The sequence below is a fragment of the Chlorocebus sabaeus genome, chromosome 28, assembly GCF_047675955.1.
Source record: "Chlorocebus sabaeus isolate Y175 chromosome 28, mChlSab1.0.hap1, whole genome shotgun sequence".
Lineage (NCBI taxonomy): Eukaryota > Metazoa > Chordata > Mammalia > Primates > Cercopithecidae > Chlorocebus > Chlorocebus sabaeus.
The window spans coordinates 9,094,212-9,235,430 of NC_132931.1; the positions used below are offsets into that span (position 1 = coordinate 9,094,212).

The window sequence follows — 141,219 nt, forward strand, 5'->3', positions numbered from 1 at the left end:
GCAGTGAACCAAGATCGTGCCACTGCACTCCAGCCTGAGTGACAGAGTGAGACTCTGTCTCAAAAGAAAAAATATATATATGTGTATATATATAATATATATATTTTGTATGCTAATAAGCATACCAAAGACACTCCCATCAGCACCATGACTGTTTACAAATGCCATGGCAATGTCCAGAAGTTACACTATATGGTCTAAAAAGGGGAGGAACTGTCATTTCTGGGAATTGCCTGCCCCTATCCTGGAAAATTCATGAATAATCCACACCTTGTTTAGCATATGATCAAGAAATAACCATAAAAATAGCCAATCGGGCAGCCCTTGGGTTTGCTCTGCCTATGGAATAGCCATTCTGTATTAGTCTGTTTTCATGCTGCTGACAAAGACATACCCAAGACTGGGGAATTTATAAAGACAAAGAGGTTTAATGGACTCACAGTTCCACGTGGCTGGGGAGGCCTCACAATCATGGTGAAAGGCACGTCTTACATGGTGGCAGGCAAGAGAGCACTTGTGTAGGGAAACTCCCCTTTATAAAACCATCAGACGTGTAAGACTGATTCACTATCACAATAACAGCATGGGAAAGACCCACCTCCATGAGTCAATTACCTCCCACCGAGTCCCTCCCAGGATACATGGGAATTATGGGAATTACAATTCAAGATGAGATATGGGTGGGGACACAGCCAAGTCACATCACATTTTTTATTCCTTTACTTCTCTAATAAACTTGCTTTCATTTGATGAACTTGCTCCAATTCTTTCTTGCGTGAAGTCTAAGAACCCTCTCTTGGGGTCTGGATCTGGACCCCTTTCTGGTAACATAAACAATACTTGGTGAGCACAGAACCCACTAACAGGCCCCTCTTATCCAGTTCTTATCTGGGAATTCTCTCACTCATTCTACAGGCATTCATGGAGGACCTCTTATGGGAAAGGCATTATTCCTGGGTCAGGGGTAGAGCAGGGGACAGGACAGGCAAGGTCCCTGTACACCTGGCACTTACATTCTAGAGAACATCAGTGCTGCACATAGTGTCTCATGCCTGTAATCCCAGCTACTTAGGAGGCTGAGGCAGGACAATCACTTGAAACTGGGAGGCAGAGGTTGCAGTTAGCTGAGATTATGTCACTGCACTCCAGCCTGGGCGACAGAGCAAGACTCCGTCTTGAAAAAACAAAAACAAAAACCACCTGATTATCGCTTGATTGTCACCTGACATTCCTGGTGAAGGGAGGGGCCCTGTCCTGCCCTGCTCATCTTTTTTTTTTTTTTTTTTTTTTTTTTTTTTGAGACAGAGTCTCGCTCTGTCACCCAGGCTGGAGTGCAGTGGCCGGATCTCAGCTCACTGCAAGCTCCACCTCCCGGGTTCATGCCTTTCTCCTGCCTCAGCCTCCCGAGTAGCTGGGACTACAGGTGCCCGCCACCTCGCCTGGCTAGTTTTTTGTATTTTTTAGTAGAGACTGGGTTTCACGGGGTTAGCCAGGATGGTCTCGATCTCCTGACCTCGTGATCCACCCGTCTCGGCCTCCCAAAGTGCTGGGATTACAGGCTTGAGCCACCGTGCCCGGCCAGCCCTGCTCATCTTTGCCTAGCTACCCACTCAACAGGATTATGGCAAGACATTAGGAATCGACATATTAAACATCACAGTTGTTCTCACGGTGGCCCCAGCATGCGTTCCCTCTTCTGTGTTCAAAGGGATCCAACCTTGGCCAGGTGCAGTGGCTCATGCCTCTAATCTCAGCACTTTGGGAGGTCGAGGCGGGCAGATTACTTGAGATCAGGAGTTCAAGACCAGCCTGGCCAACCTGGTGAAACCTGGCCTCTACTAAAAATACAAAAATTAGCCGGGTGTGGTGGTGAGCCCCTGTAATTCCAGCTACTCGGAGGCTGAAGCCTGAGAATTGCTTGAAGTTGGGAGGCAGAGTTTGCAGTGAGCCAATATCACGCCACTGAACTCCAGCCTGGGTGACAGAGCGAGACTCTCTCTCATAAAACAAAAAACAAAAAAAACTAAAGGGATCTGCCCTGACCTTCTCCCCGGATTGTTTCCTTTGGGACCACAATTGACAACCCCCTGAATGCTTATGCAACTGGAAGAAGGGCTTGGGATTCAGCAGAGAACACAGACACCGCCTTCTGCCTGACGGGGCTCGGTTTTTATCTTTCCGTTTATACAATCTGCTCACAAGGAAGACATTTGACAGTTGTTTACCCTCCGCTTACTTCCCGTTAACATCATGTTGGGAACGTGACTTAGGTCTGTTGGTTCTCTAAGAAGCAAAACACCTAGTCCAGCCCCAATGGGAACAGAGGGATCTATAGTTACAAGACCCCTGTGTCTGTATGCAGACAGGACAGAGTTCCTTTCAGATCTGCGGGGGCCAGCATGCTGACTTAGAAAAACAAGTAAGAGGCCGGGCGCGGTGGCTCATGCCTGTAATCCCAGCACTTTGGGAGGCTGAGATGGGCAGATCACGAGGTCAGGAGATGGAGACCATCCTGGCTAACACGGTGAAAACCCATCTCTACTGAAACTACAAAAAATTAGCCGGGCGTGGTGGCGGGCGCCTGTGGTCCCAGCTACTCGGGAGGCTGAGGTGGGAGAATGGTGTGAACCCGGGAAGTGGAGCTTGCAGTGAGCCGAGATCGTGCCACTGCACTCCAGCCTGCGTGACAGAGTGAGATTCCGTTTCAAAAAAAAAAAAAAAGAAAAGAAAATCCTGGGACATATTAATAATGGTTAATTATTAAGGCTGCCTGTGTGCCAGACACTATTCTAACTGCTTTTCAGATCTTAATGCAATAACTTGTAACTGGCTTATGAAATAAACACTATTGTACTATTATTTATCCACCAGTATCGGAGAGGATGGGCTGGAGCAGTGGTTCTCAAAGTGTGATCCCTGGACCCCCCAGCATGGACTTTCCCTGGGAACTTGTTAGAAATGTGAATTCTGGCTGGGTGCGGTGGCTCACGCCTGTAATTCCAGCACTTTGGGAGGCCGAGGTGGGCAGATCACTTGAGGTCAGGAGTTCAATACCAGCCTGGCCAACATGGCGACACCCCATCTCTACTAAAAATACAAAAATTAACTGGGCATGGTGGCGGGTGCCTGTAATCCCAGCTACTCGAGAGGTTGAGGCAAGAGATTGTCTTGAATCCGGGAAGCGGAGGTGGCAGTGAGCCGAAATCATGCCATTGCACTCCAGCCTGGGTCACAAAGCAAGACTCTGTCCCTCCCACCAAAAAAGAATAAAGCCAGAAATGTGAATTCTTAGACACCAACCCAGATCTGCTGAATCAAAAACTCTTGGAGTAGGGCCCAATTTTCACAAGGCTTCTGGATGTTTCTAATGAATGCTCAAGTTTGAGAAGCCCTGAGCTAGATTTGCTGTCATCACGAAAACTCTCCTCTTTAGGGCTTAACACAGCAAAGAAATAGTTCTTCCTCATGCTTCTTGTCCACCGGGGGCGGGAAGCTCACCACAGCCAGACACCCTCTGGAAATGGTCCTAAAGGCATTTCAAAAGATGAATAAACATTTATTCAACAAATCTACTCAAATTTAATGAGAACAGTGAGAGTCTGTGGTATTGAAATTAAGACCTGCTCCCCACCCCTTGAGCTCAAAAAGATGGAAATTCCATTCCAGACTAAAGGTCCCCTCCCTCCGGCTCCCAGTAAGGAAAGTTTCTTCCCAGGAGGGGCAGGAAATCAGAATTTCTCACCTTGTCCCCAGCTACTGGTTGGTGAAGCACTGTTCTGGGCAAGTATGCCTGTAACCGCCCCAGGGGTTCACTTTGCCCGCTGGGCAAGGTAGACAGAGCCGATTTACTGAGACAGGGGAATTACAATGGAGAAAGAGTAATTCATGCAGAGCCAGCTGTGTGGGAGACTGGAGTTGTATTAATTACTCAAATCGGTCTCCGCGACCAGTCAGGGAGCAGAGTTTTTAAGGACAGCCTGGTGGGTGGGGGGAAGCCAGTGAACCGGGAGTGGTGATTGGTTAGGGATGAAATCATAGCGAGTCGGAGCTGTCTTCTTGTGCTGAGTCAGTTCCTGGATGGGGGCCACAAGATTAGATGAGCCAGTTTATCCAACTAGATGGTGCCAGCTGCTCCATCAAGCGTAGGGTCTGCAAAATATCTCAAGCACTGATCTCAGGAGCAGTTTAGAGAGGGATCAGAATCTTTTTTTTTTTTTTTTTTTGAGACGGAGTCTCGCTCTGTCGCCCAGGCTGGAGTGCAGTGACCGGATCTCAGCTCACTGCAAGCTCCGCCTCCCGGGTTCACGCCATTCTCCTGCCTCAGCCTCCCGAGTAGCTGGGACTACAGGCGCTCGCCACCGTGCCCGGCTAGTTTTTTGTATTTTTTTTAGTAGAGACGGGGTTTCACCGTGTTAGCCAGGATGGTCTTGATCTCCTGACCTCGTGATCCGCCCGTCTCAGCCTCCCAAAGTGCTGGGATTACAGGCTTGAGCCACCGCGCCCGGCCGGGATCAGAATCTTGTAGCCTCCAGTGGCATGACTCCTAAACCATAATTTCTCATCTTGTAGCTCGTGTTAGTCCTATAAGGGCAATCTAGTCCCCAGACTTCTTTGAAGGAGGACTGCCTTGGGAAAGGGCTGTTATTGTCTTTGTTTTAAACTGTAAACTAAGTTTCTCCCAAAGCTAGTTCAGCCTACGCCCAGGAATGAACAAGGACAGCTTGGAGGTTAGAAGCAAGATGGAGTCAATTAAGTTAGATCTCTTTCACTGTCTCAGTCATAACTTTGCAAAGGCAGTTTCATGTCCAAGAGGTGAGGCCTCCCACCTTCCACCCAGCCCCTGCTCTGCTGTGAGCATGGCACCACTGAGGCTCCTGGGGTCCTCGCCTCTTTGTTCTGGCTCATAAGACAGAAGTCCCTTGGCTGGATGTGGTGGCTCATGCCTGTAATCTCAGCACTTTGGGAGGCCGAGGCCGGCGGATCACCTGAGGTCGGGAGTTCAAGACCAGCCGAGTCAACATGGTGAAACCTTGTCTGTACTAAAAATACAAAAATTAGCCAGGCCTAGTGGCGGGTGCCTGTAGACCCAGCTATTTGGGAGGCTGAGGCAGAAGAATCGCTTGAACCCAGGAGGCAGAGGTTGCAGTGAGCCAAGATTGTGCCACCGTACTCCAGCCTGGGCAACAGAGCAAGACTCCCTGTCAAAAAAATAAATAAAATAAAATAAAAGACAGAGTTTCTACGGTGGGAGAAGCAAGCCAAAAAGACTTGAGGCTACTTTTCCTCCACTGAGTGCTCAGCCCCTAAAGCAGGAGTGTCATTCAGAGAGAAGCATGGGTTATACCACTCCCAGCTATATAGCAATGGCACAGAGATTTCGCCCGGAAGGTGAGGCAGGCTGCAGCACAGAGAATTCCAAATCTCTTCCCAATAGAACTGACTTCATCGGCAACTGAATGTGGAAAGGTTGAAGCCTAAGGGTGCTCTCAAAAACAGTAGAGGTTGTGGTGAAAGATAATTGGAAAGAGATGGGTAGATTCATTAGAGATGTAGGCTAAACTTCAGGCTGGCTAGTTTTCTGGAAAGAACCAGGGAAGGAGACCACTGAGAGGTGTCCTTCTGGGATCAGAACAAATCTCAAACACTGACCTTGGGACCTACCTCTTGAAAAATGAGCCTGAATTTGATTGGATTAGTCTGATTGGGACAATGTATGCCCCAGGGGAATGTTGGGAACAATAGAGCTCTATCAGGTATAGGTTTTATCAAAAAAAAAAAAAAAGAGAGAGAGAGAGAGACAGTGTGAAAAATACAGCAATCACCTAACAATTAGTAGAGCTTAACAAATGAGTGTGGTCAGGGAAAAAGATGGTCAAATAGAGACCTTCCCAAACCACCGTCATCTCAGGGTGTCTGTGAGCATATCCAAAGCTGCATCCCCTAAGAAGCAACATCAGAGGTCACTTGCTTAGGAGGGGAAGAGGGTGGAATAGATTATGCTAAAATAATCCATCCAGGCCAGGTGCGGTTGTTCATGCCTGTAATCCCAGCACTTGGGGAGGCTGAGGCGGAGGATCTGCTTAAGCTCAGGAGTTTGAGATCAGCCTGGGTAACACAAAGAGACCCTGTCTCTATAGAGAAAAAAAAAAAAAGGAAAGTAAAAAGGTTAGCCAGGTGTGGTGGTACATGCCGTGGTTCCAGCTACTTGGGAGGATCACTTGAGCCAGGGAGGTTGAGGCCGATATGAGCTATGATTACACCACTGCACTCAAGCCTGGGCAACAGAGTGAGACCCTGTCTCAAAAGGAAAAAAAAATCCATCAAGTCATTAAACAAATAACCAAATAACAAAGGTAACCCTGGGAAGTGGATGACCAGTACTGCGCTGCTACACCATAGTATCTAAAGTGTTTAGTTTCCAACAAAAATATATGAGACATGCAAAGAAACAGGTGAATATGACCCATACACCAGGAAAAAAGCAGGTAACAGAAACTGCCTGTGAGAGTGACCAGATGTCAGATTTAACAAAGACCTTAAAAAAGTTGTTAAAAATGTGTTAAAAGAACTGTTAGATATGAGTTCTAAATTTCTCCTCAAAGAATCAATATGTCAGTATGTTCAATTCTTTGCCTTCTACTTTTAAACTTAAATTCCTCGTAAAGCAACCTTTTCCAATTACCTGCTCTACCCTGACTCATTCTGATTACCTACTCCACCCTGACTCATTCCAATTACTTGCTCATTCTCCACCCTGACTCATTCCAATTTCCTGCTCTGCCATAACCATTTTTCCTGCCATACCACTCACCCTGTCGCTCTCTGTAAAGTAGCCAAACGGAATTTGTTTAGTCTGTGCGGTCTAATCCTAGCCAATAAGGGAATGACACAGCAGCAGGGGCCACATGCGTCAGAGGTAAGAACCCCTTCCCCTCCCTTGTCCAAGTGTGTGCTTACCATTGCCCCATCTGAAAGGGCACACCCTTCTATAGAAGTACATTGCCTTGCTGAGAATTAAAAAGAAAATTCTAGGCCGGGTGCAGTGGCTCATGCCTATAATCCCAGCACTTTGGGAGGCCGAGGTGGGCAGATCACAAGGTCAGGAGATGGAGACCATCCTGCCTAACACGAGGAAACCCTGTCTCTACTAAAAATAAGAATTAGCCAGGCGTGGTGGAGGACGCCTGTAGTCGCAGCTACTCAGGAGGCTGAGGCAGGAGAATGGCGTGAACCCAGGAGGCGGAGCTTGCAGTGAGCCAAGATCGTGCCACTGCACTCCAGCCTGGGTGACATAGCGAGACTCCACCTGAAAAAAAAAAAAAAAAAAAAAAAGAGAAAATTTTATATTCAAGTGCTATTTCTTTTGTGGCACTGAAACTTTATTTATAACAAGAACTAAAGAAAACTATGATTAAAGAAGTAAGGGAAGGTATGATGACAAAGTTGCATGAAGTACAGAATATCAATAATGAGATAGAAATTATAAAAAAATGGAAATACTAGAATTGGAAATACAACAACCAAACTGAAAAATACACTAGAAGTACAGCAGTAGATTTAAACTGGCAGAAGGAACAATTAGTAAACTTGAAGAAAGATTAATAAAGATTCTGCAATCTGAAGAACAAAGATTTTTTAAAATTGTGAAGAGAAATGAACAGAACCTCAGAGAAATATGTGGCATCATTGAACACAATGGGAGTACCAGAAAGAGAGGAGAGGGAGGAAGGAGCAAAACAAAATATTTAAAGAAAGGGCTGGGCGCAGTGGCTCACGCCTGTAATCCCAGCACTTTGGGAAGCTGAGGTGGGTGGATCACTTGAGGTCAGGATTTTGAAACCAGCCTGGCCAACATGGTGAAACCCCGTCTCTACTAAAATATACAAAAATTAGCCGGGCATGGTGGCAGGCAAGTTAATCCTAGCTACTTGGGAGGCAGAGGCAGGAGAATCGCTTGAACCCAGGAGGCAGAGGTTGCAGTGAGCTGACATTGAGCCATTGTCCTCAAATCTGGGGGATAAGAGTGACACTTCTCTCAAAAAAAAAAAAAAAAAAAATTTAAAGAAAGAATGAGTGAAAACCTCCAAAATTTATTGAAAAACATTAATTTACATCTTTAGGAAGTTCAGCAAACTCCAAACAGGATAAAGAGATCCACAAATAGGCACATCGTGAAAATATTGAAAGCCAAAGCCAATGAGAAAATCTTGAAAACAGGAAGAGGAAAACAACTGATCACTTACAAATGACAGCTAGGCCAGGTATGGTGGCTCATGCTTATAATCTCAGCACTTTGGAGGGCTGAGGTGGGAGGATCGCTTGAGGCCAGGAGTTCAAAACCAGTTTGGTCAGCATAGCAAGACTGTATATCTACAAAAGAAAAATAAAAAAATTGGCTGGGCATGGTAGCACAAGCCTGTAGTTGTAGTTACTCAAGAGGCTGAGGTGGAGGATTGCTTGAACCCAGAAGTTCAAGGCTGCAGTGAGCCATGATTATGCCACTGCACTCAGGCCTGGGTGACAGAGTGAGACTCTGTCACAAACAAACAAACAAAAAGAATGAAGGCCAAAAGGCACTGAGATAGATACAAAATATTCAAAATGCTCTAGGGGGAAAAAAAAAAAATCTATCAATCAAGAATCCTATATCCAGCAAGGCTATTGTTAGAAAATCAAAGCAAAATAAAGACATTCCCAAATAAACAAAAAACTGGGATAGTTAGTTGTTAGCAAGCCTTCCTTATAAGAAATACTAAATAGGGCTGGGCACGGTGGCTCATGCCTGTAATTCCAGCACTTTGGGAGGCCGAGGAGGGCGGATCATGAGGTCAGGAGATTGAGACCATTGTAGCTAACACAGTGAAGCCCTGTCTCTACTAAAAATACAAAAAATTAGCTGAGCGTGGTGGCAGGTGCCTGTAGTCCCAGCTACTTGGGAGTCTGAGGCAGGAGAATGGCATAAACCCGGGAGGCGGAGCTTGCAGTGAGCTGAGATCGCTCCACTGCACTCCAGCCTGGGTGACAGAGTGAGACCCCATCTCAAAAAACAAAAAAACAGAAATACTAAATAAAGTTCTTCAGGCTGAAAGCAAGTGACCTCAGACAGTGAATCACATAAAAAACAAAACAAAAAAAATCAATAAAGACAATTATATAATTATAAAAGTCAGTATAAAGTCATATTTGGCTGTGTGCAGTGGCTCATGCCTGTAATCCCAGCATTTTAGGAGGCCAAGGCAGGCATATCACCTGGGTCAGGAGTTTGAGATCAGCCTGGTCAACATGGTGAAACACCCAGTGTCTACTCAAAATACAAAAAAATTAGCCAGGTATGGTAATATGTGCCTATGTAATCCCAGCTATTTTGGAGGCTGAGGCAGGAGATTCGCTTGAACATGGGAGACGGAGGTTGCAGGGAGCCAAGACCATGCCATTGCACTCCAGCCTGGGCAACAAAACAAAAGTTCATCTCAAAATAAATAAATAAATAAAAATAAATACAAATGAAGTCATATTCCTTCTTCATTCTTCTCTTAACTGTTTTAAAAAGCAAAAGTATAAAACAATCTGTATAATACGTATTGTTGGGCCTATGACATATGGAAATGTAATGTATTTGCCAATAACAGCACAAAGGAGATGAATGTGAGGAAAGCTGTATTGAGTGAAGAAAATGACTCAAGATAGTAACTTTATTATTATTATTATTTTGAGCAGAGTCCCACTCTTTTGCCTAGACTGGAGTGCAGTGACATGACCTTGGCTCACTGCAACCTCTGCCTCCCGGGTTCGAGCGATTCTGCTCCCTCAGTCTCCTCAGTAGCTGGGACTACAGGCACCCACAACCATGCCCAGCTAATTTTCGTATTTTTAGTAGAGATGAGGTTTTGCCATGTTTACCAGGCTGTTCTTGAATTCCTGACCTCTAGTGATCTGCACACTTCAGCCTCCCAGAGTGCTGGGATTACAGGTGTGAGTCACCATGCCTGGCTTTAATCTGATTTTTACCTTTGCTGTTCAGTAGTAATTTAGTTAAATAAATAATTCTAAGCTCATTATTATTTTCTCTTAGCACTTTAAAGATAATTCTTCAAGATAGTCTTTTTAATATATATATATATATATATATTTTTTTTTTTTTTTTGAGACAAGTCTTGCTCTGTCTCCCAGGCTGGAGTCCAGTGGCACAATCTTGGCTCACTGCAACCTCTGCCTCCCGGGTTCAAGCAATTCTCTGCCTCAGCCTCCCGAGTAGCTGGGATTACAGGTGTCCGCCACCACGCCTGGCTAATTTTTTGTGTTTTTAGTAGAGACGGGGTTTCGCCATCTTGGCTGGGCTGGTCTTAAACTCCCAACCTCAGGTGATCCACCTGCCTCGGCCTCCCAAAGAGCTGGGATTACAGGCATGAGCCACCGTGCCTGGCCAAGTTTTTAAAAAAGTTTTATAGAAGGAATGAAAGGAAGTACACTTGGAAGAGGGCCAAGTGGGTGACTTGAGAGATTCAAGTGTCCCGTCCAACCCTTGACTTAGGTTTTGTTTTTAGGAGACAGGGTCTTGCTATTATGCCCTGTGACTATTTACAGGTGCAGTCATTGTGCACTCCAGCCTCAAACTCCTGGGGTCAAGGAATCTTTCTGCCTCAGCCTCCCATGTAGCTGGGACTATAGGTGCATGCCACTGGCTATGCATTTATTTGTAATTGACAAATAAAATTGTCTATATTTATAGTGTACAACATGATTTGAAATATACATACATTGTGGAATATCTAAATGAAGTTAATAGCAAATGCTTTGCCTCACATATCATTTTCTTGTGGTAATACTTAAAACATATGCTCTTAGCGACTTTCAAGTATACAATACATTGTTATTAATTAAAGTCACAGCTGAGCGTTGTGGCTCGTATCTATAATCCTGGCACTGTGGAAGGCTGAGTGGGGAGGACTGCTTGAGCCCAGGAGTTCGAGACCAGCCTGGGCAACATAGCGAGACTCCCATCTCTATAAAAAGTAAAAAAAAAAAAAAAAAAAAAAAAAATCAGTTGTGGTAGAGTGTGACTGTAGTCTCAGCTACTTGGGAGGCTGAGGCAGGAGGATTGCTTGAGCCTAGGAGGCTGAGGCTGCCATGAGCTATGATTGTGCCACTGCACTCCAGCCTGGGCAACAGAGTGAGACTCTGTCTCAAAATAAAATAAAAATAGTTATTATGTTGAACAATATATTTCTTGAATTTATTCTTTTTGTCTACTTGAAATTTTGTATCCTTTGACCAACATCTCCCCAGTCCTTTCCCACAGCCTGTGGTAACCACCATTGTACTCTCTGTTTCTGAGGCTGCTTTTTAAAATTTCACATATAAGGGAGATCATGGCCGGGCGCGGTGGCTCACGCCTGTAATCCCAGCACTTTGGGAGGCCGAAACGGAAGAATCACAAGGTCAGGAAATCGAGACCATCCTGGCTAACACAGTGAAACCCCGTCTCTACTAAAAAATACAAAAAACTAGCCGGGCGAGGTGGCAGGTGCCTGTAGTCCCAGCTACTCGGGAGGCTGAGGCAGGAGAATGGCGTAAACCCGGGAGGCGGAGCTTGCAGTGAGCCGAGATCAGGCCACTGCACTCCAGCCTGGGCGACAGAGCGAGACTCCGTCTCAAAAAAAAAAAAAAAAAAAGGGAGATCATGTGTCATGTGGTATTTATTTTTCTGCGCTTCGGTTATTTCACTTAATATAATATCCTCCAGGTTTACCCATGTAGTCACAAATGACAGGATTTCCTTTTATTTATTTTATTTATTTTTATTTATTTTTTTTTGAGACGAGGCCTTGCTCTTGTTGCCCAGGCTGGAGTGCAATGGCGCGATCTCGGCTCACCGCAACCTCTGCCTCCTGGGTTCAAGCAATCTCCTGCTTCAGCCTCCCAAGTAGCTGGGATTACAGGCATGCGCCACCATGCCTGGCTAATTTTATATTTTTAGTAGAGATGGGGTTTCTCCATGTTGGTCAGGCTGGTCTCAAATTCCCGATCTTAGGCGATCTGCCCACCTAGGTCTTCCAAAGTGCTAGGATTATAGGCAAGAGCCACTGCACCTGGCCGAGAGTCTTTTGACTTCCAATGTTGCTACTGATGAATCTACTGGCAGAATGGTTGTAATTTCTTTGAAGGCAATCTTTCTTTTTTTTTTTTTTTTTTTTTTTTTTTGAGACGGAGTCTTGCTCTGTAGCCCGGGCTGGACTGCAGTGGCCGGATCTCAGCTCACTGCAAGCTCCGCCTCCCGGGTTTACGCCATTCTCCTGCCTCAAGACTCCCGAGTAGCTGGGACTACAGGCGCCCGCCACCTCGCCAGGCTAGTTTTTTGTATTTTTAGTAGAGACGGGGTTTCACCGTGTTAGCCAGGATGGTCTCGATCTCCTGACCTCGTGATCCGCCCGTCTCGGCCTCCCAAAGTGCTGGGATTACAGGCTTGAGCCACCGCGCCCGGCCTTTTCTTTTTTAAAAAATAGAGACAGGGTCTTGCTATGTTGGCCAGGCTGGCCTCAAACGCCTGACCTCAAGTTATCCTCCCACCTCAGCCTCCCAAAGTTCTGGAATTAGAGGCGTGAGCCACTTCTCCTGGCCAGTCTTTTACTTTACTTTTCTCTCTCTCTGTTGCTCTCTCTCTCTCTCTCTTTCTTTTTTTTTTTTTTTTTTTTTTTTTTTTTTTTTGAGATGGAGTCTTGCTCTGTTTCCAGGCTGGAGTGCAGTGACATGATCTCAGCTCACTGCAACCTCCACCTCCCGGGTTCAAGCAATTCTCCTGCCTCAGCCTCCTGAGTAGCTGGGATTACAGGCATGCCCCACCACGCCCAGCTAATTTTGTATTTTTAGTAGAGACAGGATTTCTCCATGTTGGTCAGGCTGGTCTCGAAATCCCCACCTCCAGTGATCCGCCAGCCTCGGGCTCTCAAAGTGCTGTCATTACAGGTGTGAGCCACAGTGCCTGGCCTGTCTTTTCTTTCTGATTGCCTTTTAGATCTTTACGGTGTTTGGCAGTTTCATAGTGATGTGTCTAGGTGTGGATTTATTTATATTTATCATACCTAGAACCAGTACTTTTTGAAACTGAGGACTGATATTTTTCACAGAAGCTGGGACTTGGTAGACATCATCTCGTTGGATATGTCCTCTCCATCATTTGCCTCTTCTTTCTTCTATGGAACTCCGGAACTCCTTGTAGATAGATGTGTGTTGGACCTTCTCATTCTATTCATGTCTTTTATTGTCTCTGCATCAGAAAGCTTTTACTGTGTAACAAATCATCCAACATTTACAAGATTAAAATAACAACTGTTTGTTTAGCTCATGATTCTGTGGATCGTTGATTTGGACTAGACTCAGCTGGGTGGTTCTTCTGTTCTTGGCTGGTTGGCTGGAGTCACTTGTGCATACACAGGCAGTTTCCAGGTCAGCTGGGAGTTGGCTGGTCTAGGATGGCCTCTGTTGGAATTTTCTTTGCTTCACATAGTCTCTCATGCTCCAACGGGCTTGTCTCAATGACTCACTAAGGGTTTCAAGAGAGTAAGCAGAGTTGTGCAAAGCTTCTTGCAGCCAAAGCTCAGAAACCAACATCACTTCTGTTTTTTGTTTTTGTTTTTGTTTTTTTCCTTTTTTTGAGACAGGGTCTCACTTTGTCACCCAGGCTGGAGTATAGTAACTTGAACACAGCTCACTGCAGCCTCAACCTCCTGGGTTCAAGAGGTCCTCCTGCCTCAGCATCTCTTGCTGCTGGGACCACAGGCATGTGTCGCCACATCTAGCTAATCTTTTTGTTTAAATTAATTAATTAATTAATTAGACAAGGTCTTGCTCTATTGCTCAGGCTGGAGTGCATTGGTGTGATCACAGCTCGCTGCAGCATCGAACCCCTGGGCTCAGGTGATTCTCCCACCTCAGCCTCTTGAGTAGCTGGGACTACAGGCACACGCCAGCATGCCCAGCTAATTTTTGTATTTTTTTGTAAAGAGCGTTTTTGCCATGTTGCTCAGGCTGGTCTCAAACTCCTGGTCTCAAGTGATCCTCCTGCCTCAGCCTCCCAAAGTGCTGGGATTACAGACGTGAGACATGAGTCATCATGCCCAGCATTACTTCTGTCACTTTCATTGGTCAAACAAGTTGCAAAGTGGTCGAGGAAAAGACTCTATTTCTAGATGTTAGAAGCATTAAAATGACATGGTGGAAAACTGAATTTTATAAAATAGGAAAGTGACATTTATTACACCTTTGTGTTGGTGGCCTATATGTGCCAGTGGTTTAGATCATAAACTCTGGGATCAGGCTGGGCACGGTGGCTCACAACTATAATCCCAGCACTTTGGGAGGCCAAGGTGGGCGGATCACCTGAGGTCAGGAGTTCGAGACCAACCTGGCCAACATGGCAAAAACCCATGTCTACTAAGTATACAAAAATTAGCCGGGTGTGGTGGCAGGTGCCTGTAATCCCAGCTACTCAGGAGGCTGCTGAGACAGGAGAATTGCTTGAACCTGAGAATTGGAGGTTGCAGTGAGCCAAGATTGTGCCACTGCACTCCAGCCTGAGTAACACAGCAAGACTCCATCTCAAATACATAAATAAAATAAAATAAATAAACAAACAAACTCTGGGATCAGAGTGGAATTTTGGCCATTTTTGCATGCAATCTACCATATTCTCTGTCGTGGGAACTTTTTTTTTTTTTTAACTCTGTACTTCCTTGTGGAGAAATCACCTCATATCTATCTTCTAGTTCACTAAATCTCTCTTCAGCTATAGCCAATGTAGTGTTTAACCATGTACTTGAATGTTTAATTTCAATTACTATAGTATTCATTTCTAGAAGTTCCATTTGATTTTTCTCAAATCTATTCTTTTTTCTTTTCTTTTTTTTCCCCTCGGGATGGGGTCTCACTCTGTTGCCCAGGCTGGAGTGCAGTGGTGCAATTTCAGCTCACTGCAACCTCTGCCTCCCAGGTTCAAGCGATTCTCCTGCCTCAGCCACCCAAGTGGCTGAGACTACAGGCATGCGCCATCATGCCCAGTTAATTTCTATATTTTTTGTAGAGACGGGGTTTCACCATGCTGCCCAGGCCGAGTTGAACTCCTGAGCTCAAGCAATCCTCCTGCCTTAGCCTCCCAAAGTGCTGGGATTACAAGCATGAGCCACCGTGCTCGGCCAAATCCATTCTTCTTTCATAGTGTTAGTTCTCTTGTGTTTTTGACTTCTTTGATCAGTTCATCGTCTCTATGAGATTGTTCTGGGGTCTTTATTCTGCTGTTTGTGTACCTCCCGAGTTTTCATCATGCCTGTTTCCTTCTGTCCACATCAACAGGGCTTTATCAGTGGGAGCTCTACACAGATATCGTTAGTCTAGGATCAATATTTATGTTGGTCTCTGAGTTTTAGGATGAAAAGGGTGGAGTTCATTTGAATCTGAAACGTGCGAGCACTGGCCCATAGTAACAAATCCATAGGAGCGGTATTTTTCTTTTTTAACATGGGAGAGGTTTTTCTTTTCTTTTGTTTGTGTGTGTGTGTGTTTGTTTGTTTTTGTTTTTTTAGATGGTGTCTCATCCTGTCACCCAGGTGGAGTGCAGTGGCGTGATCTCGGTTCACTGCAGCCTCCGCCTCCCGGGTTCAAATGATTCTCCTGTCTCAGCCTCTTGAGTAACTGGGATTATAGGCTCCTACAATCATGCCTGGCTAATTTTTGTATTTTTAGTAGAGACGGGGTTTCATCATGTTGGCCAGGCTGGTCTCGAACTCCTGAACTCAAGTGATCCACTTGCCTCGGCCTCCCAAAGTGCTGGGATTACAGGCGTAAGTCACTGTGCCCAGCCTTTTATGGGAGAGTTAAAAAAAAAATTCCACCAGCTCAGGTTGAGACAGGCAAATTTCTTTCTTATCTCTCTGTGCCTAAAAATCTTCTTTCTCAAGCATTTGTTTTGCTGAGGGGATAGCTTGGACAGCCTCATTTTAGTTGGCATCACTGTTTCAATCCCTACTTTAGTTTTTGTTTGTTTGTTTGTTTGTTTTTTGTTTGTGTGTTTTTTTGAGACAGAGTCTCACTCTGTCGCCCAGGCTGTAGTACAGTGGTGTGATCTTGGCTCACTGCAACCTCCGCCTCCCGTATTCAAGTGATTCTTCTGCCTCAGCCTCCCAAGTAGCTGGGACTACAGGTTTGCACCACCACACCTGGCTAATTTTTGTATTTTCAGTAGATACAGGGGTTCACCATGTTGGCCAGGTTGGTCTCGAACTGCTGACTTCAAATTATCTGCTCGCCTCAGCCTCCCAAAGTGTTGGGATTATGATTGTGAGTCACCACGCCTGGCCTCTTAATTCTTTTTGAGATAGAGGTCTCATTCTATTGCCCAGGCTGGAATGCAGTGGTATGATCATGGCTCACAGGAGCCTAGAACTCCTGGGCTCAAGCAATCCTCCCATCTCAGCCTCCAGGGGAGCTGGGATTATAGGCCTGAGCCTTTGCTCCCAGCTCCATTCTTTTAAATTAAGAAATAAGTGGCACGTGCTTGTTATCTCAGTACTTTGGGAAGCCGAGGCGGGAGGACTGTTTGAAATTAGAAGTTTGAGACCAGCCGGGCACCGTGACTCACGCCTGTAATCCCAGCACTTTGGGAGGCCGAGGTGGGAGGATCACGAGGTCAGGAGATCGAGACCATCCTGGCTAACATGGTGAAACCCCGTCTCTACTAAAAATACAAAAAATTAGCCGGGCGTGGTGGCGGACGCCTGTAGTCCCAGCTACTCGGGAGGCTGAGGCAATAGAATGGTGTGAACCCGGGAGGCAGAGCTTGCCGTGAGCTGAGATCGCACCACTGCACTCCAGCCTGGGAGACAGAGTGAGACTCCATCTCAAAAAAAAAAAAAAAAAAAAAAGTTTGAGACCAGGCTGGGTAATAGAGCAAGACCCCCGACTCTGGAATTAAAAGAGAAATACAAAAAACAGTGTGGTTGGTGTTTTGTAACCAGGATGTTTAGAGCAGCATGGTTTTCAGGTTATCTAATTTACTACTATACTGCTCAAACCAGGAGTCCAAATACACACACAAATTAAATATATTTTTTTGAGATGGAGTCTCGCTTTGTCACCCAGGATGGAGTGCAGTGGCACAATCATAGCTCACTGCCTCCTCTAATTCCTGGGCCCAAGGGATCCTCTTGCTTCAATCTCCTGAGTAGCTGGGACTATAGGTGTGTGCCACCATGGCCATGCCCAGTTAATTTTTTTTTTTTTAAATTAAAGAAGTTTTTTTCTTTTCCTGAGACCGAGTCTTACTCTGTTACCCAGACTGCTGTGCCGATCTCGGCTCACTGCAACCTCCCCTTCCGAGGTTCAAGCGATTCTCCTGCCTCAGACTCCTGAGTAGTTGTGATTACAGGCGTGTGCTACCACGCCAGGCTCATTTTTGTATTTTTAATAGAGATGGGGCTTCACCGTGTTGGCCAGGCTGGTCTCAAACTCCTGATCTCAGGTGATCTGCCCGCCTCAGCCTCCCAAAGTGCTGGCATTACAGGTGTGAGCCACCACATCCGGCAGAAGGTTACTTTTGTAGACGGGGTCTCACTATGTTGCCAGGCTGGTCTCAAACTCCTGGGCTCGAGCAGTCCTCCCATCTGGACCTCCCGAAGTGCTGGGATTACCAGCACGAGTGACTGTGCCTGGCATATATATATACACACACACACACACACACATATACATACACAATATAAATATATATATTATATATATATATATCTCTAAATAATCAGAATCATACATTTCCAGGACCCACAATATGAACAGAAGCTCTGCAGAAAACAGTTTGAAAACCAGGCATCCAGCAGGGAGAACCTGGGCTTCCCGTCACCTGCTTTTTCATTCCCACCCTAGCACCCTCATGCTTCAGAACTCGGGGACAAGTTAGTTGTCTTCCGTGAGCCGCCTTTTTCCCTTCTGCAGAGATAAACATACCTGACTTCCCTGGCCACAAGAGGCTTGCTAGGAACACGCACGGAAAGCTCTGCGATGAGCCCTGTGATGTTTGAAGTGAGAACTCTCCGAACAGCCACTGTGGGTATAATCTGGAAAATTCCCTCAGGTGTAACGACCCTCTGCCCGGCAAGTGAACAAAGGGCTGACTGGTGACAGTTTCCAGACACTGTGGCAGGCTGTTTAAGCCCACAAGCAAGCATCAGTACTGAGTAGGGTCTAGGGCTGGGCACGGTGGCTCATGCCTGTAATCCCAGCCTTTGGGAGGCCAAGGCAGGAGAATTGCTTAAGGCCAGGAGTTCAAGACCAGTCTGGGCAACATAGCGAGACCCCCCACTTCTAAAAAAAAAAAAAAAATCAAAACATTAGCTGGGCATGGTAGCAATGCCTGGAGTCCTAGTTACTCGGGAGGCTGGGGCAGGAGGATCACCTGAACTCAGGAGGTAGAGGTTGCAGTGAGCTATGATTGCACCACTGCACTCCAGCCTGGGTGACAGACCAAGACCTTATCTCAGAGAAAAAAATAAAAATAAAAAAGAGTAGGGTCTTTCCCAGCAGGACTGGTGTCCTGTCTCACTTCCTACCCGCTCTGGGAGGACAGCCGCAGCTGGCCACACCTGGTGACGCCACTCTCTGACCCGCTCCAGGGAGGGACCCCTGGAGGAGGTGCCCACCCCTCCCTGCTGACTCCGATTTCCAAACAGCCCCTTCATTCATCCCCGGGTTGGGGTTGTAGGGGTGGTCGGAGGAGGACCCCCATCATGTCCTGTACCCCCGGGGGGGGCGCAGGATGGGGAACCCCTAGCGGTGGCGGCAACCCCGAGGAGGCCCGGGTACAGGAAAAAAGAAAGACATTTCTGTCTCCCTCCTTCTCCGCCTCGGGTTTCGCCCTTCCCTTCCCGGGGACAATCCCGACCTTCACCATGAAGGCCTTTTGCAAACACACACGCACGCACATGTATTTTTGGAAGAAGGGGAAAAATTCCAAGAGAACCTCTGCTGGGTTAAAAATGAAGTGAAGATTATATTAAGAGTGAAAGGCGAGCGGGGCGGCTGGGGCGCAGACAGAGGCCCCTTTCATGCTCCCGGCCGCGCGCCGCGGGCTGCTGCCAACACAAACGCGGGCGGAACCGAACCCGCGGAGCGCCGGCCCCGCTGCCAGGCCCCATCTAGCCCGCCCCGGCTGGCGCCGCTCTGCGTTTCCGCTCTGCTGACGCGCAGGAATCGCGGGGCTGCCGGGCGGGGGGCGGGGACCCCTTTGCACCCCGAGCCCCTGGGTGGGGGCCGCACCCCTGCCCGTCTCCCCTCCCTCTGCTCCTGCGCCACCCGTTTTCTTCCAGGCCCTGGCGGATCACGGGTGCCCAGGCGCTTGGAGGCCGCCTCCTCCGGGAAGCCCACCCAGGTTCTGCTGGACTGGCACAGGCAATACCGCTGGGCCTTCCTTGCTGCCCCTGTTGGCCCCAATCCCCCCACCCCCTGCAAGGTCTGTGCCTCTCCTGCAGCCCCGCCACCAACTAGGGCGAGAGGAGCTCGCCCGCACCCAAACGTATTGGTGTGATGAAGGAAGGGCCCGTGGTTCTGCTACTCGCCCTGGACACCCAGCGCTGGCTCCCAGTGGAAGTCCCCCTGGACTGAGTGGAGGCTGGGTGGCCTAATGGTTTGTGACCTGGGGCCTCTGACTTTCATCATGTTGGGAAAGTCATTGAACCTCACTGGTGAAATGGGCACAGTGAAGTCATTTCCCCAAAGTCTCAGGACTCTGTGTAAGGCTCGGGACAGGGGCTGTGGGGTCCTAAGGGCACCTTGGGAACTGAAGGAGCCAGTCCTGCCTCCATAAGACACTCACTCCTGGCAGGGTCCCCTCTCTGGGCAGAGCCCAGATTCGCCACCATCATCCCTCTCCATCAGTGGCTCCGTGCCCCTCACAGAGGATTCATCACTCTGTTCAGAATCCCCAGGACTCCCTGGAGGAGGAGGTCCCAGCCTGGCCTCCCAAGACCCTGCCTCCCCAGTTCCAGGACCTCCTCACGTGGCTCCTACCTCCAGTGCAGAAGTGGCACTAACCCAGGTGGTCAATCAGGGAACACCACCAAGCTTCTCATTGGTCCAGGGACGAGCGGCGATGCCTCAAGCTAAGCCAATCAAAGCCTTCCCTGGGATTTTCTCAAGAAGTCCATGATGAGATTCTGGGTCTCAGTACTGGGAAAGGGTGAGGCTGAGGCTGCCTGCTGTCCTGGGGGCCTCACCCTGCCACCAAAGGAAGCCACACAGAGGGAAGCAGAAACGAGACGCAGCCAGTGAGGGCAGGGGACAAAGGTGAGATCCCAGAGAGACAGATGCTGGGACATCATCCTTGGGTACTGGATCCAACAGTGCCTGCAAACGGAGCCACCCTCGGACAGTCCACAACAGTAGCCAATCCATTCTGTGCATGTCTGAGCTACTTTAAGTCGGGTTTTTGACTATTGGAATGAGAGTCCCATCTTGGCTAGGCACCATGGCACAACCAGCTGGGGAGGTGGAGGTAGGAAGATTGCTTGAGGCCAAAAGTCCCAGAGCAGCCTGGGCAACCTATTAAGACGCTGTCTTTACAAAAAGAAAAAAAAAAAAAAAAAAAAAAAAAAAAACTAGCTAGATGTGGTGGTGTGTGCCTGTGGCCCCTGCAACTGGGGAGGCTAAGGTGGGAGGATCTCTTGAGCCCAGGAGGTGGAGGCTGCAGTGAACTATGATGGCACCCCTGTACTCCAGCCTGGGTGACAGAGCAAGACCCTATCTCAAAAAAAAGAAAAAAAAAAAAGAAAAAAAAAGTCCTACTGATAAGGAAACCAAGGCTTCAGAATGAAGTACTGTACCCCATGTCTTGCAGGTAGTGGGGGGTGTGAATGAACTTGAGCTTGTCATCTGACTCCACCCCCCGCTCTCACCTTCACTCCCCTGCTCTTCCACCTCCCATGAGGACTGACTGTTCCTAACCCAGCACTTGGGCGTCTTCACCATGCAGCGTGACTCAAACGCTTCCTTCTCCTCTCTGCTGATTCAGACCAGCTCAGTGTGTGCCACCTCCCTTAGGTGCTTTCTGCAGAAGCCCCTCCTCCTGCCCTGGTCCTGCACCTGCCTCAGGTGTTGACGCCTGAGCTTCCGATGCTTACGGCTGGGTGGCTGCCACCTATCTTGTTAGCCAGTGTGCAGAATTGGGTGCTGGAGGCACGAGCCTGCTCTATACCTCTTTTTTAAACATTTTAAATTATTATTATTGTCCTCCTGAGTAGCTGCGATTACAGACATGTGCCACCATGCCTGGGTAATTTAGTATTTTTAGTAGAGACGGGGTTTCTCCATGTTGGTCAGGCTGTTCTCGAACTCCTGACTTCAGGTGATCTGCCCTCCTTGGCCTCCCAAAGTGCTGGGATTACAGGCACGAGCCACCGCGTCTGGCCAATTCCTATTATTTTTTGAGACGGAGTCTCGGTCTGTTGCCCAGGCTGGAGTGCAGTGGCACAATCTTGGCTCACTGCAACCTCCGCCTCCTGGGTTCAAGCAATTCTCCCTGCCTCAGCCTCCCGAGTAGCTGGGACTACAGGAACCTGCCACCACACCCAGCTAATTTTTGTATTTTTTAGTAGAGATGGGGTGTCACCGTGTTGGCCAGGTTAGTCTTGAACTCCTGACCTCGGTGATCCGTCCAGCTTGTCCTCCCAAAGGGCTGGGATTACAGGTGTGAGCCACCACACCAGGCCCCTTTTTAGATCTGCTTTTTTTTTTTTTTTTTTAAACAGGATCTTGCTCTGTTGCCCAGACTAGAGTGAAGTGGCACAACTATAGCTCACAGCAGCCTTGAACTCCAGGCTCAAGTGATCCTTCCGCTTCAGCCTCTCCAGTAGCTGAAACTACAGGCACACATCACCACGCCCAGCTAATTTTTAATTTTTTTTGTTTTTTGTAGAGACGGGGTTTCACTATGTTGCCCTGGCTGGTCTAACATTCCTGGCCTCCAGTGATCCTCTTGCCTCCGCCTCCTGAAGTGCTGGGATTATAGGCTTGAGTCACCACCGTGCCCAGCATAGATCTGCTTTCTGAATATTTGAGAGGCAGAAGGCACAAGGCGTGACAATTGATGGGATCTGGGAAGTAAAGAGCAAGAGAGTACTCAAGCACAGTAGCCTCGAGTTTTCTAGCCCTGGCTGCTGTCGCTAACCACTTTCAGAAAGGTAGGCGGAAGCCCGGGTTACCCAGGAGAAACCAGGACGGGGTAGTTCTGAGTCCCCGGGGGTGCGGAACTGAAGGTCCAGGGAGGAGCGGTGAGGCTGGAGGAAGGTGAGGCTGGAGGAGGAGGTTCAGGAGGCTCTGAGGTAATGATGGAGGCTGGGGCCTTGGGAGGCGAGGAGTTTACCCAAGATGAGGCATCTATGTGGAAGAAAAGATGAGTCTGGGCGCAGTGGCTCACGCCTGTAAACCCAGCACTTTGGGAGGCCGAGGTGAGTGCATCATGTGAGGTCAGGAGTTTGAGACCAGCCTGGTCAACATGGTGAAACCCTGTCTCTACTAAACTTACAAATATTAGCTGGGTACAGTGATGCACACCTGTAATCTCAGCTACTTGGGAGGCTGAGGCACCAGAATCGCTTGAACCTGGGAGGCAGAGGTTACAGTGAGCCGAGATCACACCAAGTAGCTTGGGACTATAGGCACCCACCAATGCTCCCAGCTATTTTTTGTATTTTTAGTAGAGACGGGGTTTTCACCATGTTGGCCAGGCTGGTCTTGAACTCCTGACCTCAGGTGGTCCACCCACCTCAGCCTTCCAAAGTACTGGGATTATAGGTGTGAGTCACCACGCCTGACCTGAAAATATGTGTTTAAATAAAAACACACACAAATGTTCATAGGAGCTTTATAAAAGGCAAAAAGTGGAAACATGCTAAATGTTCATCAACGAATGAACAGATAAACAAAAGATGTTGAGTCGTGCCATATAATGGAACATTATGCAGCCATAAAGAGGAATGACAGGCTGGGCGTGGTGGCTCACACCTGTAATTCTAACACTTTGGCAGGCTGAGGCGAGCAGATTGCTTGAGCCCAGGAGTTTGAGAGCAGCCTGGGCAACATCGGGAGACCCTGTCTCCACGAAAAATACAAAAATTAGCCGGGCCTGGTGGCGCGTGCCTGTGGTCCCAGCAACTTGGGAGGCTGAGGCAGGAAGATGGCTTGAGTATGGGAAGTCGAGGCTGGAGTCTGCTATGATTGCATCATTGCACTCCAGCCGGGGTGACAGAGCGAGACCCTCTTTAAAAAAAAGGGGGGGCGCTGGACGCAGTGGCTTATGCCTGCAATCCCAGCACTTTGGGAGGCCAAGGCGGGTGGATCGCTCGAGCCCAGGAATTCGAGACCAACCTGGCCAGCATGGCAAAACCCTGTCTCTACTAAAAATACAAAAAATTAGCTGGGCGTGGTGGTGGGTGCCTGCAGTCCCAGCTACTCGGAAGGCTGAGGCAGGAGAATTGCTTGAACATGGGAGGCGGAGGTTGCAGTGAGCTGAGATCAAGCCACTGAGCTTCAGCCTGGGTGACAGAGTGAGGCTCTGTCTCAAAAAAAAAGGAATGACAGAATGACATATGGACATGGATGAACCTGGACAGTACTGCGCTAAGTGAAAGAAGCCAGACACAAAAGTCTATGTATTTTATGATTTAATTTTTTTTTTTTGAAACGGAGTCTGGCTCTGTCAGCCAGGCTAGAGTGCAGTGGTGCAATCTTGGCTCACTGCAAGCTTGTCCTCTGGGTTCAAGCGATTCACATGCCTCAACACCCCGTGCCCTGCCTCAGGGTAGCTGGGATTACAGGCACCCAACACTACACCCAGCTAATTTTTGTATTTTTAGTAGAGACGGGGTTTCACCATGTCGGTCATGCTGGTCTCGGACTCCTGACCTCAGGTGATCCACCTGCCTTGGCCTTCCAAAGTGGTGGGATTACAGGCATGAGACTCTGCATCTGGCCAAATATGATTCCTTTTCTATGAAAAGGCGAATCTCGGCCGGGCGCAGTGGCTCATGACTGTAATCCCAACACTTTGTGGGGCAGAGGCAGGAGGATCATTTGAGGTCAGGAGTTTGAGACCACCCTGGCCAACATGATAAAAACCCCATCTATGCCGGGCGCGGTGGCTCATGCCTGTAATCCCAGCATTTTGGGAGGCAGAGGCAGGCAGGTCACGAGGTCAGGAGATCAAGACCATCCTGGCTAACATGGTGAAACCCCGTCTCTACTAAAAATACAAAAAAATTAGCCGGGCGTGGTGGTGGGCGCCTGTAGTCCCAGCTACTTGGGGGGCTGAGGCAGGAGAATGGCTTGAACCCAGGAGGCAGAGCTTGCAGTGAACCGAGATCGCACCACTGCACTCCAGCCTGGGCGACGGAGTAAGACTCCATCTCAAAAAAAAAAAAAAAAAAAAAAAAAACCATTTCTACTACTAATAGAAAATTAGCCGGGCATGGTGGTGTGTGCCTATAATCCCAGCTGCTTGGGAGGGTGAGGCAGGAGAATTGCTGGAACTCGGGAGGCAGAGGTTGCAGTGAGCCGAGATTGCGCCGCTGCACTCCAGCCTGGGGGACAGAGGGAGACTCTGTATCAAAACAACAACAACAACAACAACAACAAGACAAATCTGGAGTCAGAAGTGGGGAGTGACTGTTGTGGGGCTCGGGTTTCTTTTTGAGGTGATGAAAATATTCTGGAAGGCCGGGCGCGGTGGCTCAAGCCTGTAATCCCAGCACTTTGGGAGGCCAAGACGGGCGGATCACGAGGTCAGGAGATCGAAACCATCCTGGCTAACACGGTGAAACCCCGTCTCTATTAAAAATACAAAAAACTAGCCGGGCGAGGTGGCGGGCACCTGTAGTCCCAGCTACTCGGGAGGCTGAGGCAGGAGAATGGCGTGAACCTGGGAGGCGGAGCTTGCAGTGAGCCAAGATCGCGCCACTGTACTCCAGCCTGGGCAACAGAGCGAGACTCTGTCTCAAAAAAAGAAAATATTCTGGAATTAGATAGCGTGATAACTGCACTATGCTTAAAAACACACCCCCGAATTATATACCTTAAAAGAGTAAAATTCAGGGCATGTGGATATCTCATTTTATTTATTTATTTGAAACAGAATCTTGTTCTGTTGACCAGGCTGGAATGCAGTGGTGCAAACATAGCTCACTGCAGCCTCAAACTCCTGGCCTCAAATGATCCTCCTGCTTTGGCCTCCCAAAGTGCCAGGATGACAGGTGTGAGCCACTGTGCCCAGCCAGCCACTATCTCAATTAAAAAAAATAGGGAAGAATATATATATATATATATATATATATATATATATATAAAATATTTAATGATATCATCATGTAAAAATTGCTCACTCTCAGCTGGGCGCAGTGGCTCACGCCTGTAATCCTGGCATTTTGGGAGACTGAGGCAGGAGGACCGCTTGAGGCCAAAAGTTCGAGACCAGCCTGAACAACATAGCAAGACCTCATCTCTCCAAAAAGTAAAATAAAATAAATTAGCCTAGTGTGGTGGTGCACATCTCTAGTCCCAGCTACGTGGAAGGCTGAGGTGGGAGGATCACTTGAGCCTGGGAGTTTGAGGCTGCAGTGAGCTGTGATGGCACCACTGCACTTCGGCCTGGGCAACAGAACTAGACTCATTAAAAAAAAAAAACAGTTGGCTGGGCACGGTGGTTCACACCTGTAATCCCAGCACTTTGTGAGGCTGAGGCGGGCGGATCACCTGAGGTGGGGAGTTCGAGACCAGCTTGAGAGAAACTCCATCTCCACTAAAAGTACAAAATAATTAGCTGGGCGTGATGGGTACATGCCTGTATTCCAGCTACTCTGGAAGCTAAGGCAGGAGAATCGCTTAAACCCGGGAGGTGGAGGTTGCGGTGAGCTGAGATCATGCCATTGCACTCCAGCCTGGGCAACAAGAATGAAACTCTGTCTCAAAAAAAAAAAAAAAGAAAAAAAAGTCACTCACTTTCCTCGAGGCATGACTAAGAAAATGCTAACAGTGAGAAGGGCCTAGAATGGGTGAGACACAGAGATGGGTAGGAGGGCACTTGTCGAACCTCAGTTTTGAATTGTGTGAATGGATTACATTTTCAACACATAAGTAAGTGGGTAAAAGGAACGGCTCTGGCTCTGGGTGAGAGGAGGAGGCAGGCTTGGAGCACCGTCACATTTGGAAGGAGGCACGGGGCTGTGCTTGGAGGTAGAGGATGGTCATGGAGCCCGTGGGGCCAGTGTCACTGGCACAGAGGAAGAGGCATGTCTGCCCCCAAGGACCCAGAGGAGGCAGTGAGGGTGGGTGAGGAATCAGAAGTAGGAGGATGTGTGAGGGAAGGGGTCTGTGGCCCGTGGGAGGGCTTATTTCCTGCCTGGTGGCTTTTATTTTCTCTGGGCCTGGAGAGAGGTGTGGGGGTGCCTGGAAGGGAAGAGGGATCTGGGCGTCAAGGGGGAAGCTGGGAAGGGCCTCCTTGCAGAATCAAAAAGGAGCCAGTGACGCAGGAAAGGGCTGCTGAGTAATTCTGAGGTTGGAAATGCACCTCGGTGACTTTCACGTCTATTACATGGAGCCGGAGTGAGGATCCTTGTGCACCTCCATGGAACACTGTGCTATTGATGGCTGTAAGCTATCGGCTGTGTCCACACTGGAGTCGCCCATCTAGGCGCCTGCTTTATAGCCCAAATGCCAAGTGGGGTGGGGCAAGTGGACCTTCCAGTGCCCTGTGAGGAGCGGCTGCCAGGAGGCAGGGCCACGTGTGTGTGTGAAGAGGGGATGGAGGTACCTGGCCCAGGCAGAGGTGCACAGTGTCCATGAGGGCGAGGGGTGCCCCCTGTGATGGCTCCTCCTCTAAACTGGGTTGGGGGCTGGGTGCGGTGGCTCATGCCTGTAATCCCAGCAGTTTGGGAGGCCGAGGCAGGTGGATCACCTGAGGTCAGCCTGGGCAACTTGGTGAAACTGCATTTTTACTTAAAATATAAAAATTGGCCGGGCGTGGTGGCGGGCACCTGTAATCCCAGCTACTCAAGAGGCTGAGGCATGAGAATAGCTTGAACCCGGGAGGCAGAGGTTGCAGTTAGCAGAGATCCTGTCACTGAACTCCAGCCTGGGCGACAGAGCGAGATCCTGTCTCCAAAACAAAACAAAACAAACAACCTGGGTTGGGGACCCAAATTGGTTAGGGGATGTAGAAGAGGTAGGTGACATGGCTTAGGGTTTCAATTCTTCCAGTCAACTGTGATTTTTCTTTTTTTTTTTTAAGACAGGGTCTAGTTCTGTCGCCCAGGCTGGAGTGCAATGGTGCAATCTTGGCTCACTGCAACCTCCGCCTCCCAGGTTCAAGCAATTCTCTTGCCTCAGCCTCCCGAGTAGCTGGGACTACAGGTGTGCACCACCAAGCCTGGCTAATTTTTGTATTTTTAGTAGAGACAGGGTTTCACCATGTTGGCCAGGTTGGTCTTGAACTCCTGACCTCAAGTGATCCGCCCGCCTTGGCCTCCCAAAGTACTGGGATTACAGGCGTGAGCCATCGTGCCTGGCCTCAACTGTGGTTTTTCAGTTTTCAGCAAAAGCTGTGGTTTTTCTGACAATTATTCACAACTATGTTTCAAAACCTCCCTGCATTTCTAGCCAACAGGTTGCTTTCGGAAGCCCTGGGGCTCCCAGACACCTGCACTGTGTGTCTGGCAATGTGCAGGTTCACCTGAGGATGTCATCGAATCTGAGGGTCACAAACAGCATGAAAGGACGGAGCCCCGTTGCCCCAGGTGGAGAAAAGCCACAGAGTGTGACTTTGTTCACTCCATGTGTCCCCTGGCACTTCCCTGTGTTGGTGACTGTCCTCAGAACTGCAGTCTGCAGGTCTGCCTGGGGTCCCGTGGCAGGAGAGTAACACAGCACACTCCAGGGGCTACCACCTACCTGGGTGGTGGTCAGGGAAGGCTGCCTGCAGGAGGAAGTGAAGCTTCAGCTGTGTTTTTCTGTCCAGGTGTGTGTGTGTGTGTGTGTGTGTGTGTGTGTTTGTGTGTCAGAGTTTCACTCTTGTTGCCCAGGCTGGAGTGCAGTGGCGTGATCTTGGCTCACTGCAACCTCCGCCTCCTGGGTTCAAGCGATTCTACTGTCTCAGCCTCCCGACTAGCTGGGATTACAGGTGCATGCCACCACGCTGGCTAATTTTTGTATTTTTAGTAGAGATGGGGTGTCATCATATTGATCAGGCTGGTCTCGAACTCCTGACCTCAGGTGATCTTCCATCCCTCGGCCTCCCAGAGTGCTGGGATTACAGGAATGAGCCACCGTGCCGGGCCTATGCATGTATTTTTAACTACCTTCTATGTGTAGTTTTTGTATAAGGAAATGAAAATGTTTCTTTGAAAACATGAGAAAGGCATATTTTAATACCAGGCAAAGAGGAGAGTTCCTGTAGTTTTATTTGGATGGGGAAAGAGTTCACTCCAGCGCCGAGGGGCCCCTTTTCCACGGCTGCTGGGTCAATGGTGCCTGGACTCCTGGGTCCTGCGCCCTGAGGTTGGTGAGCCATGGGGCCTCTGCTGTTTCAGAAAGGCGCAGAGATGCAGTCCAGGCGGAGCGAGCTGCACGCAGGAAGGCATGGGGTGGGGGTGGCTGCTGTGGACATTCAGGACCCGCAGTGGTTCAGTGTGGCTGGAAGGCAGAGAACAGCTGTTGTGGCGGGTAGCGGGGTAGTCTTCTGTGCTAAGTAGAGAGTTTGAACTTGGTCTCAAGGGCTCCTGGGGCGACTGAAGGACTTCCAGCCGGGGCGAGGCAGGGCTGGCAGGTGGAGAGGGGAGGCCGTGGGGACAGTGTGGCAGTAATCGATCTAGGTGAGAGTGTTAGCATCCCATCTGGGCAGGGCAGAGAGATGCAGAGGAGGAGTGGGTATCCAAAGCTACAAAGCCCAAGGCCTCAGAGACCAGTCGGATGGGGCTGCGGGAAGGAGAGGCAGCAGGACAGTGTCTGGCTCAGGGGCTGGGCAACAGGTGGCGATAAATGACATTTTTTGTGTGTGTGTGTGAGCCAGGGTCTCAGTCTGTCACCCAGGCCCCAGGCTGGAGTACAGTGGCATGATCATAGCTCACGGCAACCTCAACCACCCTGGCTCAAGTGATCCTCCCGTCTCAGTCTCCCGAGTACCCAGACCACAGGCACATGCCACAACCCCTGGCTAATTAAAAAAAAAATTTTTTTTTTTAATAGAGAGGGTCTTCCTATATTGCTCAGGCTGGTCTCAAACTCCTGGGCTCAAGTGATCCTCCCGCCTTGGCCTCCCAAAGGTCTGGGATTACAGGTGTGAACCACCATGCCCGGCAGATAAGTGACTCTCCTGTACCTTGTGTGGAGGGTACTGAGGTCCACACTGTGTGTGTGGTGGTCTCTCGACCTGTGTAGGAAGCGTTTTGGAAAAAACCAACCAACCAACCCAAGTTTGGTGAGCCTGTTCGGGAACAGACTGCGACTCCAGACACCTCTGAGACTTCTCCATCTCATCGCCTACTTCAGTGTGAGAGCCCACATGAAGGTCAGCGTCAGCGACTTCACACTCCACTGGCACTCCTCGAGCACCCACAGCGCGCCCAGCACAGAGTGACAGAAGCTCCCTTGGCACAGGCCTCACGGGCGCCACTGCAGTAATGCTGGGGCTGTCACCTGGCAGGAGTAAGTTCGGGGCTCTTTCTGGGATGCCATATGGCCCCATTTCCACAATCTACCTTTTCCACTTACTTGTTTTCCAGAGACTGGCCTCCTGGTGCTGCTCCTGTCTTTCTCCAAAAGCAGCTACCAAATCCCCAGCACCCCCAAGCTCTTTCCTTTTTTGGGTGGCGATTGTCTGGGTCTGAATGGTTCTCCTACCTAGAGGGCCTTTCTGCTTTGACCTGAGCCAGTGGGATAAGCTCAGCAGGAGCGAGCGGGAAGAGGGGCAGGACAGGGGACAATGGAGATTTGACTCAAGCCCCCTCCACTGCTCCTCCCCAGCACATTTACATTTTTATTAATTCCTTCCCCCGCCCCCCCAAGATGGAGTTTTGCTCTGTCACCCAGGCTAGAGAGCAGTAGTGCGATCTTGGCTCACTGCAACCTCCGCCTCCTGGATTCAAGCGATTCCCCTGCCTCAGCTTCCTGAGTAGCTGGGATTACAGGCACCCGCCACTACACCCAGCTAGTTTTTGTATTTTTAGTAGAAACGGGGTTTTACCATGTTGGCCAGTCTGGTCTTGAACTCTTGACCTCGTAGCTTTCATATTTATTTTTAACAATATTTTCTGGCTGGGCGCGGTGGCTTACACCTGTAATTCCAGCATTTTGGGAGCCCGAGGCAGGTGGATCACTTGAGGTCACAAGTTCAAGACCAGCCTGGCCAACATGGTGAAACCCCATCTCTACCAAACACACACACACACGCACACACACACACAAATTAGCTGGGTGTGGTGACGCATGCCTGAGGCTGAGGTGGGAGAATCGCTTGAACCCAGGAGGTGGAGGTTGCAGTGAGCTGACATCGCACCACCGCACTCCAGCCAGGGCCACAGAATGAGACCTTGTTTCAAAACAAAGCAAAACAAAAAAGAAAATTTTTTTTTGTTATTTAAAAAATGTATAGAGATGAGGTCTCACTCTGTGGCCCAGGCTGGTCTCAAACTCCTGGGCTCAAGCAATCCTCCCGTCTTGGCCTCCCAAAGTGCTGGGATTACAGGCGTGAGCCACTGTGCCCAGCCCCAGCTGCACTTTTAGTTTGAATGGTTGGGAGTGAAAGAATATCACATATATAAGATGAAACATTTTTCATTACAGTATTTATATTATCTATTGTTATCTGCTGACATTTCTGTCTCTTTCTAGAGTGTTTGCCTCCTGGATGGACACACACACACACACACACACACACACACACACAGGCTTAGCAGTCACCGTGGGTGAAGTCCCTCTGCGCCCTTATCACAGCTGAGTTGGCCAGAACAGTCAGAGTGCTCAAGGGAAGCTTCTTCACCTGCCAGGAGAGAGCACGTGCCAGAAAAGCAGCTCTGCCTCTTCCCCGCACCAGCCCAGTTCTTGAGACCATAAAAGAAGGGGCCTCTAGCCCCTTCTTTTCCCCGGGGGCTCAGGGTCCCCTAGGGCTCCCCTCTGCAGACAAGAGGGGCTGGCTGCCATCATTTCCAGGCTCCTGCCGCTGTGCCTGGAGGACTGCCCATAGCCGTGCCCGTCACCTTTCCTCCTCTTGGAGGGCAAAGGTGGTCTCTGTGTCAGCCCCAATGCCCTTTCCTGGGGACTGTGTCTAGCATTCGGGTGGCAGAGAGAGGCCAAGTGCCCTTCTCAGCAGCTGCCCTGGCACCCAGGCTCAGGCCATGGGCAGGGGGCTGAGGTGGGTGACCAAGTTCCCTCGGGGCCACCAGGCTCGCCCAGAAAGCAAGGAGTGGGTTATGTCGCCACCTATTGCCAGATCTGCTCAGCAAACGTCAGCCTGGCCTGAGCCCAAATCCTCTTTTCAAAAGAAAGACCCAGGTTCGGGGGAAAGCCTGCGTGCGGCTCCAGGCTGCAACTGGGGTCTCCCTCAGCTCTGCCTCTGTCCCCCAGGGCAAATCCTTCTGCCCAGGGTCTCATGACCTTCCCTCTGAAATGACCCTGGAGATTCCACTGCAGGGAGAGGTGGGGCGCGACAAGGCAGGCCCCCAGGGCGGACCCAGCCCACCGTGCCTCAAGTGAGGCCAGAAAGGCAGCCCCCAATGCCGGGATCTGACAAGCAGCGGGGCTCTGGGAAGTCTCTGGACCCCTCTGAGCCAGCCTCCTCCGTCCTTGCAGAGTGCAGACACTTCAGTGGTCTCCAGTGTTGCTGGGAGACTGAAGGGAAGCCCCTTGCAGAGGCGCTGTCACTCCTCCACCACACCGTCCCACAGGCTACTGGGAGGCTGGCTTCAGGACACCCACGGCAGACACGTTTTGCAAGAACACTCAAATACAAAGATGTACACGAAGCACGTGGGCACGGCTGTCCATAGGAGAGTGTACAGGGCTAGAATAATGAGGGTGTTGCAGACGGGTGTGGTGCCGTGCATGACTGAGAGGTGTCGTCAACTCCATGCTGTGCATCTGAGCTTATAAAGGGGGCACTCAACCCCCAAATCCACCTCAGGGGAAAGATTGACTGAGAACTGTGATGCGCTGGACAAGGTCAGTTTCACCTGGCGGCCACTTCAGTGCCACGTCCTGCCCACTCGCCTGCGTGGGGGCCTCTTCTGCAGCTGGTCTATGGACCTCCAGTGTGGAATTTGGTTTCCATGTGCTTCAGGGACCACGTGTCTTCTTGGCAGACACAGGGTACACCACCATGCCACTGACCTCCCGTGCGATGGGTTAGGGGCACCCAGCTTGCCTTCCTCCTTGGTGCTCCCTGCACGTGCCTCCAGCACGAGGCCCGGGTGAGCCATAGCAGAAGGACCCCACCGCACTCCTGCGCTCCCCAGCTCCAACCCCACAGTCCACGCGGCAGGCAAGTCGCATCCCTTCTCATTTCTAAAGGGCACTAATAATACATGGATGCGTCTCAAACTGTATAGAAGCACCCAGGAGAAAACAGGGGACCTCCTTCCCCTCCCCGTGCTGTGCTTGCCATAGTGACAGCGCGTTTGAGCCTGTGTCCTCCGGTGCTGTCCACACACAGGTCTCCATGTTTTCTTTTTTTTTGAGACCGGTTCTTGCTCTGTCACCCAGGCTGGAGTGAAGTGGTGCAATCACAGCTCACACAGCCTCCAACTCTCGGGCTCAAGTGATCCTCCCGAGTGCTCAACCCCCTGAGTAGTGGGACCACAGGCACACACCACCATGCCTGGCTAATTTTCTAAAATATTTTCTGTAGAGACAGGGTCTCTTTATGTTGCCCAGGCTGGTCTCAAACTCCTGGCCTCAAGGGATCCTCCTGCATCATATTTTTTTGTTGTTGTTGAGACAGAGTCTGTCTCTGTTGCCCAGGCTGGAGTGCAGTGGTGTGATCTCAGCTCACTGCAGCCTCCATTTCCTGGTTTCAAGTGGTTCTCCTGCCTGGGCCTCCCGAGTAGCTGGGATTACAGGCACCAGCCATCACGCCTGGCTAATTTTTTGTATTTTTAGCGGAGACAGGTTTTCGCCATGTTGGCCAGGCTGGTCTCGAACTCCTGACCTGGTGATCCTCCCGCCTCAGCCTCCCAAAGTGCTGGATTACGGCCTCTTGTTATTTTTTAAATGCAACATACTAACTTTATTTAACAAAGGTAACAGTTAAAGTAACAGGTAAAGTCCCAGGTAAAGCACTTATCATGAGAGAAGCACTGACTGGAAGAAATGTTTGGAACACCATGCAGCTTCATCTTGCTGGGTGCTGGGGCTGCCAAAAGCTCAGCTCAGCACAGGGCTAGGGGGTCTGTACCTTCCTCAAGCACTCACCGAAAACCCCCCTTACATACATGTGTGTTAAATTTGAAAAAGATGTAATGGGGGCCGGGCGCGGTGGCTCACACCTGTAATCCCAGCAATTTGGGAGGCTGAGGCAGGTGGATCACCTGAGGTCAGGAGTTTGAGACCAACCTGGCCAATGTGGCGAAACCCCGTCTCTACTAAAAATACAAAAATTAGCTGGGCGTGGTGGCTTACACCTGTAGTCCCAGCTAGTCGGGAGGCTGAGGCAGAAGAATCACTTGAACCTGGGAGGTGGAGATTGTAGTGAGCCAAGATCGCACCACTGCACTCCAGCCTGGGTGACAGAGTAAGACTCTGTCTCAAAAAAAAAATTGAAAAAGATGTAATGGGTAGTCCTCGGATAGACCTTACTTTGTTAATCTTTTGGAATAGGTGGTCTAAAAGGATCATGCAGTCTGGCTCATGGATCACGTCGTGAACCCAGCCTAGACTCTGTTGGATGCCAGGTGGGTTTTGGGTACCTGCCCAGAGAGTTATCTGGGTAATGTGACATGCTGGGACTCCCAGTGCTCATCACAGGACCTGTCTGGGTAGCAGATGAGCTGTGGGCCTTCCCGCCAGGGCACAGAGAGCCAGGGGATGGTGTGAGGGCAAGGAGCACGTCCCTTTGGCCAAGGCATGGCTGCGACTGTGACCTCTTACTTTTTAAAAGCCACAGAGTCCTCCTCAGGCAGCTGTGCTGGAGTTTCTTCCACCAGTCCCTCTGAAGGCCTCACAGCGGCCTCCAATTTTACCACCTCATCAGCAATGGTGCAATGAACGAACATGCTTTTAGTCCACAAGTGTGCATGTCTTTGAAGGCAGAGTCCTACCAGCAGAAGTGCTGCGTGCAGTGTATTCTTCCATTTTTAATCTTCTCAAGTTAGAAGAGTGACTTCCTGAAACACCCATCTCTTCACGGCACTTCTGTGCTGAAGTCCTTCCAAAGTCCCTCTTCCAAAGAAAAGCCTAGAAAGGAGGCTGGACAGGGGGCGGGCAGTGACCAGTCAGCTCCCACCACTGCAGGCTACAGGGGGCATGCCTGTGCTGTGGGACAGGAGGCTGGGCTGGGGACAGGGAGCCAGGCCACAAGAAATGAGGCAGAGGAGGTCCAGGAAGGTAACCACAGTGCCATTTACAGATGATGGGGCCCATCTTTAGAAAGACCATTCTGGGCGCCAGGCGTGGTGACTCATGCTGATAATCCCAGCACTCGGGGAGGCCGAGGTGGGAGGATCGCTTGAGTCCAGGAGTTCAAGACCAGCCTGGGCAACATGATGAAACCCCATCTCTACTAAAAATGTTTTTTACAAAATCAGTTGGGCACAGTGGTGTGCACCTCTAGTTCCAGCTACTTGGGAGGCAGAGACAGGAGAATCACTTGAACCCAGGAGGTGGAAATTGCAGTGAGCCGAGATTGCAGCACTGCACTCCAGCCTGGGCAACAGAGCGAGACTCCATCAAACACAAACAAGCAAGCAAGCAAACTTTTAAAAAGACTGTTCTGGCTGTATGGGCATGTTAGAGAAGGCTGAAAAGAGATAGCTGGGCAGGTGACAGTGCTGGTGACTGACGCAGGGCTCAGCAGCAGGCTGGGTGGAGTGTGGTGTGGGGTCTGGGCCTTCCTGAATTGAGAGGGACTAAGGGACGTCTCATGCCAGATGAAGCCAGACCGTGGTCATGAGGTCTGAAGGTGCAGATGTGGGAAACATCGCCAAGTTCCTCGTGACCTCTGAGAAAGCCACTCTTCCGGAGCCACCACTCCAGCAACGTGGGCTGAAGGGAGCACTGGGGGAGGGCAGGTACCTCCAGGGGAGGCCTCTTGATAGCCTGGTCCCCTGGTGGCATCACCCATCCTCATCCTCCACAAAGAGAGGCAGTGGAGCCTGCTCCCCCAGGACTTGGTTTCTGTTCTCTAAGCCGATTCTGTCAGAAGGTGAGGCCCTGGAAGGCGGGGGCACGGGCCAGGGACCTCCTAGGCCAGGCAGCACACCCAGCCCTCAAGAATGACCCATGGCCTGGATGGGTCCCTTTCCCAGCCCTTCGCCGCTGGATTACATCTGAAATGCTCTAGTGTTTTGGGGGTGGTGGGAGGCAGGCAGTGGAGAGAGTACAACCAATGGGCAGCCTTCCCAAAAGAGGAGCCAGGAAATTCCGGAGCTGGAAGCCTGGAAATACAAGGAAATTCAAGCCTGGAAATTCAAGTGTCTTGGGGAGGAGGAAGTTTCAGAGTAGCAAAGTCTGGTCCAATCAGTACAAAGAAACGCCATCCGATGGCCTGAGCAGATCAGCAGTGAGATGGGACAGCAGCAGGGCAAGGAGTCGCTGGCTGAGAGTGGAAAAGCCAGTGTAGACGGCATCCTTGAGGAAGGAAGGCCCGGGAGGGTGACCAAGGTCAGGGAGGGTGATGAGAGGGGACACGGGGCCAGGAAAGGCTCCAAGGGTGGTGTGGGCACTGTGGGGGAGACCTGGAGGCACAGCTGTAGGTACCCATGGAGGCTGAGAGGTGGGGCAGAACAAGGGAGGGGAGCCTCCTGCCTCAGCCCCACGAGGGAGCGTGGGATCCTGGGAAAGGCCCAGAGAGGCCTGTGTGCGGCAGGAAGCCCTGGGTTTCGGGGTGCAGGAGGGTGAGGTAGCCTCAGGCCTGTGTGGGGCAGGAAGCCCGGGGTGTCGGGGTGCAGGAGGGTGAGGTAGCCTCAGGCCTGTGTGGGGCAGGAAGCCCGGGGTGTCGGGGTGCAGGAGGGTGAGGTAGCCTCAGGCCTGTGTGGGGCAGGAAGCCCGGGGTGTCGGGGTGCAGGAGGGTGAGGTAGCCTCAGGCCTGTGTGGGGCAGGAAGCCCGGGGTGTCGGGGTGCAGGAGGGTGAGGTAGCCTCAGGCCTGTGTGGGGCAGGGAGCCCGGGGTGTCGGGGTGCAGGAGGGTGAGGTAGCCTCAGGCCTGTGTGGGGCAGGGAGCCCGGGGTGTCGGGGTGCAGGAGGGTGAGGTAGCCTCAGGCCTGTGTGGGGCAGGGAGCCCGGGGTGTCGGGGTGCAGGAGGGTGAGGTAGCCTCAGGCCTGTGTGGGGCAGGGAGCCCAGGGTTTTGGGGTGCAGGAGGGTGAGGTGGCCTCAGGCCTGTGTGGGGCAGGGAGCCTGGGGTGTCGGGGTACAGGAGAGTGAAGTGGCTTCAACTTTCTGTTAAATTGCTGGCATCAGCTCCCGACACTGGGAGCGGGCCGTAGGGAACCCCAAACCTGGGGTGCAGCATTTCACTATCAGGTGAATCAGAACCGCTGGCTCCAGAGCTTGAGCCCCAGCCCCACGGGCAAGTGGCCTCCCCCACCCGTCTGCAGACTCTGGAAGCTCAGCTGAGTCCCCGCAATTCACTTATGCTGGATCTTGCAAGGACAAGGAAGTGTTTTATTTATTGACAACAAAAACATTTGTAACATAATTCTCTCTTCAAAACAGAGAACCCTACAAAATACACAAAGCAATCTCTATTGGTGTTGACCCGGGGACACTCGCAGCCGGAAGGGGGGCTGGGACTGGGAGGGAAGCCAAAGACTATTTCCGTCTAAAAAAACAAGAAACTGCCTTAAAAAAGTAGCAGTGTTCTACTTGTCAGTAGCTATGCTCTCCTCTCCTGTGTTATGAACACGGAAAACAGAAAACAGCACCTGTGAAAACACATTTCAGCCGCATCTGTCAGAGATGCGGCCACGGGGCATTCCAAGCCCTGCTCCAGGAAGGTGGCTGCCACGGTGGCACTGGGGAGCTCCCTTCCACTCCCCCAATGATGGAGAACCACAGCTCTCTCCCCTCGCTGGTAGGTGAAGAACCTGGGAATCAAACACAGCCATTAAAAACATCTCAGGACTCAGCAGCTGCCACACAAAGTCACAGTCACATGTGCTGGGGGCCAGCGGCTGAGGTCAGAGAAGGGCATGGCCGGTGACCAGACAGGAGCCAAGAGACAGATGCTATCACCATGTGGCCCTAGTAGATGGACTCTGGGAAACTTTTTTTTTTTTTTTTTGAGACAGAGTCTTACTCTGTCACCCAGCTGGAGTGCAGTGGCACAGGCTCCGCTCACTGCAACCTCTTCCTCCCGTGTTCAAGTGATTCTCCTGCCTCGGCCTCCCGAGTAGCTGGGATTACAGGCATGCACCTCAATTTTTTGCATTTTTAGAAGAGACGGGATTTTGCCTTGTTGGCCAGGCTGGTCTCGAACTCCTGACCTCAAGTGATCTGCCTGCCTTGGCCTCTCAAAGTGCTGGGATTATAGGCATGAGCTACCCTTTCCCTTCTCTTTCCTCCCTACCCCAATACAACCAAAGGAGCCAGCACCTAAGAGAGGGAAGAGGAGGTGGGGTGTAAAGAACAGACCACTTTCCAGTCAGACTTCCAGAACCATAGGCAATGGGAGAGAAGTAAGTAAAGACAGGTGGTGGCCAGGTGCAGTGGCTCACACCTGTAATCCCAGCAGTTTGGGAGGCCAAGGTGGGTGGATCACTTGACATCAGTAGTTCAAGACCAGCCTGGCCAACATGATGAAACCCCATCTCTACTAAAAATACAAAAATTAGCCAGGCATGGAGGTGGGTGCCTGTAATCCCAGCTACTTGGGAGGCTAAGGCAGGGAGAATTGCTTATACCCAGGAGGCAGAGGTTGCAGTGAGCCAAGATCCCACCACTGCACTCCTGCCTGAGTGACAGAGACTCCATCTCAAAAACAAAAAACCAAACCAAACAAAAAACCAAACCAAACGAAAAACCAAACAAACATTTCTGTAACACGATAAGAAAATAATACAGCTCAGCCAAAGCCAGCATGGTGTTTAATGGTGGAGCCAGCAGCAGCTCCATTACACTCATGAGGCACGTCTGTCGCTACTAACCCTGTTCTGGAAGCATGCACCCCCCACCATCAGACAGGCTCTGAATAAGACACGAGAGGAGGGCCAGGTGCGGTGGCTCGCACCTGTAATCCCAGCACTTTGGGAAGTAAAACTGGGGGGATCACCTGAGGTCAGGAGTTCAAAACCAACCTGGCCAACATGGTGAAACCTTGTTTCTACTAAAAATACAAAAATTAGCCGAGCATGGTGGCGGGTACCTGTAATCCAAGCTACTTGGGAGGCTGACGCAGGGAGAATTGCTTATACCTGGGAGGCAGAGGTTGCAGTGAGCTGAGATCGCGCCACTGTACTCCAGCCTCGGCGACAAGAGCGAAACTCTGTCTTGCGGTGGAGGAAACAAACAAACAAAAAATACAAGAGGAGAAGATAAAATGACCATTACCTACATATGGTATCGCATGCCTGGTGCATGCAGTGAAGCTGCTGATAGAACTCACAGAACTAATGACAGAGTTATCAAAAATAACTAAAAAACGTCGGAAAGGTGTTTGATTACAGAGAAACAAATAGGCAGTTTACAGAAAGGCCACCTCAGTCTGGAAACATGTGAACAGAGGCCTGGTCAGGGACCTGCCAATGCTAGTAATGAGATCCTATTTGAGATATACCAACCTGGCAAATATTAAAAAGTCTGGCCGTCCAAATGATGGCAAAGTGACGGAATGGAACCTCTCAGACACTACCAAGGGCAAACTGGTACAGCCACTGGAGAGGTCAGTCAGGCAAAGACACACCCATCACAACCAGTGATAGGACTTTGACTGTCAGAAAAGTCAGGCATGAGGATAACTCCACGACCATGTTTCTGTCTGTCTATCTAATCTCTATCTACCTACCTACCTGCTAATCACTGTTAAAGCTATTTCCATATCCTGACAGAATGGAATGCTATCCAGCTACTTCTTTTTTTTTTTTTTGAGACGAGTCTCGCTCTGTCGCCCAGGCTGGAGTGCAGTGGCGCGATCTCAGCTCACTGCAAGCTCTGCCTCCTGGGTTCACGCCATTCTCCTGCCTCAGCTTCCTGAGTAGCTGGGACTACAGGCGCCCGCCACCACGCCCGGCTAATTGCTTTTTGTATTTTTAGTAGACACGGGGTTTCACCACGTTAGCCAGGATGGTCTCGATCTCCTGACCTCATGATCTGCCCACCTCGGCCTCCCAAAGTGCTGGGATTACAGGCTTGAGCCACCGTGCCTGGCCTGCCACTTCTTAAAAAGTAACACAAAAAGGTAGCTCTTTTTGTGTTAACTTAGAAAACACCCAAAATGTAATAAAAATATATTCTAGTACAAAATGTATAATTCTTTTTGTGGGCAAGTTACATACACACTCACATTCTTTTTTTTTTTTTTGAGATGGAGTCTCACTCTGTCGCCCAGGCTGGAGTGCAGTGGCATGATCTCGGTTCACTGCAAGCTCTGCCTCCTGGGTTCAAGCCACTCCACTGCCTCAGCCTCCTGAGCAACTGGGACTACAGGCACTCGCCACCACACCTGGCTAATTTTTTGTATTTTTAGTAGAGACGGGGTTTCACTGTGTTAGCCAGGATGGTCTCGATCTCCTAACCTTGTGATCTGCCTGCCTCGGCCTCCCAAAGTGTTGGGATTACAGGCATGAGCCACTGCACCCGGCCAGCATGTGGCATTTCTATAATTCAAAATTAAGTACTACCAAAAAATTGGAGGGCGGGTACAGGAACAGCAGAAAGATGTTCATTGTCAAGCCTGGGTAATGATATATGGGTAGTGATCATGTTATTTTTATGTTTATGTTTATTTTTATTTTTTACCTTTGGAGACATTTGAAAATGTCCATAATGACAAGTTTAATAATTAGTGAAAAAAGAAAGTTTCAATCTAGGGTGTGTCCCATGAAATGACTTTAGGAATAAACCCTAAAATCAATATTCTCCGGGCATGAATGTAGATGGGTGGAGATAAACTTCAAGCTCCCTTCAGACGAAGGGATCCCACGAGGTTCTGGTAGTTGAATTTTCAAATCGGAGCCAATAAAAAGTAACACTTTAGCATAAACGAGAATGCACCAACATAGGAAACCTCAACTTACATTTCATTTTGAAAACCCAATATATGTAGCATACAGAGGTGCAAAGTCAGAAAAAAGCTGTATCCGTGGCTCAAGAAGAAACAAGCCCGGAGACTGACAAAGACAATGGCAGTCAGGCTCAGGCAGGGAACACAGACAAACGTCCACAGCCGACTCCAGCTGAATCCATTCCTATGAACCAGGCTGCTTCCAGGGCAGGCGGGCCCCAGGCCTCGGGAAAAGGCACAGGGACCGTGAACTAGAAACCCAAGCAGCAATGCCAGTGGTGTCCACTATAATTGTACAACATAATGAGCAGTAATCAAAGAAGGGTGTGAAATGTAACAGAGAAGACAGAGGAGTGATGTAATCGCCGAGGCTGCAGAGCCCAGGATGTTTCTGTCAGAAATCTGAGGACAAAGAGCTGAGGATCAAGGCTCAGCAGGTTCCGTTCCCACGGTGGCGGTGGGTGTTGCATGCCAGCCTCAAGCACTTCCCTGTACCCTGCAAAGGGGAACTAGAGTCAACTCAGCCATGAACATCATCCAGTGAGAAGACTCTGGAACCTTGCATGGGTCACTCAGCCCTTCAAAAACACTGATCAAAGTTATGGCTGCCTCTTCAAAATCCCAGCAGATGAACCAGGGCTGTACGTAGTAAACGTGGAGATTGAAAGACCTTCCTGAAACCACTCAACTGGTTCCCCTTCCCAAAATGCATTACTCAGCCAATCTCAAGAACCAAATCTGGATATCTCCAAAAATTCCAACTTAGGGGAAAACTTTTTTAAGGAGTCCTCGCCCCTTGGGACTCTGCTGTGACACTGGCCAGCCCGCAAGGTGGCAGTCCTCTGGCCTGCTGGGTCCTCCACCCGCCCCTTCCACCCCCTCCAGGCAGCTGCTCAGAGCCGACCCTCGCTGTGGGGCCTCCCCAACTTACTTCTCCCCACCCACCCTGGGGCCCTGGCTCTCTGGTGGCCACTCCATGCTGACTGCTGCACTTCCCACAGTCGCCCTCGTGGTCCTCCAGGCTCTCTGCTCTTCCCTTGGCCACATCCCCCTGCAGGGTGTGCGATTACTTCCCCACTGTTACAGCTGGCCACCTAGTCCCATGAGAATATGCATGGAGCTGAGTGGTCTGGAGCCCACCCCTTCCAGGCTGACATGGAATGAGAACGCTTGCAGGTGCCTCCCGGTTTTGGGGGTGGGCCAGGCCTCACAGTATAGCTTTGCTGCACTTCCTCCAACAACTGCAGCTCACCACCACCAGCTGCCACCGTGCTGTGACACATGGTCAAAGAAGGGTCAAAGTGCCACCTCAACTGCTACCCTTGTTTAAAAACAAGGTTTAGGGAGGCCAAGGCAGGAGGATCACTTCAGGCCAGGAGTCTGACACCAGCCTGGCCAACATGGTAAAACCTCGTCTCTACTAAAAATAACAAAAATAACCTGGGCGTGGTGGCACGCGCCTGTAATCCTAGCTACTGGGGAGGCTGAGGCAGGAGAATTGCTTGAACCCGGGAGGCAGAAGTTGCAGTAAGCCGAGGTCGTGCCACTGCACTCCAGCCTGGGCAATACAGTGAGACCTTGTCTCAAAAAAAAAAAAAAAAAAAAAAAAGAGGAAAAAAAAAGAAATACTGTGGGTAAATCAGAGAAATAAATTCAGCATATGCTGTTGGAAAAATGGCACCAATGGACTTGGCTTGATGCGGGGTTGTAGCAAACCTAGCATTTGTTAACAATGTAAACAACACAGCAATCCTCAAGTGCAGTAAGCAAACAGCAGAAAGATGAGGTGAGCTGTGTCCATCAGGCCCCAGCCACCAGAAGGGAGCACGAGAAAGGAAACGTTCTGAAAGACGGCTGTCAGGATGATCTCATCGGGGACGGAAAGGATTAAGCCGAGAATGCTGAGGATGCAGAGTGCTGAGTTATCTCTACATTGGCAAGATGCGTAGTCCCCAGCAGATGCTGATCTGTAAGAGGGTATGAGAGATGGGAAAATGCCCCCCAAGATGTCCTTGTTCCAATTCCCGGAACCCATGAATACATTACCATACATGGCAGAAGGGATTTTGGGGTTAAATGAAGGATCTTGAGCTGGGCAATTATCTTGGTCAGCCCAGTGTAATCAGATTCTCGTTAAGAGGGAGGCAGGAGGGTCAGAAAAAGAGGAGGAGACAAAATGACAGGAAGCAGAGGGGAAAGAGGGGCTGAGAGAATGAGAGATTCACAGAGGGGGTGAGGGAGGGAGAGACAGAGAAATACTGGAAGATATGCTGCTATCTTTGAAGATAGAGGAAGGGGCCACTAGCCAAGAAACGCAGGCAGCCTCACTAGGCCATTTCTTGGAGAAGCAAAAGGAAGTTAGTGCAGATTTGCTCACATTCATGGCCATGATACTCAGCTCACCAAAAAAATGAAGCTCTATGACCTCAGGATGCAAAACATTCTGGAGATGCCCCTCGGTCTGCCTCTTGCTGCCTTTTTTGTTTGGGCTGATGCTGACAATGACTGTTGTGGGTGCTCTCACAGGGACAGGCAGACCACATCCTTCTCACCTTGTGAATGTTTGAGCAACCTCTGATCTAGAGAGAACTTTTGTTCATAGCTCTTTACTTCTTTTATCTATTAGATTTGAAAACCCTTCTCTGGGTTCTTGAACCTCTGAGGCTTAGCCCAGTTCATCTCAGCTTCAGTCAGTAACAGCTACAACCGAAGGTCCTGAGAGCATGATCAGCACCCGCAGAACAGGGGTCAGCCAGCAAAGCTGGCGGGGGCTCATGCTCTTCCTAGAAGGTACAAGGCACTGGCTGCATGTCAATTCCGTATTACTTAGGCTCACTTCTTTCTCTCACTGCCCGTACACTTAATTATCCAGGCTGGTGTTTCGGATTATGTATGCTTGGAGGCAGGACTTATGCACCTAATGAACTCGAGAAATTAAAAACAGACTAAGCCAATATCTGACGGTCTTAATGAAGCATAAACAACTCCACAGTGACCTTAAAGATGTGCCTGCTCCATGGCTGGGCGCAGTGGCTCATGCCTATAATCCCAGCACTCTGGGAGGATCACTTGAGGCCAGGAGTTTGAGATCAGCCTAGTTAACATAATGAGACCCCATCTTACAAAATAAAAAAAAATCAGCAGGGCCTGCTGGCACATGCTTGTAGTCCCAGCTATGCAAGACAGAGGTAGGAGGACTACCTGAGCCCAAGAGGCTGCAGAGAGCTATAATTGCACCACTGCACTCTAGCCTGGGTAACATAAGAGACCTTGTTTCTCTCTTAAAATAAAAAAAGTGATTCAGCTTCACCCTACAGACAATGAAATCAAGGCCCAGAGAGGTGAAATGACTTGGCTAATGTCATAGCAAGAGATAAAACTGAGGATCCAAACGTTCTGTCTTTCAGCCCCATCATGAATCATAAAGGTCACGTCCATGATGGTGGATGATCAGCGAAAGGAGCCCAGTTATCTCCAGGAGTTTAACTTAGCAGCTCTCATTCATACCTCATCCGCAAAGAACACAGAATCCACAACAGTAAATCTTAGCAGGAAGCAGGGTTTAGGCCCATCACGGCTGCCAAGAGAGGATGTGGAGAGGGAACGAAGGGCCAAGGCAACCCTTCCAGGGGAAATGCCTTCCCAGGAAGGGGTATGATGAAAAGGCAGCCACCGAAGTCGAGGTATTTATAGCCACACAACAAAGGGATGACTTCAGGGACACCTCCAGAGCTGGGAGAAAAGGCATTTCACAGATACGCAGAAGATCAAGAGCCCCGGTCACACAGTTTGCCTGGACCACGGCACGGCCTTCATCTGACAACAAGAGAATGCCTTCCTGGCCCAGATGCCCTGCAGAAAATGCAACGCCATTTTGAGGAGGAAAAAAAATAGTAGAGGCATAGGGAAAAAATTAATTACAAAAATCACCAGGTGCGGTGACTCACACCTGTAATCCCAGCACTTTGGGAGGCTGAGGCAGATGAATCACCTGAGGTTAGGAGTTCGAGACCAGCCTGGCCAATATGGTGAAACCCCGTCTCTACTAAAACTACAAAAATTAGCTGGGCGTGGTGGAGCATGCCTGTGGCGAAGGTTGCAGTGAGCTGAGGTCATGCCACTGTACTCCGGCCTGGGTGACAGAGCGAGACTCCATCAAAAAAAAAAAAAAAAAAAAAAGGAAAAAAGAAAAAAAGAAAAAGGAAAAATTAATTATAAAAATATATTTAAACAAGTCTTTATTCAGGACTCAGAAGTGTCTCAGTGGATGCACGAAGTAACTCTGAAAGACTCAACACTGGATAGTTCTTAATCTCTTTGGGAAGAAGGGGATCAAATAGATTCCCTGCCTAGATCCAGTCACATACCGTGAGAGATGATGATCTGCTCCTGGGGTTTTCTGGCAACTGAGCAGGACAGCCGGGTCACAGGAAGGCTATTTTGGAACCAGGGAATCCCGGGCCCCACAGGCCTCCTGTGGCCTTGGCGCTGGCACCGGGCTGAGGGCCCACTGTTCCGGGGCTCACTTCAGGCCACCTCTGAGCCAGGACCAAACCCCAGAATCTCAACAGACCAGAGTGTACTCTCCACAACCTGGCCTTTACTTCCACTGGGGCCTCCTGGGAGCTGCTCTGACTTTCCAGAAAACATTGTTTTTAGTCTGTTAAGATCCTCTTTCCCCAGGGCTGGCTAAGTAGCAGGGCTCAATCCTCTACAGCCCAAAGGCTTCAGCTTCTCTTCAACAGAATAAGTAAAGGAGGGGGAATTTCCTCAACATCTGAGAGAAGGACAAAAGTGCACGGCCGCCCCAGGGTCATGCGCCACCTGAATAAAGCAGCTGAATACGTTTAAGGCTTCAGGCACCATCTGGGGCTTAACATTTCAAATCCAATGAAAACGCTCAGTTATTTATATACGCAGAGGCCTCCTCAGGGAAAGGGCCCTGATTCACTAAGCTTTACTCCTTCCCCAGTCTGAGGCAATCATTCTTCCTCACAAGAATGTCAGGAAAGTTAAGTGGGTTTACAGACATGATAAAGCACTACAAACATGGGACGACGCTTCCACTCTGGCCGCACATGACGATGGACTGGACTCTTTATTCATGGCAACACGGGATTCTAGTAATATACCAGTACCTCTTAAGCTGCACATCGTCGTGCTGTTAAGGAGTCTGTGGCCGGAGAGCAGGGGGTGGACTGTGACATAGTCAGAAGTATATATTTGGTCTCTATCCCTTTCCTGGCACACAGTTCCTAAAACCCCCAGAATCTCTGAAAGGATGGGTGTTTCTTTGTATGCTAATGACATGACTGGTAGCTGGGGATTCTTAGACAACCTCAGAAAGCGGGCTGGTTGCCAGGGAACCAAGCATGGGACTAGGGAAGGGCTGAAGCAACCTTCAATTGGCAATCACCAAGGGCCAACCATTTCTGTGCCAGAAAGAAGGTTTGGAGAACTTCCGGGCTGCAGAACACCTGTGGGTGCTGGCGCATCCCTTCCCTCACATCATGCCCTGTGCGCCATCCCATCTGACTCATCGGTATCGTTTTTTTTTGAGATGGAGTCTTGCTCTGTTGCCAGGCTGGCGTGCAGTGGTGCGATCTCACTGCAACTGCAACTTCCACCTCCTGGGTTCAAGAGATTCTCCCGCCTCAGCCTCCCAAGTAGCTGGGGCTACAGACGTGCACCACCACACCTGGCTATTTTTTTTTTTTTTTGTATTTTAGTAGAGATGGGGTTTCACCATGTTGGCCAAGATGGTCTCGATCTCCTGACCTCATGATCTGCCCACCCTGGCCTCCCAAAGTAAGGGATTACAGGCGTGAGCCACTGCACCTGGCCTTTTTATTTGTTTATTGAGATGGAGTTTTGCTCTTGTTGCCCAGGCAGGAGTACACTGGTGTGATCTCGGCTCACTGCAACCTCCACCTCCTGGGTTCAAGTGATTCTCCTGCCTCAGCCTCCCGAGTAGCTGGGATTATAGGCATGCGCCACCACACCCGGCTAATTTTGTATTTTTAGTAGAGATGGGGTTTCTCCATGTTGGTCCGGCTGGTCTTGAACTCCTGACCTTAGGTGATCCACCCACCTCGGCCTCCCAAAGTGCTGGGATTACAGGCATGAGCCACCCTGTCCGGCCACCCTTTTTTTTTTTTTGAGACAGGGTCTCACTCTGTCACCCAGACTGGAGTGCAGCGGCACAATCTAGGTTCACTGCAGCCTTGACTTTCCAGGCTCCAGCAATCCTCCTGCCTTAGCCTCCCAAGTAGCTGGGACCACGGGCACACACCACCACATCCGGGTGATTTTTGTATTTTTGGTAGAGAAGGAGTTTCATTCACCATGTTGTCCAGGCTGGTCTTGAACTCCTGATCTCAAGTGATCTGCCCACCTTGTCCTCCTGAAATGCTGGGATTACAGGTTTGAGCCACCATGTCTGGCCCGTTTGTATCTTTTTAAAAGCTTCTGTAATAAACTAGTGACTATGAGTAGGTGTTTGAGTTCTCAGCACCATTCCAGATGACTCAACCCAAAGGAACAGGTGTGAGAACCTCTGATGTATATCCAGTAAGTAAGAAGCAAAGGTGACAACCTAGAATTGTGACTGGAGTCTGAAATGGGGTCAGTCTTGTGGAACTGAGCCCTTAACCTGTGGAGTATGCACTAAATCCAGGTCAAGTGTCAGAGCTGTAATGTAGGACACTGAGCTGCTCTGTGTTGTAGCTGAAATGGAGGACACTGAGCTGCTTTCAGAATTGGTTGGAAAACCCCTACATGTCTGGTGTCAGAAGTGAAAGGTTCTGGAAGTCCTGAGTGTTGTGAATGAGAGTATAGAAGGAAATAGGCTTCCCTGCTATACAGGGAGGACGTGGGTGGAGTCATAGAAGGAAACCTTGGCTTTACGTTGGTAATTGTTAAAGCCGGAGGTTGAGCACATGGGGGAATCTTAATATTCTTCTCTTTAGTTATGTAACTGAGATTTTTTTCAAAGAAGGGAAGAAAAGTGTAGTATTATGAAAAAGATCTGAGAAGAGCTCTTAGATTCAAAAATTTGACTGCTGAAATCAAAATGGAAGAGTTGGAAAATTAAGTACATTTCACAAGGGAAAAAAAAAGATTTTAAGGAGACAGAATAGAAGATCCCTGAAGAAGGTCCAACTTCCAAACAATAGGTGTCCTGGAACAAGATGACAGGGAATAAAGAGGAAGACATGATTAAAGAAATAGTACACAGGAATTTCTCAGCTCTTAAAAGCTTAAGCCTCTAGAAGTAAGGGACCTATCTAAAGGACTTGAGCAACAGGAAATGCCTGGACATGCTACTATGGAATTTTAGATGAATCAAGAATAAACAGATATGGCTGGGTACTGTGGCTCATGCTTGTAATCTCAGCACTCTGGAATGCCAACAAGGGGGCATCACTCGAACCCAGGAGTTCCAGACCAGCTTGGGCAACATGGTGACACCCTGTTGCAACAAAAAATAAAAAATTAGCTGGACATGGTGGCACGTGCCTGTGGTCCCAGGTGCTCAGGAGGTTGGGGAGGGAGAATTGCTTGAGCCTGGGAGGTTGAGGCTGCAGTGAGCTATGATCGTGCCACTGCACCCCAGGCTGGGTGACAGAGCGAGACTCTGTCTCAAAAATAAAAACAAAGTGGAGCACAAGAGATACTGTCTTTAGCTGTATGAAGCCAAGAACATCAGTATTGAGTATATTATTTTTGTTACAATAATCTAATAGAGGATCTACAAGTAGTAATGTAAGAGAGGAAAGAGTTATATTATAGCAGGAAGTCAACAGATAAATATCCAAAACATAAATCAAGAAATGGCAAAAGAACCATAGTACTGAGCCCTGTGGAAGACTCTCCAGAAGAAACTGAAATTCAAATCGGGGTCCCTGTGTATATGCAGCATTTGGCTCCGGCTCTATCACTTAGGAGCTCTGCAACCTTGGCAATGACATGGCTTTTTCATGCCTAATTCATCAACTGTAAAATGGGGTCATATCTACATTATGCAGATCTTACATTAAAATATTAACACATGTAAAACATGTAGAAGAATACCTGGCATTTAAAAATGAGTAATAAAAATTTTGACCAAAATTAATAAAAATACACTAAGAAAAAAGTAATAAATGCTAGGTGATACTAGCAAAACAACCTAGAAGAAAAATGTTATGATAAACCAAAAGAATGACAGCCACGCCTAGGCAAACTGACCATGTGGGTGCTCACCTCACCCTGCACCCCCACTCCTGCCAGGTAACCCAAGACTCCCTCAAGTTCTGGCTGCCCCTGATGGAGCTTTCCTAGTCACTCCTGGTACATGGGGACCAGCCCTGGACTCCTGGTTCTGGCCCCTGCCCACCCACCTCTGTTAGCAGATGGCTGACACATCACTAAAGTTGCCCTCCTCCACAATCAGTGACTTCGGTTAGGGCACCTTCAGACCCTCGGGCACTATGGTCATGCTCCCTCAGGTAAGCTCTGGTTTGTCATGAGAACTCTTCACATGAGAACCCTACTGTCGGTTCCAGATGGGAGGCCACATGCTCCTGCTACCTTTCCTCTCTTGCCAGTAGGTTCACCTCCAGGTTGCCATCACCTCTCACTCAGACACCTGCCACCTGATAGACCTGCCAATTTAAATGTGTCCCCACGCTGCCCCTTCAGCCCCTCAGAGCAGCTCAGCTCTGGCTAGGTCTTCCCCTCCTCTATAATGCCCTACAGAATGCCACCCACGTTCCAAGGAGGCCCCAAATGAAGGGACGATATCAGGAGCTCTCACAACTCCCTCCCAGGGCCCCTTGGGCCCATCCCCCAGGCCTGGCTCAGCAAAGCCTCTCTCTGATCAGGGGCGCTCCCCCACAGCCCACTCTTGAACACTGTCATTTAATGGACTTGTCTTGTTGTCCCTGTTTAGACTCCCAATCCCTGCAGGTCAGGGCTGCAGAAGTGGTACTGGACCTCTTTCTATATGCCACACAGCATCTAGAGTGCCCCACAACAGTTAGCTCCCCACAGGGATGGCTGGAGACAGTGAGGAAGGTTGGCCACGTGGGGCAGGGCAGGCATGGCTTTCCCCCATTTGGAATGTTGTTTCCTTTGGCAGCCATTCCTTGCATTTGGTATGTTTGGGACCAGCAGGCAACAAAATCTTCACCTGCTCTTGAACAAGGCCTCTCTTGCTACTTCCTTTCCTCGGGTGGTGTTTTTTGATGCTAAGTATAAGATGTCATATTTCATCTCTGCTGCATGCCTTGGGGATGGGAGCTGCTACCTCTGCCTTGAAGGTCTGCAATTGCCTGATGGTAAAAAGGACCAGGAAGGTGATCTACTTTCTCCCTTCACCCACCTCTCAGGCCCTCCAGTTCTGCTCAGACAGACCCTAACAGAGACTACACCAGCTCCCGAGATGCCCCACAGCCCTGTGGAACACAGTGGAGCGGCCCAGGAACAGATGTTTCCCCAAGGCCATTCCCCAAAAGCAGTCAAAAGTGGCCCCTTCTACTGTGTACTCCATGGTGGGAGAACTCATGGTAGGACATTTGACTGGTAAATCTCTTATCAGGCCAGATTCTGTCTTCCTATTGTGTTGGCTTACTGGTCCTGACCTTTGGAAACCACAGAACAAATTTTACCTGTTGTATGTTAACCATTTAAACGGTTGAATATAGCTATAGAGCTCCCTTTACAGCTCCTTTCCAGACACAGTAAAATGATCACAAGGGCCTCAGATACCAGCATGTCAGGATAGGAAGGACAAAACACAAACTCCGATTCATGGGGTTCTACATACCCCCAACCAGGCCAGAGTCCTGCCCAGGATCTTTCAAACTGGAGTTCTGGTTGGGGCAGGAAGAGGAGGGAGGCATGGGGTACAGAACTCTCACTCCATTAGGGAGGAGGCTGCAGAAAGGGATGCATGGGCACTCCCTATGGAGGGAGGAAACAAAGCTGAGGGGAGACTGAATCCCTAAGGCCCTCAGAGCTGCCTGGTTGCTGCCTGCCCAAGGACTGCCAAACTCCTCCTCAACTCTGTGAGCCACTCCCAGGACCCCCTTCTGCAAATTTTTTTCTTTTCCTCTTCTGGCTGATGCTAAAGATGGGTTTCTGTCCCTGGCAATACCGAGGGTCCGACAGCCAATCCCAGACCCAGCCTGAAGGATTTTCATTAGAGGCTGGTCTACTGCTTCGGTTATTTCACATTTAGTCCAACCAACATTCCTGAGCACCAATCGTGCACCAGGCTCCAGACGCTAGAAAATGCAAAGATGGAAAAGGCATGCTGTCTACTATAGTCAAAGGCTTAGAGCACATAATTAATAATTAAGAGAACACTCGTTCCACTGGAAGTAATCTTACAAGTCAGTGGTATCTAACATCTAAGATGAAAAGAACAAAAGTTAAAATTGTCCAGGTGCAGTGGCCCACGCCTGTAATCCCAGCATTTTGGAAGGCCAAGGCCGGAGGATCACCTGAGGTCAGGACCAGCCTGACCAATATGGTGAAACCCCGTCTCTACCAAAAATACAAAACTTAGCCGGGCGTGGTGGCACACACCTGTAGTCCCAGCTACTCAGGAGGCTGAGGCAGAAGGATCACTTGAATCTGGGAGGCGGAGGCTGCAGTGAGCCGAGATTGCACCACTGCACTCCAGCCTGGGTGACAAGAGGGAGACCCTTCTAAAAGAAAAAAAAAAATTGTCCTGGTTAGTGACAACTAGGCTGTCAAGATGACTGGATTTTTAGCTTCTTTTAAATGACTACGCCACAAATACTACAGAAAAAAAGGGGAGCAGGGAGAGCAAGGACACAAAAGCTAAAACTTATCACAACTGTGACAGCAGTGGCAATATGACCATGGTGGCTACTTTCGAACACAAATACAGTCGTTGCTGATAGTAAGACAAATGCTCAAGTTGGAAATATGTAGGACACCATCTAAAGATCAGCAACCTCCAGTGCTACAGACTGAAAAGGCTGGGAGGTAAACATGATGCAGAGGAAAACTGTTGCCCAGCTGGGCTGCCCAAGCAGGGTCTGGGATGGACCCTGGCAGAGCTGGGTCTTCATTCATGATGGGACTTGTGGGGTCACAGTCCAAAATGTTTGGCAAACAGTCACTGCCCTTCATCTTTACTCGATACTAGAAGTGGCCAAACAAGGGAAGTCCTCTGGCTCACATCTCAGTTCTGAAGACCTGCAAATATGTACTCCAAAGGCCCCTGAAAGACCTGAAGGCCGGGGTTCACAGGGCCAGCATCAGTGACGAAGGCAACGTTTACCTGTGATGCTGATGGGCGCATCTGAAAGTGCAGATAGCAGCAGTTTATGGACTGCTGTGAAAATGTGGGAGATGAATAGGCCTTTTCACTGCCTCCTCCTCTCAAGCCCCTTTTGTAGGGAGATGGAGGAAGCAACAAAGGAGAGATTTATCACCATGAGCCCGTTCAGCAGCTGTTTTCTTGTTGTTCCTTGTTTAACTTCTCTCAGGAGAGAGGAGAGTTATCTGTGCAGCTAAGCAGGTGTTTCAGGCAGGTGATTTTGTTTCCATTAATTTTATTAAATAGTAGACCAGACTGGAGGGTTCAGACTGGAGGGTTTATCTCATGCACTTAGGAACTCCCGCCCCGTGCCTGCGAAATTACTAGGTGTGTGCTCGAGAGGAATGTTATATGCCGCTCCCTGTTGCTTTCAGCATCTTCAAATCTCTAACTCTAATAGGAAGCAGAATTTAAGAGCCACAGCCCATCCCTACCCTGCGACACCCAGATCTTGTCTGCTTTAAGTAATGTGTTAGAGACACAGTCAAGTTGGAGGCTTTTGAGTTCTCAGGAGAAAGAAGATGAAGAGAAGCTTGACATGTCAAAGCCCAGCTCTATCAACCATCACATTCATGACTCTACTCATAGTCTCATGTTATAAGCAATTGCAAGAGAGTTTCACATAAAACATGGGGAAAAAAAGTTTGTTTGCTTTTTGTTTTTTGTTTTTTGTTTTAAAAAAACAGAGTCTTGCTCTGTCGCCCAGGCTGGAGTGCAGTGGCGTGATCTCGGCTCGCTGCAAGCTCCGCCTCCCGTGTTCACTCCATTCTCTTGCCTCAGCCTCCCAAGTTGCTGGGACTACAGGCACCCGCCACCACGCCCAGCTAACTTTTTGTATTTTTAGTAGAGACGGGGTTTCACCGTGTTAGCCAGGATGATCTCCATCTCCTGACCTCGTGATCTGCCTGCCTCGGCCTCCCAAAGTGCTGGGATTACAGGTGTGAGCCACCGCGCCTGGCCAACAAAGTTTTTTAAAAAAATAAATTTAGGCTGAGCACCGTGGCTCATAGCTGTAATCCCGGCTCCTCAGAAGGCTGAGGCAGAAGAATCGCTTGAACCTGGGAGGTGGAGGTTGTAGTGAGCTCCACTGCACTCCAGCCTGGGCAACAGAGTGAGACTCTGCCTCAAACAAACAAACAAACAAATAAATAGCGCAAGGCCCCCTGAACCTATACATTTAACCCAAAGGTCTTGGCGAACTTTATTCTCACGGGGAAGGCAGGCATGCAGCACGTGCATCCTGCACTACCGTTGTGTTGTTTGCTAGAGCAAGGAACTTGTCTACCCCTTGTCCAGCCTCAGCTGCAGACAGCCACCATTCACCCAGGGGCGGAGGAGAGCAGCACGCTTCTCCATCCTGAAGCCTGTGTGCCACCCCAGCCCTTTGATTACCTTCAACTTTCTCCGGCTGTAGAACCATCGCCACAGCGCGCGAACATGCGGTGCCACATTTCTTTCTCTTTATCCACATAGTCCCTGTAATCGCTGGAGAGGGAAATACATACTCATTAGAGGAGGTCTGTGTTTGGAGGAGGTGACATCTGGTGGCTGGAATTTTCCACTCACATCCAGAAACACTGAAAATTCATCAGGACTCAAACTGAATCGGGAAGGATGGAAGTAAGCTGGAGAAGTGGGGAGGCAGGGAAAGCTCCCACAGTTGGCCAAGGAGCCAAGCCCCTGGACAAAAAGCCTGTAATTGGAAAGGACGGCCGCCTTGAAGGGCAGGTGCCTCTGGCCATGAGGCTCCAGGCTGAGTCTCACCAAGTGACCCCACACCCTCAGCAGCCTCTAACCTCTCCTGATTTTCTCACTAAAGAATGACCAGATCTGACAGGATACTTTTAAATACCAGAAATGAAATTGCTGGCAAGTCCTAAAAGGCTTGAAATGTAACCTAAGAGATACTCACATCTCAGACACTGATGCCAAGCAAGATATAACTAGCAATCTGGACTGAATGTTTAATATTAAGATAAGTAGAGAATTTCACTATTAGAGAAGAACATATACCTTAAAAGCCATGTACCTATTACCAAGTGATGGAGTTATGGGGGACTTCTCTTTATACATAGATACTTTCAGAGTTTCTACAATGAACACAAAACTTCTATAATGAGAAAAAATTACATCACGAAAAGACTGGTGTGCTTAGTCATGTGGGTAACAAGGAGGTCAATCTATGGGTATGAGTCAGACCCGAAAGGCCTGTTCCTGGTTGCACGAGGACCTATGAGGAGCCTTCCTGCACTTGGTTAGGAGCAGTGGTTCTTGGTGGAGCACGCAGGGAAGAGCACACCAGAAGACTCTTTTTAAGTGACACCAGGGCCGGTCGCGGTAGCTCATGACTGTAATCCCAGCACTTTGGAAGGACGAGGTGGGGGGATCACCTGAGGTCAGGAGTTTGAGACCAGCCTGGTCAACATGGTGAAACCCTGTCTCAACTAAAAATACAAAAAAAATTAGCCAGGCGTGGTGGTACACACCTGTAATCCTAGCTACTTGGGAGGCTGAGACAGGAGAATCACTTGAACTCGGGAGGCGGAGGTTGCAGTGAGCTGAGATCGTGCCATTGCACTCTAGCCTGGGTGACAGAGGGACTCCATCTCAAAAAAAAAAAAGAAAAAGTTACACCCTCCCACCTCTCTAGGGGGTGCTTATTTGTGGTAGGGGAAACAGAAAGGTGGGCGATGAAGGAGATGTATAGTTTGGCAGTCTGTCCCACCTGCTTGCTGGGAACTGCTGGTGCAGCGCACTGCTAAGCACTTCAGAAACCCAGCTGCAGAGGGGGTTGCCTCCTAACACTCTGGGCAACACCGCCAGACCATCCTTTACCCAGGTGGACAGACCAGAGTCGCAACCCCACCCATCTCCTCTCATCATGCTCCTGCAAACACAGCTCACCTAGCCAGTTTCTTCAGCTCGTTATTGATGTCGTGATTGAAGGGTTGCTCCCTCTGGGCTCGAACTAGAAAATCCCGGGCCTTTTGATACTCAGTCAGGAGAAGACAAGCCTGTCCCAAGGAGAGAACTTTAAAAGCACAGTTAGAAAAGACAGCATCTGGCTGGTGCGGTGGCTCACGCCTATAATTCCAGAACTTTGGGAGGACAAGGTGGGCAGATCAGCTGAGGTCAGGAGTTTGAGACCAGCCTGGCCAACATGGCAAAATCCCATCTCTACTAAAAATACAAAAATTAGCTGGGCGTGATGGTGCACGCCTGTAATCCCAGCTACTTGAGAGGCTGAGGCAGGAAAATTGCTTGAGCCCAGGAGGCGGAGGTTGCAGCGAGTCGAATTTGCACCACTGTACTCCAGCCTGGGCGACAAGAGCAAAACTCTGTCTCAAAAAAAAAAAAAAAAAAAAAAAAAAAGAGCATTTATGCAGTAGCTGAGTTGAGCACTCCTATTACCTTTTTCTGGGTGTTTATTCCCAAGTCACTGGCTTCCCACTCACCTGTCCACACCTGAAGAGGGCCTTGGCATTCTTTTGGTCAATGATCAAAGCCTGCTCTCCATAGCGCAGGGCTATGGTGGGTCGGTCTAGCTTCAGGTATGTAAAGGACAGGTTCAGGAGAACAGGAAGCTTGGCGGCCTCCACCAGGTGCTGCTCTTCAGAGGGTGCTGATCGCCGGCGCAGAAGCAACAAGGCCTGTGCAGAGGCAAGGCAGACGCTCAAGAGGAGTAACAGCCTTACCTACAAAACCCTAAGCAATCCACACACAAAAACTATCAGAGCTAAAAACTGGCTGTTATAGGTTGTAAGACACAAGATCAACCTAAAAAGTCAGGTACATTTCTTCTTTTCTTTTCTTTTTTTTTTTTTTGAGACCGAGTCTTGTTCTGTCGCCAAGCTGGAGTGATCTCAGTTCACAGCAACCTTCGCTTTCCAAGTTGCTGGGACTACAGGTGCGCATCACCATGCCTGGCTAATTTTTTCATATTTTAGTAGAGATAGGGTTTCACCATTTTGGCCAGGATGGTCTTGATCTCCTGACCTTGTGATCTGCTCACCTTGACCTCCCAAAGTGCTGGGATTACAGGTATGAGCCACCACACCCTGCCAAAAGTCAGGTATATTTCTATGCTCTAGCAACGAACAATCCAAAAATGAAATTAAGAAAACCACTCCATTTATAATAGCATCAAAAAGAATACCATAAGTAGCAATAAACTTAAAACAAATGATACACTTGCACACTGAAAACTACAAAATGTTGTGGAAAGAAATTAAAGATGGCCAGGCACAGTGGCTCACACCTATAATTCCAGCACTTTGTGAGGCTGAGGCAGGCTGATCACGAGGTCAGGAGATCGAGACCATGGTGAAACCCCATCTCTACTAAAAATACAAAAAATTAACTGGGTGCAGTGGTGTCGCCAAGCTGGAGTGATCTCAGTTCACTGCAACCTCTGCCTTCTGAGTAGCTGGGAGGCTGAGGCAAGAGAATGGCGTGAACTCGGGAGGCGGAGCTTGCAGTGAGCTGAGATGGCGCCACTGCACTCCAGCCTGGGTTACAGAGTGAGACTCCGTCTCAAAAAAAAAAAAAAAAAAAAAAAAGAAATTAAAGATGATTCAAATAAAATGGAAAAACATCTCATGTTCATTAATTGGAAGACTTAATATTAAGATGGTAATATTTCCCCAACTGGTCAACATATTCATGCAACCCTACCAAAATTTCAACATCCTTTTTTATAGACAGACAATTTGATTAGATAATTCATACGGTGGCCAGGTGCAGTGGCTCACGCCTTTACAATCCCAGCATTTGGAAGGCCAAGGCGGGCAGATCACCTGAGGTTGGGAGTTCAAGACCCGCCTGGCCAACATAGTGAAACCCCATCTCTACTAAAAATACAAAATTATCTGGGCATGGTGGCAGGTGCCTGTAATTCCAGCTACATGGGAGGCTGAGGCAGGAGAATCACTTGAACATGGGAGGCGGAGGTTGTGGTGAACCGAGATTATACCACTGCACTTTAGCCTAGGTGACAGTGTGAGACTCCATCTCAAAAAAAAAAAAAAAAAAAAAAGCCATATGGAAATTCAAGGGACCCCGAATAGCCAAAATACTCTTGAGAAAGAACAAAGTTGGAGAACTCATATTTCCCAATTTCAAAACTAAAAGAAAAAAAATAAACAAAAAAAGAAACTTCCTAAAGTCACAGTAATTAAGACAGTATAGCACTAGCATAAGAACAGACATGTAGATCAATGAAATCGAACACAGAGTCCAGAAATAGATTTTTATATCTATAGTCAACTGATTTTCAACAAGGGTGTCCAGACCATTCAATGGGAGAAAATAACTGTCTTTTCAACAAATAGTGCGGGACAAGAGGCTATCAACATGCAAAAGAATGTTTACCTCACACTACAGGTAAAAATTAACTAAAGTGAAGCATAGCCCTAAAAGTAGAAGTTAACACTCTAAGACTCTGCACTCGATTCGGCAGCACGTATACTAAAAACTGGAAAGACAGGGAGAAGATAGGTATGGCCCCTGTGCAAAGATGACATGCAAATTCATGAAGCATTTCATATTAAAAAAAAAAAAACTATCAGACTTTAGAAGAACACATAGGTGTAACTTTTTGTGACCCTGGATTAGAAAACGGTTTCTTTTTTTTTTTTTTTTTTTTTTTTTGAGACGGAGTCTGGCTCTGTCGCCCAGGCTGGAGTGCAGTGGCCGGATCTCAGCTCACTGCAAGCTCCGCCTCCCGGGTTTACGCCATTCTCCTGCCTCAGCCTCCCGAGTAGCTGGGACTACAGGCGCCGCCACCACACCCGGCTAGTTTTTTGTATTTTTTAGTAGAGACGGGGTTTCACCGTGTTAGCCAGGATGGTCTCGATCTCCTGACCTCGTGATCCGCCCGTCTCGGCCTCCCAAAGTGCTGGGATTACAGGCTTGAGCCACCGCGCCCGGTCAGAAAACGGTTTCTTAGATAAAACACCAAAAGCACAAATAACCAAAGAATTAGACTTCATCAAAATATAAAACTTTTGTGTTTCAAAGGACACTACCAAGGAAGTGAAGAGACAGCCCACAGAATGGCATAGAGCATTTGCAAATCCTGTATTTGTTGAGGGTCTAGTATCCAGAGCACATCAACAACATTTACTCCTCAGTATAAAGACAAATGACCCAATTTTCTGATACGCATAGACTCTGAATAGACATTTTTCCAAAGACAGACAAATAGTCATTAAATGCATGAAAATATGTCCAATGTCATTAGTCGTCAGGGAAATGGAAATCAAAACCACAGTGAGACACCACTTCACCCCCGCTAGGATGCCTCACTTTAAAAATATAAAATAAGTATTGGTGAAGATGTGGAGAAATTGGAAGCTTCGCACATTACTGGTGGGAATGTAAAATGGTGCAGCTGTTGTAGGAAAGTTTGGCAGTTCCTCAAAAATCTTGACAGTTCCCACACGATCCAGCAATGGCACTCTAGGCACATACCCGAGAAAACTGAAAACATGCGTTCACATGAGAACTTGTACATAAATGCTCACTGCATCAGTCATAATAGTCACGAAGTGGAAACAACCCACATGTCCAACTGATGAATGGACAAAGAGCAGCAGAGCCATCCAACGGAAAAGCAGCCTTACAAAAGAACGAGGGACCAGGCGCAGTGGCTCATGCCTGGAATCCCAGCACTTTGGGAGGCCAAGGTAGCGGATCATCTGAGGTCAGAAGTTCAAGACCAGCCTGGCCAACATGGTGACAACCCATCTCTACTAAAAATACAAAAATTAGCCAGGTGTGGTGGCGGGTGCCTGTAATCCCAGCTACTTGGGAGACTGAGGCAGGAGAATCGCTTGAATCCGGGAAGCGGAGGTTGCAGTGAGCTGAGATCATGCCATTGCACTCCAGCGTGGGCGACAGAGACTCCGTCTCATAAAAAAAAAAAACACAAAAAAGAATGAGGTCTGTACATGCTACAACATGGAGGAACCTCAAAGACATGCTAAGTGAAAGATGCCAGCCACAAAATGACACATATTTGACAATTATAGTTACACGAAATGTCCCGAATAGGCAAATCCATAGAAACAAAGGAGAACAGAGGCTATCTGGGGCCAAAGAATTGTGAGTTTCATTTCGGGGTGAGGAAAATGTTCCAGAATTAGATAGTGGTGATGGCTGCACAACTTTGTGAATATACTAAAAACCACTGAATTGGACACTTTAAAAGCACGCATTTTATGGTATGTGAATCATATCTCAACAAAAAAATAGTAAAACAATAAAAATGGGTGAAGGCAGAGCCTGCACTCCCTGGGACTCCATTTGGAAGGTGCAAGTAGAGTGGAAGAATTGGAAGGCCGGGGGCGGGGGGCTCATACCTGGAATCCCAGCACTTTGGGAGACTGAGGTGGGCAGATCATCTGAGGTCAGGAGTTCAAGATCAGCCCGGCCAACATGGAAACCCCGTCTCTATCAAAAATACAAAAAATGAGCTGGGCGTGGTGGCGGGTGCCTGTAATCCCAGCTACTTGGGAGGCTGAGGCAGGAGAATCGCTTGAACCCGGGAGGCGGAGGTTATAGTGAGCTGAGATGGCACCAGTATACTCCAGGCTGGGAGACAGAGCATGACTCTGTCTCAAAACAAAACAAAACCAAAAACAAACAAACAAACAAAAAAACCCAAAAAACAGAAGAACTGGAAAATGTGTCAGGAGATGGCAGCACAGGCAGAAAGTCATGAGCCTTCCTTAGTCTTCCCTTCCATCTCTAAACTCTGGGCATTCACCAGGCAAGTTCCCATCAACTGTCTTCACACCTACAGAGTGGATTCGGGTCCCGTTCACATCACCAGCTGGAATCTCACGCCTGAACCTGCTCTCATACCCAGATGAAATCGTGAAGCAAGTTGTCACCTGGAAACAGTTTTCTACAGGCCCGCTTACCTGCTCATTCCCATGAGTGATCAAAATTGAAAGTAACACATTCATTTCCCAGTTATTCCTTGGTTTAAAATTTTTTCTCATACCAGGAAGCTTCAAGTAATTCCCTTCTTCTGTTTCCTTGATCTCTTACATATACAACTTCATCAAGTCTAACCATCCATTTTGTGGAAGTACTTCCAGAGCTGCTGCTTCTATTTGCACAACTCACAACTGCTTTAACACATTCCTGGATCCTGTTAATAGGTTTAGGCGCAGCACATCCAGTACAGTGCCTAACATGAAACAGATCCTCATTAAAATGAAGTTTGTCATTTGACATGTCCTGCACACAGTGGTATGATGGTACATGTTTAATAGCCAGCTCTCGGGGGGAGGCGGAGCCCTGCTTTGTAGTATTTGCCTATTCCTGTGCTGTAAATATTCCTACCAGAGCTGATTTCAAGCTACCAAAGTGACATTAACCAGGGCACAAAACTCCTGAAAATTTTACAATTGAAATTTTGAGTTTTCACGAGCTCCAGCACAACTACTACCTCTTCCCCGAACATGACTTTGATCAACACACTCTTCCTCAGTGGTTCCCTGCCATCCACTTCATCAAGTCCAAATCCACCCACGCATATTTGAATGTCTTCCTGAATGTGGCTGCCTCCTATGATTCCTTAGATGTAACCTATATTTCTGACTAGGAATCTACCAACTGTGGCCTGAATAGGTTCTGATCACTTCCGTACCTTTGCTCATGTTTTTTCCTGCCGAGAGTTTATGGTGGAAGGGATAAGACAGCTCTCAGGGATCTCTTTTATAAGGCCACTAACTCCATTCATGAGCATTTCATCCTCATGACCTCATCACCTTCCAAAGGCCCCACCTCCTAATATCACATAGATGATTAGGTTTCAACATACACATTTTGGGGAGACACAAACATTCAGACCATAGATATTGGTTAGCTGTTGGAACGGCATTTTATCTCCCTAGATTCAAATCCCTTGAAAGCAGGAACCCCAATACTTCTTGTGTGACCCAGAAAATGCTGAGCAAAAGGTGGAGACACAGTGGTGCTGACAATGTCAGTCTACTGCTCCAAAGACAGAAACTTTGCACTAGGAAAAGACATGCAAAACCTCTAGCTCAGCAAGGCAGGCTCCACACACATCCCTACTTTCTCCATCCCTAAGGGACTAAGACAGGCAGTACTCCAACATGAGCAAAGGACAGGAAAAGGACCAATAAACCCAAGGGGTCAGGGTGGGTGGCAGTGTGATGACTTCACAGAGTGGTGCCAATGTAAAAGGGACTGGTCTGCCCCTCAGAACCTGGAAAGACCTGGGAACCGATGGAACCAGGAATTAGAGCTATCTGGTGGGGCTGAAAAAAGGAGGTCAGGTAAAATGTTCCCCCCACCCTCATTGCCCCTATGTGTCCAGATGGCCTCAGGAATCACGAGGTCTACTTTCTGGGAAAATGGAACCAATGAGGCCCTTGACTTGGGGGCAGGCTGGAGCAGACAGAAGGAAGGTAAGTATACTGGTAACGGGGCTATGAAAGGGAATCTCAATACCAGACAGTGAGAACCTCTGTCTCGCAGCCCTGCTCGGCTCCCAGAATGCTGGTCCCTCGGCATGTACACGGGGCAGAAAGAGGAGGACTCAATGGACCCTGAGAAAACACCTACGTACTCTGACGCGTGTAGTCTCTCTTTCACCACACTGCCCCACCAAGTACCTGGAGTTCCTAATCAGCTCTGTGATGTCTCTTTTAAATCTTAGTGGTCAAAGATCACCAGCCATTTGAGGAAAGCCTCCGTGAAAGAGGGGCCTCCTGTCTCCCAGTAGCTGCTCTCCCTTCCTTCATAGGAATAGGACTTTTTTTTTTTTGGCCAGGAATATGTACAACCAGAATATAGATATTTGTTAGCCTTCTTTGCAGCTATGCAAGGCCTGGAGAACACGTTCTGGAAAACATAATTCAGTAGAAGTGTCATATGACAAGAACCTTCCTTAACAGAGCCGTATATGTCCCAGCCTTTCTTTCCTTCTGGTGCTAGAACTCAGAGACCCTCATCCTGGACTATAAGGCCAGAGTCCCACCCTAGAAATAAGAACTAGGTATCTGAAAATGTCTGGAGCAGAGTCACCAACTGGCCCTGGCTTGCATGCCTCTACTCTAGCCTTTTACACGAGTGAGAAATAAACCATCTTTAGGTCACTGACAAACTTAGTGCAAAAGGACACAGTCCCCAGTATGTAGAAAAACCAAACAGAAAAAGAATGAGATTAAATTATAATCAACAGTCTAAACATATAAAATAATATATGCATGAAACAAGAACAGAATGCTGGGGAGGGGAAGAACAAAGAGCCCTTCAATTTCCTAAAATTTATTTTTTGTGGAGATGGGATCTTGCTATGGTGCCCAGACTGATCTTTAACTCCTGGCTTCAAGCCATCCTCCCACCTTGGACTCCCAAAGTGCTGGACTTATAGGTGTGAGCCACTGTGCCTGGCCCCCCAATTTTAAATGAAAAATTCATCAGAAGAGGTGGCCAAAAGTCAAGTAAAGCTTCCAGACGATGACGCGAACAGGAGAAAAGATGGAAACTAGTTTGCGGGGGTAGGGACAGCCAGAAGCTCAGTGCAGGAGGCCTGATAATAGGAGTTCCAGAAAAAGACGGCAGAGGGAACAAGAGTAAAGTATTAAAGAAATAACTCAAGAGTTTCCCAGAGTGGAGGAAAAGTTTCCTGAATGAAAAGATACACCATGGGCTCAACACAAAATTTAAAATACATACACACAGAGGCACATCACTGTAAAATTTAGGAATGCCGGAACAAATGATCTTCATCTCTACAGAGGAAAAACACAGGTCACGTAGAAAGGAACAGGAACCTAAGTGGTAATAAAATTTTGTTGTTGTTGTTAGCTTTGAGCTCAGAACTAACAAGACCTTTTTTTTTTTTTTGAGACGGAGTTTCACTCTTGTTCCCCAGGCTGGAGTGCAGTGGCACTGTCTTGGCTCACTGCAACCTCCACCTCCCAGGTTCAAGCAATTCTCCTGCCTCAGCCTCCCAAGTAGCTGGGATTACAGGCACCCACCACCACATCCGGCTAATTTTTACATTTGAGTAGAGATGGGGTTTCACCATGTTGGCCAGGTTGGTCTCAAACTCCTGACCTCAGGTGATCCACCCGCCTTGGCCTGGCATGAGGGTTTTTTAAAATGAGGTTTTTCTTAATGGCTGCTCATGGAAAGTAGGGAGAAAGACAAAAATCTGTTTTTTTGCCAGGCACGGTGGTTCACGCCTGTAATCCCAGCACTTTGGGAGGCCAAGGCAGGTGGATCATGAGGTCAGGAGATCGAGACCATCGTGGCTAACATGGTGAAACCCCATCTCTACTAAAAATATAAAAAAATTAGCTGGCGGGCACCTGTAGTCCCAATGACTCGGGAGGCTGAGGCAGGAGAATGATGTGAACCTGGGAGGTGGAGCTTGCGGTGAGCCGAGATTGTGCCACTGCACTCCAGCCTGGGCGACAGAGTAAGACTCTGTCTCAAGGAAAAAAAAAAAAAGTCTGTGTTTTTTAAACAAGGAAGTTTTCAGGATCTAAACTTACACTTAACTTTTAAATCATTCTTACCCTTTTATATCTCACTTTGGCATCACAGAAACGATTCTGGCGGAAAAGGTAATTGCCAAACTCCCGTTCTGTAGCTGCCACTTTAAGGACCTTCTGAAGTGGATATTGGTCTTGCTGCTCCTGAGAACCAGAGACAGGAATACTCAGCAGGGAAACCCAAAAGCCATAACACCACAAGCAAAGTGTTAGTACACGTGAGCCCAGGAGTTCGAGACCAGCCTGGGCAACACAGTAAGAACACGTCTCCATTAAAAAAAAAAAAAAAAGTAATTGAAAGAAAGAAGTGTTACTACAGCGGTGAGCTCTTCTTTTTCAGATCATGCACTTCTGTTTACAGCCTTCTATGTTGGAGTCACTTCTGAATCTGACAGAAGCCACACAGGTGTTATAACCGGTCCCATTTTACACACTAGAGCCAGAAGGAAGTCTACTTCTTCAGTCTTCCCCCGATGTTCTCTGAGGAAGCAGTCTCCCATGGAAGTGGAAACTGATGGAGCTTGCCAAGCACAGAAGTCAGTGCTCAAAACCACTATTTGGCCACCAAGCATCGAACAGGTCTTGGTTTGCTCAGCGCCCTGGTGGTCTTTATGGTTGTGATGCTCTACCCTGGCCATCTTCAGAGTTACCCATAGAGCCTCTTTGGTCCCGGCCCCACCCCACAGATCCTAAACCAGTACACCAGGCATCTGCAAGAAAATCTAATCTTGGAAGGATGAGAAAAGCGTGAGCTCCCTCACTTGGAGTGCTGACAATTTAGCTGGAGAGATACCGTGTGAAGATACAAAACCTGGGAAGGACCTCTAAGGCCACAGATAGAGTCAGTGTGAGATGGCATGATAAAGACAGTGCCTGTGACTGCTGACGGGGTCAGAAGCCCTGCATCTAAGGGACAGGGTTAAGTGAAAGGCTACAAAGAGGAGGCAAGACTTAAGTGGTAAGGACAGTGGCCATATATTCCAGTTTGCCTGGGACTGTCTCAGTTTAAACCGATGTCATGGGTAACCCCTCCAGTGAATAGCCCCTTTTACTCTCACCTGTGCTGGGCTGGACAATCAATTATCCAGTCACCCTAGTTATGAGCTACCAATGCCTGTCTTGCTGGAAACCAAACAATGATGAAAAGCAAGTGCTGTCTCACAGGGAGAACTAGGCAAAGGGTGACCGGAAAATCAGTTCAAACCACAAATCCTTAAACTCACAGCCTTACCTCGCCCCAGCGCATTTATCTACACATGAGAGCTGTTACTAAGACAAACACAGACTAGGAAGCAGAGGAACTCCGCCACCAAGGCCCAGGCCCCGCGGGGGGACCCTGGAGGGGACAATCAGCAGCAGGGCAGGCTATCTAGAAGAATTCCCAAAAACAGCAACCCATTCGTCTCTCTGTAAAGTGCTGACATCTGTGCTCTGGAACTTACAGCTGAGAGAGCACAAAACTTGTCCGACTCAGCAGAGTCTAGGAAGTCAAGCAGCTCAATCTCGAACAGGACAGTGGTGTTTGGGGGGATTAAGGGAGGGCAGCCCAAAGTTCCATAGGCATAGTTCGGTTTGAACAGAAACCTGGCCAGCTCTCCTCTCCGCATGCTCAGAAGACCCAGCTCCATGCCCCACAGTGTAATATCTGTAAGAAGACACAAAGAAGGTGGGTGAAGCTTGCTCAGTATCCTGCTCAATGCTCAGTTTCTTCCCCTTCTAAGTCAGCAGTACTTTGGCCTCCATGTCTCCCTCACACAGTTCCCTCTTCCTGCAATGTCTTCCTCCTGAGCCTACACCCAGCTTCTACCGATAGAAATTTTATTCAAACTTCCGGGCTCAGTTCAAATGCCGCCTATTCCAGGAAGCCTTCCTTGAACCTCCCAGCTAAAATTAATCATGCCTTCATTAAGCACACCCACAACACTGCTTTCACCTCCCAGGCACTCATCCGATTCTACCAAGTGAGCTGAGTGCAGGTCAGTCTCCTCCACTACATTGTGAGGTCCTTAAGAGTGTTCTAATCTTCTCAGTACATCCTCTCTTTTCACCATGTATTGTGAGAAGTAAGCATTCGATCCATTTTTACTTAATAAATGAACAAAGAAATATTCCCAGTGGTTAGTTAAGTCAGAGTGCAAAGATACCTTGCCTGTTAAGCCATTTCCCAAATGCTCAGGTCTCAAGGGGAGAGAACACGGCTGTTTTACCAAAACCCAGCCTCAGCAAAGCCAACTCAAAGAACCTGTGCTCTGAGCAGCCTTCCTAGCCTGAGGCCTTCTGCCTCATCTCGCCCCTAAACAATCCCTTCTTCTCCAGCTCCCACTCTGAATTTACCCTCTCCAAGTTTCATTAGCCGAGGAGTTTTCCTAAAGTAATTAGAATCGAAGGGTCTGTCCATGTGTTCCAGGTATCCAGAGTATTTCACTAGGATAGAAGAAAGAATGTAAAGAAAATGGACCCAAAACACCCATGCCTGCATAATATCGAGTCTCAATATCACACAGAAACAACGCGATCAGATGAGCTTAAGCTGCCCGACACCCTGAGGTACAGGAATAAATCTTCTCTCTGCATTCTGGGTGCCTGCCCTTCGGCTCAGAGGTTCAAGAGCTTCGTGGAAGCATCACACAAAAGGGACATAGGGGTCCCTAGCTTTCCTCTTAAAAAAACTAATTCAGGCCAGAAGCAGCGGCTCACGCTTGTAATCCCTGCTACTGGGGAGGCTGAGGTGGGAGGAGCACTTGGGTCCAGGAGTCTGAGACCAGCCTGGGCAACATACAGAGTCCCCCATCTCTACAAAAATATTAAAAATTAGCTGAGCATGGTGGATTGCGTCTGTAAATCCCTTATTTGGGAGGCTGAGGCTGGAGAATCACTTGAGCCCAGGAGGTGGAGGCTGCAGTAAGCTATGATTGCACCACGGCACGCCAGCCTGGGCAACTCAGCGAGACCCCATTTCAAAAACAAAAATCCACTTCAAACAAAGCATTTCCAACCCCATTAAATGCTTTTTGAAAATGTGGCCTCTCTTTCCCCAACAGAGTGTGATGACATGGATCCTGCGGACAAACCGCCCCAGGGCACACCTAGCACCGAAGCATCAGGCGCCACCAGGTCTCCAGCTCCTTCTCGGATGACATCCTTCAGCACGCCCCGGTCCCCCGAGATGTCCAACATCCTCTGACTTAACCGCTCGTACAGGGACTGGTGGAGAATGAAAGCCAGGCCTCAGACCCACCCGGCCACCCCTCATCGTCGACGCCCCCAAACGTCCGGGCCCTCACCTGGCCGGGGGCGTTGTCCCCTTCCAGGACTCCCTGGTTTAAGGCGGTTCCCCCCATGTCCTTGCTGCCCTCCCTGTGCCGTGAGCCTTCAGCCTGGTGCGCCCCGCTGCCCTCCCTAGCTGTGACTTTGGTGGGGTTCCGAAGGCCCCTTTATACCCGGCAGACCCTACCGATGGCGGCATTCCATTCTGGGGCCATGAGAAGGCACTCATCATTTCGTTCCAACTGCCGCCAACGGCCCTGGCTCTCGCGAGCTCTGGAACTACATAGGCCGCGCCATGAGGTGCGAGGTGCGGCCGGTAATGGGAGCGCACGAAACGTGATGGGACACGTAACGCGACCACGCAGGGCACGTTGGGCACGTGGAGGGGCGTGAGGTGGTGGCACATAATGGGAGCGCGCAGAGCATGATGGGGCACGTGACGGAGCGCGAGGCGGGGCCTGTAACCGGAGCGCGCGGGGCATGATGGGGCACGGACGTGGGGGGGTTAGGTGGGGCACGTAATTGGAGCGCGCGGGGCATGATGGGGTACCTAACTGGAGCGACAGAAAGCATGATGGGGAACTTGCAGGGGCGTGAAGCTGGGTACGTAATGGGAGCGCGCGGGGAATATTGGGGCACCTAACGAGCACGCAGAACATGATGGGGCATGGGTGCAAGGTGCGGCACACAGTGGGAGCGTGTGGGGCATGATGGGACACATGGCGAGGCCGTCAGGGCACAGGGGAGCACTTTTGGAACACGTGACAGGGCTGCCGCCCTTGAAGGAACCCTCGGAGTGGCTGTGTGGTGGGGCACGTGAGGCAGGTTCAGGGAAAAGGATGCAGCATGTGATTGCAGGGCAACCTGGTGAGGACATGAGAGCCATCTGCCACCAGCAGAGTTCAGGGCTCCCAGCTGTGGGTTACTTCCACCTTCTTCCACTTTCCTTCTTCCATTGTGTTCTAGAGAAATTTAGGCCCAGATGAGACACTGATTGACTGACTGATTGATTGATCGACAAAGGCTGGCTCTGAGCCCAGGCTGGAGTTCAGTGATGGATCTCAGCTCACTGCAGCCCCCACCTCCTGGGCTCAAGAGATCCTTCTGCCTCAGCCTCCCCAGTAGCTGCGATTACAGATGTGCACCACCAGGCCCAGCTAATTTATTTTTTAGTTTTTAACTTGCTGGAAAGATGGTTTGTAGCTTTGTTGTCTAGGCTGGTCTTGAACTCCCGACTTCAAGCGATCCTCCCGTCTTGGCCTCGCAAAGTGCTGGGGTTATAGGCGTAGGCTGTAGCCAGCTTTCAATACTGCCCCAATTGGGAGTTAAGTTTCCAACACATGAAATTAGGAGGATACATTCAAACCACAGCAGTATATTATGACCATAATATTCATTAACTGTGTAACAGGCCAGGTGTGGTGGCTCACGCCTGTAATCCCAGCACTTTGGGAGGCCAAAGCAGGTGGATCACTCGAGGTCAGGAGTTTGACACCAGCCTGGCCCACACGATGAAACCCCATCTCTACTAAAAATACAAAAAATTAACTGGGCATGGTGGCGGGCGCTTGTAACCCCAGCTACTTGGGAGGCTGAGGCAGGAGAATCACTTGAACCCGGGAGGTGGAGGTTGCAGTGAGCGGAGATCACACCCCTGTGCTCCAGCCTGGGCAACAAGAGTGAAACTGTCTCAAAAAACAAACAAAACCTGTATAGCAGAGTGTCATTGATTTTCTAAACGTTGAAAGACTTCACATTTAAAAAAAAAAAAAGCTTACAATTCAATATTATTGAGTGAAAGAAACCAGACACAAAAGAGTACGTTCTATATGATGCTGTTTATGTGAAATTCAAAAACAGGCCACATGACAACATGGTAATAAGGACAGTGGCTGTCCTTGTTAGGAGTTATGACTGGGAGGAGGCAGGAGGGAGCTTTCTGGAAACACTACATCTTGCTCTTGAGTGTGTGTGTACATACAGCAGGTGTTTATCAAGCTGTGTGGTTAAGATTTGCACACTTGTATATGTTATACCTTGATTTTTAAAATCTTAAAAAAGGTACCTTCAAATCTCTTTAAAAAAAGAAAAAAAAGAGGCCAGGCTCGGTGGCTCACACCTGTAATCCCAGCACTTCGAGAGGCTGAGGTGGGAGGATAAACATCAAGTGTTTATCAAGCTGTGTGGTTAAGATTTGCACAGTTGTATATGTTATACCTCAATTTAAAAAATCTAAGTGGCCAGGCGCAGTGGCTCACGCCTGTAATCCCAGCACTTTGGGAGGCCGAGGTGGGTGGATCACAAGGTCAGGAGATCGAGACCATCCTGGCTAACATGGTGAAACCCTGTCTCTACTAAAAATACAAAAATTAGCCGGGTGTGGCGGCGTGCACCTGTAGTCCCAGCTGCTGGGGAGGCTGAGGCAGGAGAATGGTATGAACCCAGGAGGCGGAGTTGCAGTGAGCCGAGATCGTGCCGCTGCACTCCAGCCTGGGTGACAGAGCAAGATTCCATCTCAAAAAAAAAAAAAAAAAAAAAAAAGAGGCCAGGCTTGGTGGCTCATACCTGTAATCCCAGCACTTTGGGAGGCTGAGGCGGGAGGATTGCTTGAGGCTAGGAGTTCAAAACCAGCCCAGGCAACAAAGCAAGACCCCTGTCTCTACTAAAATAAATAAAACAATAAAATTAAAAAATTAAATAGAGAGATCGAACCATCATCTGCCAGTTTGTATTAGAAAAAAAGAGAGAGAGAGGGAAGGGTGGGTGCAGTAAGGCTTATACCTGTAATCCCAGCACTTTGGGAGGTCAAGGAGGGAGGATTGCTTGAGCCCAGAAGCTAAAGACCAGCCTGGGCAACAAAGCAAGACCCAGTACTTACAAAATTTTTTTTAAAAATTAGCTTGGCATGGTGGCATGCGCCTGCAGTCTCAGCTACTCAGGCAGCTGAGGTAGGAGGATGGCTTGAGCCTAGGAGTTGGAGGCTGCAGTGAGCTGTGACCACGCCACTGCACTCCAGCCTGGGCAACAGAGCAAGATGCTGTCTTCCCCCGCCCCGCAAGCCCCTCCCCGCAAAAAAGGAGAGTAAGAGCAAGAGCTTGAGATTCAGAAAGAACTGTTTCCCAGCACCTGTCTGCTCCTGTCAGGGTCGTGAGGTGTGGACGATGTGCCCAGTCCCTCTGTTTCTGCCCTTCCCCCACAGTGGCCAAGGCCAGCACCTGAATGTTATTAGAGCAGGCCCAACAAAGGCTGCCTCCCCAGTCCCGTGATGTAACCCAGTTTCCACCTGATTCTGGTGACCTTGGGGACACAGGAGTGTTGCTGGGAAAGGGGAGGAGAGAAGGGGCAGAGACCAGGCAGTGGTGCAGGCGTCCAGCTGCACTCCCCACTTCTGTCTCTGTGCCTGCTGTTTCCCTGCTGGGAAGAAGAAAAGGCTGAGCAATCTCTTGATCCATCGGATGAGTGATGCTGGCTTGAGGCCGTAGTGGGAGGCCCAGCGGATCGTGAGAAGCCAGGTATTCCAATGTTGGGCTCTCCCTGGGGGCTGCTGGTGCTCTTCCTGTCTCACTGACAAGCTTTAGTAGGGGAGCAGGTGGGAGATCAGGGTAGAGGCCTTGTAGGTTCCAGGCTCTCTACAATTACCTGGGAGTGTCACCTGTAAATGTAGAGTTCTGGGTCTCACTGGAGACCCCCTGAAGCACTTCTGAAGGTGGGCCTCTAGATCTATTACACCTATGCTTTCAACAGTTTCTCGAAAGTTTGGGAACCGATCTAGAAGGTGGAGAGCTTGCCTGGGTTTTGCTGTCCAGTTCTAGGTCCAGATGCCTGCTGGGGCTGGACCTTGCATTATTAGTGTCATTGCAAATGACCCTGCAGATGGCCCCTTTCATGCTTGTCTCCAAATTTGAGTAAAAAATGTAAACACACACACACACACACACGTATCTTTAAGGGACCAGTTTTTTCATTGCAGTCTTTTGTTTTACAGCTGGGGAAACTGGGGCCCAAGGTCATGTGGGTTAGGACTGGGATCCAGGACTGAAAGTGTTTCCTCTAAAAGTCTGGTGCTCCTTAGGGTTGAGGGTGGTGGATGAGTGCTGGACAGAGGGAGGGGAGAGGACAGGACTGAGGACGGATGCCTGTGTTTCATCCCGGACAGTGAGTGTGGATGGCTTGGCAGGTGAGCCTGCCGGAGCTGGAGGACCGGCTTCAGTGTCCGATCTGCCTGGAGGTCTTCAAGGAGCCCCTGATGCTGCGGTGCGGCCACTCCTACTGCAAGGGCTGCCTGGTCTCCCTGTCTTGCCACCTGGACGCCGAGCTGCGCTGCCCCGTGTGCCGGCAGGCGGTGGACGGCAGCAGCTCCCCGCCGCCCAACGTCTCCCTGGCTCGGGTGATCGAAGCCCTGAGGCTCCCTGGGGACCCGGAGCCCAAGGTCTGCGTGCACCACCGGAACCCGCTCAGCCTCTTTTGCGAGAAGGACCAGGAGCTCATCTGTGGCCTCTGCGGTTTGCTGGGCTCCCACCAGCACCACCCGGTCACGCCCGTCTCCACCGTCTACAGCCGCATGAAGGTGGGGAGCGACGGTGCAGCGGGGCTGGCGGGGCCCGCGGGGACCGGATCCTGTGCTCTCTGGCGCCATCACCTGGCACCAAAAGCATCCAGCTATCCTCGAGTTCCCTCCAGCCCTGCCCTGGCGCATTCATTCCTTAGCATTTGAGCGGCAGCTCAACCCAGGTGCCGAGGATTGAAGCCACATGCACAGGATGGGGAGCTCCCTGGTGTCACGTACTCACCCCTTCTTCTTTTTTTTTTTTTTTTAATTTGCAGTTCTGGTTTTTCTTTTTATTCTTTCTCTCTCCCCTCTCTCTCTCTCTCTCTCCTCCCCATCTCTCCCCTCTGTCCCCCCTCTCTCCCCCCCCTCTCTCCCCCCTCTTCCTCGCTCTCTCTCTCTGTCTCTTCCCCCCCTCCTCTCCGTCTCTTCCCCCCTCTCTCTCTCCTTTCTTTTTCTTCTTTCTTTTTGGAGACAGCGTCTCACTCTGTTGCCCAGGCTGGAGTGCAGTGGTGTGATCATGGCTCACTGCAGCCTCCAACGCCTAGGCTCAAGCGATCCTCCCACCTCAGCCTTCCGAGTAGCTGGGACTACAGGTGCACACCACCATGCCCAGCTCATTTTTTAATATTTTGTAGAAATGGGGTCTTGTTATGTTGCCCAGGCTGGTGTTGAACTCCTTGGCCTCCAACAATCCTGCCTGGGCCTCCCAAAGTGCTGGAATTACAGGCATGTGCCACTGCCCTAGGCTCTTTGTTTGTTTCTGGACACTCCCCTGTTTGCACTCTCTAGTGCATGAGGGTGGGGACTTCATTTTGTCCCCTGGTGTATTTCAGTGCCTGGAGCCATACCTGGCACACTGTAAATGTCCAAAATGCTGAATCAGTGAATTCCTGCCTTTGTAGGCCATCACCAAATCTAGCAGATCATTCTTTAAGACGACTAATAGTAATACCTGGCTGAGCGTTATATATATAAACCACGTGTTATAAAACACGTGACTGGGTGGCTTATGCCTATAATAACAGCACTTTGGGAGGCCGAGGTGGGTGGATCACTTGAGTCCAGGAGTTTGAGACCAGCCTGGGCAACATAGTGAGACCGTGTCTCTACAAAAATTTCAAAATTAGCCTGGCTGGGCGGGCGCACTGGCCACTCCTGTAATCCCAGCATAAAGCTGGAGGGAGCATGGGTGGGGGCGAGATAGGGCCAGCGAGGTAAGCTGCGGCCGGGGTCTGGAGAGGCCAGTGTGACCCAGGAAGGGATTTGGAGTTTATTCACAGGATGAGGGAGCAAGGCGGGGGCTGGAGGGTTTGAAGCCAGTGGTGATGTGCTCAGATCCCTCTGGCAGAGGGGAGCTTTGAGGGTGAGGCAGAAGGACAGCGAGAGATGAGGGTGCCAGGACCTAAGTCGGTGGGAACTGGGACAAAGGCCTGGGGCAGACCAAAGACAAATCTTGAAAAGAAAAAATCCCTGACAACTGTGTGTGGCAAGGAGGGTGAGGGACAGGGAGGTTGACTCCAGCTCTGTAATTTCCCCTTGCACAGATGAAGTGATCGCAGGGAAGGATCTGTCATGGGCAGGTGGAGCAGGAGGTGCCTGGGGACGTGCAGTCGGGTTGGGGGGCGTGTAGACCAGGACAGCGATGTGGCTCAGGGCAAGAGGTGTGGAGGGTCCTTCCTCCTGGTGGTCACTGAAGTCCCCTTTGATGGAGAAGACCAATCCAGGAGAGTCTACATAGTGATAAGGGAAGACATTGATGATGACCCCAAGGGGTACCAGGCTTAAAATCTGGATTGAGCGAGAGAGAGCCCTGAAAAAGGGATAGAAAGAATCCTCAGAGCGGGAACACTGGCTGCGTGTGGCCTCCCGGAAATCAGAGAGAGCACTGAAGGAGGAGATCACTTGTGTGAAATGTCTCTGAGGACTGAGAAGTGTTAGATGTAGCAGTAAGAACTGATTATCTTGATAAGAGCAGGTTTAGGGGAGTATGGAAGGTGGAAGCCAACTGCGGGTGAGGAAGCTGAGTTTATGTTTTATTAGTTGATGGGAAGGAGGGAGGGAAACAGGCTGGGAGCTTGTCTGTCCTTTGTGGTTAGGATCCAGGGGCCCAGCTTGGGTCCCTGTTTTAGATTTGGGCTTAATTTATTTTTGAGAGACAGGGTCTCACTATTTTGTCCAGGCTGGACTCAAACTCCTGGCCTCAAGTGATCCTCTTGCCTCAGCCTCGCAAAGTGGTGGGATTCCACACGTGAGCCACCACACCCAGCCAGATTTGGGTTTTGATGATCCCAAGGCTCTTCTCTGCTGCAACACAGAATGTAACTAAATTGCACGCGTTTATTGCCCTCTTTTGGGTGTTCCTGTTGCCTGCTGTTTATTGAGATCTTGAGATGCTCGATTGATGGGTGCATTGATTTGCATAACTTAGTTCCTGTCACTGGGAAGGAATGAGTCCCGTCCATCTGCCTGGGGAGGGTGGCATTGGAATGCCCTTCTGGGGCCGCCGTGAGATGTTCTGAAGCCTCATTCTCCAGAGCAAGGACTCTGTCCGTTTATGCCAGCAAGTGCTTTGTTCTTTACCCAACTCCCTTCCTGAAAGCCCCTTGCAGCTCTCTGGTGCTTGGGCACGATCCAAGCCAAAGATTCCGTACGCTGCATGAGTACAAACTGATGGGGGCTGTGGTCAAGTCATGGAGTAGCTGGTGGTCCAGGAGTCCCGGTTGGCATTCCCAAAGCTAGGCCAGATTTGGGGCCAGGGCAGTCCAGGAGAAGTGCATTTATGTCAGCCTGGGGAGGTCGCAAATCCATGCTGTGTCCAAGTCCACCAGGAATGGATTCACGTGTTTATAGGCGTGGGGATTCACCAGGTTTAACCCAGGCCTGGGTAAGCAGCACTGGCCCTAGAATTAGCCTCACCTGGCGCCGGCCTTTTGGTGATGGCTCCTGATTAAGTGCCCACTAATTCAGGATCTGCTGGTGACCACAGAGTCTATCTGGTGGGTCCCCTACAGGCAGCATTCAATCCAGGAAGTGCCAGCATCACGTGGTGACTTCCGGTAGCTGTAACATTTAGTGACTCTCTTCATGTCATGCAGAGGGGTGACATCGAGACCCTCTTATGCCTGGGAAGTTTCTGCTGTCAATGCAGAATATTCTTAAAAAAAAAAATTTAGAGATGGGATCTTACTATGTTGCCCAGGCTGGTCTCAAACTCCTAACCTCAAGTGATCCTCCCATCTTGGCCTCCTAAAGTGCTGGGATTACAGGCATGAGCCACTGTGCTCAGACTAGAATATTCTTGAATTATTTTATCTTATTTTATTTATCTATTTATTTTTTTGAGACAGAGTCTCACTGTGTCACCCAGGCTGGAGTGCAGTGGCATGGTGTCGGCTCACTGCAACTTCCGCTTCCCAGGTTCAAGTGATTCTCATGCCTCAGCCTCCCAAGCAGCTGGGACTACAGGTGTGCACCACCACACCTGGCTAATTTTTGTATTTTTAATAGAAATGGGGTTTCACCATGTTGGCCAGGCTGGTCTCAAACTCCTGACCTCAAGCGAAGTCCTGTCTCAGTCTCCCAAAGTGCTGAAATTACAGGCATGAGATACTGTGCCTGGACTATTCTTGAACAATTTAACCTGTTTTGGACTCAAGGATACCTGGGTGGCTCTGGTTCCCACCCTGGTTTCCCTGGGAGTGCTTGTGGCCATTGGGATACTCCCAAGGTGACCCAAGGAGCTGAGAGGAGGAGAGATCAGCTGCTCATGGGGCCATGGCCTGTTGCCTCCAGGAGGAGCTTGCAGCCCTCATCTCTGAGCTGAAGCAGGAGCAGAAGAAGGTGGACGAGCTCATCGCCAAACTGGTGAACAACCGGACCCGAATTGTCGTGAGTGCCCTTCCCTCTGCTGCTGCCTGGGACCGGCCACCTTCACTTTCCTGTAGAGCTCAGTTCTCATTGGTCCTTTCCAGAAAACCAGGCCTTCCATATAAAGCCAGAACTCAAAGCATTCCGGGGCAGGGTGGGGAAAGTGCAAATCCTCTCAGGGGAATTCAACCCAGTTGTTGTCAGGACTGGCTCCAGGTTGGCTTTTGCCCTCTGTGTCCTTGAGACTGAGATAACCCAGGACTTGAGTCCCAGGGGGTAAACAGCTCAAAGCATGGGCGTCCTCCTCCGCCCCTGTGCCACCTGTGTCTGCTTGACCTTGCCAGCCTGTCATGGTGCCCTCCCAGTACCTGGGTGCACAGGCATGGAGAGCCTGGCAGTCCTGGGCCCTGGCAGATCTCCTGAAATGAGAGGCACATGGGGCCGGGAGGTGTGGAGCCCCGGCCCTGGAGGTGGCTGTGAAACAGAAACAGGAGCCGAGCAAGATCCAGGAGCACTGGGCATCCCTCATTTCCCCTCCTCACCCTTGCGCAGCGGGCGGTATCAGCCCTGCCTGGTGGAGGCAGAGCTCAGGGTTCTGCAGGGAGTTCTGGCTCCCTCACAGCAAAGCCTGCTCGCCCAGGGCCTTCCTGCTTTCCTTCAGGTGTGGAACTCTATGATAAAACAAAATCTTATATGCACATTTAATAGCTGACATAGGCAAAGTGGAGTGTGATGGCATGCATCTGTAATCCCAGCAACTCGGAAGGCTGAGGCGGGAGGATTGCTTGAGGCTGGGAGGTCAAGGCTACAGTGAGCTATGATCATGCCACTACACTCCAGCCTGGGCAACAGAGTGAAACCCTGTCTCTCAAAAAAAAAAAAAAAGAAAAGAAAAGAAAAGAAAACATGCCAAAGCAGAGCCACTCCATTTGAAATGGGAGCTGGGGTCACCCTCCCCATGGCCACCTCCAGGGCTCCCCAAGCATGGGGTGAACTCCCTGCTCGGCGTCAGGCCATGCAGCCTCCCCTGGAACTCAGGTCCCAGGACCAGCCCAGTCAGGAAGGCCCTGGGGACCCTGAGGCCAGCCAGCCAGAGCCTGGCACTTGGCTGTGACTCTGCAGTGACCAGCCCTCCCTGTCCCAGAATGAGTCGGATGTCTTCAGCTGGGTGATCCGCCGTGAGTTCCAGGAGCTGCACCACTTGGTGGACGAGGAGAAGGCCCGCTGCCTGGAGGGGATAGGGGGTCACACCCGTGGCCTGGTGGCCTCCCTGGACATGCAGCTGGAGCAGGCCCAGGGAACCCGGGAGCGGCTGGCCCAAGCCGAGTGTGTGCTGGAAGAGTTCGGCAATGAGGGCCACCACGAGTTCATCCGGGTGAGTGGACAGGGGGGTGTCCCGTCCCCATACCCACCAGGGCCTTCACCTTTCCAACAGTGCCCTGGCTTCGCACCTTCTAGCCTTAACCTCCCTCTCTCTTGCCTTCCAGAAGTTCCACTCCATGGCCTCCAGGTAATAACCTTGGAGAGAACTCAGCCAGGTTCTGGTGGCTGCAGGCACAGGCATCTCAGCTCCACTGGTTCCTCCATTCGGCTTAACCAGCGCATCCCAAGCAGTTGCCCACAGCTGACTCTATAACTGAGCCTGGGGAAAACAGAGGAAAGTCACGTCCCTACCTTCAAGGGTCTCGTAGACGAGTGGGGAGGCAGATGGTGAACAGTGGGTACCTAGAACAGCAGAAGTTCACTCAAGCTACAGAAATACTAGAGGAGGGTAGCTCATGCCTGCAATCCCAGCACTTTGGGAGGCCAAGGCAGGAGGACTGCTGGAGACCAGGAATTGGAGACTGGCCTGGCCAAGGTAGTAAGACCCCATCGCTACAAAAAATACAAAAATAGAAAAAATTAGCTGGGCCTGGTGGCATGCGCCTATAGTCACCACTACTCATGAGGCTGAGGCGGGAAGATTGCTTGAGCCCAAAAGTGTGATGCTGCAGTGAGTCATGATCATGCTACTGCATGATCCATCCTGGGTGACAGAGTGAGACCCTGTCTCAGAAAACAAAACAAAACACTAGAGGAGGAGCAGGTGTCTGGGGGGCCTGGCAGAGGGGCACAGGCCTGATGGCTGGGAAGGGCCCAGGACCTGAGTTTGCCAGGCAAGCCAAGGGAACGGTCCTGTAAAAGGGGGAGTGGTGTGTGGACTCTGGTTATGAGAAGTTCAGGGTGGCTGGGTGTAAGGCAGGATATCAGGAGGAGTGGGAGCTGGGAGAGGTGGGAAATGGCCAGAAGCAACATCCAGGAGCGCTGGCCATTCCTTGCTTGCCCTCCTCACCCTTGCACAGCAGGCAGTATCAGCCCTGCCTGAAACTTGCTCTGCAGATTGTGGGAAGAGAGTGGATCCATGTTCTAGACCCAACAAATGAACACGTGCCGTTCCCAAGCCTTCCTCACTCCCTGTTTATGGGAGACTCCTTGTTTCTCACATTTATTTTAGTCTTAGAGACAATTTGGTCAGGGGACATGGGTTTAAATGAAGGGACAGAGGCTGGGCAAGGTGGCTTACGCCTGTAATCCCAGCACTTTGGAAGGCTGAGGTAGAAGGATGACTTGAGGTCAGGAGTTCAAGACCAGCCTGGCCAACATGGTGAAACCCCATCTCTACAAAAAACACAAAAATTAGCCAGGTGTGGTGGTGCACGCCTGTAATCCCAGCTACTCGGGAGGCTGATGCACGAGAATCGCTTGAACCCGGGAAGCGGAGGTTGCAGTGAGCTGAGATCACGCCACTGCACTGCAGCCTGGGCGACAGAGTGAGACTCCATCTCAAAAAAAAAAAGAAAAGAAAAAAAAAGTCCGGGCGTGGTGGCTCATGCCTGTAATCCCAGCACTTTGGGAGGCCGAGGTGGGTAGATTGCTTGAGCTCAGGAGCTCAAGACCAGTCTGGGCAACGTGGCGAAACCGTCTCTACCAAAAATAGAAAAAAAAAAAAATTAGCTGGGTATGGTGGCGCATGCCTATAGTTCCAGTTGCTAGGTAGGCTGAGGTGGGAGGATCACTTGAACCCAGGAGGTTGAGGCTGCACTGAGTTGAAATCACGCCACTGCACTCCAGCCTGGGTGACAGAATGACACTCTGACTCAAAAAAAAAAAAAAAAAAGACACATTGCTTGGCCCCCATAATTGGTTTCTGATTGGCAGGTCTGGTATGGGGTCTAAGAACCTGCATTTCTGACCATTTCCCAGGTGGACCATTGGCTTTCCACTGGGAACAGGTTGGACCATTTTCCAACCAACACTGCTGGTCCCCAAACCTGCACTCTGAGAAGCACTGCTGTAGAGCGTTTCCCCTTCTCGGAAGGAGATGGGTCCTCTCTGAAGGGCTGTGCAGAGGAGGGGATGATGGGCATTGATGAGCATTGTGACTGCAGTCCTGCGCTATGGATCTGGCTGGGCAGACGTAGATAGGATGGAGGGATGGGACGGGCCACATGATACATTGCTCTCTTGTACTGTGTACTGTCACCTGCAGAGCAGAGCTGCCGCAGGCGCGGACCTTGGAAGGCGCATTCAGCCCCATCTCCTTCAAGCCAGGCCTCCACCAGGCTGACATCAAGCTGACCGTGTGGAAAAGACTCTTCCAGAAAGTTCTGCCAGGTGAGGCCCTGACCCGTCCTCCTTCCTGAGGGCTGCTGCCCAGGGCGGGTAGCAGTTCATTGATTGTATCAGAGAATAAGCTACAGAGAACTGACGGAGGTTTGCGGAGGGTCCTGGTGAGAACATGGGACTGAGTTTCTGAACAGCTTGGGTTCATGCTCACTTCATCCCTTCCTAGCTGGTGGCTGGGCAAGTTGTGTCATTTCCGAGCCCCAGGTTCCTCATCTGTAAAGTGGGGCTATTAGCATCCACCCAGCCAGGCTGCAGAGTTTGTATGTAGACATACGTGTATTGCAGTTTAGTGCTTCATAAATGGTATTAGGTTGGTACAAAAGTAATTGCGATTTTTGCCATTACTTTTAAAAGTAATGTACTTTTTGGCTGGGCACAGTGGCTCACACCTGTAATCCCAGCACTTCGGGAGGCCGAGGAGGGCAGATCTTCTGAGGTCAGGAATTCGAGTCCAGCCTGGCCAACGTGGTAAAACACTGTCTCTACTAATAATACAAGAATTAGTCGGGCATGGTGGCATGCACCTGTAATCCCAGCTACTCGGGAGCCTGAGGCAGGAGAATCACTTGAACCGGGGCGGCGGAGGTTGCAGTGACATGAGACGGCACCATTGCACTCCAGCCTGGGCAACAAGAGCAAAACGCCATCTCAAAAAAAAAAAAAAAAAAAAAAAAAAAAAGTGATGTCCTTTTAAAAAATGTCCTTCCTACTCAAAGGACAAGTGGCCTTAAAAGTAATGGCAAAAACCGCAGTTACTTTTGAACCAACCTATTAGTTCTTGCTCTCTGTCGAAAACAACTCAAACACATTTCATTCCTTTATTATTAGCATGCTGTTTTGTACATAAGGGAGATTGCTAACAGAGTGATTTCATCCACCAAAAGCAAAAATAGGGTTTGTATAAAAGAAGGGGCTGGGCGCGGTGGCTCACGCCTGCAATCCCAGCACTTTGGGAGGCCAAGGTGGGAGGACTACTTGAGGTCAGGTGTTTGAAACCAGCCTGGGCAACATAGTGAGATGCCATCTCTACAAAAAATAATTAGTGGGGTGTGGTATCATGTGCCTGTGGGCCCAGCTCCTGAGGAGGCTGAGGCAGGAGGATCGCTTGAGCCCAGCAGTTGGGAGGCTGCAGTGAGCTATGATTGCACCACTGTACTCCAGCCTGGGTGACAGAGGAGACCTCATCAGTAAGAAAGAAAAGAATGAAGAAAAAAAAAAAAAGGAAAGGAAAGGAGGAAAGAAATTGCAGTTTGTGAACTGTGAATCCTGTTCGTACATTTAACTCAGCAGCGTACACTTTACCCAGTTTAGTGGTAGGTTCTTTAGCCTTTGTCTTTTCGAGCTTGGCAATGTAAGCCACAGACTTGGGACCCAGGACACGGCCTCCCTAGTGACGGCGGATCTCATCACCTTCGTTGTCATTGGTCCTGACAGCTTCCACCAGCTTAGCCAAAGCTCTTTGGTCTTCCAAGTTCACCTGTGTGAAGGCGACGGTGGTGCAGGTCTTCCTGCGGACTAGACGTCCCAGTCTTGCCTTCCCCTTGGTGATGCAGTCAGGGACTCCATTGTACAACAGAGGCACAGGCAGGAAGACAGCCAGCTTGCTGGGACCCAGGCTGTGTGGAGTCACCACCAGCTGAGCCTTTTTTTTTTTTGAGACAGAGTCTCTCTCTGTCGCCCAGGTTGGAATGCAGTGGTGTGATCTCAGCTCACTGCAACCTCCGGCTCCCAGGTACAAGGGATTCTCCTGCCTCAGCCTCCTAAGTAGCTGGGACTACAGGCGCATGCCACTACGCCCAGCTAATTTTTGTATTTTAGTAGAGATGGAGTTTCATTATGTTGGCCAGGCTGCTTGCAAACTCCTGGCCTCAAGTGATCCGCCCGCCTTGGCCTCCCAAAGTGCTGGGATTACAGGTGTGAGCCACTGTGCCTGGCCCAGCCGAGCCTTCTTGTTCTTCACCAAGGTGGTGACGGTGTTAATTCCTGCTCCAAGGACAGGTGGCCTCTTAGTGGGGGACGTCCCCTTTGCCGGCAGCTTTCTTCTCAGTCAGGACCAACAGTCTCTGCTTCTTGTGTTGCTTTGCCTCTGGTCTGTACTTGTGGGCCAGCTTAAGCAGCTGGATAGCTGTTTGGCGGTCCAGGACCCCAGTGAACTGGTTAATAGTGGGAGGCACTTTCAGCCACTTATAGAGGATGGCTGTCTGTCCCCGCACCCTGACTGAGCGGGACCATTGCACAAAGCGGGCGAGGTCCCTTTTGGCCTAGAAGTCCTGTCCAGGGCCAAAAGTCTTAGGCCTTTTCTCAAACAGGGGATTCACCACTTTCTTGGCCTCCTGCTTCTTCACGCCAGCAGGGGCCAGAGCCACCTTCTCCCCCTTGGCCTTCTTTCCTTGCGGCATCTTGGGTGGCAGGAAGGGGGTGGGGAGGGCGGGGGGCGGGGGAGCACATTTCACATTTCTGGGGTCAACGGATCAGCTGGTAGCTAGCAAAAAGCTCAGATGGGCTAGTTTGTCCTTGAATAGGCTGACTAGGCTAGCAAATCTAACAGCTGCAGTTGTTATGGGTTCTCCAGAAAACCCTGAGGGCTGAGCTGCAAGCTCATGGGACAGGTGTCTTCTGGGTCCTTCCCCCAGCACCTCTGCCTCAGGCAGGTGGGCCAGAATCCCTGAGCCCAGTGTCCATTTCTTTCTCTGGCCACCTCAGCCCCCGACAGCCCACCAAGCCACTCCCTTTTATATAAACCCTGTTTTTGTCTTTGGTGGATGCAATCAGTCTGTGATTGATCTTCCTTATGTAAAACTTCATTCATTCATTCATTCATTCATTCATTCATTCATTCATTCAGGGAGCAGCCCTGTACCAGCCCCTTCTAGGTCCTGGGGATAGAGAAATGAGGAAGACACAGCCCGTCTCCTTGGGGAGCTTAGGGCCTCCGTCAGCCAGTGTGGGCGGGGTCTGCTGCCCTCCACGTTGCCTCACAGGCCCTCTGTGATCTCCCTCCCAGCCCCAGAGCCTCTCAAGCTGGACCCTGCCACTGCCCACCCACTCCTGGAGCTCTCCAAGGGCAACACGGTGGTGCAGTGTGGGCTCCTGGCCCAGCGGCGCGCCAGCCAGCCTGAGCGCTTCGACTACAGCACCTGCGTCCTGGCCAGCCGCGGCTTCTCCTGCGGCCGCCACTACTGGGAGGTGGTGGTGGGCAGCAAGAGCGACTGGCGCCTGGGGGTCATCAAGGGCACAGCCAGCCGGAAGGGCAAGCTGAACAGGTCCCCTGAGCACGGTGTGTGGCTGATCGGTCTGAAGGAGGGCCGGGTGTACGAAGCCTTTGCCTGCCCCCGGGTGCCCCTGCCCGTGGCCGGCCACCCCCACCGCATTGGGCTCTACCTGCATTACGAGCAGGGTGAGCTCACCTTCTTCGACGCTGACCGTCCCGATGACCTGCGGCCGCTCTACACCTTCCAGGCCGATTTCCAGGGCAAGCTCTACCCCATCCTGGACACCTGCTGGCACGAGAGGGGCAGCAACTCGCTGCCCATGGTGCTGTCCCCGCCCAGTGGGCCTGGCCACCTCAGCCCTGAGCAGCCCACCAAGCTGTAGGGCCACCCAGGGTCCTGCCAGCCCACAGGCCCATCCCCACAGGGCACCAGGGACTCACAAGCTTCTGCTGGGTCCCAAGGTGATATCTTCACTGTTTAGGAAGGTCTTCAGGCCTGTGTGTCCCTGGAACATGTAATGATAGGGAACAGGACCCCATTCCCTTTGCCATCAGCCAGGGGTGTATTTGTAAACGTCGGCCCCCAGGCCTTGGCAGCCTCGGAACACACAGAGCTCCCCATGGTCCCTGCTAACCACGCTGTCTGCGCAGACGCTTCCAACTGAGGGCAGAAATAGTCCCATGTATACTTTTTCCTTATTACTGTGAACTTTCAACTACTATCAAGGATAATAAATTTGACATTATTTCTTTCAATGATTTGCAAATATTAGTTGCTGTACATACATATTGCTTTATGTTTCAGTCTTTTTTTTTTTTTGAGATGGAGTCTCGCTCTGTCACCCAGGCTGGAGTGCAGTGGCATGATCTCCGCTCACTGCAACCTCCACCTCCCAGGTTCAAGTGATTCTCCTGCCTCAGCCTCCTGAGTAGCTGGGATGACAGGCATGCACCTCACACCCAGCTAATTTTTGTATTTTTAGTAGAGATGGGGTTTCGCCGTGTTGGCCAGGCTGGTCTCAAACTCCTGACCTCAAATGATTCACCTGCCTTGGCCTCCCAAAGTGCTGGGATTACAGGTGTGAGCCACCATGCCCAGCCTCAAGTCTTTAGTTTTAGAGACAGGATCTCGCTCTGTCACCCAGGCTGGAGAGCAGTGGTGCAATCATAGCTCACTGCAGCCTGGGCTTGAACCTCCTGGGCTCAAGCAATCCTCCTGCCTCAGCCTCCTGAGTAGCTGGGACAACAAATGTCTGCCACCATGCCCAGCTAATACGTTTTTAGTAGAGACGAGATCTTGCTATGTTACCCAGGCTGGTCTGGGCTTCAAGCAATCCTCCCACCTTGGCCTCCCAAAGGGTTGGGATTACAGGTGTGAGCCACTGGGCCCAGCCTCCCATATCCCTTTGACTCCCCATACGACAGGCTAAGTGGGTTCTGGAAGCTCCAGGGTAGCCGTGTAACCAAGATGCTGGCTCTGGCCACTGGAAGTCAAACTGGGTGCACAGACCAGTAAGAGGGCCTGAGAGAGCCTAGCGGGGGCAAACAGCAGCCCTTAGCCTCCCACGTCCCTGACTCTCCTCCTGCCTCTCCTTGGTCTCCTTCGAGGATTCAGGCTCCTCTTCCGGCTGTCTACACCTCCACACCCACGGCTCCAGTCATCACTTCCACAGGGATGACTCAGAAGTTCCCTCTCCAGGAGACCCGTCTCTTACATGCCACATCCACTAGAGCGCCAGTCATTCAGCTCCACCTGGACGTCAAGGGCATGTCCCAAACTGCGCTCATGATCTTCCTATTCCCCCATCCCTGAGATTTATCCTGTGGCTGTGGTGTCCTGTGGCTAGTGTAACAAATAACCACAAACTTGGTGACTTCAAACAACAGAAATTTAATCTCTCATGGTTTCGAAGACCAGACATCCAAGATCACGATGATGGCAAGGCCGCGCTCCCTCTGGAGACTGTGGTGGAAAACCTGCCCCTTTCCTCTTCAGCTTCAGGTGGTGGCTGCCACGCCCTGGTGTTTCCTGGCCTGTGGCTGCATCATTCCGATCTCTCCCTCTGTCTTCATGCGGCCTTTTCTGTATATGTCAGTCCAATCTTCCTCTGCTTCTCTCGTTTGTGTTTTTTTTGAGACAGAGTCTTGCTCTTGTCATCCAGGCTGGAGTGCAATGTCGCGCTCTCGGCTCACTGCAACTTCCGCCTCCCGGGTTCAAGCAATTCCCTTGCCTCAGCCCCCTGAGTAGCTGGGATTACAGGCATGCACCACCACACCCAGCAAATTTTTGTATTTTTAGTAGAGATGGGGTTTCACCATATTGGCCAGGCTGGTTGCGAACTCCTGGGCTCAGGGGATCCGCCAACCTCGGCTTCCCAAAGTGCTGGGATTGCAGGTGTGAGCCACTGCCCATGGCCTTTCTCTGCCTCTCTCTTGTAGGGATACTTGTGATGCCACGTAGGGTCTGCCCAGATAATCCAGGATAACCTTCTCTCCAAATCCTTCTCCTGATCACTCCTACAGATCTCTTCCGTAGAAGGTGACATTTCCAGGCTCTAGGAATTAGGACCTGCTCTCTCTGGGTGGCCATTGTCCACTCCACCACCCTGGGTTTCCCCATCCTACCAAAAGACACAGCATCACTGTGTCAACTGCCCAAACCAAAAACCTATGAGTTACTCTTGACCTGTCCTTTTTCCTGAGCGAGTTCTGGGGATTTAACTTAGTGGTCGCACTGCCAACTTCACCTTAACTCCACTGCTACCAACTCAGTGCAGGCTACCAGTTCTTGCTTTAGGTGACTGCCATGACCCCCATTGGTCTCTCCCTTCCTCAACTCTGCTCCCTCTATCCTATATCCCCACACTGTAGTCAGACTGATTATTTATTTATATATGTATGTATTTATTTATTGGAGAAAGAATCTTGCTGTATCCCCCAGGCTGGAGTGCAGTGGCACAGTCTCAGCTTACTGCAACCTCCGCCTCCCAGGTTCAAACGATTCTCCTGCTTCAGCCTCCCGAGTAGCTGAGATTACAGGTGTCTGCCACCATGCCTGGCTAATCTTTGTATTTTTAGTAGAGACCGGGTTTTGTCATGTTGGCCAGGCTGGTCTCGAACTCCTGACCTCAAATGATCCACCTGCCTTGGCCTCCCAAAGTGCTAGAATTACAGGTGTGAGCTGCTGCACCTGGCCAGACTGATCTTTTAAAGAAGTGTATGTGAGCACAGCACTCCATGACTTAAAATCCTTAAGAGGACTACCATTCCTCTCAAGATAAAAGAACAAAATCCTTGTTGGGCACAGTGGCTCATGCCTGTAATTACTGCTTTGGGAAGCCAAGGTGGGAAGATCGCTTGAGGCCAGGAGTTCAAGACCATCCACAGGCAACATGGTGAGACCCCCATCTCTACAAAAGATAAAATTAGCTGGGTGTGGTGGTGCACACCTGTAGTCCCAGCTACTTGGAGGGTAAAGTGGGAGGATCGCTTGAGCCCTAGAATTCAAGCCTGCAGTGAGCTATGATGGTGCCACTGCACTCCAGCCTGGGTGACAGAGTGAGACCTCATCAAAAACAAAAACAAAAACAAACCATTATTGTGGCTTTGAGGCCTGGATCATACCTACATCACTTACTGTATTTGACCAAACTGGCCCATTTCAGGTACCCAAATACCCCATGTGCTTTCTTGCTTGGCTCTGGGACTAATGTGGTCACTGGTGCAGGGTGAGTGGCAGGTATTGTAAACATTGTGGACCTGGAGTTGCTAGGACCTTCTCTGCCATTGCACAGAAAAAGCCTCCCTGAGAACACAGCCATTGGAGGACACATGGCAGAGGAAGATAAGACAATACACAGAGACACATAATTACGGCCAGCGTGGGGGACTCACCCCTGTAACCCCAGAACTTTGGGAGGCCGAGGCGGGCAGATCACCTAAGGTCGGGAGTTCGAGGCCAGCCTGGCCAACATGTGAAACCCCGTCTCTACTAAAAATTGAAAAATTAGCCGGGCGTGGTGGCGGGCACCTGTAGTCCCAGTTACTGGGGAAGCTGAGGCAGGAGAATGGCGTGAACCCGGAAGGCGGACGTTGCAGTGAGCCGAGATCACGACACTGTGCGACAGAGTGAGACTCTTTATCTCAAAAAAAATTTATACATATATATATAATGACCAATACACATGTGAAGATATTCAACCTCAATAACTGCAGTTAAACAGCAGTAAAATCCTATTGTTTGCCCATCAGATTGGCGAAGACTGAAGAACTAGAGAAGAAATGGCCAAACGGGCTCGCAGAGTCGCACTCCCCACCCCAGCAGGTGCGCGATCACACACACTCCTTGCAGGGGGACTTCGACCGGAACTTCCGGTCCCGAAAGGTCGTGCTCTTTGACCCCGGAAGTTCGGGCGTGCGCAGAGCCGGGAGCGCTTTGCGACAGAGCCGTAAAGGCGCGCGGGAACATGGGGCTGTACGCTGTCGCGGCAGACGTGCTGGCAGGCGTGGAGAACCGCCAGGGCTCCATCAAGGGGCTGGTGTACTCCAGCAACTTCCAGGTAGCGGGCCCGGGCGCGAGAAGTAGGGGTGTGGGGTGAGGAACCCGGGGTGGGGTGAGACGGGCCCCGGTGGGGTTGGGAGGTGGGGCCCGGCGAGGAGGGCCGGCGGAGACCCGGTCCCAGCCTGTCTGCCTCGGCCTTACAGAACGTGAAGCAGCTGTACGCGCTGGTGTGCGAAACGCAGCGCTACTCCGCCGTGCTGGATGCCGTAATCGCCAGCGCCGGCCTCCTCCGTGCGGAGAAGAAGCTGCGGCCGCACCTGGCCAAGGTGAGCGGAGGGGCGGGGCGGGGAAGTGAACCCCGACGGTGTGCGCTTTGTCATCTGGTCTTAGCTCTGCTGCCGTGCACGGCGGGACTGGAGCAAGTCGCTCATCTGAAATGAGTATGAGCAGACCTTCCCTGGGTAGCGAATTGAGATGGGATGAAAATGCTTAAACTTAGAGTGTTTTGAAGAATTAAATAACCGAAGTACAAAGTAGTAGTGGCGGAGACTGTAAGGAAGTCGGGCGTGGCGGCGCGCACCTGTGGTCCCAGCTAGTCGGGAAGCTGAGAGGGGAGGATCACTTGAGCCCAGGAGTTCGAAGCTGCAGTGAGCTATGATCTGGCCACTGCACTTCAGCCTGGGCTACAGAGCTAGACCCCAATTATTAAAACCCCAAACCCAAGAAAGGGTAATGTTGGCAAGAAGTTGGGTGCAGAGGTCTACTGGTGAACATCTGTGGGGAAAGGGTCTAAGGCTGGGAAGCAAGATGCCAGGTTCTGATCCTGTTCTGTAGTTAATTTCTGGTGTGATCTTGGGTGAGGTACCCCACCTTTATCTGCCAGGTGATGTTTAGCCATTCCAGTGCCGGGGCTCTGTTAGAGTTAGTTCTAAGGCATTTATGCGTCATGCTTAGGGCTTTTTTGTTTTCGTGTTTGTGTCCTCATCCCCAGGTGCTAGTGTATGAGTTGTTGTTGGGAAAGGGCTTTCGAGGTGGTGGGGGCCGATGGAAGGCTCTATTGAGCCGGCACCAGGCGAGGCTCAAGGCTGAGTTGGCTCGGCTTAAGGTTCATCGGGGTGTGAGCCGGAATGAGGACCTGTTGGAAGTGGGATCCAGGCCTGGTCCAGGTGAGCTGGAAGGAGTTGGGGGTGGGGGAGGCGGGGGACTTTGCTTCTGTCTACTCACTGCTCATTGCGTCCTAGTCTCCCAGCTGCCTCGATTTGTGCGTGTGAATACTCTCAAGACCTGCTCCAATGATGTAGTTGATTATTTCAAGAGGCAAGGTTTCTCCTATCAGGGTCGGGCTTCCAGGTGAGAGCTTAGAGCCCTGACTGTCCTCATCTAGGGAGGTGGGGTAGTGGGAAGAGAAGTGGCTGGATAGTTGTGACTTTGCTCTCTGGGCTTTCTTCCTATCTTTCCAGCAGTTTCTCCATCTTCAAGGTTTGTCTTCCTCCCATCCCTTAAACATCGAACTCCTAGGAGTCCCATCCTACATTCTTTCTGGATCTCTACATTTTTTTCTCTAGCTTTAACTCCTGCCTCCGACCTGGTGATTTTCACCGCCCAGAGTAGACTTCCCTCCCTCCTCAGGTTCATACGAATGCACTACAGATGCCACAGTCGTTGCATTCGCCATCTCTCCTCTCAAACTTTACACTTAGTGCATCCCCAGTTTAATCTAACAGATGTCACTATCTTCCACCCATTTGATCAAGCCAGAAACTGAGTCATCCTAGGTGCTTCCTTCCCCTCCCTCCAATCATTTACTCCCCCACCTTCAGCATCTTTCTCAGCTCCACTCCTTTCTCTCTTTTTTTAAGACTGAGTCTCACTCTGTCACCCAGGCTGGAGTGCAGTGGCATGATCTTGGCTCACTGCCTCCCAGGTTCAAGCGATGCTCCTGCCTCAGCCTCCCAAGTAGCTGGGATTAGAGGCTCCCACCACCATGCCCAGCTAATTTTTGTATTTTTAGTAGAGATGAGGTTTCACCATGTTGGCCAGGCTGGTCTCAAACTCCTGAACTCAGGTGATCTGCCCACCTCGGCCTCCCAAAGTGCTGGGATTACAGGCGTGAGCCACCGCACCTGGCCTCTACTCCTTTCTCTTCATCCCCTTGGACACTGCCTAGGTTAAGCACTCATTTCTTATTGGGATGACCACAAGAACTTCCCAGACTGGTCCCTCTGCTTTCAGACTGTCTCACTGCATTTTCCTCCTTGAGGTTGACTGTAGGAAGCTCTAAAGGCAGATCTGATGCTGTTACTCCCCTTCTAAGCCCTTTCTTTTCTGAGACGGAGTTTCGCTCTTGTTGCCCAGGCTAGAGTGCAATGGCACTGTCTCAGCTCACTGCAACCTCTGCCTCCCAGGTTCAAGCAATTCTCCTGCCTCAGCCTACTGAGTAGCTGGGATTACAGGGGTGCAGCACCATGCCTGGCTAATTTTGTATTTTTAGTAGAGACGGGGTTTCTCCATGTTGGTCAGGCTGGTCTCAAACTCCTGACTTCAGGTGATCCGCCTGCCTGGGCCTCCCAAAGTGCTAGGATTACAGGCGTGAGCCACTGCGCCCGGCCATGCTAAGCCCTTTCTTGGCTTCATTGTGCTGTCCCTCCTGCCTTCTCTCCAGGTCCATCTGCCATGGTGCTGTGTGCACCAGTGTGCCAGCAACAGTGGCTGGTCCCTGTCCCATGCCACTAGCACTGGGCTCACACCTGTCTCATTTTGTCCTTTGGTGGCTCTGAGAGCAGCCTCTGCCCCTCTTCCTTTCCCCTACTCTTTGTAAGATCCTTTCTTCTGCCTCTACCATGTTGCTTGGACACCAGGCTGGAATAGCAGAGAACAGCTGCTTGCGTTTGAATTCCAGCTCTATCGCTTTGATAGATTTCTGAACTGAGACATGTGGCTCTCTAGGCCCATTTCAGCATGGATCGGGTAGAGTGGGCGGTCCTCCTTTTTTTTTTTTTTTTGAGACGGAGTCTTGCTCTGTCGCCCAGGCTGGAGTGCAGTGGCCGGATCTCAGCTCACTGCAAGCTCCGCCTCCCGGGCTTACGCCATTCTCCTGCCTCAGCCTCCCGAGTAGCTGGGACTACAGGCGCCCGCCACCTCACCCGGCTAGTTTTTTGTATATATATATATATATTTTTTTTTGGTCCTCCTTTACTGAGTTACAGTGAATGGAGTTTTAACCTAAGCGCCTCACACTCCTCATCCATCAGGAATGAGCTCGGCTCTCACCTCCCTGCATCCCCTCACCCCCCGTAAAGTAACCTTTCTCGAAGGTTATGCTTCAACAGGAATAGCTAATATTTATTAATTTGGGCCAAGTAAGTATCTTGGATATATTGGCTCATTGAATCCTCACACCTACTATTTTACAGAGATGCCGGTGGGCCTTGAGATTGAATCACTTGCCCAGGCTGCCACTGCTGGTAAACAGGGGAGGGGGCTCCTGAGCCATCAGTCTGGCTTGACAACTCATTCCCTGAACTGCGGATTCCATAGGATTCCGCAGCCTCTAGCTTATCACCCTGTTGATTTCTCTGTAGCTGGGGTAACATTTGTTGCATGTTGAAATGGGGCCTGGCAGGGAGAAATTCGAGAAATGATGAATGGTTCTTCTTCCCTGGCAGCCTCGACGACTTACGAGCCCTCAAGGGGAAGCATTTTCTCCTGGACCCCTTGATGGCGGAGCTGCTGGTATTTCCCGCCCAGACAGATCTGCATGAACACCCACTGTACCGGGCCGGACACCTCATTCTGCAGGACAGGGTAAGCAAGAGGAACAGAAAGGAGAAGAATGTGTAGGCGTGGGAAGGGCCTAGCCTGGGATCTCTCTTCAGCCGGCCCCTGTGCTCTGCCCGCCAGGCAAGCTGTCTCCCAGCCATGTTGCTGAACCCTCCGCCAGGTTCCCATGTCATTGATGCCTGTGCCGCCCCAGGAAATAAGACCAGTCACTTGGCTGCTCTTCTGAAGAACCAAGGGTGAGTGCCACGGTCAGGAGCTGGGAGGAGGACGTGGGGTTTGATTCTGTGCCTTTCAGTGGGTAATGAAGGCTGAAAGGATGGCGTCCGCTTACTCTTTCCTGCTGCACCAAAGCAGTTCATGGTATTTGGCCCAAGCTAAGCTTCCCCCACTGCAGGTGTGAGATGTGGATCCCTTAGCCCTTGGGGCAGAGACCCCAGGCCAGTTACCTCTGACCCTGGGCCCTTTAAATGTAGGCCATTTCGATATTGTGTGTCCTAGCTTAACCTGCACATTCTGGCTGGCTGTGACAGGCCCTTAGCTGCTCCACGCGTGCTCAGCTCACCCCTGCTTTGCCCTCTGCCCTAGGAAGATCTTTGCCTTTGACTTGGATGCCAAGCGGCTGGCATCAATGGCCACGCTGCTGGCCCGGGCTGGCATCTCCTGCTGTGAGCTGGCTGAGGAGGACTTCCTGGCGGTCTCCCCCTCAGACCCACGCTACCGTGAGGTCCACTACATCCTGCTGGATCCTTCCTGCAGTGGCTCAGGTGAGATGGGGAGAAAGCGTGACCGAGGGACTTGTAGGTCCACAGCAGCCTAGACCCAGAGTCATCATTTGTTTTGGTCTTGGTTCTGACACTTTAATGGGCTGGGGACCCTGTGGCAAAAGTTCTCTGTGAAGTGAGGATTTCAGGACTGAGGCAGCCTACGAAGCTGTGTAACCGAGACACGCCTTTCCTTAGGTATGCCGAGCAGACAGCTGGAGGAGCCCGGGGCAGGCACACCTAGCCCGGCGCGTCTGCATGCCCTGGCGGGGTTCCAGCAGCGAGCCCTGTGCCACGCGCTCACTTTCCCTTCCCTGAAGCGGCTCGTCTACTCTACGTGCTCCCTCTGCCAGGAGGAGAATGAAGACGTGGTGCGAGATGCGCTGCAGCAGAACCCTGGTGCCTTCAGGTACGGGGCGTGCGCCAGGGTCGTGGGAGGGGGGACAGGGGTGAGCTGCTCTCTTACCCAGCACTGGGGCTATTTCCCTCACAGGCTAGCTCCTGCCCTGCCTGCCTGGCCCCACCGAGGCCTGAGCACGTTCCCGGATGCCGAACACTGCCTCCGGGCTTCCCCTGAGACCACGCTCAGCGGTGGCTTCTTCGTTGCCGTAATTGAACGGGTCGAGGCGCCGAGGTGAGTGAGTGGGAGCATGCTTGGGAGATGCAGGATGGCACTGGCACATCTGACATCTACACTTCTCTAGTTCCGCCTCACAGGCTAAAGCATCAGCACCAGAATGCACACCCAGCCCAGCCCCAAAGAGAAAGAAGAGACAGCAAAAAGCCGGAGCCGGTGCTTGCACGCCGCCTTGCACATAGCAGAGGCTTCGGGCTGACTCCTTCCTGGTAGGAAAGGAAGACGCCTGTCCTCTCCGTGGAGGACCCTGGGCCCTCACCGCATGCAGTAATTTGGGTTTTGAAAGGTTATTGGGTCCTTTCCTTGGGCTGTGTTCTTGCTGGTGAGAAAACTGCCTGCAGAAATAAAATGCAGAACGTACTCTATGGTAGATCACAGTTTTTTATTCTTAATGACATAAGCAGGAGAAAAATCTCACATTCATACTAAAAATTCCAACTAGACTCAACAGGAATGAAGTCTCTATTTGTAATGGAAAGTCCCAGCCTCCCGCTCCTGTCCAGTGCGCGTACTGTACACATCCACACTCACACTCACTCAGGGTTCCCGGACCGGCTGTCCTGCCTGCGGAACTGAGGTAAACTAGCTCAGGTACTGACACTAGGAGGGTCTACCTTACGTAAGGTACAGGTAGAAGCTTGATTTCTAGGCCCAGGCCCGGGCCCACCCCGACCCTCCAATCCTAACAGGTATTTAGGCTTGAGGTTCACTCCCTCCTCAGCTGCACACACCGCCGGGTATGAACAAGGATCAGAGCTGTTCTGAGGGGTGGGAAGGAGCAGCCCCGCCACCGAACACTCACCCTCAGTCACAATGGGGAGGGGGCACCGGTTACATCTACATCACATTATTTATAAAATAAGAATTACATTTTATATAACGTGGCCAGAAGGAGCTCTAGTTCCCCAGGAAAGCTGCCCGGGACAGCATTTGAGCCTCTTCTTTGCACAGGCATAACTTAACTATACAGCTAATTCCTAGTCAATAGCATTTATACTTAACCACCTCAATGAACCAAGCTTGAAGGAATTTAAAAGGCAATTTAGCTTAAATACAAAAATAAATTTTTGTTAAAAAATGTTTAAATATTTTTTTCTTTTAATTTAGACACACGCATTCATACTTCTCCCAAAGAGGTTGGGCATGGCAGCAAGGCTCTTGGGCCTGGGGTATGTGGTTTCAGAAGGAAGGAAGGAAAGGATGGGCTGCAGAGGAGGACCCTGTTTGGGAAAAACAGGATTTTAAAAATATGGTTCATTAATTTAGGTTTTCCAACATCTGCTTTGGGTGATGTAGCCTCCAGTGAGGTCAGGTAAGTGGGACAGAAGCAGCAGAGGGAAGAAGGGTCTTTGCTTCCCCGGGGCCCCATCCTCCCGGGCTGCCAGCCCTTGAAGTCAGAACACCATTGGAAAATTCAGGAGTCAGCACTTGTAGCCGTCAAGTGGTGCTACTTTCCACATTCAATTAGCGAGGCCCCAGAAAACTTGAAACAGGAAGTCCGGCACTACCAACATGCCGCCACTCATACAACTCAATTCTTCCTCCAAACTCGATTCAAAGAGCAATACACAGGGCGTCAGACAAAGGAACACAGGACAAGGCTTGAAACATACAATCCTGGAGAGGCAGACGAGGGCCCAATGGGGCCAAAGGGTGGCTGGGCGAGGAGGCAGCTGAAGCAGCGGTGGGCATCCTGCCTGCTCCAAGAGCTTCTCCCTCCTGGAGCGAGGTATCTCACCCCTGGCTCTGCCAGGCTAACAGTCTTGAGCCACCAAGCTTTGAGGGGCCAAACTGGCAGAGGGTTGGAGATGAAACATTGATTCAGGCTTGGCAGGAAGAAAATGGCAGGAGCAGCACCCACTGGGGTCTCCAAGGCAAAGCTAGATTCAAGGGCATTTAAAAAGGAATCAATCCTGCAAGGAACCGGTGAGGGACACAGCAGCAAGAAATGGGGAAACAGAGTCCCCAAAAGGGACCAAAGGAAGAGAACCACTTCTCACAGCTAAGCCAAGCAAGGTCAAGCCTTAGGGATAACCCATTTCCCAAATCCCATCAGGTGCACACCAGCGATCCAGGCGGGCTGGACCCTGCACCCTCCAGCGACGGCGGCTCTTGGGGAAAGGTGGAAGGGGCGCCTGTCTAAGGGCGTGCTAAGCGGGAGTCAGGGCAGCGGATGCTATGTACAGGTGTTTTCTTAGTTCTCCAGCCTCCCCAGTGGAACTGTTCAAGTAGAGGTCCCGGGCTTTGGCCCTCCGCATCCTGCTTCCCCATCCCTGAGGCCTGTGCTTCCTCCAGGAGAAGGGAAAGGGCCCCAGGGCTGCCACTACCCCCTGGCGGCTGAAGCCAGAGATCCGGGGTAGGTTTACTTTATGCAACTCGAAGGGTCAAAGGCTCTTCCCAGCAGGTGCCAAGGTCCAGATTGAGGGAAGGGGTGGGGGAAACAGGGACAGGGGACAAAGGCTATTTTTTGCGGTTGTGCTGCCTTCGGGCCTGCAGTCGCTGTCGAGCCCCAGGGGTCTTGGATCCCGCACCAATGGAAAATGAAGGGGCCGCCGATCCTGGAAAGATTCAACAAGACCTCATCAGGGCAGCTGCTACCTGAGACTCCGGCCCTGGGGGCCCCAATCTCTGGAAGGCTAGGCCAGTAACAAACACAGGGAGCCTCAATAGGGCTTTCCCCGCTGCATCACAAACACTGTACAGGAGGAGCCTCCTGAAATGCAAACTCCCAGAGGGTCTCAGAGCAAGGCCCACGAATCTATTTTTGCCTGGCTTCCCATGGGATGGCAAAGTTCCGCCCTGGATGGCTCCTCTCTGATCTCTGCCATCCAACTCCCATCCCCGGGCTGTGCGGGACTCCTAACCCGAATTGTCTTTCCTGTGCTGTACCTGATCTTCACCGGGCCTCAGAGGGCCGGGAGCCTGCCGCCCCACCCCAACCCTCCTCAGACAGAGGAGCAGGGCCACAGGGCAGCTTGCTGCTTACCAAACGGTCCAATGCCAACAAAGCCTTGGGCAGGTGCTGAGGATGCCCCAAAGGAGAGGCTGCTGCCTGATGTGCCCACTCCAGGCGCAGGGGTGTTCTGACCAAAGGTGGGAGTGGCGGTGCCTGGAGTGAAGAGAACAGAGAGCTGCAGAGAGCTGGCCAGTGAGCAGAGGGCGGAGGCAGGCGAGGAACCGGGCAGGAGCCTGCACTCTGCAGGGCACCTCCCACAGGGCCCTCAGCCCCATTCCTGCTCCTTGGGCATTCCTTTATCAGCAACTGAGCCAGACAACCGAGTCTTCATGCCGGGTGCCCCAGCTCAGCCTGCTTCTCCCACCTGCTAATGGCCAGGCTATGGCAGAGAAAAAGCCCCCCTGCCCCGCAGCCGCCTTGTGGGCCTCTGGACCACGCTGTAGAGGAGGACTCTGGGGCCCCCGCCTCCTAGTGTACCCGGGTTGGCCACCGCCTCTCTTCAGGCCTTTTCCCCCTAGCCACTGTCTCCTCCCCTCTGAAGCCTGCTCTGTCCACCCCTCATCTTTTGTGATGCCCCCTGGTGCCCTCCCCTCCCTGGCCTTGCCCTGACTGGCTCTGGCTGCCTGCCTGGTGCCCTCTCTGGCAGCCCCTGCTCTCAGGGCTTGGCCTCCGGCCCGGGCAAGGGGAGGCTCCCTGTGCTCCCACGCTGCTTCCACACAGTTTCTCTTCCTTCCCTAAATACCGTAACTCAAGTTCAGATCATCACTTTATTCTAATCCGCCGTGACCTTGTGTCACCTGTCAAATGCCAGGTCACTCCCCCATTCAGAGGACCCTTGGCTCACTGGCCTCCTCCCCATCACCACTTGTGGTGACCTCACCCTGTGAGGCTGACTGATAGTCCTCAGCCCCTCGACCTTGCCACCCCCATGACGTGGCATGACCTCTCCCTGACCTCTGCCACCATTCCTGTGGTCACACTGTCACCACAACTGCTCCGGCTCCTGAATCTCCTGCACGCACCACCCCTCCTGCATCTGACTTCACCTGCTCTCCACTCCTGCACCCGCTGAGCTGCATTGGGGTACTGACCCGCTGCGCCTCCTGCTTTGCTTGCTGGGGTCTCCACGGCAGGGTGGCACCAGCTGTCCACTGACCTTAGGTCTACACCCACAGTGTCGCTGGGAAACACACACCATGCTAACTGGCCTCACTTTAACTTCACAACCACCATTTTCCAGCCCACAAACTGCCTGGAAAGTGATTACACTTTTTAATATGATGTTCCTTTCCCCCACTGTCCAAAGTGACTATTTCGAAAGGCCCCTTTTTTATACACTTTATCCCGACCCTCTCTCCCAGATTTTCTCTCCTACTTCACAAAGAAAACAGAACCCATGAGGTCTACATTCATCTTCCACACAGGAGGAACCATCACTGCATCCTTCTGCCTGATTCTGCAGTGGTTTCCTGAACACTTAAGACCCCAACACCCAGCCCTGGCCACAAACAATCCTCTTGGCCTCCTTCCACACCACTGCCTCTGCTTTTCACCCTCCTGCCACGCTTGCCTTTGCTCTGCTCTTGAACATACCATATTTCTGCCTCTGGGCCTTTGCATGCACCATCCTGTGCCTGAAAAGCATGTCCACTTGTGCTGTGCCCACCCCCACCCCACCCTCATACTCAGCTTACTTTTTTTTGTTTTTTGAGACAATCTTGCTGTCACCCAGGCTGGAGTACAGTGACATGATCTTGGCTCACTGCAACCTCCACCTTCTGGGTTCAAACCATTCTTGTGCCTCAGCCTCCCGAGTAGCCAGGATTACAGGTGGGTACCACCACACCCGGCTAATTTTTTGGTATTTTTAGTAAAGACAGGGTTTCGCTAAGTTGCCCAGGCTGGTCTTGAACTGCTGGCCTCAAAAGATCCACCCTCCTTGGCCTCCCCCAAAATGTTGGGATTACAAGCGTGAGCCACTACACCCAACCCTCAGCTTACAATTGTTAATTACTCAGAAGGGCCTTCTTTGACCAGCTAAATCCACAACAGCTCCTCCAGTCCTTATTACATGTTAGCAAAACATGTATCATGCCCTGTCATTTCATTTAGTTCTATATTCAATGCCTGTCTCTTTACTGCCACATCAGGAGCTCCCTGAGAAGGCAAGCTGCACAGGCACAGCTCTTCAGTATCCGGCCTGGCAGCCCAAGTCCACACTCCTCCTTACCTCCAAACACAGGTTTGCTCTCAGGCGTGCTGCCCACGTTGAAGGCAAACGGTGTGCTCTGGCTGGTGGTGCCCAGGGCGTTCTGACCTAAGCCCCCTGAGAAGGGGGTGGAGGTGGCTGTGGTCCCACTCTGTCCTGCTCCGAAGCTGAAAGCTCCAGAGGTGGTGCTGGAGCCTGGGGTGGCCACGTTGATCCCAAAGCTCCCACTGCCAGCAGGGGCCGCCGAACCCCCAAATGTGAAGGGTGATGGTGTTGTGCTGCCGAACACTGAGCTGCTGCTCCCGCTGCTGGCGGTCTGCGTGGTGGCTCCAAAGCCAGAGCTGGTGGCTGCACCGAAGGAGAAGACAGCAGTGGAGCTGCCAAAGGCGGGCTGTGAGCTGGCAGGAGTGCCGAAGGCCGAAGTCGTGGCTTTCAACCCAAATGCTGAGTGCGTGGCACCACCAAAGGTAGGATGGATGGGTGTGGGCACATGCGCAGGCACGATCTTGATCGTGGACGCAGGTGCAGGTGTGGGTGCAGCAGCTGGGGCCGGGGCTGTGGAGTTTCCAAAAGTGAAAGAGCTGCCAAAGCTGGGGGCAAGGGCCGGCTTGGTGGCCCCCGGCGGCTGCCCCTCAGCGGCCCCAAATGCAGGCTGGGGGTTGGCTCCTGGATATGATGGGAGTGGGGACTTGGCGCTTGAGCCAAAGGGAATGTTGAATGTGGGGGTGCTCGTGTTACTGAACGTCAGAGTGGGCTGGCTGCTGGTGGCCGGGGCGGAAGTGGTAAGGGTGCTGCCGAAAGCACTAAAGCCGGAAGCGCTGCTGCTGGTGGCCGTTGGCACGGCAGTGGGCAGGGACTGGCTAAAGGTGGTGACTGTGGTGGTTGTGGGCAGGGCAGGAGGTTTGCCAAACTGGAATATGGAGCCCATGGCCGGGGTGAAGCTGGCAGCAGAGGCCTGGGGCGCCCCGAAGAGGAAAGGCTGTGAGGTGGCAGTGGCGGTGCTGGTCGTGGTGCTCACACTGCTGCTGCTCACACTGTTTACGCCAAAGCCAAATGCAGGCTTCACAGCAGAGTCTGCGGATGGACTGGCGGTGGTGACGGGAGCCACAGCAGAGGTGGCGGTGGCCAGGCCAGTGAAGAGCGGGGCAGTTGTGGTGGGAGCAGTGGTGGGAGTAGTTGTCTGCTTGAAGAAGGGAGCAGACAAGGGCAAACATGCAGGTGGCCCCATGCTGCTAAAGACAGGCTGGAAGGTTGGGGCTGTGGTGCTGGTGGTTGTGGGGAGGGAGGAGCTGGAGGGCGCTGTGGCTGTGACTGAAGGGCCAGGCGGTGTGGGGCCTTCCTTCTCACTCTTGGGTGAGGCCATGAAAATGGGCTTGAACATGGGAGATGCTGAAGACGCGGCAGGGGCGGCAGGGCTGGAAGGTGAGGTGCTCTGTGTTCCAAACAGGAAGCTTTGCTTGGGGGCGGGGGACGGGGCAGATGTGGCTTGGGGTTTGGCAGCCGTCTCTGCCTGAAGGGTTGGAGGTGACTTGGTGTCAGTGGCTGGTACTGTGGATGGAGCAGGGATCAGCCCCAGCAAAGTGGTCGGGGGTTTGGAGTCTAAGGAGGGGCTGGGGAGGGGCCCTGGCAGCCCTGACTGTGGTAAGCCCAGCAGGGGCAGGAGGCTGGGCGTCTTTGGAGGTGAGGGGGGCTCAGTGGTTGCTGCTCCAGCAGATTCTGGAAGAAGAATAGAAAATGTGAATTTGGAATAAATACTTTGAAGGTGATGGTATTCAGTATTTCAGTATCCTCCCCACGCCTACCACAGAGCCTGGGATCCAAGAGTCAGTCAAAAAACTCAGCTAAGTCTACACTACAGGCCTGTACAGTAAATCAAGGCGTGTTCATTATTTCTACCACACAGATCATCAGGCATTAGAGGATAAAATGGGGCCTAAATGGCGGCTTCATGTGTAGAGACTAAGACAATCCAATTGTCTGTGCTCTGAAGTTCACGTACGAATCTAGATATACTTTATTTTTCACCTACTAAGCTCACCTGCCAGGCGCTAAGAGCATGCAACTGTGAATGGGGAAGTCTCTGCCCTTGAGCAGGGAGGTGGAGTGTGATTCCCAGGTCACCGTCTGATAAAGAGGGTGAGCGCACAGGGCCATGAAGGCCTGGGCTGGGAACACCAGCAGCCCTCCAAGTGCTGGAGGAAAAGGAAGCAGTGCTGTTCTGGACTGGTGGTTCTGATAGGCAAAGATATCCTGACCACACCACCCACATTCATACTTCAGAGGCGCTACACCGGGAAGATCATTCTCATCTGACAGATGAGGAAGGAGAGGCTCAGGGCAGCTATGAGCCAGGCTTCAGATCCTAAGTGTCGCAGCACCCCTTCCCTAACACTCCCTGATGCAGGCTCCGGTGCGTTAAACGTGGGCCCACTCCGGTGTGCTGAGTCAGGGTGCGTTTGGCCTGCAGAGCAATCTCCAGTGACTGACAGGCATGACGCCCTTACTCTAACCCAAGCAGGGGATGCTAATTAGAAGGCTGGATCCAAGGGCCCCACTCCAGCTCACCTGGGCAGGATGGCAGGCTCGGGGGACTCTGCATCTTCTTCAAGCTCTCTAACAGTGGGTTGGTGCTCGGGCCTGGGAGGGAGGTGGGTGGGGAGGCAGTTGCAGCAGCAGGCAGGGTAAAGGTAAACGAAGGCTGAGTGGTAGGTGGGGTCTCAGTGACAGAGTTCGAGGCAGTGTCTAAGAAAGAAAGAAAGGTGAAGCAGTCCTGGCTTGTCTGGGACTTCTTTCCAGATGCCTGTTGGAGAGCAGGGTCTCAGCACAGCTCACGGAGGACTCCCTGCCCTCAACTGCAATGGTCCCTGCTATTCCGTTAAGACCAACACGGATTTCTCAGGTGAGAAAGAGCACAAGAAAACATGGAACCCTACTTGGGATTTTCCCAGAGAAACCATTTTTTCAAACACCGAAATAAAACCAAAGAAAACAAGACACCTGACACCTCTTGAGTGTGCAACGATCTGTGCTCCTTACCGCTCTTGTCCTCCAAGGCCTTGTTGAACCACTGTAATGAAGCCTTCTTCTCTAAGTCTAGGTCCTCGGCAGTGATCGAATAGCCAAGCTGGGGAGGTGGAGGCTACCAAAGAGAAAAAGAAGAAGTCAGGACAATCAGAAAAAAAGGGAAGGCTGGGCATGGTGGCTCACGTCTGTAATCTCAGCCCTTTGGGAGGCCGAGCCAGCTAGATCACTTGAGGTCAGGAGTTTGAGGTCGACCTGGCCAACATGGTGAAACCCCATCTCTACTAAAAATACAAAAAATCAGCCAGGCGTGGTAGCGTGCGCCTGTAATCCCAGCTACTTGGGAGGCTGAGGCAGGAGAACTGCTTGAACCCAGGAGGCAGAGGTAACAGCCAAAATAGAGCCACTGCACTCCAGCCTGGGTGACAGAGTGATGCTGTCTCAAAAAAACAAAAACAAAAACAGAAACAAATTAGAAAAAACTAGAAGAAACTTGTCCTTAGTGTTCCTAAGACTTAGGAGAGCTAAGCCAGGAGGGCAGGAGTAGATGGACAAGACCATACCAAGGTCAGCTGTTCCCCTCGCCGAGAAGGCAGCAGCTGAATTTTCCGCTTACGCTGCCCAGAGCTGCCAGGTGTAGACTGAGAATTCGAGTTTTGTTTCTTCCTTGGGATTGTATCTGCAACTAAAGAAAGAAATCAAGACTCGTTTGCTTCCTTCCGTCTTCCAGAAATGGATGGTTTTGTCTACCCACTTCATATTTAACACTGAGTTTTCACTGGGTATCTCTGAAAAGATTCGATCTTCCTTGGTTTGGTTGCTCGGATGGTGTTTGCAAGATTAAGGCGTGCACACAAACTGCTTACTGCGCCGTCATTACCAAGATTACCCACAGGTGACTCAAACTGAGCTTACCTCCATCCAGTCGTTAATACCCATCTGTAACCTTTCTCTCTCATCAGACTATAAACTTCTGAAGGAGAAGAAATCTCTCTTTGTATCTAGCATGCCTTAGACATAGTAATGCTCAAGACATTTTCCCAATAGGTATTAATCTCTATATCCTCCACAAACACCTCCACCACCAGCAGCAGCAGCCCCTCCTCCTGGCTCAGCAACCTACCCTTTTCTCCCTGGGACTCCTTGTCCGCCGCCAATGGAGTTGAGGAACTGGAATGATGACATAGCTCCTCTTCTCTGTCGGGAGAAAAGGAACAGTTTAGTCTAGAAAGACTTCTTGGCTGAAGTATTAAATAATTTCTCATACCCTCCTAACTACCAAGTGGCCAATGTCTAAAACAACTATAATTTAAGATCTCAGCATGCCAGGATAAAAAAAGCCAAAAGGAAATTCCAACAGAATGAAGGGAGGCTATTCACAGAGGCCATGGAGACAGCTTTTGTCTTAAAACAAGCACAAAATAATAATCTTCAAACCTTATTTACAACCCACCAAGTTCCTGGGAGTTCTAGACACACACGTGATCCCTGAGGGAGTGGCGTTCCAGCCAATTGCAAGCACCTAGGGGGTCAGCTAGAGTCAAGAACCTGAAGGCAACTGCCCACTGACTTGACTCTGCTCTCCACTCTGCATGGCCTCTGTGCTTGCACCCGATCCCTCATGCTGGAGTGGGAGGCGACAGTCAGAGGCCACTGGAGTCAGTATCCAAGACTGTAGGGATGACAGCGGTTCGGGTGGGTGCTGCGTTGTCCCTCTCAGGGACTTAGTTTCTTTGATTCTCCAAGTCACAGCTGCACAAAGCCTAAGAGCCCGGTTCATTTCCCGCCTTTCCTCACCCCCATCTGTCCACGCGGCAAATGAAAACTGCAGGAGAATGCCGAGTACCTTATTTTCTTTGCTGGCCTCTCTGGTGTCTGGGAGCGGGATGAGGCTGGGCTAGAGAAGGGTGATGAACTGGGGCCACTTCTCTTCCAGAGCTAAAAATCAAGAGGGACATGACTGAGCCTGCTGATAACTTAGCATCTGACCTTCAACATGACAAAGTCTCTTTTTAAGTAACTAAAAAAATATTTTTTGTGGTTAAATGGTTTGTCATGCCTGTAACCCCAGCACATTGGGAGGCCAAGGTGGATCGCTTGAGTCCAGGAGTTTGAGACCAGCCTGGGTAACATAGCGAGACTCTCGTCTCTACAAAAAATTGAAAAATCAGTTGGGTGTGGTGGTTTGCATCTGTGGTCCCAACTACTCAGGAGGCTGCAGTGAGCTGAGATTGCCCCCACTGCACTGCAGCCTGAGTGACAGAGCGAGACCCTGTCTCCAAAAGAAAAAAAGAAAAAAACTTGTTTGTGAAGAAAGAGCCCTAAAAAGAAAGTCAACTGCCAGTATTAATTATGAAAGCAAAAAAAAAAAGAAGTCTATAAAAGTAATGGAATGTGAATAAAGGTAGAAGGGATGGACGCACTTTTTTCATGTATTAAGTGGAACGTTAGACTCAGTAATGAAGAGTCAGGACACATTCAAACCTACGCTAGACTCTACGGAAAGGATAGAAGTAAATTAAAGATAACCCAGTAAACTAATTTAGTCTTGCTTTCATTAAATTTTCGATTTTAATTTACTAAAACTTCATTCTAAAAATATGCCGTCATAGCATTTATGACTTTTGCAACAACTAGCATTTATCATCATGTGATGATTACCCATACATCTTCTACCAAGCGAGTTCCTGACAGCAAAGATAGTGTTTTCATCTCTGCTTCCTTCACAGACCAGCAGCAAAGTAGCTGGCACAGAGCGGACATGGCAAATAGTCTCCTAAGTGCTGAGCCTAATTACAAAGCCACGAAACTGTCACCTCAGACCGTCTCTCCTGCTTGAAAAGCTGCTAGTGATTTCTTACCCAGTACCAGCTACGTCATGTAAGTACAAACAGGAAGCCAACAATGCTTAATACGAGTTCAAAAGGGAAAAGAGGAAGCTTCAGACAAGCGGTAAGCAGCGGAACAGTTCGGTGAGGCTACCATCAGAAAGCCCGGCCCGGGAGGAGCTTGAGAAAACTGCTCACCGCAATAACAGTTGAAGTTATGCTCAAACAGCAAGAAAGGCTAGAGCACATGGTTTAAAAAACATGGGATTACAGGCATATAAAAAAGCAGAATACAAAAATTCACCAAAGTGATCCAAGGATTGAATATATAAGCAACATTTTCAATCACTTCAGATCCCTGACACTAGCTTGCTGGTTCTCACATGACTGCCCAGTCACCTGTGGAACTTTTTTTTTTTTTTTTGAGATGGAGTCTTGCTCTGTCGCCAGGCTGGAGTGCAGTGGCACGATCTCAGCTCACTGTAACCTCCACCCCCTGGTTCAAGTGATTCTTCTGCCTCAGCCTCCCGAATAGCTAGGACTACAGGAGCACGCCATCACACCCGGCTAATTTTTGTATTTTCAGTAGAGATGGGGTTTCACCATGTTGGCCAGGAAGGTCTTGATCTCATGATCTGCCCACCTTGGCCTCCCAACGTGCTGGGATTACAGGTGTAAGCCACCACGCCTAGCCACCCGTGGAACTTTGAAAGCACACAGATGGCCAAGTGCGGTGACTCACGCCTGTAATCCTAGTACTCTGGGAGACTGAGGCAGGAGAAATGCTTCAGCCCAGGAGTTTCAGACCAGCCTGGGCAACATAGCAAGACCCTATCTGTAGTTAAAGCAATAAAATTAAAACAAACAAAAACATAAACGTTGCATTTTTCTCCACAATGTGCTCCAGACACTGAGGGATACACATCACTGAGCAAGCAAGGGTCAGAAATGCCAAAGGGGCCGGATGAGGTGGCTCACACCTGTAATCCCAGCACTTCGGGAGGCTGAGGCAGGAGGATGGGGTCAGGAGTTCGAGACCAGCGTGGCAACATGGTGAAACCTTATCTCTACTAGAAATACAAAAATTAGCCAGGTATGGTGGTGCACGCCTATAATCCCAACACTTTGGGAGGCCAAGGTGAGAGGATCACTTGAGCCCAAGAGTTTTGAGACCAGCCTAGGTAACATAGTGAGGTCTCATCTCTACCAAGAAAAAAAAAAAAAAAAAAAGGAAAGGAATGCCAAAGGAGACTGTAATGATTAGCTAGGAATGGAAGACGACTGGACAAGTAGTTTAACAATTAGGGGAAAAAAGTATTACTCCTCTACTTCATTGACTGTACATACACACTCATTTCAGATACAACAAGACAAGGATGTTTATTATCATGTCTATTCAACTTAAAAGTCCTAGCCAAGTGCAATAAGACATAAACAGAATAAGATTGCAGAGGAAGAGAAAAACTCATTATCATATACATAAATGTATATACTAAAATCCTAAAGAACATACAGATTTAGCAAACTTTCTGAATACAAAATCAGTTGTATTTCTACACATCAGCACAGTCAATCACATTTTGAAGGCACTATTTATAACAGCGTCAAAACCACATACCTAGGGCCAGGTGCCGTGGCTCACGCCTGTAATTCCAACACCCTGGGAGGCCAAGGCAGGTGGATCACTTGAGGTCAGGAGTTTGAGACTGGCCTGGCCAACAAGGTGAAACCCTGTCTCTACTAAAACTACAAAAATTAGCCAGGTGTGGTGATGTGTGCCTATAATCTCAGCTACTTGGCAGGCTGAGGCAGGAGAATAACTTGAACCCGGGAGGTGGAGGCTGCAGTGAGCCGAGATTGTGCCACTGCACTCCAGCCTGGGAGACAGAGTGAGACTCCATCTCAAAAAACAAAACAAAAACCAGATACCTAGAAATAAATCTAATAAAAGAGAAGTAAAACCTCTACAGGGAACTAGAGATGATGTAAATAAATGAAGAAGGAGGGACATGGTGGCTCATGCCTACAATCCCAGCACTCAGGGAGGCAAAGGTGGGAAGATTGCTTGAGCTCAGGAGTTTGAGACCAGCCCAGGCAACATAGTGAGACCGTGTCTCTACTATAAGTTTTTAAAAATTAGCTAGGTGTGGTGATGCATGCCTGTGCTCCTAGCTACTCAAAAGGCTGAGGCAGGAGGATGGCTTGAGCCTGGGAGCTCGAGGCAGTAGTGAGCTATGATCATGCCACTGCACTCCAGCCTGGGCCACAGAGCAAGAACGACATTCATGTTCATAGATTAGAAGTAAACAAGGTCAGTATTACAACAATGTTAATTCCATCCAAAGTAATAAGTAGATGAAAGGCAATCCCGATCAGTATCTTAGAACTCTTTTCTGTGTGTGTGAAAATTGACAAGTTGATCTGAAAATTGTATGAAAAAGCAAAAGGCCAAGATACAAGACAGTCCTGAAGAGAAATGAGAAAGTGGGATGACTGACTCTATCAAGACTCAAAATATAAGGGTAGGGGTAAAACAAAGATTGGCACAAGGGTAGGTAAAAAAATAGACCAATGGAACAAGAGTCTAGAAATGGACCCACATATATACAGACACTTAAATTAGACAAAGACGGTGCTGCAGAGAAATAAGGATGGTCTTTTCAATAAATGTTGCTGAGAGAAATGGGTATTTCTACAGTTTAAAAACAAAACAAAACAAAACAAAAACCTAATTTTGATCCCAACCTCACACCATACACAAAAATGAAGTTCAGGTGTATTATGGATTTACATATAAAAGTAATAATAAAATAATAAAGCTTTTAGAAGAGCGCATAGGAGAAAATTATCATGACCTTAGATTAGGTAGGCAAAGATTTCCTGAATACTACACAAAATATGCTAACCACAAGGAAGCAGAATGGCAAGAGCAGGACACTTTTTGGTTGCAACGCATACATGACAGAGAGTTTGTATCTAGAATATATAAAGAGTGTATTCAAATCTCTAAAAGACAACTTAACAGAAAAGAGCCAAGCAGTTTGAACAGGCATCTCACAAAAGAGGCTATACAAATAGCCAACAAACAGTTGGTACTTCTACATTAGCAATCAGGGAAATGCAAATTAAAACCACAATGAAATATTACTTCACACTTACCAGAATGGCTAAAGAGACTGGCAATACCAAGTATTGATGAGGATATGGAAAAACATAAACAAAAATCTCATATACGGCTGGTAAGAATATAAACTGGGCTGGGCATGGTGGCTCACGCCTGTAATCCCAGCACTTTGGGAGGCCAAGGCGGGTGGATCACCTGAGGCTGGGAGCTTGAGACCAGACTGACCAACATGGAGAAACCCCATCTCCACTAAAAATACAAAATTGGCTGGGCGTGGTGGCGCTTGCCTATAATCCCAGCTACTCGTGAGGCTGAAGGCAGGAGAATCACTTGAACCCAGGAGGTGGAGGTTGCCATGAGCTGAAATTGTGCCACTGCACTCCAGCCTGGGCAACAAGAGTGAAACTCCGTCTCAAAAATAAAATAAAATAAAATAAAAATAAACCGAAACACTCCCTTTAATACACTGCTTAGAGGCTGGGCACAGTGGCTCATGCCTGTAATCCCAGCATTTCGGGAGGCTAAGGCAGACAGATCACTTAAGGCCAAGAGTTTGAGACCAACCTGACCAACATGATAAAACCCCATCTCTATTAAAAATTTAAAAATGTAGCTGGGCGTGGTGGCGCACACTTGTAATCTCAGTTACTTGGGAGGCTGAGGCATGAGAATCACTTGAACCCAAGAGGCAGATGTTGCAGTGAGTGCCAATATGGTGCCACTGCACTCCAGCCTGGGTGACAGGGTGAAACTCAAAAAAGAAAAGAAAAGAAGGGGGGGGAGGGGAGGGGAGGGGAGGGGAGGGGAGGGAAGAAAGAAGAAAGAAAGAAAGAAAAGAAAGAAAAGAAAGAAAAGAAAAGAAAGAAAGAAAGAAAGAAATGGCTGGGCATGGTGGCTCATGCCTGTAATTTCAGCACTTTGGGAGGCTGAGGCGGATGGATCACCTGAGGTTAGGAGTTCAAGACCAGACTGACCAATATGGTGAAACCTTGTCTCTACTAAAAATACAAAAATTTGCTGGGTGTGGTGGCATGTGCCTGTAGTCCCAGCTACTAGGGAAGCTGAGGCAGAAGAATCGCTTGAACCCAGAAGGTGGAGGTTGCAGTGAGCCGAGATTGCACCACTGTACTCCAACCTGGGTAACAGAGCAAGATTCCATCTCAAAAACAAAAAACAAAAAACCACACAAAAAAACAATGGTTAGCAATATCTACTGAAACTGAACGTACACATACTTTATTGTACTAAAAGACTTAGACAATTGTTTATAGCAGTATTATGTATAATAACCCCAAACTGGAAACCCAAATGTCCAATGGCAGAATGGATAAATTAACTGTGGTTATATGCATAGTGTGGAACAGTATACATCAATGACAATGAATTACCCACCACTATGTGCAAGAATATGGACAAATCTCACAAGTAAAATGTTAAGTCAAACACCAAAGAATGCATGCTTTATTTGCATTCATATAAAATTCAAAAACAGGGTACACTATAAAAGGTGCTAATAGGAAGGAAAGAAGGAGCAGTGATGGGGAGTGGGCAGGAGGGAGGTTTCTGGGTGATGAAAATGTTTTATTACTTGACCTGGGTGGTGGTTACAATTTGTGTTTTTCTGTATATTATACTCCAGTAAAAAAGGCCATCTAAAGAGCGAGGCAAATTACATGACACAAAATGCTATGCAAAATGTAATGGATAAAAGAGAAAAGAAGATGCTTTTTAAAAAGCAAATACGCTATGACTGTGTTATGTAGAACAGTCAAAAAATTCTGGGTATTATCTGTGTTTGCACACAGTAAGAATGTTAACAATGGGTACCTACTGGATGGAGACTCCGATTGCTGGGAGAGGAATTTTACTTTTTTACTTAAAAAAGCCCAAACCAGGAAAGGTAATACTTGCACATTACAGATTCCAACAATAAGAAGGTACAGTAGGCCAGGCACAGTGGCTCACACCTGTAATCCCTGCACTTTGGGAGGCCAAGGCAGGCAGAATCACGAGGTCAGGAGTTCAAGACCAGCATGGCCAACATGGTGAAACCCTGTCTCTACTAAAAATAGCTGGGCTTGGTGGCAGGAGCCTGTAATCCCAACTACTTGGGAGGCTGAGGCAGGGGAATTGCTTGAACCCAGGAGGCAGAGGTTGCAGTGAGCTGAGATCACACCACTGCACTCCAGCCTGGGTGACAGTGTGAGACTCCATCTCACAAAAAAAAAAAAAAAAAAAAGTACAGTAAAAAGTAAATTTCCTTTTTATCTCATTAATGATTACTAGTTTCTAATATATCCTGTAAGAATTATCTTAGGCATATTAAAAGATTTTTAAAAGCCCGAATAATAGAGGATACTATACAGTTCTGAGCCTTGTTTTTATGTAATTTCTTTTTGAGATCATTCTCATGAGTACTTATTCAGTTGCTTTATTCTTTTTCATAGTTACATAGTATATTTCAACTTACAGAAACACTGTAAGTTATTCAACCAGCTCCCTGAAAAGATAACATGTACATTGTTTCCAACCTGCTGTTATTAAAACAATGTTACATTAAATCCTTGTATCCATTTCCCAGTATGTGTGTAGGATAAATTCCTAAAGGTAAAGCTGCTTGATCAAAGGGTGCATGTATCTCTTATCTGGACAATTCCTGCCACACAGCCCTCTAGAGAGCCGTACCAACTGACCCTCCCACCAGCAAAGCGTGAGGAGCCTGTTTCTTCTAACACTGCACTTCTATGGTTTCTACTTTACGTTCAAAACTTTGCTTCCTTTGGAATAGGCTTCTCTACTATAGGAAAAACTCTCGAATGTGAGATTTGACTGTTAGCCCTTCAGAAAAATGGGTAAAGGATATGAACTAAGATTCATGGAAACAGAACTGAAAATAATCATTCAACATACGAACAGATGATCAAACTACTCATAAGGGACAAAAATTAGATACTTTTTTTGAGATGGAGTCTTACTCTGTCATCCAGGCTGGAGGGCAGTGGCACAAGTTCGGCTCACTTGACCTCCACCTTCCGGGGTCAAGCGGTTCTCCTGCTTCAGCCTATCAAGTAGTTGAGATTACAGCACACACCACCACGCCTGGCTAAATTTTTTGTATTTTTAGTAGCGATGGGGTTTTGCCATGTTGGCCAGGTTGGTCTCCTGATTTCAGGTGATCCACCTGCCTCGGCCTCCCAAAGTGCTGGGATTACAGGTGTGAGCCACCGCGCTCGGCTAGCTACCTTTTTTTTTTTTTTTTTTGGAGACAGAGTCTCACTCTGTTGCCCAGGCTGAAGTGCAGTGCCGCTATCTCTGCAACCTCTGCCTCCTAAGTTCCTGATATTCTCCTTCCTCAGCCTTCTGAGTAGTTGTGATTCCAGGCATGCACCACCATGCCCAGCTAATTTTTATATTTTTAGTAGAGACAGGATTTCACCATGTTGGCCAGGATGGTCTTGAACTCCTGACCTCAAGTGATCTGCCTTCTTCGGCCTCTCAAAGTGCTGGGATTACAGGCGTGAACCTCCACGCCTGTCCTAGATACTATTTTTTACCTGTCAAATTGGTAAAAGCCCAGAGCTACAATAACCAAATCTGCTGGTGAGGCCACGGAGAAACAGTCCCTTCTCATAAAACACTGAGGGGAATGCTGAGTGGTACACGCTCTGTAGGGGGATTTAACAATATCCAGCAAAATTACATGCGCATTTAACCTTAAACTTGGGAATCTGACTTCTAGGAATTTTCCAGAAGCAAAATTGCTAAAGGTGAAATGACATATGAACAAATGTATTCCTTGCAGCATTATTTGTGATAGCAGAAGACTGAAACAACCCAACCTTTGTCAACAAAGGACTAGAGTGCCTATCTAGTTGTAAGACAAAAGATGAGTTTCTGTGTACTGCTATGGAATGACCTCAACTGTGTATTATGTGAAAAAGCAAGGCTCAAGTATGTATATACTGTCTACTACCTTAAATGTTAGAAAGTGGTGGTTTTCAGATACACTGATATGCATATCATTTAAAAAAGAACAATGAAGGATAATGAAAAAATAATAAAAATGGAGAGGAAGGAAAAATGCAGAGTGGAAAGGGATGGAAATTGAATTTTTGAGTTTATCTTGTTTTAGTGTATGTTTTTTTGAAACAACTTAAGTATTTTACATAATTTAAAACAGAACTATTTCAAAAAGGAAAACAGAAATCCCTGTAACTTTCAAACATACTGAACAAACGAACCTCACTGTATATAAAGTTGGTGTACCAAAGGACAATTAACATTACTTTAAAACACGATATATTGATTCCATGTCCCTAGGATTCACAGAGGGATATAAAGACAAAATGAATCACAAACAATTCTTAAACTGACTACAGCAGTCTTAATAATGACAGTGTTAATAATGACACTGATACTGTTATTTGGAAATTGCATGGGCCAGGCGTGGTGGCTCACACCTGTAATCTCAGCACTTTGGGAGGCCGAGGCAGATGGATCACCTGAGGTCACGAGTTTGAGACCAGCCTGGCCAACATGGTGAAACATCATCTCTACTAAAAATAAAAAAATTATCCAGGCATGGTGACGGTGCCTGTAGTCTCAGCTACTTGGGAGGCAGAGGCAGGAGAATCACTTGAACTCAGGAAGTGGAGATTGCAGTGAGCCAAGATTGCACCACTGCACTCCAACCTGGGTGACAGAATAAGACTCCATCTCAAAAAAAAAAAAAAAAATTGCGTGTACTAGGATCAAAGTAACTATAAACCGACATTTTCAGTGTAATACATAAAAATATAAAACCAGGCCGGGCGCGGTGGCTCAAGCCTGTAATCCCAGCACTTTGGGAGGCCAAGGCAGGCGGATCACAAGGTCAGGAGATCGAGACCATCCTGGCTAACACCGTGAAACCCCGTCTCTACTAAAAAAAAAAAAAAAATACAAAAAACTAGCCGGGCGTGGTGGTGGGCGCCTGTAGTCCCAGCTACTTGGGAGGCTGAGGCAGGAGAATGGCGTGAACCCGGGGGGCGGAGCTTGCAGTGAGCCGAGATCGCGCCACTGCACTCCAGCCTGGGGCACAGAACAAGACTCTGTCTCAAAAAAAAAAAAAATATATATATATATATATATATATATATATATATATATATATATATATAAAGCCAATTACATAGAAAATCCTGCCATCATAAATTTAAATTTGGAATATTATGAGTTAATTATTTATATTCCTCTTTCTAGAGGATCTATCTTCTCTCTCCTAAAACTTAAGACTGTAGTCTCTACAGTTCTAAATGGAAGAAAACAAAACTTTTTGAAGAAACAGCCAACTTCAGTACAGGCTAAAAAACGAGTTTGGGAAGGTGGGCAAAAAGCAATGAAGCTATCTGTCAAAGATGGCTGGGGTCAAAACAAAGGACACAGGAGCCAGTTTGGCTTCCATAGGTCAAAGCTGGAAAAGTTTGCATATCAAAAATAATAACTAGATATTACATAATATTAAGGCTAATAATTTAAGAGGGATAATGATATTACGGTTATTAATGTTCATTTATATGACTGTCAGAGCCTTCTGGGCTGATGAACTCGTCTCAAAATTTTCCTCCTCTCAAAAACATTTCTCCGTACATGCTTTACATCTTTTTGTCTGGCTGCTGCATACTGGGTACCCACTTATTAACAGCCACTGTAATAGGTGCTTTTTAAATATTACCCTCAATCATTGCAACAGCACTTCAGAGATAAGAAAAAGAGATGTTACGTGATTTGTCTGCCCCAGACCTTATAGCTACTAGATGTCAGAGCCAAGTATTTTTTTTTTTCCTTTTCTTTGGGACGCAGTCTTGCTCTGTTGCACAGGCTAGTCCTGAACTCCTGGGCTCAAGAGGTTCTGCCACCTTGACCTCCCAAAGTTATGGGATTACAGGCACGAGCCACCCCACCCAGCCTCAGAGGCAAGATTAGAACCTAAGTCTGTGCAGCAGCAAAGCCTGCTCTGTTCCCTACACTGTGCGATAATCCCTTTTCCAAAAAATCATGACCACTTGTTTAAAAACCCTGCACTCAATTCTAAATGCCTACAAGATAAATCTCTTTTATGACCCAATACAACCTGGACTCAGTGTACCTTTCGAATCACGTTCCGCCCATTTATCTACATCACAGCTCTGTCTTGAATCAGCTCGTACACATGCACTGCTTTACATTCCGGGCTTTCTACTCCATTCCGCTGGCCTATATTGATCACTCAATGATCTGTATTTTCTTTTTTTTTTTTTTTTGAGACGGAGTCTCGCTTTGTCACCCAGGCTGGAGTGCAGTGGCACGATCTCGGCTCACTGCAAACTCCACCTGCCGGGTTCATGCCATTCTCCTGCCTCAGCCTCCCGAGTAGCTGGGACTACAGGCGCCCGCCACCGTACCCGGCTAATTTTTTGTACTTTTAGTAGAGACGGGGTTTCACCGTGTTAGCCAGGATGGTCTCGATCTCCTGACCTCGTGATCCGCCTGCCTCAGCCTCCCAAAGTGCTGGGATTATAGGCGTGAGCCACCGCGCCCGGCCTTTATCTGTATTTTCTATTAGCTTAGAGACAATTCTAATGTCTGACAGATAGAAGGTGATTAGCAAACCTTTGCTAATCAATTACTTTATTTAAAAAAATTTCTTTAAAAATTCTTTTGTACAGACAAGGTCTCACTATATTGCCCAGGCTGGTTTTGAACTCCTGGGCTCAAGCAATCCTCCCGCTTTGGCCTTCCAAAGTGCTGGGATGACAGGGCTAAGCTACCATATCGGGAATGCTGGGAATTCATGTCCCCTACATTATAAGAGCTGTACTTGTACCTGTGAGATGCCTCGAGTGGAGCTGTAGGAACTCGTAATGGCATTGCGGCTGGAGCTAGGGATGCCACTTGTGTAAGCGCTTGTCAAGGAGCTCATAGAAGAGCTTCGGGATCTCTTATTCAAGTGGTCATCTGAGCTCTGAGAATTGAGGCCTCTCTTCAGAGACCCAGGCCTGATAAAAGGGAAGAAGACAGATGCTTTATTGAAGGCAACATTCTTTCATGGTTTCATCCATGGTCATAACATCTTTCTTAATAAACACGAAGGGAAGAGAATAATGCTTTTAATTTTTACTGCTAACAATCTGGCCAAATCTATCTGACAAAGTCAGTAAGAAAAGCCAAATATTTAAAACTTAAATGTATGATTCCATGTATAGAATATTCTGGAAAATGCATACCTATCTACAGTGACAGAAGGCAGATCAGTGGATGCCTGGGGACAGGGGTGGAATTGAAGTGAGGGATTACAGGCATGTGGGAACTTTTGGAGGTGATGGATGTTCATTATCTTAGGGGTGGGATGGTTCCACAGGTGAATGCGTGTCAAAATGTCACATGCTTTAAACAAGTAGTTTATTGTATGTCAATTATACCTCAACAAAGCTGTTAAAAAAAATCAGAGTTAAGAGGAACCCATCATTTTTCTAAACCTCCAACTGAAACAGAAATCTCCTATGCATCTTTCCTGTAGGACAGACATCCAACCTGTTACAACATAGACAACCCTCTCCTAGAGTGACCCACGTCAACCATGAACCAGTTTACTCTCACAGTGGATTATAATGTATTTCCTCTAACTTTCACCCACGGATCCTATTTGAAGTCAAACAGAGCAAGTTATTTTGCTTCTTTCAAGGGACAGTCCTTTGGTTTTTAGGGACCATTATCCTTCCGTCACTTATTTCCTTATTCCCCCTGAGATTTTTCTGCTCTGGGCTAATACTTCCATAACTCCAAAACCCCATCATCCACCACCCCCACTTTGGGCTGTTGAAAATCTCCTTAACATTTTCGTTGCTTCACTGGGAATGAATTTCCGTTTGTGTACATCCTCCCTTGCAGTGCAGTACACTGATCTGACCACAGTGCTCCACGGACAGTGAGCAGAACTACGGAAAGCAGGAATACCATCTACCTGCCTCATTCTAGTCTTTCTTCTAAGAGCACAGACCAAGAGCACATTAGTTTTCCTGGTGGCCACATCACACTGCTGACTCAGATGAGGCATCTAAGTTATCCTAAGTCTTTCCACACATACTTTTGAGCCACTTTCCTTTCCATCCAATTCTTCCTCCAATTTGTTTTTAAACTGATATGTAGAAATTTAACATTTAATCTCATACTGTTTTATCCACTGCACAAACTGCAATCCTTCTATGTGCTTGGTTACTAAATATATTTATAAAACCTCTTAGTCTCAGCATATTTCATCCATATTAATGCAAGAACATTAAAAGGAATTAGACAGAAGGCAGTTAATTGTGGAAAGTTACTCAAAATGTTCCTAATTTCAAAGATGTGAACCTGAACTAATTAAGCAATGCAAACAACAAACAGGAAAATCCACAGGGCAACAGCTCTGATCATGCCTTTTTTCCAAACAGTGGTGTTTCATCCAGATGGACTCGTACTTACTTAGGCACAAAAGAAGCGGGGACTCCATTGGCCACCAGGGGCTCAAATGCTGAATGTCCACTGCCACTGCTATCATGGCGCCTGTGACAAATCAAAAAAGTCTCAATGAAATGACATGACTTTTTTTTGTCCCTTTAAAGTGTATTCTCACATTTCTGGGACCTTATACTCTTTCTATGGAGCACAGAGCCCACGCTAGACCAGTAAACGGTTGTTTAAAATCCCTAAGTTTCTGAAAGGTAAATTTTTTTTTTCCCCCAGACAGAGTTTCGCTCTTGTTGCCTAGGCTGGAGTGCAATAGCACAATTTTGGCTCAGTGCGACAAACCTCTGCCTCCCGGGTTCAAGCGATTCTCTTGCCTCAGCCTCCAGAGTAGCTGGGACTATAGGTATGCACCACTACACCTGGATAATTTCTTAATTTTTTGTAGAGGCGAGGTTTCACTATGTTGCCCAGACTGGTCTTGAGCTCCTGGGCTCCAGCGATCCTCCCATCTTGGCCTCTCAAAGAGTCAGGAGTACAGCTGTGTACCACCACACCCAGCCTTATAAAATGGTGTTTCCCTCAAGAGTCCCATGAGGGCAGAGATTTGTCTTGTCTACTACTCTATCCATATCATTTGGAGTAGGGTCTCATACACAGTGGGTGCTCAATAAATGCTCAGCCACTTCAACTTCCTTTCTTTCTATACTTAGAAAACTATTTATGCCATTTTCATTAGGTTATTCTATAAACCACAAAAGGAATTTTTTTTTCTTTTTTTTTTTGGAGTCTCACTCTGTCGCCCAGGCTGGAGTGCAGCGGCATAGTCTCGGCTCACTGCAACCTCCGACTCCTTCGTTCAAGCAATTCTCCTGTCTCAGCCTCCCGAGTAGCTGGTACTACAGGCGCCCGCCACCACATCCTGCTAATTTTTGTATTTTTAGTAGAGATGGGGTTTCACCATGTTGGCCAGGCTGGTCTCGAACTCCTGACTTCAGCTGATCTACCTGCCTCGGCCTCTCAAAGTGCTGGGATTACAGGCGTGAGCCTCCTTGCCCCACCAGGAAATTTGTTTTAATCTCATTACTGTTAAATCTACCAAACTCTAGTTTTCATTTTTCTTTCACAAGCATTTCCTTCAGCACAATTAAGACACTGGAACTGGTGGTTACCCAAATAACTGAACACCATACAATTCCAATGGGAAGACTTAGAGCCTTTTATCTTGAAAATAAACTTTAACACATTTCTACAAAAGCATGAGGCTAACTAACATGGCTAATAGCTGTCAGCTTATCTCTACTACTCATGGTAAAGGTAAATGGTAACATCGATCTAACCTGTGCCTTGAAATGAACAGCATTAAAACGCTTGTTATTAGGTCCTTCCATGAAAGCCAAAGAAGGGGGCCTACAAAGGCTCACAAACTGGAGGTGGCCTCTGTATCTTTATGGGAATGTCTACATCTCATCCCATAGGAGTCCAACCGGGAAACCGGCTTACTACTCTCCTGAGTCTGTTACCTTCTTTTATTTTCCTGGCCATCAAGGAATATTTGGTCTTCTTCCTCCACTGTCCTTTTCTTCTTCTTCTCTTTGAGGGCACTCAGTACAGTCTCCTTTGCACATGGGTCTGGGGCATTACTTGATGGTGAGGACAGTGTTGAGCTGATTATCTGCTCTGGTCTATAATGAAAGACAAGATGATTCTAGCCGTAAGATATTTTAATTCCCACGCCATATAGCACAGATTTCAGAAACGGGAAATCAGAAGCTAACCAACAGATCAAAGTATAATTTATACACTCACAGCAGTTCCCCTTAGCAAGTAAAGCTACTTTTTCGTCAAGGGCAAAAAGTGAAAAAATTACTCGAATTTGGTATTTCTTATTCAAATAAGCAGCTTTGTCTTTTCTTTTTTGCGTTGTAGTCATGTTGTCATAGGAACAACTGGAGAAGAATAAAGTGGACACGAAAAGAGAGTATTCTTCCAACGATAATACTCACAATGCAGAACGCGAAAATCTTCTGTCGGGAGGGGCAATCCTCACAGTAACTGGGCTACACACCATCCTGGAGTTGCGAGGGGACAGCACAGCCTTCTTGTGATAACCATTCCAGCACACTGTGGGAAGTACCCCCAGACAGGAATATTGGGCCTGATGGATCGGATAGCGTCTTCGAGGTGTTATTACAAACCGATTTGGTAAAGTCCCACAATCCCTGCAGAGAATGTGAGACAAATCATGGAACCAAAGCATAAAAGAATGTCAAAATTTTAAACGGCTAAAAATCCACCAGTTCAGACATTTTCCAAAGAACTTAAGTCTCTTTCAAAGCAACACAGAACACGGTGTTTTTATGGCAACTTTCCCCTATTCCATCTAAGGGCAGAGAGTGACAGCTGCTTAACAGCTGTCTCAACAATGGATTTCAACAATTTGAGAGGGAAAAATCTAAATCTAGACTAAATCTAGACTGCACTAAAATTCGGGGAGTTTTTAAAACTGGAAAGAAGGGAATCGTTTTGGCAACACAACATCTCATTCCAAGAGTCAGACAAGGCCAGGAGACGGCTGGCACACACCAAGGTGTTAAGGAGGGCAAAACCACACACAATCCCCTTTGGACTAGATGAAAAAGTAAATCGGATTTAAAAGTCAAGTCCTCGATTTCAAGCCAGCCGAACCACAGGATGCTCTGGGAAAATCAGCGCATCTTACCGTGGGGAAGGCCTCCCGGAGGGTCGGAGAAGAGGAGTGGGGAGAGAGGGGTAAACGTGGTGAACGCGATGCGGCTGCGGGGAGCGCGGTGGCGGGGAGCGCGGCGCCGGGCGGGCGAGTGGGCGGCGGCCAGGCCTATCCCGCAGGTCCTGGCCCTCCGGAGCGGGGGCGGGCTGCGGCGGCCCGGGCTTGCCCAGGTAACTGCCCATGAGTAGCAGTTCGGCAGGGTCAGGTCCTTCGAGCAGGGTCCGCGGCTCTAGGAGGTTTCCGTTGGCTGTCGACTTGGCCGGAGGCGAAGCGAACAGTGTTCGCCGATGTCGCGCGTTCCGAACGAAGGAGGACAAGGGGCGCGAACCTCGGGGCTCGCGGCTCAGTCCCCACCAGGCCGCGGTAGCCCCCACGGCCAGCCAGGCCAGCGCAGCCGCAGCCGGCACGAGGTACAGTAGGAGGCCGACCAGCGACAGGCCGAGGAGCGCGGCCCCGGCTTGCCCGCCGCGGCCCCGGCCCCGGCCGTCCCTGACACTCGCTATGGACCGCCGCCGCTCGCCTGCTCCAGCCGCCGCAGCCGCCGGAGACATCGCGGCTCCGCGCCGCGGAGGAGACTTAAATATCCCAGCGTGCACCGCGCCGCGCGTCGCGTCATCGCGCGCCCTCTACGTCATGCGCGCGCGACTCCGGGAGACGCTACCGCCAGGCAGCGCCGGAGACCCAACTGGTTTGGAAAATGCCGACTGCCTTCAACGCCCGTTTCTGACTCTTGAGGTTTCCCGTGTGGCTCCCAGCGCGACACCCATCCGGAGGCGATTCCGTGGAAGGATCGCGTCCAAAATAAAAGGGCCCGAGACCTATGCTTATGTAATTCCTAATCCGTGATCTTTTCTGGGGGCTGAACTCCCTTCCACCACAGCCTGTTATCAGGTACTTTTCACAATCGCTACTGGGGACTGTGAGTTTTTTTTTTCCTCCCTCCATTTATGTGTTACAAGTTGATAATGTGGGACGATTACTTACCAAATTTCACATCATGGCCCAGATATTGGGTGGATTTTGAGGCTTTGTGATCGATTTATACCTATACTAAAGTTATCGGTCTGAGAAAGTAGATTAGTAGTTGCCTAGGGCTAGGGAGTGGGTTTGGGGGTGGGGAGTAGAAAGTGACTGCTCATGGTTATAGGCTTTTTCGTAGCAGCATAAACATAGTTTAAAATTAGATTGTGGGCCGGGCGCGGTGGCTCACGCCTGTAATCCCAGCACTTTGGGAGGCCGAGGCGGGTGGATCACGAGGTCAGGAGATCGAGACCATCTTGGCTAACACGGTGAAACCCCATCTGTACTAAAAAATAGAAAAAATTAGCCGGGCGTGGTGGCGGACGCCTGTAGTCCCAGCTACTCAGGAGGGTGAGGCAGGAGAACGGCGTGGACCCGGGAGGCGGAGCTTGCAGTAAGCCGAGATCGCGCCAGTGCACTCCAGCCTGGGCGACTCCGTCTCAAAAAAAAAAAAAAAAATTAGATTGTGGTGGCGGTTGCACCACCCTATGATTTGCATGGTATGTGAATTATATCTTAAAGCTGTTTAAAAAGTCTAGTAGTCTGCCAATAGACTTTGGTGTAGTTCAGTTTCCTCAGCCATTCATTCATTGATTTATTCACTCCATTGTTTATATACATTAAAGAGTTTAGGGGGGAAAATATAGGATCTCTGATCTTTACAAGCTGTTTAGTAAGGAAGATGTGTAAGTAAAAGATTGCAATTCAATACCTATGCTAAAATTAGATTGTGGGCCGGGCGCAGTGGCTCATGCCTGTAATCCCAGCACTTTGGAAGACCGAGGTGGGCGGATCATCTGAGACCAGCCTGACCAATATGGTGAAACTCCGTCTCTACTAAAAATACAATAATTCGCCGGGTACGGTGGCAAAGTCCCAGTAGTCCCTGTGCCTGTAGTCCCAGCTACTCGGGAGGCTGAGACAGGAGAATTGCTTGAACCCGGGAGGTGGAGGTTGCAGTGAGCCAATATCGCGCCACTGCACACTCCAGCCTGGGTGACAGAGCAAGACTCCGTCTCAAAAAAAAAAAACAAAAATTAAAGTTATGATAAAGGGGAAGGTAGGCAGGGAAGTGCTCCTGGAGCTGAGAGGTCTGGCAGGTTCAAGGCAGATGAAGGAGCATTGTGCAGAAGTCCAGAGATGGAATTGTTCATTATCTCTGGAGATTAGGGTGTTTGGGGGGATAGAAAAATTGGAAAGGTATAGATGCCTTTGGGGCAACTCAGAGAGATGAGAAGAAAGTGCAGTCTGGGTTCTAGATTCTCCCCAACCCAGTCCCAAAGCAATTCTGCTTCTATTTAATATACTGTGATTTCACATAAGACTTAATTTGGGAAAAAAAGGGGTGGGGCAGGTGGAGGGGGGGAGCTGTGTTGCTTAAGAAAAAAATCTCAGTATCAGTAGACTAGTAGGACAAAAACCAAGTTGCCCTGGGTTAAATAGTGATTGGAAGGTGAAGAAATGGAGGCAGTGACTGCAGACTCCCTACTCAAGAAACTTGGGTAATAGGGGAAGAAGAAACATAGTATCTAGGTCAGTAGGGGATCTTTAAATTATTGTATATGGCTGGAGTTAAGTGGAGAAGCTACACAGAAAAGCCATCAGGCTACAGATGTCCTGAAACCAAGCAAGATTATTGAGAATTTATGTAAATAGAGAGGTCCGTAGTCTGAGCCCTCGGGACACTCCTGTGTTTAGAGGTCAAGAGATGAATACACAAAGGGCACAAATCATTTAGGAAAATATAGATAAATATGACTACATTAAAAGTTAGCACTTCCAGGCCGGGCCTGGTGACCGCTTACACATAATCTAGCACATTTGTAGGCCAAGGCGGGCGGATTGCTTTGAGCTCAGGAGTTCGAGACCAGCCTAGGCAACATGGTAGAACCCAGTCTCTGATAAAAAAAAAAAAAAATACAAAAATTGCCTGGTGTGGTGCCACGTGCCTGTAGTACCAACTACTCAGGAGGCTGAGGCTGGAGAATCGCTTGAACCCAGAAGGCAGAGGTTGCAGTGAGCCAAGATTGCACCACTGCACTCCAGCCTGGGCAACTGAGTGAGACTCCGTCCCCTCCAAAAAAGTTAACAGTTCTATATGGGAAAAGGCAAGATATGCATCTAAAAGACAAGTCAAGACTGGGAAAAACAACTCTAATATATATAATCAAAAGATGACTGGTAAGTAGAATTTATAAAGAACTCCAAAGAATCAATAACAAAAAGATGACCCAATTTTTAAAAAGGACAATTGATATAAAAAAGCTATTGAATGGGAAACACAAATACCTAATAATATATATGTGCATATGTGTACACTAGTAATCTAGGAAAAACTAAAGTAACGGATTTTGCACTCATTTACACACTAGAAAAATTAATTGAACAAGATCAAGTATTGGCATGGATGTGGATCAAACAGAACTCATGCCCTTGTGGATATATGAAACAGTACAATTTGGAAAGCAATTGGCAATATCTAGTAAAAAATAAGGGTGAAGAAGTATGTATCCTATAAACCTGCAATCCTATTTTGGGTAGTCACTGAAGCATTATTTGTATCACAGACAATTTGAACACACTTCGTGGGTAATGTTTATCAATACAAGGATGGGCAAACTGATATAATTCATATAATAAAATACTATAAAGCAGCTGAAAATTAATCCTTCCAGCTATAGGTTAGTCCTCCCACCATGAACAACTGTAGACATGGACAAAATGTATTGATTAATAAAGCTGTCAAAAAAATCTAGTAGTCTGCTGATCCAGACTTTGGTTTAACTCATGCTGTTGTGGATATATAAAACAGTACAACTTGGCAACTACTTTCAGGCAGAGGACAACAGGAAGCAAAAGACTGATCCCTAAGAGAAAAGAAACTTGTGGGATGAGCCCCAAAGTCTCCTGGTTTCTCTGCCTGGGGATAATTTCCCAACTGCAGTGCAGAGAGCTGGAGTCTGAGCAGAGTAGGGAAATCCTACTGGGCTGAGGAGACAGATATCAGGCTGAGACAGCTGAAATGGCAGAGAAATGGGGCAGAAAAAAGAAAGGAGGGCACTATGCAAACAGGAGTTCTAGAAATCTATGCATGACACAAACCCATGGCTGAAGGCTGGAGTGATGGGTAATTTCATATGTCAACTTGAAGGGACCATGGTGTGCACAGATACTTGGTTAAACATTTATTTATGAGTGTGTCTGTAAAGGCATTTCTGGTTGAGGTAGTCTTTTATATATTTATTTATTTATTTACTGATTTTTATTTTTTGAGATGGTGTGTCACTCTTGTTGCCCAGGTTGGAGTGCAGTGGCGCTATCTTGGCTCACTGCAACCTCCACCTCCCAGGTTCAAGCGATTCTCCTGCCTCAGCCTCAGCAGAGTAGCTGGGATTACAGGCACCCACCACCACACCCAACTACTTTTTTGTATTTTTAGTAGAGACTGGGTTTCACCATGTTGGCCAAAACTGCTGACCTCAGGTGATCTTCCCGCCTCGGCCTCTCAAAGTGCTGGGATTACACACATGAGCCACTGTGTCCAGCCTCTTTATTTTTTTGTAGAGATGGGGGTCGCCACAAATCAGACTAGAAAAACTCAGAATTTATAGGGCTGTGCGTGGAGTACTTAAGCACCCCAGGAATGGGAAAGAATCAGTCTTAGATTGAGCATTGCTCTGGACCCACCTAATGAATCATAAAAACAAGACCTGAAAGGATCCAACTTTCCAGTGATCTTAAATACATCCCAAAACAAAGCTCAAGAAAATGTACATACGATTAAAAATTGGCTGGGCATGGTGGCTCACGCCTGTAATCCCAGCACTTTGGGAGGACAAGGCAGGCGGATCATAAGGTTTGGAGATCAAGACCATCCTGGCTAACACGGTGAAACCCCATCTCTACTAAAAATACAAAAAATTAGCTGGGCACGGTGGCGGGTGCCTGTAGTCCCAGCTACTCGGGAGGCTGAGGCAGGAGAATGGCGTGAACCTGGGAGGTGGAGCTTGCAGTGAGCCAAGATCGCGCCACTGCACTTCAGCCTGGGCGACAGAGCCAAGATTCCAACTCAAAAAAAAAAAAAAAAAAAAAAAAAAAAGACCATTACTCAGCAAGGTAAAATTTCCAGTCTGGCATCCTGACATCCTATTACTAGGCATATAAATAAGCAAGAAAACACAGCCCATAATAAGAACAACCAATCAATCCTTATTTTGATCCAAACTAACCCCAAACTGACACATATTAAAATAAGCAGAGAAAGACATTAACATTAATTTTAACTATATCCGTTATGTTTACAAAGTTGAGACATAGAAAAATATTAGAAGAAATAATGATGAAAATTTTCCAAACATAATGAAAAATATAAACCCATAGACCTGAAGTTCAACGTCAAGTACAAGAAATACAAAGAAAACTGTAACAAGTCACACAATCAAATTGCACAAAACCAATGATATAGATCAAATCCTGAAGGCAGCTGGGACAAAAGGACATGTTATTTACATAGGAACAAAGATAAGAATGGTATCAAATTTCTTGTCAGAAATTCTGCAAGTGAGAAGACAGCAGTGCAACTTGATCTTTAAAGTGCTGAAGGAAAAAACTGAAAACCTAGAATTTTATACCTGATGAAAATATATTTTAACAAAGTGAAATAAAGATATTTCAGGCACATAAAAGCTGGAAGACACTTTGAGGGGCTGAGGCGGGCAGGTCGCTCAAGCCCCAGAGTTCGAGACCAGCCTGGGCAACATGGTGAGACCCTGGCTCTAAAAAAATATATACAAAAATTAGCCTAGCATAGTGGCACATGCCTGGAGTCTCAGTTACTCGGGAGGCTGAGCTGGGAGCTTTGCTTGAGCCTGGGAGGTCGAGGTTCCAGTGGGTCAAAATTGTGTCAGTGCACTCCAGCCTGGGTGACAGAGCAAGACTCTGTCTCAAACAAATAAAAAGCTGAAAGAATTCATCACCAACAAACACTATAAGAAATGTTAAGGGATGTCCTTCAGGCAGAAGAAAAATACCAAGTGGAAATCTGGATCTACACAAAGGAATGACAGGCATTGAAAATGGTAACTATATGGATAAAGATATGTGCCTGGTTTTCCTTCTTATTTAAATCTCTTTAAAATATAATTGAGGAGTTATATCAGCAAAACAGCAGAGTAGAGAGCTCCAAGCTCCCATCACCCAACAGAAACATTTAAAAAAAAAAAAAAAAAAAAAGGCTGGGTGTAGTGGCTCATGCCTGTAATCCCAGCACTTTGGGCGGCCAAGGCGGGTGGATCACCTGAGGTCAGGAGTTCGAGACCAGACTGACCAACATGGTGAAACCCCATCTCTACTAAAATAAAAAATTAGCCAAGTGTGGTGGCGCACGCCTGTAATCCCAGCTACTTGGGAGGCTGAGGCAGGAGAATTGCTTGAACCGGGGAGGCAGAGGTTGCAGTTAGCCGAGATGGCGCCATTGCACTCCAGCCTGGGCAACAAGAGCAAAACTGTGTCTCAAAAAACAAAACAAAACAAAAGCAGTAATTGTTAGAAACAACTTTGTCAGAACGCTGAAAAACAGCCAAAGCTTTACAACAACTAAATGAAAGCTAAATCAAGAAAAAGGCAACTTAAAAAGGAAAAGTAGAAAACCTTTGTGGCAATGTTTTTTAAGAGACAGTATCTTGCTCTGTTGACCAGGCTGGAGTGCAGTGGCATGATCATGGGTCACTACACCCTTGAACTCCTGGGCTCCAGTGATTCTCTCACCTCAGCCTTCCAAGCAGCTGGGACTACAGGCTTGAGCCACCGCACCTGGCTTCTAAAGGCGTCTTGAAGACAGAAGGCTGCATTCCCAGTGTGGGACTTCTTGGCATTCCACAGGGACAGGGCAGACCTTACTTTCAAATTATTGGTAAATCTGCTATCACACGTCTGAGGGCTACCTGAGGGAATGATGTAGACGCCTGTCTATTTGCTGGTTAGAACTCATTGAGGCTAGAAAAGTGGTGAGCATTGCTCACAAACATTGCAAGGCAAACAATCTACCTAGGACTGGGGCAAAACCTGACAGTTGAGACACACAACACTCCACTGTTCTTTCTCTCTCTTTTTTTTTTTTTTTTGAGACAGAATCTCACTCTGTCACCCAGGCTGGAGTGTAGTGGCGACATCTCTGCTCACTGCAACCTCCACCTCCTGGGTTCAAGGGAGTGTCCTGTCTCAGTCCCCCAGTAGCTGGGATTACAGGTGCCCGCCGCCAAGCCCGGCTAATTTTTGTATTTTTAGTAGAGATGGGGTTTCACCATGTTGGCCAGGATGGTCTTGAACTCTTGACCTCAAGTGATCCGCCCACCTCGGCTGTAATCCCAAAGTGCTGGGATTACAGGTGTGAGCCACTGCGCCCCGCCTCCACTGTTCTTTTTTTTTTTTTTTTAATGTGGCCATTCTTGCATTGCTACAACACTCTGTTACGCACTTGATTGTGTTCCCTAAATGCATATGTTGAACCTTTAACCCACATGACCTCCCTGGAGATAAGGCCTCTAAAGAGGTAATTAAGGTTAAATGAGGTCAGAAGGGTGGGACCCTAAACCAGTATGACTGGTGTCCTTAAAGAACAGGAAGAAATGCCAAGGATGGCTGGGCGCGGTGGCCTCACGCCTGTAATCCCAGTACTTTGGGAGGCTGAGGCAGGCAGATCACCTGAAGCCAGGAGTTTGAGACCAGCTTGGCCAACATGGCAAAACGCTGTCTCTATTAAAAATACAAAAATCAAGGCTGGGCGCGGTGGCTCAAGCCTGTAATCCCAGCACGTTGGGAGGCCCAGACAGGCGGATCACGTGGTCAGGAGATCGAGACCATCCTGGCTAACATGGTGAAACCCCGTCTCTACTAAAAAATACAAAAAACTAGCCGGGCGAGGTGGCGGGCGCCTGTAGTCCCAGCTACTCGGGAGGCTGAGGCAGGAGAATGGCGTAAACCCGGGAGGCGGAGCTTGCAATGAACTGAGATCCGGCCACCGCACTCCAGCCTGGGCGACAGAGCGAGACTCCGTCTCAAAAAACAAAACAAAAAAACCCAAAAAACCCACAAAAATCAGCAGGGCGTGGTGGCGGGTGCCTGTAATCCCAGCTACTAGGGAGGCTGAGGCAGGAGAATCACTTGAACTCGGGAGGTAGAGGTTGCAGTGAGCCGAGATTGCGCCACTGCACTCCAGCCTGGAGACAGAGCGAGGCTCCATCTCAAAAAAACACAAAAGAAACAAGCAGAACTGCCAGGGACGTGCAGAGAAAAGGTCACATGAGGACACAGCAAGAAGGCAACTATCTGGAAGCCAACAAGAGAAGACTGGGGAAGTCAGCCCTGCTGGCACCTTGATCTTTGACTTCTGGCCTCTAGAACTGTGAGAAAATAACTTCCAGCTGTTGAAGCTACACGGTCTGTGGCATTTCATTATGGTAGCCCTAGAAAACTAATAGAGACTTCCTAAATCTGAGAAGGAACGCTGGAGAGAATTCCTTTGGGAAAGCAGGGCAGTCACAAGCACTCAGGTGTTACAGGAGCTTTGCCCAGGGCAGGATGCTTGCTCAGAAACACCTGACAAAGATCCTACGCTTTCACCTTGGCCTGATCATGAGGGTCAGTGCAGGCCTAGCTAAGTGCTGAAGAAAAGCTGTGGTGCAAAGGCAAACTTCAAAGACTGGGAGAGGTGTTTTCTTCCATTTTTAGCTCCTAGTATTCAAGGAAATCTCTATCAAAATGTGAGCTGAACACAAGCTAAAAGAATCAGAGACTTCAGTAACCACACATGAAAATGATAAATTTTTGCAAAAATAGTTTGGAAGTCACTAAACGTATGTACTACTACATAAATGTATGTATGACTAAAAACACACACACTCACAAACACAAGCAAATGCAATGAGAAGACATCTAAATGCCAGAGTTACTACTTTACAGTATTCAAATGTCCATGTTTCAATGACAGGCACAAATCATGCCAAGACAAAGGAACGTATTCAAAGTAACAAAATAAATTGATGGAAATCAGTCCTTAGGAAGCCCAGACATTGGACTTAGCAGAAAAAGACTTTTCAAAAACTCTCATAAATCATGAAGGACCTCTTCAAGGAGAACTACAAACCACTGCTCAAGGAAGTAAGAGAGTACACAAACAAATGGAAACACATTCCATGCTCATGGATAGGAAGAATCAATATTGTGAAAATGGCTATAGTACCCAAAGTAATTTACAGAGTCAATGCTATTTCCAACAAGCTACCACTGACTTTCTTCGCAGAATTAGAAAAACTACTTTAAATTTCATATGGAACCAAAAACGAGCCTGTATAGCTAAGACAATACTAAGCAAAAAGAACAAAGCTGTAGGCATCATGCTACCTGACTTCAAACTATACTACAAGGCTACAGTAACTAAAACAGCATGATGTTGGTACCAAAACAGATATATAGACAAATGGAACAGAACAGAGACCTCAGAAATAACACGACACATCTACAACCATCTGATCGACAAACTTGACAAAGACAAGCAATGGGGAAAGGATTCTCTATTTAATGGTGCTGGGAAGACTGGCTAGCCATATGTAGAAAACTGAAACTGGACCCCTTCCTTACACCTTATAAAAAATTAACTCAAAATGGATTAAAGACTTAAATATAAAATCCAAAACCATAAAAATCCTAGAAGAAAACCTAGGCAATACCATTCAGGACACAGGCATGGGCAAAGACTTCATGACTAACATAAAACACCAAAAGCAATTGCAACAAAAGCCAAAATTGACAAATGGGATCTAATTAAACTAAAGAGCTTCTGTATGGCAAAAGAAACTAGCATCAGAGTGAACAGGCAGCCTACAGAATGGGAGAAAATTTTTGCAATCTACCCATCTGACGAAGGTCAGATCCAGAATCTTTTTTTTTTTTTTTTTTTTTTTTTTTGAGAGAGAGAGTCTTGCTCTGTCACCCAGGCTGGAGTGCAGGGGCATGAACTCGGCTCACTGCAAGCTCCGCCTCCCGGGTTCACGCCATTCTCCTGCCTCAGCCTCCTGAGTAGCTGGGACTACAGGCGCCTGCCACCATACTCGGCTGATTTTTTGTATTTTTAGTAGAGACGGGGTTTCACCGTGTTAGCCAGGATCGTCTCAATCTCCTGACCTCATGATCTGCCTGCCTCGGCCTCCCAAAGTGCTGGGAGTACAGGTGTGAGCCACCATGCCTGGCCAGATCCAGAATCTTGTAGATTTTTGTAGATCCAGAAACAACAAGGAACTTAAACAAATTTACAAGTAAAAAACAACCCCATCAAAAAATGGGCAAAGGGCCAGGCACGGTGGCTCACGCTTGTAATCCCAGCACTTTGGGAGGCCAAGGCAGGTGAATCACCTGAGCTCAGGAGTTCAAGACTAAAAATACAAAAATTACTAAATTACTCTACTAAAAATATAAAAATTAGCCTGGCATGGTGGTGGGCACCTATAATCCCAGCTACTTCAGAGGCTGAGACAGGACAATCTCTTGAACTCAGGAGGCAGAGGTTGCAGTGAGCCTGGATCACGCCACTGCACTCCAGCCTGGGCAACAGAGTGAGACTCTGTCTCAAAAAACAAACAAAAAGGCTGGGCACAGTGGCTCATGCCTATAATCCCAGTGCTTTGGGAGCCCAAGGCAGGCAGATCACCTGAGGTCAGGAGTTCAAGAGCAGCCTGGCCAACATGGGGAATCCCCGTCTCTACTAAAAATACAAAAAAAATTAGCCGGGTATAGTGGTGCACACTTGTAATCCCAGCTACTAGGGAGGATGAGGCAGAAGAATCGCTTGAACCTGGGAGGTGGGAGGCGGAGGAGGAGCCGAGATTGTGCCACTGTACTCCACCCTAGGTGAGTGAGACTCGTCTCAAAGACAAAAAGCAGTGCATGTTGGCTAGTTTGTTAATCAATATTAGTTAGTTATTAGCTCCAAATAGATGCCACGTAATATGGTAGGCACTGATAACATACTCATGACGCAAAGCTGGTCCCAATGCTAGAATGATCTTTGTTCCTGAGATCCAGGTTGCTGCAGGGTGTAACACGGTGGGAGTTCCTTGGGCTACTGCCACTAGAGGGCAGCCGAAGCTCATCTGTAATGGCACAGTAATGGTTAACCCCAACAATCTAACATTGCCAGGGAAGAACTGTCCTGAAGGGCAAAGTACCAAGCTACCTAAAGTTTGTATTGATTCTCTCAAGATTGTTGCTAACAAAATTGTAAAATTGGTCAAGTTTGTGTTTGGAATCCCTAGCTCTCATTTCTTCACCCTCTTCCCTGCAGAGGTGGACTGAACAATACAGGTACCACCTGTAAGTAAAAAATGTGGCAGAAACAGTGAGTTGCATCTCTCACCAATAGGTGGGTCAGGGTGGGGAGGGAGAGGAGATTCCTGGAGAGGAATGGATCAAGCTGGGAAGCACAGAACTGCAGGCTAGAGACAACTAGCAGAAACAGGTGTGTGCTTCCAGTAACACAGGCACCAACTGTGTGACACTCACACGAAAAGGAGAAACACACACCTTCTACTCATAAACTCACTATTGACAGTGCACCTACTACCACCACCTACTTTGTGCAACACAGGAAACACTAATAAACACTAAAGACAGTGTCAGGCAAGGCATGGTGGCTCACGCCTGTGCTCCCAGCACTTTGGGAGGCTGAGGTGGGAGAATCGCTTGAGGCCAGGAGTATAAGACCATCCTCAGCAATACAGCGAGACCCTATCTCTACAAAAAGTTAAAAAAAAAAAAAAAAAAGACAGAGGCCAGGTGTGGTGACTCACGCCTATAATCCCAGCACTTTGGGAGGCTGAGGCAGGCAGATCACCTGAGGTCGGGAGTTCGAGACCAGCCTAACCAACATGAAGAAACCCCATCTCTACTAAAAATACAAAATTAGCCGGGCGTGGTGGTGCATGCCTGTAATCCCAGCTACTCGGGAGGCTAAGGCAGGAGAATTGCTTGAACCCGGGAGGCAGAAGTTGTGGTGAGCCGAGATCACAACATGGCACTCCAGCCTAGGCAAGAAGAGCAAAACTCTGACTCAAAAAAAAAAAGACAAAAAAATAAAAACAAAAACAAACCAGTCTCATTCCTTAATGAGTATAAAGAAGTAAAGTCTGTTTCAGTTACTAATTGCACAAGAAACCCATCCAAAACATAGTGGCATAGAACAATCATTATCAGGAATTCTGTGATTCCAACAGGCCTGGCTTGTCTCTGGTCCACGACATGTGGGGCCTCAGCTAGGAAGACGTGGAGACTGAGTGTGATCAATGGGAGGGGATTGGAATCATTTAGAGGCATCTTCATTCACAAAACCAGGAGCTGATACTGGCTGACAGCCAGGACTTCGACTGACTTGTGGGCTGGAACCTGTCTACATGGCCCCTCCTTGCATTCTCCCCATTTGGGCTGGTTTGGCTTCATCACAGTCCGGCAGCTTACTTCTAGGGGCAAGCATTCCACAACACAGCAGAAGGGCATGGCATTTTTATAGTGCAGCCTGGCAACCTCATAGCGTCGCTTCTGACCTACTTTCTTTATTGGTCAGGGCAATCACAAAGACGTGCATAGGCTCAAGGAAAAGACACATACCCCTGACCACGCAGTGGAAGAAGTGACAAGGTCATGTTATGAGAGGAGCATGTGGGATGGGAGATAGGGCTGTGGCCACCTGCAGAAAATAGCATCTGCCATAGGCTGTCATGGTAGCGCAGGATGGGGATTTAGCCTAGCTGAGGAGTCAGTCAGCAAAGGCCTCGGCTGAAGATATGAGGGGCTAAAAGGAGACTGAGGAAGAGTTTCAGGGAGAGGAATCAATGAGACTGGAGTCCAGAGAGAGGCTGGTGAGTTGAATGGTTTGCTTCAGTGTGATGACAACACAGAGGGCAAGGAGACTGGACTGGTGCAGAAGGAGAGGGAAGGTGCCATGTGCTCTGGGTTGCGCCTTCTGTGTCGGTCCCCCTTAGAAGAGGAGCAGCCTCCAGTCAGCAGTGTCCCAGGAACACAGAGGCTGGAGAGGACAATGGCAGCCAATCCCTGCTCACAAACTGGTGACAGTGGGGAAAAGCTGCATGGTCTAGATCCACCCTGCTCCCTGGCCCCAGTAGAGAAGATCAAATGCAATCTCTCCAATCTTATGCAGATAAATTAAAGGAAGACTGGAAAGAAGAACTAATCCATGGCTCCATCTGCCCATGACTATTCTCTGCTGACGCCAGAGGATAAAGAGATGGCACACGACATGTTCCAACGCAGTGGAGGTGGGGAGACCCCGCAAGTCCACAGGAAAAGAGTGAAGTTGCTGCCACTTGGGCATCTGCTATTCTCTGCTCTTCTGCCTCATCCTCAATTCAGACCATGATGGAGCTGATTTTCCCCCATTTTATACCTTGGATTGAATGTGTCTCGAGCTGCTGGTCTTGTCTCCAGTCACATCCAAGAGGTTTGTCTTTCAAATAAATGCTGTGTATCAGTGTGCAGTGTATATAATTAATACATGATATCAGACTAAATTATAGATAAGACAAGAGATGAAATCAGAGAGTTAAGTAGAGACCCAATGATGAAGAGCCTTGTAAATCAGGAAGAGTCTGGATCACGTGCTTCTCCAGATGCAATTTGCACAAGGCTGTAGGCGTGTGCCACTGATGATGCAGACACTGAACTACCCGCCGTGCTGGTCTGTGGCTTTCAAGTTTTGCTCATTCTGCTTCTGCGGGAAATGCCTTGACTCACCTTGGGAAAACCCACTTAGATCTTTTTTTTTGAAACGGAGTCTCGCTCTGTTGCCAGGCTGGAGTACAGTGGCATGATCTCAGCTCACTGCAACCTTTGCCTCCCGGGTTCAAGAGATTCCCCTGCCTCAGCCTCCCAAGTAGCTGGGACTACAGGCACACACCACCATGCACAGCTAATTTTGTGTGTGTGTTTTAGTAGAGATGGGGTTTTGCCATGTTGGCCAGGTTGGTCTCGATCTCCTGACTTTGTGATCCGCCTGCCTTGGCCTCCTAAACTGCTGGGATTAAAGGTGTGAGCCACCGTGCCCGGCTGGAAAACTCACTTATCTTTTAAGATTCAGCCCAACTGTCACCACCTCCGGGAACCTGTGGCCACTCTCCCTTTGGGGTCCCCGCTCTACCGTGTCTCTTTTCATTACATTCCTATCAGTTTATTGCACGGTACTGCGTATCTGTTTCTCCCCACTCTGGCCTGTGGGCTCTTTGAAGACATGGGCTGTATCTTGCTTGTCTTTTGATCCCTCACATAGGATATGGTGCATGGCGAGCACTCACTAAATGTGTGCAGAGTACTGCATGAATAAAAACTTCATCCAGGCCAGGCGCAGTGGCTCACACCTGTACTCCCCGCGCTTTGGGAGGCCAAAGAGGGAGGACTGCTTGAGCCCAAGAGTTCAAGACTAGCCTGGGCAACATAGCAGAGATCTCGTCTGTACTAAAACAACAACAACAACTAGCTGGGCATGGTGGTGTGAACCTGTAGTCCCAGCTACTCAGAAGGCTGAGGCAGGAGGATCCCTGGAACCCAGGAAGTCAACGCTGCAGTGAGCTATGATCGCTCCACTGCACTCCAGCCTGGGTGACAGAGTGCGACCCTGTCTCTTAAAAAAAAAAGAAAGTTCATTTATAAAGAGAAGTGAACAGGAATCTGACTCTTGTACTTTGGTGGGAGTTCGGGTTATCTTTTACCTGAGGCTGAGGCTATGCCAAAACTGAGGGCTATAACAACCAGCACCATGTACCACGTGCTGCTTCTGTGCCACAGGCTCTCCTACATGCTTGACACGCATCTGTCTATTTCATCCTCCCAATAATCCTACTCCATGTCCAGCAAGGAGTGAAAAGGCTGCGGCGGGTCACATGGAGAAGAAGGCCCCCGTGAACAGACGAAATGAGGAAGAAGATCTGGAGAGGTCGCATGAGCTAGAGTGCAAAGGCACAGTGGCTGCAGTGCAGGCTCTTTAGCAAGGTGCTTTGGGCTGGAGATGGGGTTAGGTTTTTACTGCATGTTGCGAGATAGCGCCAGGAGACACAATCAACATGCAAATGGGTAGGATGTTTCATCACACAGAAGCAAAAAGTATTGCTCCCAAAATGAGAAGTTACGCCCTAAAAGTTATCAAGACAACAATTTTCAATGCCAAATGTTGTTTCCAGTTCCAGAGGAGATAGAGTAAGCACACCCATTATATTTCTTTTCCAATTACAACTAAAACTCCTGTTCAAAATACATGAAGCAGCTGGGCATGTTGGCTCATGCCTGTAATCCCAGCACTATGGGATGCCGAGGCAGGCAGATCACCTGAGGTCAGGAGTTTGAGACCAGCCTGGCCAACATGGTGAAAACCCATCTCTACTAATAATACAAACATGAGCTGGGCATGGTGGTGTGTACCTGTAATCCCAGCTACTCGGGAGGCTGAGGCAGGAGAACTGCTTGAACCAGGAGGTGGAGACTGCAGTGAGCTAAGATCGCACCATTGCACTCCAACCTGGGCAACAGAGCCAGACTATCTTAATTAAAAATAAATAAATAGGCTGGGCGCGGTGGCTCACACCTTTAATCCCAGCACTTTGGGAGGCCGAGATGGGCGGATCGCGAGGTCAGGAGATCGGGACCATCCTGGCTAACACAGTGAAACACCGTCTCTACTAAAAATACAAAAAATTAGCCAAGTGTGTTGGTTGGCGCCTGTAGTCCCAGCTACTCGGGAGGCTGAGGCAGGAGAATGGTGTGAACCCGGGAGGTGGAGCTTGCAGTGAGCCAAGATCGCGTCACTGCACTCCAGCCTGGATGACAGAGCGAGACTCCATCTCAAAATAAATAAATTAATTAAATAATAAATAAAATAATAAATAAATAAATAAATGAAGCAATGATCCAATCAGTCAAACAAACAAATTCTGGAAAGGTGGAGAAGAGAAGGGCTGACCCAGTGGTGAGTTCCCGGGGGTTTGACAGTTTGTTGTTTAGCCTCCTATATACCCTGTCTTACGGTTAAAGCAGAGTCTACAACCAGGAAATCCCAGTGCCCCCTCCCGCCCCCGCCCCCCACAAAAGGAGCCTCATCTTTTGAGCCAAATGACAGGGAAGAGGGCGGCCCTGCGGGACAGTGCCCTTTTGACTCCACACACCCTACTCTAGGAAAACAGTCTGAAAAAAGCTGTACCTTCCCCTGTCCTAGATACTGTAGAGACTGTGGAACAAAGACCTGTTGACCCTTCCCACCTTGGGCCAACACAAGCAGAGGTGGCATCTCTCCGTTCTCCATCGAGCACTGGAAAGACTATGTGGAAGGGCCCTGTTGACTATCCACAACCTGCACAAGATTGAGTCACCGTAACAAGGTGGCACCCCATCCTCTCTCAGATACAGTGAGGAGCTAGAAGAAAGGATTCTTCAACCCATTTCCCGCTCCCTGTCCCACCTGCCGCAGAATACTCCTCTCTGATCCTAATGTAACATTGTATACATTTCAGTTATATAGGATTAAAGACAAGTTCTGTTTAATAATAACTCCAAGGACAGTTTATATATATATTTTTTCTTTTAGAACAGGAGTGAAAATTTATTAAGTTTTAAAGCAGTAAAGAAAGGAAGGAAAGGAAGGAAAGTACACTAGGAAGAAGGCCAAACCCAGTTTTCATATTGTATTTTCGCATTGAAAATCAGTCAGGTTTCCTTCAGCCTCAAAAGTGTGTTTATGTAAATGAAATGAGCGCTAGCAGCAAGCTGCACTTTCTTTTTTCCTAAATGGAAAACAGGTTAAATATGGGTAGGAAGTCCTGGCCATGCCCTCCAAGTGGCCATGTGTGAAAACAACCAGGATCAACACAGCAAAAGCTTTGAGAGCTAAACAGCAATGTGGAATACTCTGAGGTTTCAAACTGGCCTCCGAGCTGGGTGTGGTGGCTCGTGCCTGTAATCCCAACACTGTGGAAGGCCAAGATGGGAGGAACACTTGAGCCCAGGAGTTCAAGATCAGCCTGGGCAACAGAGTGAGACCTTGTCTCTACTAAATATAAAAAATTAGCTGGGCGTGGTAGTGTATACCTCTGGTCCCAGCTACTCAGGAGGCTGAGAAAGAGGAGTGATTGAGTCTGGGAGGTTACAGCTGCAGTGAGCTATGACTGGGCATTGCACTCCAGCCAGGGCAACAGAGCAAGACCCTCTCTCCAAACAACAACAAAAAAACAAATTGGCCTCTGGGTTGCACACAGGTGGGGGAGGCCAGGAGAGCTCTGCAAAAACTTAGAAAACTAAATTGATCTGAGAACCAGAGCCCTGCTGGCCACAGAAAGTGCATCCTAAATCTAAACAGGTTGAGTATCAGAATATTTAAACAGGAACTACAGCCTCATAACATAACACTCAAAGTGTCCAGGATAAAATTAAAACTTACTCCTCATACTAAGAACCAGAAAAATCTGAACCCAGAAAAATTACTCCTCATACTAAAAACCAGGAAGAATCTGAATGAGGAAAGACAACAGACAGTAACACTAAGATGACAAACATGTTGGAATTATTGCCTAAGGATTTTCGGTGAGCTATTTTATAAATGGCCCAAGAAGTAATTATGAACACTCTCGAAACACACTGAAAAATATAAAGTCTCATTGAAGATATATGGAAGATCTACATTGTAATTTCAGAACTAGAAATTACAATAACTAAGTAAAAAACTCAATGGGTGAACTCAATAGCAGAATGGAGATACAAAAGAGAAACAAATTAATGACCTTGATGATAGAGCAGCAGAAATGATCCAATCTGTATCATGACAATCTTGCCATAAGAAAATAAAAGTATGTAGAAATAATCCCATTTGACCCACAGAGAGAAAACAAATAGAAAAAAAAAAAAAAAATGAACAATGGGAAAGCAGCAAAAGCTGTAACATTCATGTCACTGAATTCCCAGAAGGAGAGGAAAAAGCAGTGCACAAAAAATATCTGAAGAGGCCGGGCGCAGTGGCTCACGCTTGTAATCCCAGCACTTGGGGAGGCTAAGGCAAGAGGATCACTTGAGGTCAGGAGTTCCAGACCAGCCTGGGCAACATGGTGAAACCCCATCTCTACTAAAAATATAAAAATTAGCCAGGCATGGTGGCACATGCCTGCGATCCCAGCTACTCGGGAGGCTGAGGCAGGAGAATCACTTGAACCAGGGAGGCGGAGGTTGCAGTGAGCAGAGATCACACCAGTGTACTCCAGCCTGGGCGACAGAGCAAGATTCTGTCTCAAAAAGAAAAAGAAAGAAATGAAGAAAAATCCAGAGAGATTTTTTTCAGAAGAAAAAGTATAAAAATTAAAAGAAATTTTAAAAAGCAGTAAGAGGGTAAATATCTGGGTGATCTGGGTGAATATAATCTCTTGAGTTTAAAAATTATATTTGATGGGTGAAAGCAAAATCAACATTATTTCACGTGGTTCTCAATGTATGTAGAGGTGATATTCAAGACACACACAATACCATAAAGCAGGGCAGAGGGGCCTAGAAAACGGTAGAGTTTCTACATTCCACTTGAACTGGTAGCCAACAATCATAAGTATGTATAATATAATCTCTACAGCCACTTATAAAATCCTATACAAAAATATACACTAAATGGCATACTGAATTAAGATTTAGCATGGCATATGAAGTTAAATGGCATACTAAGAAATGTCCAAGTACCCCATAAAAAGGCAAGAAAAGGGAAACAGGTATAAAAAAAACCCAGAGGGAACAAGTAGAAAATAGATAATAAAAACCCATCCAAAATTAAATATAAATCTTCTAAACATAGCAATCAAAAAGACAGGTTGTTGGAATCTGTTTTTTTAAAAATGACTCATGGCCAAGTGTGGTAGCTTATGCCTGTAATCCCAGCACTTTAGGGGGCCGAGGCAGGGGGAATCACTTGAGCTGAGGAGTTTGAGACCAGCCTGGGCATGATAGCGAGACCCCATCTCTACAAAAAGCAAAAAAAGATTAGCCAGGCATGGGGGCACATACCTATAGTCCCATCTACTTGGGAGGCTGAGGTGAGAGAATCACTGAAGCCCAGGTCAAGGCTGGAGTGAGCCGTGATTGCACCACTGCACTCCGGCCAATAGAGTAAGACTCTGTCTCAATAAATAAATAATAAACAAACAAATAAATATCAATCGTCACATAAGACGGCAGAGTAGGAAGCTGTAGCATAGAGGTCAGTCCCTTCACTGAAGCAACCACTGAGCTAGCAAGAGTGACTGGCATCAGCTCTTTTGGAACTCTGAAACGTGAGCAGAAACTCCAACAACCAGAGACATACTTAAACAATGAAGGGAGAGGTTGCTGATCTTCACGAGTGAGTGGCATGTGCCAAGCAGCCAATACTCCCCCATTCCTGAGCCTGAGTTCCTGAAGCAGCTGGCTGATGCCAGGGCGAGCGGCGGAACTCTGTCCTCCAAAACCGTGGGTTCTGCACTTTGGTGGGTCCGATGGGTCTCTGAGGACCAGCACGGATGTTTGCCTTGGTTTATTTGGCCCTCTCAGCAATAGTGGCTTCCCCAGGGACATCCTTCAGAAGATTTAAAAAGACAAAATCCTCCTCTGCCCCACGCCATTTAAAGCCACCTATTTAAGGAAATTGATGTTAGGTGGCTGGCTGACTGCAGAGATAATGAAACAGAAATTTCAGTGACCAAACACAAGGAAGAAACACTTTGCAAAAATAGTTTGGAAAAGTAACAAGAGAGCTCCAGACCTCAACAAGCAAAATCCAGCAATCCCAGGTGACTGAGAGAATCACATGTTGAGGGTCATTACATTGTAACACTTAAAATGCAACGTTCTCAACAAAAAACTATAAAATATACAAAGAAACAGGAAATAGGGAAGCATAGACCATTCACAGGAAAAAAACAGCAAAGAAAATCAGCAAACAATACAATAACTGAACATCATCATCAACCAATGGAACCTAACTGACATTTACAGGAGACTTCACACAACAACAGCAGGTACACATTCTTTGCCCACGGAAGATTCAGCAAGATTTACCAGAACCTGGGTCATAAAACAAATATTGTTTTGAGATGGAATTTCGCTCTGTCTCCCAGGCTGGAGTGCAGAGGCACAATCTTGGCTTACTGCAACCTCCGCCTCCTGGGTTCAAGCAATTTTCCTGCCTCAGCTTCTCAAGTAGCTGGGATTACAGGCATGCACCACCACGTCCAGCTAATTTTTGTGTTTTTGAGACGGAGTTTTGCCATGTTGGCCAGGCTGGTCTCAAACTCCTGACCTCAGGTGATCTGCCCACCTCAGCCTCCCAAAGTGATGGGATTACAAGTGTGAGCCACTGTGCCCGGCCAAAACAAATCTTAAGAAATGTAAAAGAACTGAAATAATACAAAATATGTTCTGTAACCGTAATAGAATTAAACTAAATCAATTTTAAAAAGAAACCAGAAAATCTCTAAACACACGGAAATTAAATACACTTCTAAATAATTCATGGGTCAAAGAGTAAGTCGCAAGGGAAATTGGAAAACATATTGAATTATGTAAAAGTGAAAATATAACATATTGACTGATATCAGCAAAAATGGCATAGTAGGTAGCTCCAAGTCCCCATCCCCCCACAGAAACACTGATAAACCAAGCAAAACGGTCTGAATCAACTTCATGAGAACTGCAGGAAAATAATCAAAGGTTTACAGTAGCCAAGTCATGTGGTGTGGCTCTTTGTCCCCACGCAAATCTCATCTTGAATTGTAATCCCCAGGGGTCAAGGAGGGATCTGGTGGGAGGTGATTGGATCACGGGGGCGGTTCGCCTCATGCTGTTCTCGTGATAGTGAGGGAGTTCTCAGGAGATCTGATGGTTTTTAAGTGGTAGTTTCCCCTGTGCGCTCTCCTCTCTCCTGCCACCCAGTGAAGAGGGTGCTTGCTTCTCCCGCGCTTTCCACCATTATTGTAACTCTCCTGACCCCTCCCCAGCCAAGTGGAACTGTGAGTCAATTAAACCCCCTTTCTTTATAAATTACCCAGGCTCAGGCAGTTCTTTCCAGCAGTATGAAAACTAATACTGCAAATGAACACTGAATCAAGAAAAAAGCAACTTCAAAATGGTAGGAACACTGGGTTTTTTTTTTACTTGCCCTTGCCCCACAACCTTCCATGGGAGCCTTGAAGATGGCAGCCCACATTCCCAGTGTGGTTTCTGGGATTGAAGGCAGCAGAGCAGACCTTATTCTCAAAGCTTTGTGTTTTCCTGTTCTCACCTGCCTGAGGGCTGCCAAAAGGACTGATACAGGGCAGCTGCCTTTGTTTCACCTAACCCAGAACTCATGCAGGGCAGAAAAGTGGCTACACAGAGGGTATTGCTTGAAAACACTGTAAATCAAATGCATACCCCACTGATGCCTGGGCAAAAGATTACAGCTGAGGCAAACCATAGGTGTGCTGACCCCATGGGAGAAGCAGCTGTGGAGAGTTTCTATGGGAAATTCGGGTACTGAAAAGTGCGCATGTGTACTATGGAATTTCAATAGCCATGCACATGCTGAGTGCAGAGCGCATTCTCAGAATAGAACTGAGAAAAGATGCTGAGCTTTCATCTGTGGCTCCTCTTCATCCTCCCTGCAGGCAGGGAGTAAAGCCTAGGGCAACGCTGTACACAGACTGGGCCAGGTGCAGTGGCTCACACCTGTAATCCCAGCACTTTGGGAGGCCGAGGCGGGTGGATCACAAGAGTTCGAGACCAGCCTGGCCAACATGGTGAAACCCTGTCTCTACTAAAAGATACAAAAAATTAGCTGGGCGTGGTAGCGGGCGCCTGTAGTCCCAGCCACTGGGGAGGCTGAGGCAGGAGAATGGCATAAACCCGGGAGGTGGAGCTTGCAGTGAGCCAAGATTGCGCCACTGCACTCCAGTCTGGGTGACAGAGCCAGACTCTGTCTCAAAAAAAAAAAAAAATTTAAGAAAAAATTTAATATAAAGTGGGCAGAATAAATCCTGTGGTGGTGACCGGGTGAGTGACCTCGAGAGAAATCATGATCTGGAATACCCCTCTCTGACATTTCCCATGGCAGCTAACATTTTTCCACTTTATTCAAATACACATTTATTTGTCAAATATTTGCTGGGTACCACTCTGTGCTATGTATTGGGGATACAGTCATTTGCATCACAAAGTCCCTGCTCAGTGTAATAAGCACTCATTGAGCTCTTATGTGTGAGAAACTGTGCTAGGGGATATCAAAAACACACAAAATAGGCCGGGCATGGTGGCTCACGCCAGTAATCTCAACACTTTGGGAGGCCAAGGTGGGCAGATCACTTGGGGTCAGGAGTTCGAGGCCAGCCTGGCCAACATAATGAAACTCCATCTCTACTAAAAATACAAAAAAATTAGCCAGGTGTGGTGGTGGGTGCCTATAATCCCCAGCTACGCGGGGGCTGAGGTAGAAGAATTGCTTGAACCTAGGAGGTGGAGGTTGCAGTGAGCTGAGATGGTGCAACTGCACCCCAACCTAGGCAACAGAGCAAGACTCTGTCTTAAAAAAGAAAAGAACTGGGCCGGGCGCGGTGGCTCAAGCCTGTAATCCCAGCACTTTGGGAGGCCGAGATGGGCGGATCACGAGGTCAGGAGATTGAGACCATCCTGGCTAACACGGTGAAACCCCGTCTCTACTAAAAAATACAAAAACAAAGAACAAAACAAAACAAAAACTAGCCGGGTGAGGTGGCGGGTGCCTGTAGTCCCAGCTACTCGGGAGGCTGAGGCAGGAGAATGGCGTAAACCCGGGAGGCGGAGCTTGCAGTGAGCTGAGATCCGGCCACCGCACTCCAGCCTGGGGGACAGAGCGAGACTCCGTCTCAAAAAAAAAAAAAAAAAGAAAAAAGAAAAAGAAACACAGAAACACACAAAATAAAACAGAGCCTCTCCTCTCAAAGAACTCACCCTCGCCAGTCGGAGACAAACTATACAAAGCCTTCCCAGGTATAGCATCCCATTTCTTAAGTCCAAATTCTGTTTCCACATTGAAGACTCCAGCTTTTTTTTTTTTTCTTTGAGATGGAGTCTCGCTCTGTCACCCAGGCTGGAGTGCGGTGGTGCAATCTCGGCTCACTGGAAGCTCCGCCTCCCGGGTTCACGCCATTCTCCTGCCTCAGCCTCCTGAGTAGCTGGGACTACAGGCGCCTGCCACCACGCCGGGCTAATTTTGTTTTTGTATTTTTAGTAGAGACGGGGTTTCACCGTGTTCGCCAGGATGTGCTTGATCTCCTGACCTTGTGATATGCCCGCCTTGGCCTCCCAAAGTGCTGGGATTACAGGTGTGAGCCACCGCGCCCATTTTTTTTTTTTTTTTTTTTTTTTGAGGCTCCTTCTTGTTGCCCAGGCTGGAGCGGAATGGTGCAATCTCGGCTCACTGCAACCTCTACCTCCCGGGTTCAAGTGATTCTCCTGCCTCAGCCTCCCGAGTACCTGGGATTACAGGTGCCCGCCACCACACCTGGCTAATTTTTTGTAATTTTAGTAGAGACAGGGTTTCTCCATGTTGGCCAGGCTGGTCTCAAACTCCTGACCTCAGGTGATCCGCCCGCCTCAGCCTTCCAAAGTGTTGGGATTACAGGCGTGAGCCACCATGCCTGGCTGACTCCAGCATTTTTATCTTCATCTCAATCTCATCCCTAAACTCGAAACCCACATATGCATCTGCCTACTTGATGTTTCCATTTGGATATCTAACAAACACCTCAAACTTAACATGTGCAAAGCCAGGTGCAGTGGGTCATGCCTATAATCACTTTGGGAAGCCAAGATGGGAGGATCACTTGAGCCCAGGAGTTTGAGACCAGCCTGGGCAACTTAGTGAGACCCCCTCTCTCTATTTATTTTTAAAACATTAAAAATTTTTTTAAAGAAAAAAATAAACTTAACACGTGCAAGACCAAATTCCCAATCTTGTACTCTCCCAAACTGGTTTCTTCTGCAGTCTTTGCCAACTCAATAAATAACAACTCCATTCTTAAAGTTCATGTAACAAAAATCCTGGAGTCATCCTTGACTCCTCTCTTTCTCTTACACACTGCATGCAAAGCATCTTCAAATCTTTTGGGTCTACTTTCCTTTTTTTTTTATGAGACAGGGTCTCACTCTGTTGCCCAGGCTGGAGTGCAGTGGCGTGATCACAGCTTACTACAGCCATGACTTCCCGGGCTGAAGTGATT

General features: G+C 48.9%; 4 protein-coding genes and 1 non-coding gene across 8 annotated transcripts; 3 read left to right on the forward strand and 2 right to left on the reverse strand.

The window, feature by feature from the left end:
- Positions 1 to 36,870: 36,870 nt before the first annotated feature.
- On the reverse strand, positions 36,871 to 66,864 carry FKBP6 (FKBP prolyl isomerase family member 6 (inactive)). The gene is made up of 9 exons (XM_037990493.2): positions 66,610 to 66,864; positions 66,412 to 66,529; positions 65,660 to 65,749; positions 64,768 to 64,970; positions 63,350 to 63,469; positions 55,238 to 55,432; positions 54,687 to 54,796; positions 53,175 to 53,267; positions 36,871 to 37,313 (listed from the first exon to the last, which is right to left on the reverse strand). The coding sequence occupies exons 1-8, from the start codon at positions 66,664 to 66,666 to the stop codon at positions 53,177 to 53,179; spliced, it is 984 nt and encodes a 327-aa protein (XP_037846421.1). The 5' UTR covers positions 66,667 to 66,864; the 3' UTR covers positions 36,871 to 37,313; positions 53,175 to 53,176.
- LOC119621403 (U6 spliceosomal RNA) lies at positions 57,225 to 57,332 on the forward strand. Its single transcript, XR_005237965.1, has one exon. It is a non-coding gene; the product is annotated as a U6 spliceosomal RNA (small nuclear RNA).
- Positions 66,865 to 67,098: 234 nt separating the features above from the next.
- TRIM50 (tripartite motif containing 50) lies at positions 67,099 to 82,628 on the forward strand. 4 transcript variants are annotated; one of them, XM_008018354.3, is made up of 7 exons: positions 67,099 to 67,195; positions 70,749 to 71,159; positions 74,934 to 75,029; positions 76,153 to 76,383; positions 76,496 to 76,518; positions 78,538 to 78,662; positions 81,679 to 82,628. In XM_008018354.3, the coding sequence occupies exons 2-7, from the start codon at positions 70,758 to 70,760 to the stop codon at positions 82,266 to 82,268; spliced, it is 1,467 nt and encodes a 488-aa protein (XP_008016545.2). In that variant the 5' UTR covers positions 67,099 to 67,195; positions 70,749 to 70,757; the 3' UTR covers positions 82,269 to 82,628. The 4 variants fall into 4 exon arrangements, with proteins under 4 accessions (XP_008016545.2, XP_008016546.2, XP_037846420.1 ...); XM_008018355.3 differs by lacking the exon at positions 67,099 to 67,195 and adding an exon at positions 69,385 to 70,104 and having other exon boundaries at positions 76,499 to 76,518; XM_008018353.3 differs by lacking the exon at positions 67,099 to 67,195 and adding an exon at positions 69,387 to 70,104.
- Positions 82,629 to 86,314: 3,686 nt separating this feature from the next.
- NSUN5 (NOP2/Sun RNA methyltransferase 5) lies at positions 86,315 to 92,717 on the forward strand. The gene is made up of 10 exons (XM_008018360.3): positions 86,315 to 86,444; positions 86,590 to 86,712; positions 87,378 to 87,552; positions 87,628 to 87,736; positions 90,052 to 90,190; positions 90,287 to 90,402; positions 90,752 to 90,930; positions 91,126 to 91,336; positions 91,421 to 91,561; positions 91,632 to 92,717. The coding sequence occupies exons 1-10, from the start codon at positions 86,352 to 86,354 to the stop codon at positions 91,744 to 91,746; spliced, it is 1,401 nt and encodes a 466-aa protein (XP_008016551.1). The 5' UTR covers positions 86,315 to 86,351; the 3' UTR covers positions 91,747 to 92,717.
- On the reverse strand, positions 91,928 to 117,508 carry POM121C (POM121 transmembrane nucleoporin C). The gene is made up of 13 exons (XM_008018357.3): positions 116,888 to 117,508; positions 116,172 to 116,387; positions 115,689 to 115,850; positions 114,184 to 114,264; positions 112,547 to 112,718; positions 101,597 to 101,688; positions 100,874 to 100,947; positions 100,314 to 100,435; positions 99,766 to 99,868; positions 99,295 to 99,471; positions 96,751 to 98,445; positions 94,551 to 94,673; positions 91,928 to 94,122 (listed from the first exon to the last, which is right to left on the reverse strand). Exons 1-13 carry the CDS (start codon positions 117,463 to 117,465, stop codon positions 94,025 to 94,027), a joined length of 3,693 nt encoding a protein of 1,230 aa, XP_008016548.2. The 5' UTR covers positions 117,466 to 117,508; the 3' UTR covers positions 91,928 to 94,024.
- Between the last annotated feature and the right edge of the window lie 23,711 nt (positions 117,509 to 141,219).

Coding starts and splice junctions, on each gene's coding strand:
- TRIM50 (XM_008018354.3), top strand. CDS start 70,758: ATGGCTTGGCAGGTGAGCCTGCCGGAGCTGGAGGACCGGCTTCAGTGT. Junction 71,160..74,933: donor CCGTCTACAGCCGCATGAAG/GTGGGGAGCGAC, acceptor TGTTGCCTCCAG/GAGGAGCTTGCAGCCCTCAT. Junction 78,663..81,678: donor CTTCCAGAAAGTTCTGCCAG/GTGAGGCCCTGA, acceptor TCTCCCTCCCAG/CCCCAGAGCCTCTCAAGCTG.
- FKBP6 (XM_037990493.2), bottom strand. CDS start 66,666: ATGGGGGGAACCGCCTTAAACCAGGGAGTCCTGGAAGGGGACAACGCC. Junction 66,530..66,609: donor GGGACAACGCCCCCGGCCAG/GTGAGGGCCCGG, acceptor ATTCTCCACCAG/TCCCTGTACGAGCGGTTAAG. Junction 65,750..66,411: donor GCCTGATGCTTCGGTGCTAG/GTGTGCCCTGGG, acceptor CTTCTATCCTAG/TGAAATACTCTGGATACCTG.
- POM121C (XM_008018357.3), bottom strand. CDS start 117,465: ATGTCTCCGGCGGCTGCGGCGGCTGGAGCAGGCGAGCGGCGGCGGTCC. Junction 101,689..112,546: donor CCACTCGAGGCATCTCACAG/GTACAAGTACAG, acceptor CTTGATTTTTAG/CTCTGGAAGAGAAGTGGCCC. Junction 100,436..100,873: donor GGAGTCCCAGGGAGAAAAGG/GTAGGTTGCTGA, acceptor TTCTTTCTTTAG/TTGCAGATACAATCCCAAGG.
- NSUN5 (XM_008018360.3), top strand. CDS start 86,352: ATGGGGCTGTACGCTGTCGCGGCAGACGTGCTGGCAGGCGTGGAGAAC. Junction 87,553..87,627: donor GGGATCCAGGCCTGGTCCAG/GTGAGCTGGAAG, acceptor ATTGCGTCCTAG/TCTCCCAGCTGCCTCGATTT. Junction 87,737..90,051: donor TATCAGGGTCGGGCTTCCAG/GTGAGAGCTTAG, acceptor CTTCCCTGGCAG/CCTCGACGACTTACGAGCCC.